The 140,530-nt window shown below is 47.0% G+C and overlaps 7 protein-coding genes across 8 annotated transcripts in view; 3 read left to right on the top strand and 4 right to left on the bottom strand.

Moving 5' to 3' along the window:
• The first annotated feature begins 27,136 nt into the window (after positions 1 to 27,136).
• Positions 27,137 to 42,347, top strand: ELOA (elongin A). Its single transcript, XM_052661254.1, has 11 exons — positions 27,137 to 27,278; positions 31,859 to 31,915; positions 32,897 to 33,003; positions 33,890 to 35,081; positions 35,427 to 35,541; positions 36,466 to 36,621; positions 36,714 to 36,811; positions 37,642 to 37,822; positions 38,125 to 38,236; positions 38,795 to 38,976; positions 39,897 to 42,347. The coding sequence occupies exons 1-11, from the start codon at positions 27,204 to 27,206 to the stop codon at positions 39,956 to 39,958; spliced, it is 2,337 nt and encodes a 778-aa protein (XP_052517214.1). The 5' UTR covers positions 27,137 to 27,203; the 3' UTR covers positions 39,959 to 42,347.
• Positions 42,348 to 50,297: 7,950 nt separating this feature from the next.
• On the top strand, positions 50,298 to 57,972 carry PITHD1 (PITH domain containing 1). The gene is made up of 6 exons (XM_052662031.1): positions 50,298 to 50,548; positions 51,196 to 51,239; positions 51,613 to 51,690; positions 55,418 to 55,522; positions 56,169 to 56,277; positions 57,045 to 57,972. Exons 1-6 carry the CDS (start codon positions 50,351 to 50,353, stop codon positions 57,144 to 57,146), a joined length of 636 nt encoding a protein of 211 aa, XP_052517991.1. The 5' UTR covers positions 50,298 to 50,350; the 3' UTR covers positions 57,147 to 57,972.
• A 3,008-nt stretch (positions 57,973 to 60,980) lies between these two features.
• On the top strand, positions 60,981 to 65,418 carry LYPLA2 (lysophospholipase 2). The gene is made up of 10 exons (XM_052660818.1): positions 60,981 to 61,096; positions 62,560 to 62,663; positions 62,929 to 62,960; positions 63,054 to 63,119; positions 63,600 to 63,647; positions 63,735 to 63,805; positions 63,948 to 64,021; positions 64,102 to 64,203; positions 64,296 to 64,469; positions 64,549 to 65,418. The coding sequence occupies exons 2-10, from the start codon at positions 62,586 to 62,588 to the stop codon at positions 64,597 to 64,599; spliced, it is 696 nt and encodes a 231-aa protein (XP_052516778.1). The 5' UTR covers positions 60,981 to 61,096; positions 62,560 to 62,585; the 3' UTR covers positions 64,600 to 65,418.
• A 134-nt stretch (positions 65,419 to 65,552) lies between these two features.
• GALE (UDP-galactose-4-epimerase) lies at positions 65,553 to 68,301 on the bottom strand. The gene is made up of 10 exons (XM_052635451.1): positions 68,120 to 68,301; positions 67,847 to 67,962; positions 67,645 to 67,758; positions 67,259 to 67,435; positions 66,873 to 66,986; positions 66,729 to 66,795; positions 66,552 to 66,637; positions 66,362 to 66,439; positions 66,032 to 66,146; positions 65,553 to 65,861 (listed from the first exon to the last, which is right to left on the bottom strand). Exons 1-10 carry the CDS (start codon positions 68,238 to 68,240, stop codon positions 65,803 to 65,805), a joined length of 1,047 nt encoding a protein of 348 aa, XP_052491411.1. The 5' UTR covers positions 68,241 to 68,301; the 3' UTR covers positions 65,553 to 65,802.
• Positions 68,302 to 71,382: 3,081 nt separating this feature from the next.
• HMGCL (3-hydroxy-3-methylglutaryl-CoA lyase) lies at positions 71,383 to 90,644 on the bottom strand. 2 transcript variants are annotated; one of them, XM_052660534.1, is made up of 9 exons: positions 90,535 to 90,644; positions 86,710 to 86,793; positions 84,541 to 84,648; positions 83,778 to 83,873; positions 81,647 to 81,795; positions 78,561 to 78,624; positions 74,438 to 74,626; positions 73,023 to 73,148; positions 71,383 to 72,049 (listed from the first exon to the last, which is right to left on the bottom strand). In XM_052660534.1, the coding sequence occupies exons 1-9, from the start codon at positions 90,592 to 90,594 to the stop codon at positions 71,948 to 71,950; spliced, it is 978 nt and encodes a 325-aa protein (XP_052516494.1). In that variant the 5' UTR covers positions 90,595 to 90,644; the 3' UTR covers positions 71,383 to 71,947. The 2 variants fall into 2 exon arrangements, with proteins under 2 accessions (XP_052516494.1, XP_052516502.1); XM_052660542.1 differs by lacking the exon at positions 84,541 to 84,648.
• Positions 90,645 to 104,007: 13,363 nt separating this feature from the next.
• On the bottom strand, positions 104,008 to 122,574 carry FUCA1 (alpha-L-fucosidase 1). The gene is made up of 8 exons (XM_052662788.1): positions 122,145 to 122,574; positions 115,382 to 115,516; positions 113,094 to 113,231; positions 110,517 to 110,622; positions 107,620 to 107,820; positions 106,328 to 106,512; positions 104,505 to 104,604; positions 104,008 to 104,286 (listed from the first exon to the last, which is right to left on the bottom strand). Exons 1-8 carry the CDS (start codon positions 122,543 to 122,545, stop codon positions 104,146 to 104,148), a joined length of 1,407 nt encoding a protein of 468 aa, XP_052518748.1. The 5' UTR covers positions 122,546 to 122,574; the 3' UTR covers positions 104,008 to 104,145.
• An 11,706-nt stretch (positions 122,575 to 134,280) lies between these two features.
• Positions 134,281 to 140,530, bottom strand: part of CNR2 (cannabinoid receptor 2) — a 6,476-nt gene continuing 226 nt past the window's right edge. Inside the window, exon 2 of the mRNA XM_052636325.1 lies at positions 134,281 to 135,411. Within this exon, the coding sequence (XP_052492285.1) occupies positions 134,281 to 135,411 (1,131 nt within the window). The remainder of the gene's footprint in view (positions 135,412 to 140,530) is intronic.

The following is a 140,530-nucleotide window of genomic DNA, read 5'->3' as shown; positions in this document are numbered from 1 at the left end:
AGAGGGGTTGCTTCTAGCGCACAAGTGGAGGGATTCGGTTTGGATAGAATCGTGGTTGGTAAGTCAGGAGGCTGAGTGTGCGGGAGTAGATGTTGGTAGGTGGTAGGATGTGGGATGGAACTCCATGGATGCTCTCTTGTGGTTGAGCTTCTATTTCCTCAGTGAGGTAGGAGAGTAAGGGTTGGTGGGCGGGGGAGAGGTGTTAGGCATTAGAGAAGGAGGGAAAGAATCACCCGCGAGAGTCCCACACCAAACAGGGAAGCACTCCTGAAGGGCAGGGCCCTCTCAACGAAGCACTGGTGAGTGAAGAAACAGGTTGAGAGCTAACGGGTCACATTCAGGGTCACATAGCTGGTGAAAGGCAGAGCCACGCCCAACCCAGATTGCCCGGTCACCTGGCCTGACACTTGCTAGATTGGCGAGGAACTATTTTTTTCACTGTAGGCTCTGCTCTCCGTGGCAGCATCTCAGCCTGCCGGCCTGTCCTGCTACAGAGTGCTCTCTGTCGTGCGAGCAGCTGTCTCTCTTCTCTGCTCTTGGTCTCTGGACTCTGCCTTGGCTGTCTTGCAGCCCTGCCCTGTATCTTTGTCCTACAAATCAGAGGTGATCAGACCTAAGAGTGCCTGTGAGACTGTAAGAACCTCCTATAACACCAGTTTGCTAGGACCCCCACCCTCAAGAGTTCCAGTAGATCTGGGGTGGTGTCTGAAAATTTGCGTTTCTAAGTTCCCAGGTGATAACTGAGGCTACTGACTCAAGAATCATTCTTTGAGAACCACTGGACCAGCCTCTGTATGTCTCTGTAACTCATTCATTCAGCAAATTTATACTGTGGGCTTGCAGTGTGTAGTGGGGTCTTGGGGATACAGCAGTGAAGACAGTCTCTGTCCCCGAGGAGCTCACAGTTTAGTTGGGGAGACGAGTGAGGAAATCATCAATATACTTCCATAGCTTGCTTCCCTCGGCTTTATTGACTTACAATTGACAAATAAAATTTTATCTGTTTCGGGGTGACTGTGTTGGGGCTGAGTGGTGGCTCCGATGGTAAAGAATCTACCTGCAATGCAGGAGACCTGGGTTCCATCCCTGGACTGGGAAGATCCCATGGAGTAGGGAATGGCTACCCATTCCAGTATTCTTACCTGGTATGGATAGAGCAGCCTGGTGGGCCACAGCCCGTGAGGCCCCGGAGAGTCAGACAGGACTGAGTGGCTGAGCAGCAGAGCCGAGGAGCGTCGCGTGGTCACCAAGTCATGCCCGACTCTTTGGACTGTAGCCCAGCAGGCTCCTCTGTCATGGGATTTCCCAGGCAAGAAGACTGGAATGGGTAGCCATTCTGTCCTCTAGGAGATCTTCCCAACCCAGGGATTGAACCTGCATCTTCTGCTTGGCAAGCAGATTCTTTGCCACTGAGCCACCAGGGAAGCCTACATATTTAGAGTATACAGTGTAATTATTTGATTAATGTATAATTGTGACATTGTCACTACAATCAAGTTAACTAGCACAGCTATCACCTCATAGAGTTGTCTTTTTTTGTGTATGTGAGAACACGTGCATATACTTCTTTAACTTTGTTCCAACTCTGCTTTTATCATTTGTTTCGTTTCTTTTCTTTTTTTTTTTTGTGGCTATATCGAGGTAGTTACCTAATGTTTAAGTGGACTCAGTTGTTAAATTTATTTATCTATTATTGTTGTTTAGTTACTAAGTCGTGTTTGACTCTTGTGACCCCATGGACTGTAGCCTACCAGGCTCCTCTGTCCATGGGATTTCCCAGTCAAGAATACTGGAGTGGGTTGCCATTTCCTTCTCCAGGGGATCTTCCCCACCCAGTGGCTGAACCACGTTTCCTACATTTCCTATATCGCAGGCGGATTCTTTATTGCTGAGCCACCGGGGCTTCCCATACCTCTTTTTGTGTGTATGCTTGCATGCTATGTCGCTTCAGTCATGTCCAGCTCTTTGCAACCCCATGAACTGTAGGGAAGAATACTAGAATGGGTTGCCATGCCCTTCTCCAGGGGATCTTCCTGACCCAGGGACTGAACCCATGTCTCTTACGTCTCTTGGACTGGCAGGCAGGTTCTTTACCACTAGCACCACCTGGGAAGCCCATGTCTCTGTATCCTGTTATAAAAGGAACATCAGTATCACTAGCTGCTTAGATTCTGTTGCCTACTAAAGGCCCTGGGCCTGAGGCTTGCACTATTCAAGAGTAAATAGCAGTAGTTCAAAGGAGCGGAAGAGAACTGTTAGGCTTCCACGGTGGCGCTGGCGGTAAAGAAGCTGCCTGCTAGTGCAGGAGACGGCAGAGTCGCAGGCTGGAGCCCTGGGTCGGAAAGGTCCCCTGGAGGAGGGCACGACGACCCACTCCAGTGTTCTTACCTAGAGAGTCCCATGGACGGAGGAGCCTGGCGGGCTACAGTCCACAGGGTCGCAGAGCACCAGGCATGACTGAAGCGACTTAGCACCCAGGCAGGGGGAACTATAATAACTACCTGCTCCGGAGCACCTACCCTGCGCAGGTAATGTGTTAGTGACTCTCTCAACCCTTGGAACGACCCCATTTGTACTCTGTATAGTACAGGTGAAGAAGCACAGAGAAGTCAGTTGGCTGCTAGGTAGCACAGCAGGGATTGAACCCAGGCAGGCTGGCTCCAGAGTCCATGCTCATCGCCACCACCTGATAACTATCTCTGCTTTGAAACTTCCTCCTTGTAGTCAGAAACTGAAAAAGCACTGGAAAGGAAATAACCTTCTCACTTTGTGATTTAATATATTATTTACTATCGTGTCCATATACCCATCCCACACTTGAGGATACAGCAGGTTAGAAGACTGATGGATGGTGCGCCAGAGGTTTGCTCAGGCCGTTCTCTGATTACTTATGTTGGGTCAGGTGTGTGTGGGGGGGGGGGGGATGCAAATGAGGAGGAGGGAGGGGTATTGGTAATGACAAAAAAACTCACTTTTTTTAAGTGTCATTGTGAACCAGACGAAGAAAAGGGCTGAGGAAAATCATTTTGGACGAGGCAGCAGTGATCTCTGAGATATGTTTGCTGCAAGGAGGATGTTGAGCTATTTGCGTCTGGAGCGAAGAGCAGTGTCTGGGGCGTGACAGGAAGGCCTGGGAATCTGCTGGCCGTGATGGGGAGGGCACCGGCTCCGGAGCCACAGAGACCAAGAATGGAACCCCACCCCTGGCTTTGCTAACCCTCTGCCCTTGGGGAATTTATTAATTTCTCTGAATTTAGTTTCCTTGATAAATAAGGATAGGTAAGTCCTGTCTGACTTGGTTATTATCAAAAGTGAAAATAATGCAAGTGAAGTTATTATGACCCAAATGTTCAAGTTAGTGTCCTTTGTGTTTAGAAAGCTCTTCCTAGCAGCCATCAAAACTCCCGAGGCACCAAAACTAGCCAGAGACAGAAGCTCCAGGGGTGGTCAGCCACACTCTGGATGTGAGATGACGTGACCTGAGTTGAGGCAGTTGGAAAGGGGATGGCAAGTAGGGATAGCTGAGTGGTGTCTGGCGTTTATGAATTTTAGTCAGGATTGCAGCTGTTTGCAAGCAAATGTGAAAATCTGGAGCAGATTTTAATTTGTAGTTTTGCTGGGACACCCTTAGGACATCTGTTAGGAAAATCGCTTGCCAGTGGGGGTGATGGAGGTGAAGAGAAAATGATGTGCTCTCAGGAAAATTGATTTCAGTGACACAGGCCCAAGGGGGAGAAGAGTGGAGGTCCGATTCGGCGGTCTTGCACCCACCCTGTGAGGTGCCCTCCATATGGGCAGAATGCTGTGTGCTCTGCAGCAGAGAGGAAAAGCCATCTGTTTCCATCATTTTCATTCATGGTGTAAGTTACTCATCCAAAGAGAAGGAAAAGGTCAGATAAAAGTTGACATACTTAATAGCTCCATAAAGCACTATTGTCCTGGGTTTAGGTGACCAATAGGTATCTAAGGGGCTTTGGGATTTTTCCCCCCAGTTATACCTTATATCATATTTTGGAGGCAATTATATGGAAGTCTGAATTTGGGGAAGTCTTAAAAATCTCATCTTTCCAGAATATCAGGTGTTCTCTGTAGCACTGATCGGCTTTGGCCTATAATTTTCAAGGCTATTCTTTTCTCATGTTTTCAAGGATGGCAGCAACAGATGAGGTCAGTGAGAATCAATCACTAACTGATTGATTCTGAGAAGTGATTCAGGTCACGAAGCTTAGTTTGAGATATGTTAATCCAGTATCTAGGTTCAGTCTTTCAAAATATATGCCACTGACCGCAGCATCTGTGGTAAGTGATAGTGAAAGTCGCTCAGCTGTGTCCGACTCTTTGTGAACCCATGGAATGTATAGTCCTTGGAATTCTCCAGGCCAGAATAGTGGAGTGGGTAGCCTTTCCCTTCTCCAGCATATGTGGAAGGCTGGGGTCAGTTTGAAAGTTTTGACAAAATAAGGTCCAAGGAGGGCCTCCAGGAATAAAATATAAAAGATGTCTAGACTGTCTGAGATCTTTTGTGCAAATACAACGCCTTCATCTAACCTGCTGCTGCTGCTATGTCGCTTCAGTCCATAGACGGCAGCCCACCAGGCTCCCCTGTCCCTGGGATTCTCCTGGCAAAAACACTGGAGTGAGCTGCCATTTCCTTCTCCAATACATGAAAGTGAAAAGTGTAAGTGAAGCTGCTTGGTCGTGTCCAACTCTTAGTGACCCCATGGACTGCAGCCTACCAGGCTCCTCCATCCATGGGATTTTCCAAGCAAGAGTACTAGGGTGGGATGCCATTGCCTTCTTCATCATCTAACTTAGAAGCGTATAATTGTCAAGGCCAGTGGCTTCAGCCTAGATTAACTCCCCTGGAGCCATAACAGCTATTAGAGATGAAATAAAAAAGCTTTAAATTCAGACCTGCCTTGTACTCTTGAACTTGAGTGTGTGCATTAACCTCTGCAAGCTTCAGTTTTTTTATTTGCAAAATAGCAATAATGCTATTACACAGGATTAGTGTTGGAATGGTCCCTAGAAATTACATGCCCCAGGGTTCACATATTTAAATCCCTGTAGGGGCTACGAGTAAAGAGATGGGTGAAGCAGGTATGGTGGTGGACACTTTCTCAGAGGAAGTGGGGATGGGGAATCTCTATTGTGCCAATTCATCAACCTTTTTTAAAAAATCTTTTTTATTTTGGATTGATTTTAGACTTCTAAAAAAATAGATGTCACAGATGCACAAATGAATACAAGTAACATGGAGAAGATGGGTAGATTATATCAATATTAGTATCCTGATTGTTATATTGTACTATCATTTTGCAAGATACTACCATTGGGAGGAACTGGATGATGTGTACAAAAGATCTACATTATTTTTTACAACTGCATGTGAATCTACAATTATCTCAATAAAATTTTCAATTAAATAGTGGAGAGTGCCTATAGATCCTGCATCTAGGTTCTCCTGATGCTAACATCTTATGGGACCAGAGCACAATGATATCAAAACTTAGAAGTTAATACTGATAGAAGAAGACTGCAGACGTTATTGGGATTGCACCAGTTTTTCTATTCCAGTGTCCAGTCCAGACGCCACGTGGCATTTAGTTGTTATCTGTCCTTAGTCTCCTTTCGTCTGTGGGAGTTGTTAATCTTTCCTTGTCTTCCTTGACATTGATATTTTTGAAGAGTACTGATCGGTTACTATGTAGAACCATTGATATTTTTGAAGAGTACTGATCGGTTCCTATGTAGAATGTGTCCCTCACCTTGGGACTGTCTGCTGTTTTCTCATGGTTAGACTGAGGTTCATACATTTGGGGAGGAATAGAGTTGGCACATTCAGAGGTGATGCATCCTCAAAGAGGTAGAGGATGAAAATATCTGACATAAGTAACTTTGGACAGTGGTGTCCGATTGTAAACTGTAAGGCTAAAGACACAAAGAACTGTATGCCAGCGCTGTACTAGTTGGTAAATTTGCTCATCACACTGGGAGGGGGAAGAGAGAGGAACAAGAGGAGTGTGAATTAGCAACTCTGAAACTTCTTGATATTTATTCTAGGGTTGGACAGTAAGTAATATAGTGTACATAATGAGAACCAGGTTTCTCAGTGCTGAAAAAGAAGTGACCAGAAGAATTACCAGTAAGCAAAAGGGAAATCAGTGCCAGAACGAACGCTGTGGTGCTGGGTTGAAGTTTGAAATATTGGTTGAAGCTCGAAACAGAGATTAATATGTGTGGATACATGACTTAGTTTAAACACGTGTATTTTCTAGCTCTTTCTACTGAGAAGGCCTAGAAAAAGGAACACCCCAGTAACACCACCTAAACCAAGCAATTAAGATTAACGTCACCGGGGAACTTCCCTGGTGGTCCAGTTGCTAAGAGTCCACCTTGCAATGCAGAGGACAGGACATGGGTTCGACCCCTGGTCAGGGAACTAAGATTCCACATGCCGTGGAGCAGCTAAGCCCGTGTGCCACAGTGAAAGATCTTGTGTTGTGCAACTAAGACCCGATGCAGCCACATAAATAAATATTAAAAAAAAAAAGATGAACATCATCAGTGTTAGCTGTGAGGAGAGCAAGCTGTAGGGTCGTGGAGCAGTTGTGGAGGCCCTTGCAATGCGAGGGCAGGGACTAGGTTGGCAGTGGTCAAGACATCCATGGTGGGCAGGGTGGGATTCTGGAGGTTTGAAGACTGGATGGGCAGCATCTGTTGATGGATTGGATCCGATACAGGACCTGAGAGAGAACAGCATCAGGAATTCCATCTAGGTTTTTGGCTTGAAGAGCTGGGTCAGTAGCTGTGCCTGTTCCCACTGGGAAAAGACTGCAGATGCAGCAGGTTCAAAGAGAAAAATCAAGAGTTTGGTTTTAGACACATTTTCATTTTCGATGTCTTTTAGTCGTCCAAATGGAGAAGTCACATAAGCAGTTGGATCAATGGGGGAAATTGATATAAACTTGGGAGTTAACCAGGGTATAGATTGTATCAGTTTATTCACTGTGTGTAGCAAAGTGCTTCTCACACTTTAGTGGGTTTACAAATTAAATAATGTATTCCTGGGCCTTCCAGGGATGCTGATTTAGTAGCTGCTTGGTGGAGTCAAGAATTTGCATTTCTAACAATTCAGCCAGTGATGCTGAGGCCACTGGTCTTCCAAGCACACTCTGAGCACAACTTGGTGCTGGCCTTTTCCCCTCTGTATTCAGTTTTTCCTTCCTGTCTGGAAGAAGGCAAAATATCATACTCGGGAGGACAAGTGTCAAGAAGTCATATGCCTCAAGTAATTATTATTTATTTTTTAGAAAAACAAGAAACGTGAGTCTCATTCACTTTGTTGCTGTTGTTTAGTTGCTGAGTCATGTCTGACTCTTTGTGACCCCGTGGACTTTAGCCCACCAGGCTTCTCTGTCCCTCTGATTTCCCAGGCAAGAATACTGGAGTGAGTTGCCATTTCCTTCTCCAGGAGTCTTCCCCAACCCAGGGACTGAACCCACATCTCCTGTTTGGCAAGCGGATTCTTTACCGCTGAGCCACCAGGGAAGCCCCTGATTCACTTTATCTTGTCTAAAATCACAGCATGAGTGAATGGCAGAGTCAGAATATGAACTCAGATCTCCTGAATGCTTTGTGTTATACTCTACTGCCATATGCAGTGGAGAAGGCAATGGCACCCCACTCCAGTACTCTTGCCTGGAAAATCCCATGGACGGAGGAGCCTGGTAGGCTGCAGTCCATGGGGTTGCTAAGAGTCGGGCACAACTTCACTTTCACTTTCACTTTCCACTTTCATGCATTGGAGAAGGAAATGGCAACCCACTCCAGTGTTCTTGCCTGGAGAATCCCAGGGATGGGGGAGCTTGGTGGGGTGCCATCTATGGGGTCGCACAGAGTTGGACACGACTGAAGCGACTCAGCAGCAGCAGCCATATGCAGGCTGTGGAACCTTAGACCCGCCTTTCAGCCTCAGCTCTCCTTCTGTTTGCTGCCTGGCTTGAAAAAGATTATATACATGGCAGTGTCATGCAAACTCCAATATAGTTTGTCTATCTTCGTGAGGCATTCCCGTCATCATCATTTCACGTGTGGTCAGTGTTTGTCAATGTGCCTAAGCATTTCAGAACTGGGAACTGTAAGGAGACTCTCAGCTCTAATTGTGGACTGAGCCTCTGTGGGGAGAATGTGTGGCGTATAATGAATTCCTCTGTGCTCTAGAATATGTTTCGTTTGGTCTTTGTTCTACAAATTGCCCCCATGGTGATCAAAGCCATAAAGGCTTTCCAAAACAGATGATAATGCCTAGCACACGCTGTGTGAGGAGAGAAGGGGGAACAAGCATTTCATTGACAGCACCTCTCTGGTTCCAGGCCCTTTACATACTTGAGATAATCCTCGTAGTTGCCTGATGAATACTGTAATACTCCCATTCCTGTGAATCACATAATGTTCCCATCTTACAGGTGAGGAGAGAGGCTCAAGAGCAAACACCAGGAGGTCGTGGAGCTTGATTTCTAACCCTGTTCCTCTGACTCAAAGCAGCAGTTCCCAGTGTGCTCCGGTTGCCCCGTGAGTGAACCACAGACACTTGGATGTAGTTTTATGTATTTGTACCTAATAACTTCAAGTGTGAAGCCATAGTCAGGGTGAATCCTGTAGGAAGGTGTGAAACTTAAAGAGCCATAGCGCGCTCCTTGGGACTTCTAGGAGCTCAGACCCCGGAGGAACTGCTGTCACTTTTCCTCCGTTTCTGTCTGTTTCCCCCAAGTCAGCTAAACTGCAAGTCATTCGTTCATTTAATAAACATTGATTGAAACACCAGCTTGTGCTGGTCCCAGGAGGAAGACAGACAAAGTTCCTATCTTCATGGTGCTAAAGTCTGTGATAAGGAAGAGGGCAGGGAGAGTGTAAAAGAATGGGGAAAAGCAGTATGTACTACACAGTATTACCATTTGATCTGGGCTTCCCTGGTGGCTCAGATGGTCAAGAATCTGCCTGCAATTCCAGAGACCTCGCTTTGATCCCTGGTTTGGAAAGATTCCCTGGAGAAAGAAATGGCAACCCACTCTAGTATTCTTGCCTAGAGAATTCCATGGACAGAGGAGTCTGGTGGGCTACAGTCCATGGGGTTGCAGAGAGCTGGACACGACTGAGCAGCTAACACTTTTCAGGTTTTCACTATGGGATCCAGAAATTCCATTTCTGGGTATATACACAAAAGTACGGAAAGCAGGGCCACTAATATTTATACACCAGTGTTCACAGAAGCATTATTCACACTAGCCAGAGGTGGAGGCAGCTCAAGTGTCCATCAGTGGGTGAGTGGATAACCAAGATGGGGTACATCCATGTGATGGAATATTACTCAGCCCTGAAAAGGAGGGAGGTTCTGACACATGCAACAGCGTGGAGGAAGCTTGAGGACATCATGCTTAGTGAAACAAGCCAGACACAGAAGGACAAGTACTGTGTGATTCCACTTATGTAAAGCACCTGGAATAGTCCATTCATAGAGACAGAAAGGACAGCAGTTACCAAGGGCTGGGGAGAGGGGAAAATGAGGAGTCATCATTTAATGGGTATTGCATTTTGGTTTTAGATAGTCGGGAGTTCTGGAGATGGACAGAAGTACTGGTTGTATGACAAGTGTCCCAAACGCCACTGAATCATACGCTTAAAAATGGCTACAATGGTGAATTGTATATTAGGTACATTTTACCACAATAAAAAGTAATGCATTTTGGACTTTGTCTTGAAGAAAATGAAATGAAAAACTAGGAAAATAGATTCCTCTTATATTTAACCAAAATAAGGTAATACAGGTAGTCATATGATGGCCGTCACGTTAAGTGCTGCAGAGGGTGCTCCCTAGAGTTGGGAGAGAAGAGAACCTGCTCTGGTTAGCGGGGTTAGTGAACAGGGCAGGGCTTCCCCAAGAGAACGGCACTGAAACCGAGCCCTGAAAGAGTCAGCTTGGTGAAAGTGGGGTGGGTATGTTTGGAGGACAGGATGTTGCAGACGGAAAGAACAGCAGGGGAAGACCAGGAGCAGCAAAGGCCCTTGGTGCAGCCGAGGAAGCCAGAAGGCTTGTGTGTGGAGCAGAGAGGCGGCAGAGTGGCAAGGGAAGGTTGGACTTGCAGGGACTTGCAGAGGATTTCAGGCTCCTCCAAAAGCAAATGGAAGCCACCAAAGGACTGAAGCAGGGGGTTTTTATTTTCAGTTTGCAAGGCCATTGTTTCAGATGAGATTAAACAGAAAGGGAAGGAAATTAAAGCTTATCGAGGGATTGTTCTATGCCAGCCAGCTCCTTATCTACCATTCCACCCTCGCTAAATGTAACGCTTGGCACAGAGGTGTGCAGTAATGATCCGAAGGCTGATGTTCCAGGTGAGGCTCATGGAGGGGAAGCCAGTTGCCTCAGGACAGTACTGCCTGCGGGATTCTGGCCTCTGTGCTTTACAGGCTCCTTCACTGGACCCCCTCTAGGAGCTGTGCGCCTCCCCACACGACCCAGGAACTGTGCCATCCCAGAGCCCATACCTGCTTCCAGGCCAACCACAAGTACAGAAAACCCACACTTCCTTGCTTGAATGGCCCCAGGTCTCTTCTCGAGCCTCTTTCCTGGGTCCCTTCTCCTGAGAACACTGGTGTGTTGCAGATGCCAAGGGGCAGCCACTCAGGACTTGTGACTGGAGTGGCCCCGCAGGTGAACATGAGACTTCATGGCTCACGGCAGAGCCTAGACCGTTTAGTAGTTTCCTGTTGCTGCTGTAAAAAGTTGTCACAAACGTATCCTCTCACATTTCTGGAGGCCAGAATCCAGAAATGGGCCTCAATGAGCTATAATCCAGGTGTCCGCAGGGCTGTACTCCTTTCTGCAGGCTTCAGAGCAGAATCCCCTTACTTGCCTTTTCCAGCTTCCAGAGGCCACCCACGTTTCTTGGCTTGTGGTCGGCTCCATCCGTCTTCAACACCAGCAGTCCTGTCGCTTCCGTCATCACATCTTCCGTGACTCTGATTCTCTCTCTTTCACTTGGAAGGATCCTTCTGATTACATTAGGCCCACCAGGATAATTTCCCTATCTGGAGGTCAGGTGATCAGCAACCTTAATTCCTTTTGCCATGTAAGATACCCTGTTCATAGGCTCCAGGGGTTAGGCTGTGGACATCTTGGGAAATTATTCTGCCCACCACTGGTGGGAAGAGAAGCAGTTTTTCTCGTGCCAGTGTATCCCCAAGAACACTTGAGAATTCAAAATGCAAACCTAGGCTTCCAGGTCATTATGAAGATGTATTTATCAAAATAGGAGAATAGAATAGAAACGGTATTTAAATGGTCTATTAGTTTAATTGATAACTTTTAGATATTTGGGCTTCCCAGGTGGCTCAGTGGTAAAGAATCTGCAATGCGAGAGACGCAAAAGACATGGGTTGTGGAGATCCCCTGGAGAAGGAAATGGCTCCGGTATTCTTGCCTGGAAAAGTCCATGGACAGCGGAGCCTAGCGGGCTACAGTCCATGGGGTCGCAGAATTGGACATGACTTAGTGACTAAACCAAACAGTGTGGGCCTCCATTTGCACTCCTGCTACTGGCCCTGCAAATATTGAGGGTAGACCTAACCCAAAGTCACATAACAAGGAAACGTCCAAATTAGAACACAGATCCTCTCTTAAACCATTGTATCATCCACACAGGCCACTTCTTCAAGGAGAAGTAAAGGAAAAGTCAACTACCTCTCTTTATTTTTTTGCTCAGTTTTGATACTATGTCATGTATCTATCTGACTGGTGGTTGCAAAGCTGTCTATTTTTGAACCTCCTATCCACAGCCTGGCTTCCTCAAATCTGAAGCCTCTGAAGCTGTAAAACTTTCTCTAAGTAGCCTCCTATCTGCTCATACCTTGTTTATACCATACGTTGTCTTAGGTGGGTACCTCTTAATAAAGACCCTCCTCTCATCATTCAAGTTCACTCCTTTATGGATTCACCAAACAATTGATTAGCACCTCCACTGGGGAGACAGAGATAGTGTAGTCCCTAACCCTGCCGTCAAGGAGCTCACAGTCTAGTGAGGGTGCCAGAGAAGGAAGTGGGCCATGACGGCCGTAGATGCAGAGCTGAGTGCGCTGCTAATCTGGGCAGATCTGGGGGTGGGGTTTGGTAGAAGCTTTTCAGAGGAAGTGGTTCTCAAACAGAGTCTCAACGAGGCCAGGAGGCTGGGGCCTAGATTTTGGGGTTGAGAGAGTGCTATGTTCACAGGCCCTGAAGCTGTAGGGCAAGTTTGCTGCTGCTGCTGCGTCGCTTCAGTCATGTCCGACTCTGTGCGACCCCAGAGACGGCAGCCCACCAGGCTCCCCCGTCCCTGGGATTCTCCAGGCAAGAACACTGAAGTGGGTTGCCATTGCCTTCTCCAGTGGGTGAAAGTGAAAAGTGAAAGTGGAGTCACTCAGTCGCGTCCGACTCTTAGGGACCCCATGGACTGCAGCCTACCAGGCTCCTCCATCCATGGGATTTTCCAGGCAAGGGTACTGGAGCGGGGTGCCATTGTGGGCAAGTTTGGGGAATCCCAAATCAGACAAGATGACTAGAACAGAGTGGGAGCGGGGAGGAGGCAGAACGAAGGCTTAAAATATTAAGAGCCCCAGATTGACCCTGATAGGCCATAGGCTTCATGTATTCTTCACTCGGCCTCTGTGCCAGTGGCGAATGCTCAGTATTTACTGGAAGACTGAATGACTCGGAGCTCCTCAACAGCATACAGAGGGGCCTGGAGGCCAGCAGGTTTCAGCCCTGGCTGTACATTGAAATCAACTAGGGAAGCTCCCACCCTCCACAAGCGACTCCCCCTCCAAACACCCCCGCCCTCCCATCCCCCCTCCCATCCCCCCCACGCTCCCATCCCCCCCCACTCCCATCCTCCCTCCCATCCCCCCTCCCATTCCCCCCCCACCCTCCCATCCCCCCTCCCATCCCCCCCCACCCTCCCATCCCCCCTCCCATCCCATTCCCCCCTCCCATCCCGCACCAACCTCCCATTCCCCCTCTCCCATTCTCCCCCCCCCCCCCCCGCCCCCCACACACACATACCAGGGATCAGACTGCTGCCCCTGTAGTGGAAGTTCGGAGTCTTAACCATTGAACTGCCAGGGAAGTCCCTGGGGGAGCTTTAAAAACTAAAAATCCTTAGTTTTTAGGGCCCTACCCTAAACCAATTTAGTCTGAATCTCAGGATATCCGCACTTTGTGCACTGAAATCACCTAAAAAATTCCCTGGGTGATTTAAATGTGTAGCCCAGGCTAAGAATCAGGGCTACAGGCCACACACCATGGAAATGTTCTCCCCAAATCATACTAGCAGGTCGGAAATGCTTTGAATTGACAACTTCACAGAAAATGAGTGAGACTGGGTTTAGAGTTGGTAGTATTGACAGTTTAACGATCCAGGTGAGAGACAGTGAGAGCCCCAGCTAGCGTGATATGAGAAGTAAATTGATTTGGACAGATTAGGAAGATACAGTCAATAAGATCTGGTGGCTGGTGTGGACACATGAGAATCTAGGATGGCCTTCTCACTTCAGGTTTGAAAAACTTATGTGAATACTGGGGCTGTTTCCTGGAATCTGAAATACTGGCGGGCGCAGGTTTAGGAAGGGCTTCCCTTGTGGGCTTTCCTGGTAGCTCAGACAGTAAAGCGTCTGCCTACAGTGCGGGAGACCCGGGTTTGATCCCTGGGTCAGAAAGATCCCCTGGAGAAGGAAATGGCAACCCATTCCAGTACTCTTGCCTAGAAAATCCCATGGACCGAGGAGCCTGGTAGGCTATATAGTCCATGGGGTCACAAAGAATCAGACATGACTAAGCGACTTCACTTTCTTTCACTTTCCCTTGTGGCTCAGCTGGTAAAGAATCCGCCTGCAATGTGGGAGACCTGGGTTTGAGCCTTGGGTTGGGAAGATCCTCTGGAGAAAGGAAAGGCTACCCACTCCAGTATTCTGGCCTGGAGCATTCCATGGACTATATAGTCCATGGGGTTGCACAGAGTCGGACACGGCTGAGCAACTTCACTTTCACTTCCCTGGCCTTGTAAACCTGCTGCTGCTGCTAAGTCGCTTCAATCGTGTCCGACTCTGTGCAACCCCAGAGATGGCAGCCCCCCAGGCTCCCCCGTCCCTGGGATTCTCCAGGCAAGAACACTGGAGTGGGTTGCCATTTCCTTCTCCAGTGCATGAAAGTGAAAGTGAAGGCGCTCAGTCGTGTCTGACCCTCAGTGACCCCATGGACTGCAGCCTTCCAGGCTCCTCCATCCATGGGCTTTTCCAGGCAAGAGGACTGAAGTGGGGTGCCATTGCCTTCTCCGTTGTAAACCCAACGGGCCTCTATAAACAGCTGTCTGCTCCTTTACTGGCCTTCTGACTCCCCTAGTCTCCTCGCATCTTGCCTCAGGCCCTGAGGAATCCTGCCTGCTTCCTTCTCTCCCACCTTCACTGTCCACCTGAGCTTGCGGGGAGGGGTGGACCACACTTCTTCCACAAAATCTGACTGCTGGCATGTCTCTTTAGTTCCTCTCCTCCATGCTGCCCCAGAGACATAATCTAGGCCTTAAAAAAATAAAGAAATTAGAGTTGAGCATGGTAAAAGAATAGGGGAGAAGTTTTCCCTTACTACTATCAAAGTAACCCTCATCTAAGAACATTTGGAAAATACTGGGAAAAATTGAATCATGCCCGCACAGAGCCAGCCACTGCCCTCGTTTGGGTGTGTTTCCTGCCCCCTCCCCCTTTTTTGGCTAGACATAGATTTTTTTCTTCTGTTCTTTTTAGAGTTGTAATCACACTGGTTCATAAGCTGATTCGTAAAAATAATGAAGCAGCTTAGGAAAGACAGCTTGAGAACGGTGCACAGAAAGCAGCAGAAAAAATATACCCAGTGGAGGGAAGGCCGTGGAAAACAGGTGCTAGCATGGTATTGGGGATGTGCATTAGTCGAGCCTCTCTGGAGGGCAGCTTGACGTTATCTATCAAAATCTTATACATGCATGACCTTAACCTGGTAGTTCTACTCAGAATGCACAAACTTAGGTGAACAAGGATGTTTGCTGTATCAATTTTTTTTTTTTTTTTTTGAAGTAAGGAAAAACTGGAGACTGATGCTTATAGGGAGATAAATGAAGGGAACCATGGCATGAGGGTGGGATTTGGAAAGAGCTGCGCGGTGTATTGTTAAGTGGGGGGAAGACTTGACAGGATGGTATGTGGTATTCCATTTTCTTCTTAAAGGCCAGCACTAAATGTTTGTCTCGAAAGGGAGGCCCTGAACTGTGTGTTGGTGAGGCCCAGGATCTGGGAGGTGATTTGTTCTCACGGTGCTCCAGACGGTGCTCCAGAGGCCTGTCAGCCTTGCCCTGAGACTCAGGCTCTTCAGTGAATGACCAGGTTCAAACCCCTGTTCTGCCTCTTACTACCTGTGTGGCCTTTGACAAGCCATTGCCTTTCTTTCTGTGCCTCCATTTTCTCATAAGTAAAATGGAAACAATAACTTCCTATTTCATAGCGTTGCAGTGAGGATTATTAGTTCATGTATGACCCTTAAAATTGCTTATGTGTGCAAGTGTGCTGAATCAATACTAGCTAAATCAGAGATTCCTGAGTTTCCATTCCAGCTTTGCCACACTTTGGGCAAATTTCTTAACTTCTCTGAGTTCTGGTTTCTAATAGGGTTGTAAGGATTTGGGTTGTGTTGTATTTTAGTCGCTCAGTTGTGTCCAACTCTTTTCGACCCCATTGGATGTAGCTCGCCAGGCTCCTCTGTCCATGGAATTCTCCCAACCCAGGCATCAAACCCAGGTCTTCTGCCCTGCAGGAAGATTCTTTACTGTCTAAACCGCCAAGGATTTAGATTAATGGTATGTAAATATCTTGCTGAGGAAATTGTCTCTGGATGTGGATCCTGGCCCCGTTGCAGAGCTGCTAATACCAGTTGCTGGATCGTCTCCTGGGCGTGTATCTCCTTCGATATTCAATTGAGGGGGAGCATGCTTCAGGGCTTGAAGTGATGGAAGCGGGTGCAGTGGCCCCCCTGCTGGAGGGTGGGAGAGTGGGAGTATGCCGTGAGAGGTGGGGTTCAGCTACTGCTGGACTGGCCAAGCACTGTTAGCCGTTAACCAGTTTTGAGAGAAGTTGTGAAATCTCTGATTTTTAACTCTTAGCAATTAGCTCAATTTTGTAAACACTACAAGGGCAAACAAAGCATGGCAGCAGACCAGATGTAGCCCACGAGCTGCCGCTTTGCTATCTCTGCTCCAGCTTTTCTGTTCCTGGATTAGCAAAACATTTACTAGACGCCTGCTCCACCTGTGCTCCTCAGCGCCTGGTCAAGCGGACTGTTCTGCAGCCTCAGGTCTGCTGGCCTTGTATTGCTCTGGAGGAGGGCATGGCAACCCACTCCGGGATCCTTGCCTGGAGAATCCCATGGACAGAGAAGCCTGGTGGACTACAGTCCATGGGGGTATTGCTATCAGGTACTAATTCGATCTGGCGGGTTTGAAATGATATTTCATTGTGGTTTTAATTTGCATTTCCCTGATTACTCCTGAGGCTGAACATCTCTTTATGTATCTATACAAGTTTTTTCTTTCTCAGAATTTTTGTTTCAAGTTTTCAGATCAGGCTGTAGTCACTGATAGTTTTAGGGCTTCCCTAATGGAATCTTTATTTTTGGGGGCTCCAAAATCACTGCAGATGGTGACTGCAGCCATGAAATTAAAACACGCTTACTCCTTGGAAGGAAAGTTATGACCAACCTAGATAGCATATTAAAAAGCAGAGATATTACTCTGCCAACAAAGGTCTGTCTAGTCAAGGCTATGGTTTTTCCAGTGGTCATGTATGGATGTGAGAGTTGGACTGTGAAGAAAGCTGAGCGCCGAAGAATTGATGCTTTTGAACTGTGGTGTTGGAGAAGACTCTTGTGAGTCCCTTGGACTGCAAGGAGATCCAACCAGTCCATCCTAAGGGAGACCACTCCTAGGTGTTCATTGGAAGGATTGATGCTGAGGCTGAAACTCCAATACTTTAGCCACCTCATGCAAAGAGTTGACTCATTGGAAAAGACCCTTGATGCTGGGAAGGATTGGGGGCAGGAGGAGAAGGGGACGCCAGAGGATGAGATGGCTGGATGGCATCACTGACTTGATGGACATGAGTTTGGATGAACTCAGCGCCTGGGAGTTTGTGATGGACAGGGAGGCCTGGTGTACTGTGATTCATGGGGTTGCAAAGAGTCGGACACGACTGAGCAACTGAAGTGAACTGAACTGAATGGAATCTTTCTTTTGAATAATATCACACCCACTAGACTGGACTCCTTATATCTTTGAGGCTGTCTGCGTACCTGAGGGGGCCAGCACCAAGCACACTGCCTGCTACACAGAGTAGGAACTCAGTAAGGGTTTGAATGAATCAAGCCCTGTTTCCAGCGTGTGATGTTTCTTTCTTTATTTTGCAGTTCCAAGCACAAGTAGTATTGATTTAGCTATCAACTTATTCAAGGCACACCTCCCCCAGTCTGGAGAGAAGACAAACCAAGAGCAATTTGTCTGTGTCTTGCCCCTTTGAAACCAGGAAGTAAAAAGAGGAACTTAGAAACAAGTAAAAAGACTTGCCTTGAGGGAACAGTGATTTTTGTAGGTGATTAGGGGAGTGTTTGCTGAAGGAGGTACTGGAGCTTAAAAGAGGGAGAGATTGGAACTCTGATAGCCAACTGCTTAGAAATTACCCTGACCTGAGGCTGAGGACGATAAGCCTGAGGTCTGAGTGCTCATTTGGTAGTCTGTGCACATCATGTTAACATGTGGGACTGAACGAACCCTCTTTTGTCAGAGGGTCCTCCCTCCTTCACTGGTTTCAGTTTTGAAGTGAAGCCTCTTTTGTGTTCAAGTGGGAAAAGCATTGTTTTCATAGTCAGAGACCTGGATTTCAGTCCCAGTGGTTCTCATTACCTCACCAAAACTCAGCTTCTTTTTCTGTCAAGTGGGGACAGTAATAAAAAAGGCTGTCCTTTAAATGAGAAAATATTTAAAACATTCATTTCTCCTAACAATTCTAAGATTCCCATTTGGTTTTTGTTGTGTTTGCCATAACTAGTCTGCCTTCCTGCTAGGTGATGGGATGTCTTATCTGGTGGTAGAGGATGTAATGTCTCTGAATCAATCTGCCTGTCTTGGGCAACTCTGTCCCCAGGGATGGTCTTCCTGTGGATTTGCCCACGAGTCTGGTCTCTGTGGTGGCGGTCTCTCTGATTCTTTGTTACACAGCTGCTTTTCTAGAGAGTAAGTTCCTTGAGGGCTGCAGGGTGGTCACGCTGGTTTGAACAGGGTGGTTCTGCACGACTGGTTCTGCTTCTGTGCTCAGATGATCTTTTTTGTCTTCACGGTAGAGAAATGCGCCAGCCTCACACCCCTTTAAACAACAGCCGCGGGAAGAACTGGTGGATGTTTTTGTCAGTTTGGGGTACTTTGACCAAAATTGGGTGCGGGGGTATATGCACTCTGAGTACCGCGTGGTCCCTCGTCTCCTCCCTTTACCCTCCGCTCGAGCCATCCCTGCATTTCCTCCAGTTGCAGACTCTCTCAGACCTCCAGTCCCTCTACGCCTGCTGCTGCCTCACCTGCAGTGTCTTTGCACTCACTCCTCACCTAGCAAATTCCTTCCTTTTCATCCTTCAAGGAGGTCTAGGTCAAACGATTCCTCTCTGAAGCTTCCTCTGGCCTTCTAGGTAGAATTAGGCCCCCCTTCTTTGTAGATCTCCATTGACTCCCTCACTTGGTTGGCTGCAGATTAATTGAGGGGCTACTGTGTGCCAGGCAGAGGCTACAGAGATTCATTTAAGAAGAGTCCTTGCCCTAAAGGAGTCCATCGGCTAGCTGGAGAGACAGAGCCAAACGTGCAGACACATGCTGACTGCACTGAGGAAGCACTGAGGGGGCGCGCCTCCCGTGCTTCAGGGGGCAGACGGCAAGGAAGGTTCCCGAGGGTGGTGGCACCTGAGCCCTAAGAGCGTGGGGGCATCCCGGTGGAAGGACTGGCTTGGGCAAAGGCACAGAGTTGAGGACTGACGTGCTGTGTGCAGAACAGTGGCAAGCGGTTGGTTGTGCTGGAACATAGGCAGGGGCTAGAAAGCATAACGCTTTCTAGGGTTGTTTTTGTTTGTTTTTAGCTCCACGCTGAGGTTTGTGGGATCTTAATTCCCTGACTAGAGATTGAATGTGTGCCCTTGGCAGTGAAAGCCTGGAGCCCTAACCAAACTGGACTACCAAGAAATTCCCAGGACTTTGTAGGCTGAGCCATATGAAATTGTCATTTTTGTAGGTCAAAACAAAAATAGAGATATCATCAGTTTCATACGGCTCCAGCTCATATGTTCCCTTTAGGGTTTTGGATCTTAGTGTTTTCTATACTTCTGTCATTCTTAAACGACCTTCATGATTTTTACTGCTGGGTGTGTTCAATCACTCAGTCATGTCCAAGTCTTTCTGACCTTATGGACTGTAACCCGCCAGGCTCCTCTGTATTTGGGATTCTCCAGGCAAGAATGCTGGAGTGGGTTGCCATTTCCTCCTCCAAGGAATCTTCCCAACCCAGGGATTGGAACTGTGTCTCCTATATCTCCTGCATTGGCAGGCAGATTCTTTACCACTGAGCCACCTGGGAAGCCCAAGCAGATACTACCGAATACCCAGTTAATTTTTATGTAAAGAGATTCACTCTTCTTCTTCTTTTTTTTTTTTTAACTTAAGTAAATTTATTTAGAAGGAAATGAAACTTCATATCAAAATTTAAAAATTATTGTTACTTGACATAAAAACAAGTTAGCTGTACAAAGAAACTCAATGAAAAGAAAATTCTTGCTAGGTCCTTGCTCTGCGTAAAAATGTCCCCTTCCACAAATAAAAGGAGTCTAGGCAATTGTTAGAGAAGTGTTCAGAGAGTCTGAGAGAACAGATGTCTTTTAAGAGCCCAGAAGGGTGCAGGGCAATAGAATTTTAGAGGAGTAGATGGAATCAACAGATACTGGGGAATAAAAATCACCAGGATTAATTAAATGTGACAGGAGAGAAAAGAGTCAGGAAGGGCTTTCCGGTTTCTCTCCTGGAAACGGGGTGACAGCACCGAATGTGGATGTAGGGAAGGATGAGGAAGAAGGACCATGAGGCCAGGTTTGCATTTGAGATGCCCTTAGAGCCTCCGAGATGGAGATGCCCATAAAACAGCCAGGATGAGGGCTCAGAGCAGAGCCGCTGGGCACAGGCAGTCCTCGAGACTGAGGGCACGAGCCTCTAATAGACCAGCTACGGGGCAGCTGTCTTGCTGTTGGTGCTTCCCCGCATTTTCTCCCAGGCTAACCACCCATCTTTGCCCTCCTCTAGGAAGGAGTAGATGGAAGTCCTGGGGCATCAGTGTTCTCAGTCATCTTGGTCTCAGCAGCTCCTAGCTCGCCAGAGGAAAGGAGGCGAAGACGGCAAGTTCCGTCTTGAGTCTGCTGAGCCATGGGGCCATGGGGGACATCGTTGGGGAATGTCCGTCCAGATGGATCCTGCTCTCATTCAGGCAGTCTAAAGCTTGGGACGCTATCTGGGAATTACCAGTCAATAGCTGGTGATGGAAACCATGAGAATAGATGAGAATGCCCAAAAACAATGTAGTGCTGTGATAGTAGTGGGCCCAGGACTAAACCTGGGAGAAAAGTGGCAGGAAAGGAAGCCGTTAAAGAGACAGAAAAGGAACAGTCAGAAACGCTCAGAGTTAATCAGGAGAGGAAGTGTCAAGGAAGCCAACAAGCAGAGTTGCCCAGAGAGGAGAAATCACCAGTGTCAGAAAAAGCGGAGAGGTCCGCCACGGGGAAGACACCTTCAGGTGTTGCAATTGGGATTTTACTGATGACCTTGGAAAAGTTATTTTCAGTACAGTGGTGAGAACAGAAACTAGCATTCATATTGATTGAGGAGATGAACAGCATGGACAGCGAATGTAGACTGCTCTCTGCAGGGGGCATATGACACACCTTTATTATTTGTTCATGCAGTAAATATCCGCTGACTGCCGGCTGTGTGCCAGGCACTGTGGTAGGTGATGATGAATAAAACAGTGAACAAAAACATGGGGTTTATATTCTAGAGATGGAGAGGCGGACACTATATAAAATAGAGTTGAGCCTTGAACGTCATGGGTGTGACCTGCGTGGGTCCACTTACAGGCAGACTTTTCCCACACTTACACTACCCTGCTTGCCATGCAAGGCTGATTCACAGATGGGGAGCTATGGGTGCAGAGGGCTGACTGTAAAGTTATACACAGGGTTTTGAGGGATGTTGGCACCCCTAACCTTCCAGTGTTGTTTAAGGATCAACTGTCTGTTAGGTCTTGATGAGTGCTTTGAAGAAAAACAAAGGTGTGTGTGTGTGTGCGTGTGTGTGTGCACTGTTGTATATATGGCAATTACAGTCTCTGATCAAATGGCTGTTAAAAGGGATTGTTGAGTTTGTTTTAAAGCACAGTATCAAATAAATTATAGTCCTTAATTCTTGATATATTGTCTACAGTGTTAAAATAATTAATTGGTAGGTTTTACCACCCCCCTACCCGACAATAAAATACGAAGTCCTTACCATGGTCTCTAAAACCCTCCATAATCTGCCCCCTGCCTTCCTCACAAAATTCATCTAGTACTGTCTTCCCCCTTTCTGGGTCCATTCCAGCACCAACGCCGAAGTGAATGAATGAATGAAGTGTGTCGCTTGGATGGTGTCCTGCCAAGTGGCCTCGTTGGCAAGGGAAAGCAGGCAGCTTAAGGTCAAAGGGCTTGAGCTTTGGTGCTGGAGAAACCTGGCTTTGATTGCTAGCTGTGCCGCTTACAGGTTCTCTGACTTTGGGTAGGTCACACATCCTCAGTTTCCTTGTCTGTGAAATGGAGATGATATGATATCCATATTGCAAGCTTGTTTTTAGTAGAGTTGATAGTTAACGCAGATTGCTTAGCATAATATATGGCACATTGTAAGCACCAAGAAATGGGAGTGATGTTACAATGTGATCCCTGTTACAATGTGATCCCTGTTACAATGTGATCCCTGTTTTGTTATCATTGCTTTGATACATTGGGCCTCCTCAGTTAACAGGTGAGGAAGCAGGCCTCACCAGAGGTAAGCGGTGAGTCAGAGAAGGGGGAGAGGTGACCAGCACCCAGGTGTTGAGGCACGGCGTGTAAGTCAGCATGAGCTTCCGAGCTGAGGAGACCTTGGCTCACGTTTTGGGTTTATCATTTACTGTGTTTGCACTAGTTGCTTGGCCTCTCTGAGCCTTGGGTTCTCCATCCTTAAAATGCCTCATGAGACGGTTGGAAAGCGGAGAGCAGAGAGCAGAGCCACTTAGAAGGCCCTCAGCAAGCAGCAGTCCTCCCCGTGTTGGCTGCAGCGCTGCTTGCTTCTCTACTTAACCCGGTGGTTGGTTAGTTTGCTTTCTCACAGAGATAAGGGAGACATGGATCCCTCTGAGAATCTGTGGATACCCAAACTCGGAAGGCTCCTAAACCTTTGCTAATAGTGGGGGTGAAAATTTAATAGATTCAGACTGAATCCAATCAATCTCTCCTTCTCCTCCCTCCCTCTTCTCTTTTCCTTCTCTTTATTGTATAGCCTTATGTGTTCCGGGCAAGCTGCCTTTGTTTATCTCACACTTTTTCTAACAACTTCCTTCCAAGGGCATTCTCAGATCTTACAACTTCCTTCCAAGGGCATTTTCAGCAAAGACCACACCCACACTCTCAGTTTCTGGGGCTAAGGGCATGGTGTCCCTTAAGTTTCCAAAGCATGAATTTCCTTATCTGTAAAATGGATTTGTTATTGTTCAGTTGCTCAGTTGTGTCTGACTCTTTGCAACCCCATACACTGCAGCATGCCAGGCTTCCCTGTCCTGCACTATCTCCTGGAGTTTGTTCAAACTCATGTCCATTGAGTCAGTGATGCCATCCAACCATCTCATCCTTTGTCGTCCCCTTCTCCTCCTGCCTTCAATCTTTCCCAGCGTCGGGACCTTTTCCCATGAGTTGGTTCTTCACATCAGGCAGCCAAAGTATTGGAGCTTCAGCATCACTCTTCCCAATGAATGTTCAAGACTGATTGCCTTTAGGATTGACTGGTTTGATCTCCTTGCAGTCCAAGGGACTCTCAAGAGTCTGCTCCAACAACACAGTTTGAAAGCATTGAACGAAAGTAAAATGGTGAGGGTTAACAAAACATTGTTGGTTGATAGTATGTTCACACGTAGTCTCATTAAGTCCAAGCAATAATTTCATGAAGTAGATCTTTCATTCGACTCAGTCAGTATTGAATGCCTACTATGTTCTAAGTAGCTTTAGCCACAGTGATGCCTCATGGAGCTTACATAGTGGGAAGAGACTGTAAGAACATGAACCACTAAATAAGGCAGTTTCAAATTGTGTTGGATGATGTAACAAATGTGAACTAGAACTAAGGGAAGGTGGTTAGGTTTCTACCTGGATACATCTTGTATAAATTCATAGTATAAGAGTATCAAAGTATATCCTTGTTACTTTTTAATTAAAAAAATTTTTTTTAATTTTTATGGTAGCTTTTTCCTCCCTATTAAATACAGATTCTCAGTGGACTGCTCTTCAAGGGCATTATAGAATGCTTGAGCTTGCCCTCTTAGACAAGAAGGCCTCAGTTAATAGCCTTAGTCAATAGAGAGTTTAATCAAATCAGATTTCAAAGCAAGTCTATGAAAGGTGTGGACTTTGGATGCCAGACACCATTCCCTGGACCTGGCGGTCTTCACTTGCATCACCACATTTGAGGAGGGCAAATCTGAGTTTCTGTGAAACTCAGAAAGATGCCATGCCTAAGTAAAATCGCCAACTGAACATGTCTGAAGGATGTGAAACAGAGTTGAATGTAGTCAGTTCAGAAAAATGAGCCCATTGAGGAAGAGAACAGTGCAGAACAAAACTGCCAAGAGGGAGGGTTTGATGTTCCCTTTACAGCAGAACATAATATTCTCTTTACCAAGGCCATGATTTTTCTCTAATAATTTCTGCTTAAAAAATACCTTCTGTATGTCACTTACTTCATATGACATATTAATGAGAAAATCTGTAAGGAAACAATTTCAGCCAGTTTAAGTAACTTGACTACAGCCAGCACTGGTAGAGGTGGGGATCAGAGCTCAGATTGTCGCTGAGCCCCCAACCCAGTGCCCTTTACACTCACCACCCCACAAACCTAAGATGCTGCCCACTTGGTAAGACGGAGGAGTGGCAGAGCCCAGGCCAGAAGAGGCACAGGGAAAAGCCCGCCATCCACCAGGATTCCTCACCCAGCACGCAAGTCCAGCCCAGAGAATCCCACTGGACCTTTTGCCATGAAAGGCAAGAGCCCCTTTCTGCTATTGAAGACAAACTGGTTGGTTTTTATTTTTTGGTTTTTATTTTTCCATTTTCCTCTTGTCTTTCAGTGCTTTAAATGAGTCTACTGCCAACCAGCCTGAGATTGCTCTTTTCCAAAATTAAAAGACCTTTAAATTGTGTTTGTTGTAAAAGTAGAACATATTTGTTTAAAAAAGTCAAAAATGCGCATAGCAGAAGTTGAGTGTCTCTGTGCCCATTCCCCCCCGCCCCACACCCAATATAGCTTTAAACGTGCCTTCAGAACATGTTATGTTGTTGTTTTAAAAGATGGGTCTTTTACGTTCTCTCTCAAAGGGATCTAACCAGAGTGCTCTAACCCCCTCAGGTTTTCAGATGACACTCTGGACTGGCCTTAAGTTGAATAGTAATTAGCTCAATTTATAGGGACGTCACCTGTATGCTAGGTGTTGCTGATCCAAGATGGACAAAACAATGGCAGGCTTTGAGGAACTCACTCTGTTCCTTAAACCAAGGATGAGCTGGTAATCCCCCAGTGAACATATACAGAGTATCATTTTAAAAACAGGTTAAAAACATTCTTTTTAATCAGAATGACAACGTAATTAACAGATCTGAGAAGACGACCAATATTCAAGTGTAAGAGTTCTTTACTTTGTAGGTGACCCTGCCTCCTGCTGAGATAGATGGGGTGAGATCTCTCCTGGGTAGATCCTGTTCCAGTGCACTAAGTATATGCCAGGTCAGTTAGTCAGCAATTCTGCTTCAGGAATGAGCCCATGTATCCATTATACCAATGTTACATTTTCAAAATGGAATGCATTTAAAATGTAAATATAAATTAAGCATTTCCTGTGCAGGAGAGGGAGATTTTAGGCCTGGGACTAGAATGCAAGGCTTCTCACACCAGTTTGATATGTTTTCTTACACCCTGTGATTGAGTTCTAGAGCACCGAATGGGTATTAATCTTCATGGACTTTTTATCCATTGCTGACTATATGGATTGGATTGTGCTGGGCAATAGAGATTTAAAGTTGGACAGCTCAGGGAGTTCCCTTGCATTGGAGGTCCAGTGGTTAAGGCTGTGCACTTTCACTGCCATGAGCCTGGGTTCAGTCCCAGGTTGGGGATCTAAGATCCCTCCAGCTGCACAGTGCAGCTTAAATAAAGTTGGTCAGGTCAGTCACCTGCACTTTGTGCTGAATAAACAGCCCAGTGACAAAACAGAAGAATAAATTGACAATTTACACCCAAAAAGGGTTAGTTGCAGAGGAAAGGGCCCGGAGCAGAGGCGTGGAGGGCTTCTCAATTTAGTGAATGAAAGCTGATTGGAAGAAACAATTTATGTCATTTCTTTTACTTTTCCTGGAGCAGAGACCTGGAGAGCTGCTAGGCTTTCCCAGGTTGGGTGAGGAGTCAGGCTGGGTACATTGGGGAATTGCTGATGGTGATCAGATTAGTTTGTAATCCAATCTGATCTAATCCAACAGGATGTAATCAATGCTGGTATTTTAAACCAATTTTCAACTGTTTGAAGTGAAAGTTGCTCAGTCGTGTCAGACTCTTTTGCAACCCCATGGACTGTAGCCTGCCAGGTTCTTCTGTCTGTGGAGTTCTCCAGGCCAGAATACTGGAGTGGGTAGCCTATTGCTTCTCCAGGGGATCTTCCTGACTCAGGAATCAAATCAGGGTCTCCTGCATTGCAGGCAGATTCTTTACCAGCTAAACTACCAGGGAAGCCCCTTCAACTGTTTAGTAGCTCTTTCTAGCCATGATAATAGTTTATTAATAGTAAAATTTAGTGCTTCTGGGATGAGGGTAAGAACCCTCAGGGATGGTGTCTTGGACTGGTCTGATTCAGGCCTACTGGTTTAGAGGAAACAGCCATTGGTTCATTCAAGAAGTATTTATTTGGTACTCGGGTACCAGGCACTGTTCTGGGGTGAAAGTGAAACATGGGCTGTTACCTCTTGTATGACTTTTAACGAATCCCTTTCACTCTCTGGGCCTCAAATCCTTCACCTACTCAAGAGATGTGCGTTCACCGTGAACCTAGACTGTTTAGATTCAAATTCCAGCATCACTTCTTTGGTGTTACGTGACCACAGGCAAGTTAACTCCATCCCCCTGAGCTACGCGTTCCTCATCTGTAAAATGGGGATAATATGACTCCTTTCATTGGGTTGTACTGAGAGTGAAATTAAGCTAACGAAATCACTGGGCTTCAGTGCGCCCAATCAAGAGTGGTCACTAGCGTTAATCCCTGCTGATTTCATTAGCCGCAGACCCACTAAGCAACCACACACAGGTGTTAGTTAGGGCGTGGCTAACAGCGCAAGGGACCGGCCCGGATTTATAAAACCAGGGTCCGGCGCTACGGTCCACATTCCGCCTCGGCTGGACATCGGAGCGTGGTCTTTTCGGGCCTGGGCTCCGCGCCCCCGAGGACCAGAAGCGGGGCTGTCCCGCGGCGACCAGCGCGGAGCACCCGGCGCGCCGAGACTAAGCGGCCGCCCGGCTCCCGGCGCGCTCGGGCCCCCGGCGGCGCGCAGTGGGCCCGGGTTCCCGGCCGCGGGGGCGGGGCCTGCGGCCGAGCGGCACCCCCCGCGCACCCCGCCCTCCCCGCCCCCCGACTTCGCCGAGGCCCGGAAGGGACCGGTGGCGCTTCCGTCTCCGCCGGGGACGCACGGAGGGCGGGGCCGCAGCCCGAGGACGCGACGCGAGCCCAGTTCCGGCGAGGAGGCCGCGCCAGTGACAGCGATGGCGGCGGAGTCGGCGCTGCAAGTTGTGGAGAAGCTGCAGGCGCGCCTGGCCACGAACGCAGACCCGAAGAAGGTGAGCGAGCGGGCGGCCAGGCTGGTGCGGCGCGGGGCGGGCGTTGGGCGCGGCGCGGCCCGGTAACGGTCGCGGGCCCGGGCGCGGCCGCGGGGGGCTCGGACCCGCGGCGCGGGCCCCGCCGGGCTGCGGCCTGCGGCGGGCAACTTCGTGGCCGTCCGGCCGCTGCCCACGCGGTGGGGCCCGCAGGGCGGCCGGCCTCGGCGGGCCCGGGCCTCCGGCTTGTGCCGGGGCCGGGGCGCGCTCCGCGCGGACGCCGCGTGCCGGCGGGGCTCGCCGCGTCCTCCCCCGGGCGTCCCGGGCCCGCTGTTTTCCTGTCGGGAGAGCTCCCCGCCCGGAGTTAGCTCCTGCCCGCTCAGCTACTCCCCCTGCGCGATCCGTCCCCTGATTTCTTCCCGTCTTTTTCATGTTTGTTGGAGAGAAGGGGGTAGCAGGGGAGTGGTCCTCTGCCTGCGCCTGACGGAACCTAGGCTCGGTGTGTGGTCCCTGCGTCCTTAAGACGTTTTTTAATTCTTTCCGCCTTGATAATTAGAACGTGGACTCTATTATTTTTGCTTTCTCGGTAAATCTCTTTCAAAGCAAAAATAAACCTCATGTCACCCTAACTAAAAACTTAGGTTGTAATTGTAAGAGGTGGGGAGAAACGGGGTTAGAAGTTGCCGCTAGATTTTCCTTTTCCTTCTGGCATTGCTGGAAAGGTAAGGGCTACCGTTTCTGGCGGCTGCGATTGATGGGCAACCATTTTTAATTGTGCTCGGCTAGTTTTGTTCCCCCCCCTTAACTGTTTCCATAAGTTAAATGCATGTTTTGGGGGGTTTTTTCCCTCCGATTTTTCTTCCATTCAGCTTCTCAGTGTCGAGGGTCCGGTGGATGTTAGTTTTTTTTTTTTTTTTTTAATTGAAAGACAGTGATAAAAACGCTCAAGGTGTTTGACATTTCTGTCAGCATTATAGCCGCTGTTGTACAGTCCTTAAGAGTTGGCTCTGTAAATCCCAGAGTGCCTTTTAAAGAGGAAATAATCCAGGGAGTCATTAGAGAGAAAATGGTGAGGAGATTTGAGTTCTAATTTATTTGCTAGCCATGGACATTGAGGGGGTGGGGGGTGGGGGGAGGGATGTTCCTTGCTAAGCCAGTTTCCTCACCTGCTTCTTCTAGGACAGCACCAAAAGGCGGAAGTGCTCAGTAGATGTTAATCTCCACTCTTTACAGTTTTTCTTGATGGGTCCCTTTCTCTTCACCTTGTTCTCGGTCTGTCATAGGTGAGGTTTTTTTCTTTCTAAAGGCTGTATCTCATTATCAGACGACTTGCTTCTCATGCATACCTAGCTCAAAGATCCACTTCTTCAGGACGACATTAGAGCTTTAAGTCTGTGAAAACTGCAATGCTTCCACTTGTTTTGTGTTATATTTTCTATCCTGGCTTCAATACCTAGTGGACAGACATATTTACAAGTTTCTTTTCACAATAACCCTTTGTGGGCTTCTAATCAGTGGTCATTATTTCTGAGTACTAGCTTGTTTTCCCAGACACTGTGAGTTTGCTAGTGACTTTAAAACCTTAAAACATTATGTAAATCCTCTTATCTCCCCAGTTTCGTCTTCCATTGGGTTTAAAAAAAGAAAGAAAAAAGCACCATTTAGTATCTATAGCCATTTCCCCACTAGAACTTGAATTTTGAAGTAGCTTTTCTAGTTGTTGATGCGCATGAAATTTCAAAGTAAAAAAAGGTTTGTTTGACTTCTCAACCTATTCCAACTAGGAGTGATTTTGAGTATCTGGGCACAGACAGTCACCCTAAACTTCTGACTTTGCATTATGAAGATCATTTTTGCAAAGGGCACAATAGTTGGCATTCACAAATGAGCTAATGCAGAGGGAAAACTGCAAGCTGGCACCCCGGCCTTCTCAACCTTCTGTTAACCCAGCAAGCTCCCACAGGTTGTTCTTGAAATTGCAAGATGATTATATAGCAGTATTGAAATTTGAAACTAAATCTTGATTTCAAACCATTATTAGCCAAAGGGTTGATCCTACACCTCTGTGGATGGATTTTCCAGTGTTGAACATATAGATGTTTAACTATAACGCTGTTTTCACTTTAAGCCCATGTATAATCTAGCTTACTTGGGGGAAAATGTATCAGGCAAACCAGGGCCACTTGGTTCCTACTATTGAGGTGGAAACAGTTTTCATGGCTGGTCAAGTTACTTGTCACGTGTTATCGTTTGAACATGGAAATTACCAGGAACACAGTTTGAAGGCAAGTGGAGAACAAGGGGTCAACACTATGAACATCTTTAGCTCTTTGGGATGAAGTGGCGTGCAAAGGACAACTGAGATTCTTAAGCATGGACTGTGCAAATGTTTTCTGTTTCTCAATGACTTGTTATCACTTCCTGCAAACTACAACTGGTCCCTCAGTTTGCTAACAGCAAGTTTCCACTTACCTGAGGATGTCCAAAGAGCTTTACCTTTTTAATGCTTTGTTCTTCTTTGAACCTCATTGAGAATAGAGAGGCTCTGAAGCCATGTTTCTCTTGGCTTCGGCTAAATTGGTTTAAATATCTCCAGGGTTTTAGTTTTGTCTGCTTTTAAGTCGCCCCTTCTAACCCACAATGAAGCAGACAGGATTTACACTTCGAGTTAGTGCTAGGCTTCAAGATGAACACCTTCAGTGACTTCTAGCCCTATTCTTATAGAGGTCCTGGTAGTGACCTTCTTTCCTCTGCAGACTCTAAACTATCTGACATTGTAACACTAAGGAGGGACTCTTCTGCTTTATGTCACGTGTGCTAAGAGGAACATTTTCTTTGCCTCTCTTCTAAGGACAGTGTTTTTTTTTTTTTTAATGTGGCTTTGTAGTATTAAGTTGGCCAAAGGGGTTTTTCTGTAACATTTTACCAACCCAATGCCTGCGGTGTTAAACACACTTGACTGACTTGCTTGTTAGGCAAGTTACCTTAATCTCACTGAGCTCAATTTCAATATTTGTAAAATGGGGAACCTAAAATCCATTTAATAGAGTTGGTTAACGAGAATGAAATGAGCTAACAGGTGTAAGAACTTAACGTAGTAGCCAATGGACAATAAATAGTATTCAATATATAAATGCCTTCCAGAGAATGGTGTTAGAGGAGACAGTCTGTTTTTGATCTTTTCAGATATTCTAAATTTTCTTTTTTAAGAAAAGGATTTGGCAGGAATCTTGGCACCCATCACTTGGGTGACAAGAAATACACATATGCTTTGTCCTGAGTTGGATGGTGGTGGTGATTGAATTGGAAGCAGAGCATAGTTTTCCACAGATACACTACTTGGCTTCTCAGTTGTTCCCAATCAAACAAGATAATCACATGTGATCCAGTTGCTCTGCCTAGCGATTGTGTTCAGTAATTACTGAAGTAGAATGACCAGAAAAACATACTTGCTACTCCACCTAGTAGCAATATGGCATACTAATTATAGCCTGGGCTACACATGTAAAAAGAACAGATCCTGTTATCAGATATTTAAATATAAAGGCAGTCATAGTTAATCTATTTTGAACAACTTGTACTCTTTTGGCACTCCTTGAATGTAAATTTATATATTCATAAACCTTTCCTAGAGAATGGCATAGCAGTCATGACTTTGGGTAGAAGTGGAGCAAGTAGGAACTGGCTGAGAATATCTGGTAGAAGATTAAGGGTAGCTATTTAACGAATGGTCAGTTGAAGAATGAAATGATTAATAAGCGTTGATTGAGCTTGTATAGCATTCCAGGCCCTAGGGCTATAGACATGGTTTGAATCCTCACAACCTGTGAATAAGTAGAGACAGGATTCAGTTCTGTTTTGCAGATGAAGTAACTGAGGCTCAGAGAGGTTAGTGACTTGCACAAGATCACCCCACAAGAAAGTGGCAGGGGCACATTGAAGCCTGTCTGTGACTGAGACTCTATCTTAACAGCTCTGCTGTCCTCTGATTTTTATCAAGTTCAAGAGACTATACTATAGAAAGGAAATATGGCCAAACCCAGATTGCTTCTCCAGTCTACCCAGACATTTTCATTCACCATTTGCAATGCAAAGCTCCTATTCTAGCAACTTGAAATTGGTCTTGGCTTCCCACTTAACATCAAAAAGCAAACAAACAAAAACCCCAATTCTGTTAGACACACTTTCTCTGGAAATGTGATTCCCTTTTCCTGTAGAGACCTCTTCTCCTTTTTACTTTCCTCCATGAGTAATCTCCTACATTCAGCACCTTTCTCAGAAATTCTAACTGGGGCAGAACGGTAGTTGTTGATGACTTATATTAGAACTGATAGGGCTTCCCTTGGTGTCGCATAGTGGTTGAAAGTACAGAATCTAAAGCCACAGAATCTAAAGACCTGAGTGAATCTTGCCCTACATGCATCCTGGGACAAGTAACTTAACTTTATTGCGTCTGTTTTCGCTCTTGTAAGTAGGATGATAACCATACTTAATACTGTATAACACAGAGTAAGCACTTTGCATTAGATATTATTCTTTGATATTTGTTCAGGGAATGATTATGATTTTATAGAAATTAATGTGTATTTAATTTCTCTCTGCAGCTATTGAAATATTTGAAGAAACTCTCTGCCCTGCCCATTACTGTAGACATTCTTGCGGTAAGAGCTGTGTAATTTTAGATATTATACAACTGTATCTCATCCCCTTTGCAATTGGAGAGATTATACAGTAAGGTTAAGACCATGGGCTAGAAGTGAAGGAAACCAGACACAAGGTCACATATTGTGTGGTGTTGTTTATATGAAATGTCTAGAGTAGGCAAATCCACAGACAGAAAGTAGATTAGTGATTACCAGGGGTGGGAGGAACTGGTTTCTTTTTAGGGTGATGAAACTGTTCTAAAGTATTAATTCAAGGAGTTCCTTGGTGGGTCAGTGGTTAGAACTCTGCTTCTACTGCCATGGGCCTGGGTTCAATCCCTGGTTTGGGGAATTAAGTTTCCACAAGTCACACAGTGTGGCCAAAAAAAAGTATTAACTCAGACACCAGATGCAATACTCTAAGGTCAGGATCTGACACCTGCCATAATCACTCTTGTTATTATTTTTAAAGTTCTAGAAGTGTTTTATGTCTTATAAACCATGGGCTTGATTTTTTTTTTTTTTTTACTGTATTTATTTTTGCTGTGCTGGGTCTTTATTGCTGTGCGCAGGCTTTTTTAGTTGGCACGAGCAGGCTTCTCATCACAGTGGCTTTTCTTGTGGAGTGCAGACTCTAGGGCGAGTGGGCTTCAGGAGTTGTGACACGTGGGCTGAGTCACCCCCAGGCATGTGGAACCTTTTGGACCAGGAATTGAAACTGTGTCCCCTGCACCAGCAGGCAGATTCTTAACCACTGGACTACCAGGGCAGTCCCTCCAGAAGTGTTTTAATCTAGTGTTTTCCTCTTCTGAATTTGGTATGCTTTGCTACTGTGTGTCATTAGAGGCTCGGCACATTGACACAAACTAACTTTGTACTGAGACGTGTATGTTTTTGGAATGAAGTATTGGTTTGTTGGAATGTAGGAGGCTTTGTTTCTTTAGAAAATTATGAGCCTAGTTCCACAACCTTCTAACGATTCCTTTGTCAACTCTGTAGGAGACTGGAGTTGGGAAAACGGTGAACAGCTTGCGAAAACACGAGCACGTCGGAACCTTTGCCAGGGACCTGGTGGCCCAGTGGAAGAAGCTGGTTCCTGTAGAACGGTAGGAAAAGTTCTTTTATTCCTTCTCTGCCTTCTTATTTAAAATGTTTGTTCTGCCTCAATTATAAAAAAATAAGTCACGATCATTAAAGAATATTATAAAATATTTAGAAAGTAGAAGAATAAATTTCTCTTTTTGGTACTGCCTCTGGAGCTTCCCTGGTGGCTCAAGACGGTAAAGGGTCTGCCTGCAGTGTGGGAGAACCAGGTTCGATTCCTAGGTCGGGAAGATCCCCTGGAGAAGGAAATGGCAATCCACTCCAGCACTCTTGCCTGGAGAATCCCATGGATGGAGGAGCCTGATAGGCTACAGCACATGGGGTCGCAGAGTCGGACACGACTGAGTGACTTCACTTTGACTTTCATGGCTTATGGGATCTCAGTTCCCTGACCAGGGATTGAACCTTGGGCCACAGTAGTGAAAGCCCAGAATCCTCACCACTAGGCCACCAGGGAACTCAATAAAAATTTCTAAATTGTACCTTCCAGAGATCAGCATTATTGACATTTTGGAATGTTTCTTTCTAAGCTGGTCTTAAAAGTCATTTTTATACAGTTGTGAATAAACTGATGTAAATTACTGCCCCTTTTTAATGTAACAAATTCAGTATTTCCCTGTGTTGAAAAGCTTTTTAAGCATTTTCACGTACACAAGATACTTGATCTTCTTTGTAGCCTGTAGTTAAACTCATTATGTTCCATTTATGGAATATTTGAGTTTTCCCAGTTTTAAAACCTAGTTGAGTATCTTTGAGCAGGACCTTCTTCCCAAGCCCATGTTTCTAACTATGTAAACTCTTCATCTGTGTTGTGAGTTCAGGTTCTGTGACTTTGTCTTATGAACAAGGATTACCCTGAACTTTTTCTGTTTTTTCCTTTTGTTTTAGAACCACAGAGCCTGAGGAACAGAACTTTGAGAAGAGCAGTTCTCGGAAGCGCCCCAGGGATGCCCTGAGGGAAGAGGCAGAGATTGAGGGGGACTACCCGGAAAGCTGGAAAGCCTCCAGCAGCCAGCCGTATAGTCCTGATCATAGACAGAAAAAGCACAGAAAACTCCCAGAGCTCGAGCGGCCTCACAAAGTATCTCACAGTCACGGGAGGAGAGATGAAAGAAAGAGGTGCCACAGAGCTTCTCCAGTTTACTCTTCAGACCATGAGTCTTCCGATTACGGCCACGTTCAGTCCCCTCCACCATCCACCAGCCCTCATCACATGTCTTTGGACCATTACAGATCCCTGGAGGAGGACCATGAGCCCTTTGTTCCCCACCAGAAGCCTGGCAAAGGCCATGGTAACACCTTTCAGGACAGACTGGGGGTCAGTCAAGCACGACACGTGGGGGAAGCCCAGGGCAGAGAAAGCGCGAGTCAGAGCAAGGAGCACAGATCTTCCCATAAAGAAAGACGTCCGGCGGATGCCAAAGGAGACGAGAAGGCTTCTCTGAGCAAAGAAAAGTCGCACAAGGTCGTCTCCAAAGAGGAAAACCGGAGGCCGACCTCTGGGGACAACACAAAGGAGAAACTGCCCTCTGGTGTCAGGAAAGAGAAAGAGAAGGAGAAGGAGGGCAGCGCCAAGAAGAAGGTCTTACCCGCCTTGGAGGTGGCTTCAGACAACCACCTTAAAAAGCCAAAACCTAGAGACTCCGAGAAAACCAAATCAGACAAAAACAAGCAGAGTCTAGAAAACTCGGACGTGGGCAAGGGGGCAGGAGACCTGTTGCCCAAGGCCAAAGAGAAGGTTTCTAACAACCTGAAGACTCAAGAGGGGAAAGTCAAACCTTCGCATTCAGACAGAAAGTCGGTGGCTTCCTTCCCTAAAGGTGAGGAGGCAGATACGGATGATGAATTTGAGAAGCCCACCATGTCTTTTGAGTCATACCTCAGCTATGACCAGCCCCGGAAGAAAAAGAAAAAGGTTGTAAAAACTTCAACCATGACTCCCGGAGAAAAAGGACTTAAAAAAAATGATTCAAAAAGCACTAGTAAAAACTTGGACTCAGTTCAGAAATTACCTAAGGTGAATGAAAACAAGCCCGAGAAGCTTCCGCCAGTTGGAGCCGACTCAGCCAAGCTGAAAAAGGTAACCCCTGCGGCCCCTTCCACCCAGAGCACCTGGGCCTGCAACCCCACTGCTGATTTGCTTGGCTGGCTTTTCCGTGACTTGCTGAATTTCAGTCTGAAATAATTTCCTCCTGGCCTCTCTGGCCACCAGGGTCGGTAGAACCCGAGAAAAGTTTTCCTGAGGCATTCCATCGTGCTGGGCCCATCTGTGTGTCTCCTGACTTAGGTGGCATCAGGCATGGCTGCTGCCTCTCCTCCTGCTGCCTGTGAAGTTACTGCCGCGTCGGCACCGCTGGGCATCGACTGTGGGAAGGAGCTGTGCTGGTAGAAAGGGGCTCTCCAGTCACTGGTCTCTTCTCTGCAGGTCCCCAGCGATGTGTTGCCAGTATTACCTGACCTCCCATTACCTGTGATCCAGGCCAATTACCGTCCACTTCCTTCCCCTGAATTGATGTCATCCTTCCAACCAAAGCGAAAAGGTAATTTGCTTGTCTCTTTTTTTTTTTTTTAAGGAAAAAGTGATTTTAAAAATTGATGATCTGACATCATGAATGGTGCATTTTCTAAGAGCGCAGGTTCTAGAGTTTGATGGCTTAGGTTTGAATCCCGGCTCTGGCCTCTACTACAAGTTATATGATCTTGGGCAATAACTTAATTTTCTTGGACTTCAGTTTCATACTCTGTAAATGGATGAAATAGTGGTGTCTGCCTATGAGGTGGATTGAAAGTGATAATGCTCGTAAAGCTCTGAGCTCTGGGATTTTACACAGAATAAGCGTTCATTAAATTTTAGCAGCTGCTATTGCTAGCAGCCTTCTGTTCTGTACATTCCACAGGGGCTTAAAAAAAGGTCTAGGTTTTTTCTGGTTTTGTTTTTTTTATTTTTTAAGGTTAGTTTTAATAGCAAAAGAATTAGATGCTACATAGGTGCTCCTTTGCAAGAGACTCACAGATGGATCATGGTTCATCCACACAATGGCATCCTATGCCACTTTTTTTAAGTGGAAAAATCTATGTATTGAGGTGATTTCTAAAATTCAGTAAATGACAAAATGATAGTATGTTATTGATTAAAAGGAATAAAATAAATATTAGCTTGTTTTTGCGTAGACTTTCTAGAAGGACATAAGAAACTGGTGGCATTGGTTGCCTCTGAGAAAGGGAACTGGGAGGCTGAAGAATGGGGTAGAAGGAGAGTTTTCATTGAAGAGCCAGTGCCTTTAAAAAAATTTTTTTTTAAATCTTTTGACAGCGGCACATGGCATGTGAGGTCTTAGTTCCCCCACTAGGGATTGAACCTGCGCCCCCTGCATTGGCAGCTCAGAGTCTTAACCACTGGGCCGCTAGGGAGGTCCAGCTTAGTGCCTTTAATGACTTACCTTCCTGTTTTTCTTGCCTTGCAGCACTCTCCTCACCCCAGGAAGAGGAAGAAGCTGGATTCACTGGAAGGAGAATGAATTCTAAGATGCAGGTCTATTCCGGTTCCAAGTGTGCCTATCTGCCCAAAATGATGACCTTGCACGAGCAGTGCATCCGGGTGCTTAAAAACAACATTGACTGTAAGTCACACGCTTCTCCTCTGCTCCCTGGCGTGTTGGTCACCGGGTGGCCTGACCACTACTCAGTCCCTTTTACCCTCGATATTCTGCAGCGATCTTTGAAGTGGGAGGCGTCCCATATTCTGTCCTTGAACCTGTTCTGGAGAGGTGTACACCTGATCAGTTGTATCGAATAGAAGAGTACAATCACGTGAGTATCCTGCTTGGATGGCAAGCGGGCGGTTTGCTGGCTTGTGTCTGAAAAAATAGATTTGTCTCTGATTTGCCACAGTGATGGGCAGGCAACAGTCAGAGCGCTGTTCCGGGTTTGCCTGTGGGCCTTTAAACAAGCAGAGTGTTAGCCCCTGCCCCTGGCATCTTACGTAGGCCTCTTAGGCCAGAATCAAGGTGGCATTAAAAGGTGGGAGCAGGGAGAGGCGGACCATTTCCCACACGTCCCTTGCGTTTTCCTAGATTCAGAAGTCAAGGAAAAATTCTAAAAGCACAGCCCGTGGGATCCAAGGCAGGGATTGAGCTTTGTTCACCGGACACCTGAGCATCAACACGGAAGATTGACTGAGTGCCTTCTAGAGGCAAACACATCTATCCCCCAGTCCTCCTAAGGCTGGAAACACTCATTTGATTGCATGAGCTGTCCCTCTCTGTTTCAAAAGATCTGTGGCATCTCCCCCTTAGGCGGCCCCTGGCCATGGTGGTTCAGTGTGAATAGATTGGGGGAATGCTTGGACTGGACTTCACCTCAGCTCCTTCCTGCACAAGAAAATACTGATCTGAAGCTAATTTGGTGTTGTCTTCTCTCCTAGCCCCACAGCCCTTAGCAGCAGTTAGCAGTGCCTTGCACTTAATATTTTAATTCAGGGATTCGGTTTTTTCCTAGAACTAGGGTGTTCTACTATACTACTACTGTTAACTGTGCAGGCCAAAATACTGTTAGGAAACTGGCCACCATGGGTGATTAAAGATGGAAAAGAGGTATCTAAGAGTGCTTGCATGTAAATGACGTCCTGGTTCTGATTTTAGGTATTAATTGAAGAAACGGATCAATTATGGAAAGTTCACTGTCACCGAGACTTTAAGGATGAAAGGCCGGAAGAGTATGAGTCATGGCGGGAGATGTACCTGCGGCTTCAGGATGCGCGAGAGCAGCGGCTGCGAGTCCTCACAAAGAACATCCGGTCCGCACACGCCAATAAGCCCAAAGGTAAGACTGCAGGCCGGGTCTGGCAGAAGAGTGGGCCCTGTGCTCTGGTCACGTCAGGGCTGTGGCGGGCTCAGCGAAGGCAGAACCTCTGGCTCCCAGCGCTCTCGCATTTGCAGAAGCGGGCAGAGGGCAGGTGTTTGTTCTGCTACTACCCATGCTACCCTACAGAGAGGTTTCCAGGGTTGGTCGATTATCCACTACCTTTGGAGGCCCTTGAAAAGCCTTTGTCCCGTAAGAGCATAGATTATTAACAGTAGCATCTCAGCTCAAGAAGGCAGGTGTTAACCTCCATTTATCTATAGGCCGACAAGCAAAAATGGCCTTTGTCAACTCTGTGGCCAAGCCACCTCGTGATGTTCGAAGGAGGCAGGAGAAATTTGGAACAGGAGGAGCAGCTGTGCCTGAAAAAATCAGGTAAGATCTCTGTTCCTCTGTGGTTCTGCCTGCTCAGGGAGAGAGCCCGAAGGCAGGTCCCAGGGCAGGAAGCAATTCATTTTGTCTGGTGGGGGTTGCAGCGTGAGGCCAGAGGGGGTTCTGAAGGCTGACTTTGACCCACTGGGCCCTAGCTCCCTGAGCCGCAGCTTCCTTGGCTGCACTGTGGCCTGGATAATGACCCCTGCCCCTCAGAGAGGTCAGGATTACATGGAGAACAGGGACTGCTTCTGGGACACATTCCCTAAGGCTTTCCCTTTCTCTGTTTAAACAGAAAATACATTACTGCAATGACTATGTTATCTAAGTACGTTTGCATTTTCGAAATACAGATTTACACTGAAACAGTGAAAAGTTAGTCAAGATTATCATTCATCCTGAAAGACTGCCATGTCACTTCCAAGCCTTGAGCAAAATCTAGGTAGCAGGTCCACTGGTCAGAGCCATAGAACCGAGTCCGCAGCCCAGCCCGCTCCAGGCTGTTTGTGCCGAGGTTCGGTTTCTCCTGCTTTTGACTGTCAGCTTTGCTCTGTGCTCCAGGATCAAGCCAGCGCCGTACCCCACAGGCAGCAGCCGGGCTTCCTTCAGCAGTGGCAGCAGCAACAGCTTTACCGCCAGCCCCGAGGAGCCGGCCTACGACGGCCCGAGCACCAGTGGCGCCCACCCGGCCCCGGTGGTCAGCAGCACTGTTTCCTATGATCCTAGGAAACCGGCTGTGAAGAGTAAGTAACTCGGGGCTCGCTCAGATGTCTCAGGATTAGTTCACGCTAGTGTTTGCGCCCCTTTGACGTCATTAGCGCGGCGCCATCAGTGCCCCTGTGTGTTAGGTGGAGCGTATGTGGTGCCTTGCCCGTGGCTAGCCTAAGCATCAGCACCTCCTTCCTCTGCCTTGTTCATATGAGTGTTGTGTGTGTCGTGTGAAGTTTTGAGCGTAGTGAATATTCATTGGTGCTCTGCTTGGTGTTTTTTTTTTTTCCAGCCTAAAGGTAAACTTGCTTCTCTAGGCAACAACATGGAGTTAACAGCTGAATGATTTTGTTGAAGTTTTATAACCTCAGCTTCCAAGTATTTGTTTTTTATATCTAGTTGGATCTAGTTCATGTCTTACTAACTTTATTACCATAGACGATCCTAAGTATTCTACAGGGGTGTCCTGACTTAAGCATTATTCTGTGTTGACTTCAGGGCCCGCAGGAGCGTGGGAGCTTTGGCTGGGCTCAGGCTAACCCGTTTAGAAGCAGGCTAGTCCTTCTTAGGTGGTATCTGCATTTAGCTCATCTCAGACCTGTTGCTGCATAGGACAGGTATGAGAGTGGGTGCTTTTTGCTGGTTTGGATGTTGGTGAAGCAGAGTTAAATTGTGGCTCAGAGTGGCCTTTAGAGTCTGGCAGGGATTGAACCCCAGTTCTGCCACTTACCACTCGGGGCCCAGCCGAGTCTCGGTGAGTTGTGAGACTTAGAGGGAGGGATTGTCTGGACCCTGGTGGGGGCTCGGGAAGCGTTCGCTTCGGGCTGCCACTTGCGTCGGTTCATCTGGCTGCGTAGAGCCAAGAGTGGCAGGCCTTGGGTTTGCCTGAACCGCTGCTGTCTGGTGTCCAAACTGCCATGGATCTGAAACAACTGCCTTGTCTCTCTCTTCACAGAAATTGCCCCAATGATGGCCAAGACGATTAAAGCTTTCAAGAACAGGTTCTCCCGACGATAAACCGAGGACTTACCTTGGAAATGAAATCTGGGGGGAGGAATACAGGATGGTGGGGGCTGGGGAATGGAACTTCCAGAGGAGACCAGAGCCTTTCACTCCGTGGAAGCTTTCAGTCCCCGAGTCCTGCGCCGTCAGCGGGCGTGCGCCCGAGCCGGTGTCTGCAGCCGCCGCCTCCTTGCCTGGCGAGTGCTTCAAAGTTCTGAAGATGTGAAGCTTCACTCTCACCGAGGATTTTAAGGTCAATTGTACCTTTGTTATTAATTAGCTTCTTTGTAAACTATAAGACATAGTTTTAATTAATAAATATTGCCCCCAGATTGTATTTATATTACCTCCCCCCTGCCCCCAAGTTTTCTGTTCTGTTTTGGTCCTGTCCCACACACTTAGCCTTTTATTTTTAGGGTTCTTTGTTAGAAGCCTAGTGGAGGTCTTTCTCCTGTCCCGGTTCATCTCTCTTGAGCGGACTCTGGTCCAGAGAGAGGACTGGGTGTCCCCGGAGCCTGTGTGGGGCACACTGCGCTGCGAGCTGCCTGTGCTGGAAGGGGAGCCCTGGCCTGGAGACTGGCGTGTTCCGGGCGGCCCCCCTCCCTCTGGGAACCCGTCTCAGTGTCGCGCTGCGGTCCTGCACAGGTGCATCTCTTCTCTACTCGTCACATAGTATTTATTAAGGGTCGTTCTGGAGTCTCCCCCACCATTCTTTTTGCCAGGTCCCGCTTCTTTTGAGGTTTAACTTGACACAGAACCCCAGTATTTTTACAGTTTCCAGTTTCTAATCCAGAAATTTAGGCTCCCTTTTCCTCCCTTATTTTTCCCTCTCCCCACTGGCATGGGGCAAAACACAAACCCCTGGCAGGGCTTTTGTAGGCCCCCAAATACAACTTAAAAGAGTTTTTTAAAAACCAGCACTTTAATCTCTTACTCCCTGTGAATTGCTGAATGGTTTTAAAAAGTAATGCTATGTTGGAAATCGGTTTTGTTTTTGCCTTTCTTTAAGATCATGTGATTGAAAGAGCACAATTTGCTATGTTTTGTAGAGAACTTTGCAGCTTGAAACTCTCTCTACCTTTTGAGTCTTTAAGCCAGAATTTGGAGGAAAGGACCAGTTTAAGGAAAGGGTCTGAGCCACAGGGGCATCCACAGGTTTGGAAGGGAGAATCTCACTTTGGAGTTGACATAGGAGAAAAGATTAGAACTAGGAGGACAGCGTCAGTGTTCTTGGCTGTTGAAGGGCAGTGGCCTAGTAGTGAACCCCCTTGGTCATGACGCTGGTAGAAGTAGATACTATGAATTGGAGATGCCCGACCTTTAGAAATCTGAGAAGCAGATTGAGGGTGTGGTTAGTGTGGCAGCCCATGGAGCTTGGCAGTTGCTAGTCCCTTTGACAAGGTCACTCAAAGCTCACAGTATGGAACCTACTGTTTTTAACCATCCTGTAGACCTCAGGCTAATTCTGAAGATTGCAGAGCAACACAGCAAGAAGTCTGTGCAGCGAACGCTGCATCGTTCAGTGTGCATTGCTGTGCAAGGTGCCTGAGGGACGCTAGTATTACTGTGTTTTAATTTGCTGTATTTTTGAACTGGGTAAAAGCATTCTTTCTCTTGATTATATGTATTACCATTCCACCAGTCCCCCGGGCCGCTCCCCAGATGTGATACTAGGAAGCCTCTTCTCTAAACCACACAAGCACCTGGGTCAGGTGCCAGACGTCTGTTGCCTGGGACAGCTTCCTCTCGGTGTCCACACCTTGAATTTGTCTCTTTACCTGTGTGTTGAAGTCTCTGCCACTGAAACGCGTTTTCCATATTTGATTCAGTTGTGTGTGATTTAATTTCCTTCATTAGGAGTCTTTGAGCAGGGAGGGAATAAAAGACACACCCCAACATCACTCCCCATCTTTGGATCATCTGTTTACCCAGAGCCAGATCTTCCTGCCGCCCCCTCTAAGAGTGTCTGCATCAGGGATATGACTTGGTGGGAAGAGTGAGGGACGAGGAGAAACCGAGTTTCCAAATGACCGCCTCTCCTGGGTTGTTGAAATGGCTGCAGAGCAGACACAGGTTGATGTGGAACCTTTGGTCTCATTTGTGAAAATTTGTGCAATTCCTTTTTTCTGTGCTACACTACACACAAATCACCAAATTGCAAATTATCCCATTGTGATCCTTGGTGTAATGAACAGTTTCTTTGGGGCTTTTTCTTTCCGGGAAGTGGGAGGGAAAGGAGCAAGGTATTATCTTGCTCTTCATTTGTATTTTGGTCCCAAAATGTAAATACAATTTTCTATGTTACTTTTTTGTGGTAACTACCAAGATGAATATTTTAATTAGATAAGTTATATGAAAAGAAAGGAAAATTCCATGTCTAAATAAAAAAAAAACAACAACACAATATCCATATTCTGTTGTCTTTCTTCCGTTCTCCCTTATTGTGTCAGAATGGTAGTCGGTCACAATGTCTGGTTCCTGGGCTGGAGGCAGAGATCTTAATCCCTGGGCTGGGCCGTAAAGGATGCTGAATTTCTGTCTGTACTGTAGCACAGCTGTTCTGGGGAAGGGGGACTCCCAGCTGGGAGACCCCTACGAGCAATGCAAGGCAACACAGATAAAACTGAGCACTTGGTTTAAAAGCTCTTGGCTTGGGCGGGCAACTTGCATATTCAGTAACCCAGCAAATACTGTGTTGGCCCCAGTCTGTTGCTGCGTAAGACAGACACTGCCCTGCCTTCATGCAGCAGCATCTAGTAGGGGAGACAGTAATGAAATAACAACACAAATAATTTGTTTTTCTTTTTTCTGGCCGCACCACATAGCTTGTAGGATCTCAGTTCCCTAGCCAGGGATTGAACCCAGCCCCTCAGCAGTTAAAAGTACACAGAGTCCTAACCACTGGACTGCCAGGGAATTCCCAAAATCTGTTTAAAATACAGATTTCTGGGCCCCACTACAAAAAACTGAATTGGTCAGAAGTATGATATGGAAAAAGGTACTTTTTCATAGGCCTCCCTCAATGAGTTGCATGAGCAGCCTGGTTTGGGAATGCCTAGTACAGTGGGATGGAGAAGGCAACGGCACCCCATTCCAGTACTCTTGCCTGGAAAATCCCATGGATGGAGGAGCCTGGAAGGCTGCAGTCCATGCGGTCGCTGAGGGTCAGACACGACTGAGCGACTTCTCTTTCACTTTCATGCGTTGGAGAAGGACATGGCAACCCACTCCAGTGTTCTTGCCTGGAGAATCCCAGGGACGGGGGAGCCTGGTGGGCTGCCGTCTATGGGGTTGCACAGAGTCGGACACACCGAAGTGACTTAGCAGCAGCAGCAGTACAGTGGGAGGATAATGCATGAACTTTGGAGTGAGTCAGATTCAGGTTTAAATCCTGGCTCCACCACTCTGGCTTTGTGAAATCTCTCTGAGCCTCGGTTTCCTCATCTATGAAATGGGAATAATGACACCGCGCAGGAATTCTTACAAGGATTAAATGAGAGAAGTAGAGCTCAATAAATTTCAGTGTCCTTCATTCTCTCCAAAGGTAGAATGAAAGGCAGAGTTTTGTTTCCAATTGACAGGAATTAAAGCTTTAGGGTCACAAGCTAAGCACTATTCTGAGGTCAGTCAGTCCTTCCTGATAAGTGAAATCTTAGCCCCTGCTGCCCCAGATAGATGAGTTCAATTTCTGTTTTAGACTCTTGTCTCTTCCAGGTCCCTTAAACCATACCCCCCAACAACCACCAAAAAGGCAGCCACTACCTAATTTCTTACCTCAGGAATCACAAATGCCTGGAATTTGGTGTAAGACAAGTGGGAACAGAAGGAAAATGAGCTATTAACCCAGCTCCACTTGATTGTTTCCAGGTAGAAGGCAGGGTCCAGTGTTGCCACATCTTATGAGTTGTAAATGAAATCTAGATGTCTATGTAAAATTTCCCAGTTTCTAAAACCCTGTGTCACAACTATATGCAGTACTTCAGAAAACCTATATATGAAGTGGATAATTCTCCAGAAATACAGCTTACCAAAACTGACCCCTATAGAATTGGCAAATCTAAACAGGCTAATTACCATAGAAGAAAGAGAGAAAGTGGTTGCAGTGGTTGCCCTATAAAAAAAGCTCCAGACCCAAGATGTCCTAGGGGAATTCTTTCAGCCTTAAAGATCAGATAATACCCAGGCCACTTAAACTACTGCAAAGCAAAGAAAGAGAAGAGCTTGGGGAACCTGGGGCTTGGCTATAGTACAGTAACAACTAAAACCCCAGTGACTCAAAACAGCTAAGCTTTGGGGACTTCACTGGTGATCTGGCGCTTAAGAATCCACCTTGCAATGCAGGGGACGCTGGTTTGATCCCTGGTCCAGGAACTAAGATCCCACATGCCCTGGGGCAACAAAGCTCATGCACTGCAATTACTGAAGCCGACATCCCACAACTAGAGAGTCCATGCACCACAATGAAAGATCTCGCATGACACAATGAAGGTCCTATGTGCTGAAACTAAGATCTGAGGCAGAAAAATAAATATTTAAAAAAACCAAAGTTTGTTACTCAGTGTCCCTTAGGGAGGCCTTTCCAAGTAAGTGAGGAATACTGTACTGGAGCCTAAGCTGTGTCCAGAGGATACATCCATCATTTCCATCATATTTCACTGGCTGTGCCAGAACTCAAGGGTACAGGGAAGTGCAATTCATCCATATACCTTGATGCAGAGGACTGGAAATATTTGCTCACTCCAAAGGCAATCATAGTAGCCTGGACTCGGGTAATCCACAAGCCCACCCAGCTTTGGGTCCCACACTTGCGAGCAGGCCAGGTAAGTTCTCTGTGTCTCAATATTTTCCTCCAAAAATGAGGACAATATACCAACCTTATAGAGCTATCGTATAATGATTTAATGAGATAAAAATATGTCAAGTGTTTAGGGCCTGGCACATAAAAAGAGCTCAAAGCATGTCAGCCAGGACATTGATGATGAATTAGGGGAAGTACCCAACATGGAAGGACTTCCCACGTGGTGCAGTGGTAAAAAGAATCCTCCTGCCAATGCAGGAGACCATCCCCGGTCAGGAAGATCTTCTGGAGGAGGAAATGGCAACCCACTCCAGTATCCTTTCTTGGAAAATTCCATGGACAGAGGAGCCTTATCATTTTATAAAGCCCTCGATAGAACACTATAAAGTAGGCACTCATTATTCCCATTTTATATAAGAGATTTAAAGGAGCTAAGTGACTTGCCCAACAGGCCATACCCAATATTTGTAGGACTGGGCAAGAGTACAAATAAGGAAGCTTTGCAGCAGAACAGCTTCAAAGTCAGTGGGGGCAGAGCGGCCAGTACAATAGTACGTCTGAGGTGCTGGCTGTGGATTTCAGCGCGATCATTTGCCCTCATGTGTTCATTGTCTGGCTTTTGCTTCTACAGATGCTGCTTTGTATCTGATTCAGACAGACTCTGAACATCTCTTTTAAAAATACCTTTCAAATTCTTCATAAGATAATTTTGATACATGACTGCAGATTTTCCTGTAGTTTGTCAAATTAATAAAGGCCATATGACTTTCCCCAAAAAAGTTATAAATGGAACGAATGAACTGTTAAATAACATACAGCCTAGGGAATTCCCTGGCAGTCCATTGGTTAAGGCTGCAGGCTTTTACTGCTGGAGGCATCCCGCAGACTGCATGGCCTGGCCCCAAACAGCCAAACAAACCAAAAATACAGCCTATTCTGCTACCTTGACAAATAAATACTTTCACGATGACCTGGGGGGCCACATTTAGATTTCTGAGCCTTTGGAGCTCTGCGCTGGAAGGTCATGGAATGGGAAAAGGCAAGGCCCTAGCCCCATCCCTCTTCTCATACCCCTAAATATGTTTCCCTGCAAGGGGGCTTGAGCACAGATGTGCAGTGTCCTAATCTGCATGCTCACATTAATTGTAGGGTTTCTAAACTGAAAAGGTCCATCAGGTATCCAGCACAGTGAGTGATGAAAGAGCCACAGCATCACATCTCAGAATGCTAGGGACCAAGAGAAGATCTTAAAAGCTTCCAGGGAGGAAATGAGGGAAATCCACACAAAGAATTAGAATGACACTGTATTTCTTAAAGCCAGGAGAAAACAGAATAATACCTTCAAAATCTTGAGATTCCATCCTCATCCAAACTACCAATTAAATGTAAGGGAAGTTTAAAGACATTTTCAGGGGTCACTTCCAATGTACGGTAGCATGGTAGCCACCTACAAGAGGGCCTCTAATAGGTTCTACCTCTTGGTACTCACAGCCTTATGGCGTTTCCTCTCACACGAAATACGGCTGATGTATGGACCCATGGGATACTGCAGAGTCACCAACATGTGATTGCTAAGGTTAATCCATAAAAGACATGGTATTTTCGATTTTTCCCTCTCTTGGATCACTTGCTGTGGTGAAAGCCAGCCACCATGTCAAGAGGACACTCAAAACAGTCCTATGGAGTGGTCCATGGGAGGAACTGAGGTTTTGTGCCAACAGCCTGCACCAACTTGCCAGCCGTGCAAGTGCACCATCTTGGAAGTGTATCCCCCAGTCCTGGCCAAGCCTTCAGAAGACGAGTTTCATGAGAGAAGAGAGAGACCCCCCCTGCCCACACCAAGCAAAGCCACTCCCGAGTTCCTGACTTGCAGAAATTGTGAGATGAAGGTCAATTGTTGCCTTAAGATTAAATCTGGCAGTGATTTGTTACATAACAAAAGGTGAACAGGGGTACACTGGGGGCAGGGGAGCAGGGAGCCACAGTATTTGGCAGTTCTTCCAATTAAAAGGTGAAGTCTATCTCAACCCTTGAATTTGGATTTGGCCAATAAAACTTGTTTTGGCTGATGGAACACTAACAAAAATGATAGAAGCCGGAGGTTATCGAATGCTTGTGTAATTGGCCCTTCCCTCCTGGAATTCAGTAACTGCAGCAATGTGAGTGAGCTCAGGTAGCCTGCTGGTGACCCCTGGCCATCACTTCCACTAACAGCTCCTATCAACAAGACATGTGAGTGAGGCCATTCCAAACTAATCAGCCCAGCCAACTTCCCCGGAAAACAACTGCCCTGGTGATCTGCAGAACTGTGAGAAACAGTAAATGTTGTTTAAAGCTTTTAGGTTTTGGTGTGATTTGTTACATAGTATAAGCTAATTGATACATGTTTGCATTATGTATACCTTTTTGTTTCAAGGAAACAAAGGAGGCTCAAAGCCTAGTTTCTTCTCAAACTTCTCTGATCTTGGGCCAATTAATTCACCTCGTTCAGCCTCAATTTTCCTCACCTTCAAACTGGAGAAAATACTGGGCAACACTCCCTATCTCTTAAAGATCACATGACAAATAATTAAGATGAGCCACATGAACTACCCTCATTGCTCAGCTGGTAAAGAATCTGCCTGCAATGTGGGAGACCTGGGTTCGATCACTGGGTTGGGAAGATCCCCTGGAGAAGGGAAAGGCTACCTACTCCAGTATTCTGGCCTGGAGAATCCCATGAACTGTACAGTCCGTGGGGTCGCAGAGTCGGACACGACAGACTGACTTTCACTTCACATGAACTACATGGGCTTCCCAGGGGGCGCTTGTGGTAAAGAACCCAATATTTACTGGAAGGACTGATGCTGAAGGACTGATGGCCATACTTTGGCCACCTGATTTGAAGAGCTGATTCCTTGGAAAAGACCCTGATGCTGGGAAAGACTGAAGGCAGGAGGCGAAGTGGACAACAGAGGATGAGATGGTTGGATGGCATCACCGATCAATGGACATGAGTTTGAACAAACTCAGGGAGATGGTGAAGGACAGGGAAGCCTGGCATGCTGCAGTTCATGGGGTCGCAAAGAGTTGGACACGACTGAGCAAGTGAATAGCAGCAGCAGCCAGAGCAGGAGATGGAAGAGACCTGTGTTTGATCCCTAGATTGGGAAGATCCCCTGAAGGAAGGCATGGCAACCCACTCCAGTATTCTTGCCTGGAGAATCCCATGGATGGAGGAGTCTGGCGGGCTATAGTCCATGGGGTCACAAAGTGTCTGACATGAGTGAAGCAACTTGACACACACACATACAAACTACATAATGTGCTTAGCGTGGCACAGGGCGCAGGATAAATCAGTAAAGGATGACAATGATGCAAATGACAGGAAAGAAGACAAAAACGGGCAGGGTAAGCCCTGGGGTAGTGGGACACAGTCTTTCCAAAGACGGACTACCGAGTGTATCATTCAATTAAACAAGTATTTGCTAAGTGTTTAGCACATGCTGGGCCCGATCCCTGAAATTGTAAAAGCAGGAATAGGTCATGACATTGAGCTATTTGAATCAGAACAAAGCTTGCCTGCTTCACAAAGAATTGAACTAGGACATCAAAATATTTCTGAATGGAACTTGAGGAGATAGATGTTTTGTGGCTGCCCTCAGTCTCATCTGGATACTTCGGAGCCAGAAGTGAAGGGCAGGGGATATTCACAGTATCCCTTAACTGTCCCTGCATCCTATCTTTCCCCGTCTCCACCAAGGAATAACGCATTCTACCCCAAAACCAGAATTACTCCAGCTCTAAATAGTGCTTCCCACCCTTGATCTCAACCTGAAACAGCAGGTCTACAGTCCCTGCCCCCCTGCCAAGTCCTCAGCCTGCCTTTTTTCTGTGGAAAAACACTTTAGCCAAAGAATACGTTTAATCAGAGAAGTGAGAAAATGCAGAAACAAAGAACAAAGGAGACCAAATAGTAATAATGTAGTCATGAAGCATATTCAAGGACCTTTTACTTCCTTCTTAAGAGCTATAGATAAGATTCTGAGCCACAGCCTGTGAGCTATCTTATAGACACTGAAGCCTCCACCAGGTGGAAGAAGTTGACTACACGATGCCATGACAGAAGTGGCCATAATTCCAAGAACTGGCCTCAAGAAATGCAAACAAACTGACCTCGGAACTGAAGATTAACTGTACCTAAAACACGTAAGATGACACTGGTTGGACCGCCAATGACCAATCTGAAGATGACTGTCAGAGCTGACTGCTGTTTCTGCATGTAGCCCCCTCCCTCAGTCAAGAAAAACTCTGGCCCCTTAAGTGTCAGGGGAGCTGGGGAGTCACCCTTTGGACAGGCATTTGCTAAAACCCCTCTGCCTTCCATTTCAGGCATCCAAAATAAAGCAAACTTTTCTTTCCACCCACCTATATAATGATTTCTGAGCAGCAATCAGCCGGACCTGGGTTCAGTAACAAACTCACAAGATGAAAAACATTTTAACTTGCACCTGAGTATACAAATCTGAAGCTGAAACAAAAGTTCCATAAACTGAGGCTAAAATGTGTAATACATTCTGAATTTTTAATTCTATTCTATTTAGTTTTTTAAATACTGGTCACAATCCTCCTAAACAGATTTTAAGACATTAATGGGTCATAACTAGCAGTTTGAAAAACCTGCTCTGAAATGTCATATGAGGAGGGGACTTAAAGGTCATCTAGTCCAATCCTTTTACTTCATAGAGGGTAAACTGAGACTCAGAGAGGTTAAATTAATTGCCCCAGGCCCCACAGCTGGTAAGTGGTAGAGCCTGGATTTGAACCAAGATTTGACTCGACTACTGAATTCTTACCATGTGTCAGCAACTGCGCTGAGTTCTTGAAGTGCAGTATTTCATTTAATGCTCACTGTGATCGTATGAAACAGATATTACTATTGCCACTTTACAGACGAGGATCGAAGTCTCAGGATGGGGAACGTGACTTACTCAGGCTGTTACAAGGTCAATAACAGACCCGGTACTTGTTTCAGATTCAGCCGTCCATAAAGCCTGTGGTCTCCAACGCGAAGCCCACTGTGAGGAAAGTGACCATGTAGGGTCGTGAGCTCTAAGCGCCTAAGTCTGCACATGTGAGGCAGTGATAACGTTGTGTTCCCTACTCTTCAGGGCCTTATCACTGCCATCACCAGCTCCTCCAAAAAACGCTGGCGGGTAAAACGAAAAGAGAACAGATTGTAGCCTAAGGAGGAGGAGGATTCAAAACCCGACCTCACCATTTACTCGGAACACCAGCGTAATCTTTCTGCTTTTTTTTTTTTCCGCCCTCAAGTTTCCACATCTGTGAAGCTGGGAGAGCAATAGCATCCATCTTCAGGACTGAAAGGGTCAACGTGAATTTCCCAGGCTTGGGAAGCGCTTTAAGCGAACGTCCATCCTCTCCGAGCCCCGCCCTCTCCAAGCCCCGCCCTCTTCTTCCCACGCGCATGCGCCGCACAGGGGCGCCGTCTACGACGCGGCGGCGGCGGAGCGCTTGGCGGCCAGAGTGAAAAGAGCGAGTCGCGGGGAGCGGCGGCGGCGGCGGCGGCGGCTGCAGGGCCGAGGGGACGCGCGGGCGGTGGCGTCGCCATGTCGCACGGTCACAGCCACGGCGGGGGCGGCTGCCGCTGCGCCGCAGAACGGGAGGAGCCGCCCGAGCAGCGCGGCCTGGCCTACGGCCTGTACCTACGCATCGACCTGGAGCGGCTGCAGTGCCTCAACGAGAGCCGCGAGGGCAGCGGCCGCGGCGTCTTCAAGCCGTGGGAGGAGCGGACGGACCGTTCCAAGGTGGGCTTTCGGGGCCCTGGGCGGGCGGCCGAGGCGAGGCAGGGATCTGCGCGGGGCCTCAGGCCACCCGGCTGCTCTGTCAGCCTAGTTCCTGAAGTTAAAAATAACCGCAGCCCGATTGCCAGGCGCTTTCCCGTGCCCGTCTCCTTCCAGCCCTTTGAGAGGCGAACAGGGTTGAATCTCCCCATCTTGCAGGTCGGGGAACTGAGGCCCAGAGACGGGAGGGGGCGCTTTGCTTTCACACCGCCAGCGTGCAGTTCCAGGGATTAGGAAGGGGTTGGTGAGGGAGCATGTCCACGAGGGCGTGTTCCCTGCCGTTTGACCACTGGCCCCGATGGCTGCCTGATCAACTTAACCACCTGATGAAGACCAAAGACCAGTCTTTGGGAGATGAAGCACGTGATCCTATCTAGAGCATTTACCATTGTGGGGTTGCAGAGCCATTTGAAAGCTGTGGACCGCAGAGGTACAGATCTCTGCACACAATTTCAGGAAACTAGTCGGCCCTGGAATTTAGTATGTGCTGGAGAACAGAGGGAGGTTGACTATTTGCATTGCACACCAGTTGTAAAACAGGGTGGAAAATGCCTGAAATTGTGGGCGCTCAGCAAATATTTGTTGCTTTCTCCTCCCTCTTCCCCATCCAGTTTGTTGAAAGTGATGCAGATGAAGAGCTTCTGTTTAATATTCCGTAAGTATCTCCTTGGTGCTTGCCTCAGGCTAAATAGGCTGAACCCAGTTGCCTTATCAGGATTCATTCAGTGGTTATATCGAGAGCACACATCTGTTTCTAGAAATGGGCTAAGTTACTGAGGTGGGTGTGTGAGTAGGAAAGGATCAAAACTTTTCCTGGTGCAAAAAAAGACACATTTGTTAAAACATAACAGAGGTCAAGGTAAAGGCAGAATGCCAGAGGCAGACAGGATCTTAGAAATTATTTAGTACAAGTCTGACACGTGAGTAAACTGAAGCCCAGAAAGGGGAAGGGTCTTGCCCCCAGGGTCACACAGCTCAGCAGAGACTCTAACCCAGGTTGACAACCCTCTTTTTTTGCATTCTGGCAGATTTACAGGCAATGTCAAGCTAAAAGGCATCATTATAATGGGAGAAGATGATGACTCACACCCCTCTGAGATGAGACTGTAAGTGGCAAGGGTCTTGGCCCCGAGAAGCTTCTGTCCTTTTTTCTCTGGTCACTGATAGCACTTTATTCCAGATTGGCAAAATTTTTTCTTTTTACTGGGTTAAATATCCCCTTCTCCTCTTAAAAAAAAAGTTGTATATTTGTTCTGCATCAGAATACACTAATCTCTTCCTGAATTAACGACATTTTTAGATTAGCTATCTTTTGGACCAGCAGCTTGTCTCTCTTCAAAGTACTTGTTGCGGCACCATTCATTCAGAGAGCATCCTCTAAATCCCAACTGTTGATGACTTTGCAATTTTCTTAATAACCCAGCTGCAGATCTCAAATTATCTTTAAGGACTCTACTCTTGGGGTTAGCTTCAACGTTTTCCCTTCCGTTTTAGACAATTACAATCTTTCTGTGTGTTTTGTTGAGATGGAATAACTCGAGCTGAGTTTGCATGGCCTTTAGTTAGCAAAGTTCAATATATCTCTTGTAGCAGCTTCCCACATGGCATAGTGGTAAAGAATCTGCCTGCCAGTGCAGCAGACGCATTGGTTTAATCCCTGGGTTGGGAGGATCCCCCTAGAGTAGCAAATGGCAACCCACTCCAGTATTCTTGACTGGAAAATTCCATGGATAGAGGAGCCTGGTGGGATACAGTCCATGGTGTCACAAAGAGTCGGACAGGACTGAGCAAATGAGGTATACACACACGTATACCTCGTTATAACACTAAATTGGTTGATACCAGAGCTACTACTCCCTTTCTGACAAGCTGCCTTATTTCACTGCAGCCTTTCTAGAAGAAGGGGGACACCACTTGTGCCGGAGAAACAGAAATCAGAAGAACTTTACTTAAGAAGTTCTTCTGAAAAATCAATCAATTTAAGTGAAAGATTTAAGAAATGGAACTTATTTCTGAATGTTAGAAACATGAATTGGAAAGCAAACCCAAATATTTAATGATTTTAAGGAAATGAAATAGGTTTGAGTTGTTGCTTTTTGAGACTCTCTTACTTGGGAGATGGATTGGCTGGATAAGACTTGACATCCTTGCTGCATTCTGGGTAAGAATGGGCTCTGGAATAAACTGGCGTTCAGATTCTGGCTGCACCGCCTGCTAGCTGCATGACTTTGGGCAGTATACTTTTTTCTATATCTCGATTTTTTCATTGTAAAATGGTAATAATAGTCGGAACCTCTTAAGATTGTGGAGAGAAATGAGCTGTAACATATGAAGAGCTTAGAAGAAATCTGGAAGGTAGTATGTGCCCAGTTTTGTTTCTGGTGTGTGTGGGTATTTTGGGGGCTCCATTGCACAGCTTGTGGGATCTTAGTTCCCAGATCAGGGATTGAACCCAGGCCTTCGGCAGTGAAAGTGCAGAATCCTAACCACTGGACCACCAGGGAATTCCCTAGTATGTCCCCAGTTTTGCACCCCAGGTGCAAATACTTACATAGCCCTCCATTTTTAAGCACTTTGTACTTTATTAAATCTAAGATATCATTGATTATAAAATGCAGCATTATTTTGTGAACCAATGATAAAGAAATACATAGCATCTGTTATTGACATGTCATTGACACATCTAGAAAAGTTAAATTCAGACTTAAATCAGTGAAATTTGAACACAGACTAGTTGTTAGATGATATTAGAGAATTATTGCTAATTGTTAAACTGTTAATTATAAAATAGTAATCACTGCAGATGGTGATGGCAGCCATGAAATTAAAAGACGCTTACTCCTTGGAAGGAAAGTTATGACCAACTTAGATAGCATATTCAAAAGCAGAGACATTACTTTGCCAAGAAAAGGTCCATCTAGTCAAAGCTATGGTTTTTCCAGTGGTCATGTATGGATGTGAGAGTTGGACTGTGAAGAAAGTTGAGCCCCAAAGAATTGTTGCTTTTGAACTGTGGTGTTGGAGAAGATTCTTGTGAGTCCCTTGGACTGCAAGGAGATCCAACCAGTCCATTCTAAAGGAGATCAGTCCTGGGTATTCTTTGGAAGGAATGATACTAAAGCTGAAACTCCAGTACTTTGGCCACCTCATGCAGAGTTGACTCATTGGAAAAGACTCTGATGCTGGGAGGGATTGGGGGTAGGAGGAGGAGGGGACTGCAGAGGATGAGATGGCTGGATGGCATCACTGACTCGATGGACATGAGTTTGAGTGAACTCCAGGACTTGTTGATGGATAGGGAGGCCTGGCATGCTGCAATTCATGGGGTCGCAAAGAGTCGGACACGATTGAGCAACTGAACTGAACTGATCATAGGTTTTTTAAGAAGTCCTTACTCTATAAAGATACATACAAAAATATTTATGAGTGAAATGATATGTTTGGGATTGCTTTAAAATGTCAAGGATAGGGATTTTCTTGGTGGTCCAGTGGTTAAGAATCGGTACTTCCACTGCATGGGCCATAGGTTTGATCCCTGGTCAGGGAACTAAGATTCCCACATGCCACTTAGTGAAGCCAAAATAAATAAGTTGGAAAAAACAACAAGAACAAAAAAGCCCTACCAAAAAACAATCATTTGACAGTTTACCCCTCCCCCCAAAAAAGAATCAAGCACACACAAAATGGGGGTGATAGGCAAAAGTGGCGTAATGTTGGTTATTAAAACTTAGTAATAAGTATATGGAGGTTCATTATATTTCTCTTTATTTTTGTATGTGTTTGAAATTTTAAGTAGTAGAAATTTTTAAAAATTTTTAACAAGTGTGTCTCTTAAAATTGGTTCAGTTTAACATCCATATCAGCTGTATGGGATATGCACTGTCACTAATCCCATTTTACAGATGAGGAACTAAGAGAGAGGTTAAATCACTTGCCCAAAATTACAGAGCTGGTCAGTGACTCAGGCTTTAAACTTAGGAAGTCTGGCTTCAGAGCACTGCCTCCCATAATGCTGCTCATAAATGCTTACTGTTGGTAGTAGTACTATGCTGTGCATCATTCTTAGAAACACTTTGAAGCAAATATTTGCTTTCTTATATTACATGAGTTTTGCTCTAGCTGATATCTAGACCCATCCCATGTGGATGTGTTAATAAAACACTCTAGAGATTGAGGTGTATGGCTCAGTCTTTTAGACTTTGTGAGTTATAGAGGAGACTGGTCTTTCAAAGACCAGTCTTTGAAAAAAAATTTTTTTTCCTCATTAGCAGTTTTACTTGACTTTCCAAAGCCCATTGTGAGTTGATGGCCTTTTATACCCTTTTCAGAATGGAAATCCCCTGGTTGTATTTTTTTAAGACTGAACTGAACTGAACTGAAGGTGACTCGGTATATAGGCTAATTTTGGACAGAGAGAAAAGATTGAATGTTGGGTTACCTGATCTTATCTCTTAACTGTTTTTAGTATGTTTCTGCCAAAGTATTTTTTTCGCCACGAGTAAGCTGTTTTGTTTAACGTCCTCAGCTTGGTCCAGATGTGCTGAGTTGCTTATTTTCTCCGTGCGTTTGCTGCCTGTGACCAGTTTGAGCTGTCTCTTTGTGTTCTGCTTCTCATGTGATCTTAACCCACTCAAAGATGTTATTGGCTTGTGTTGCGGTTCTCAGCTCTTTTCTTGCTGGGTTAAAGATATTTATGTATAAATGCCAGTAAAATGTCATTTCTAAAATTTTATCTCCTTTTGATAGAACTGAGGGGAGTCAGTAGGAAGTTTTGAGAACCTGAAAAATGTGATAATGCACATTTCTCAATTTTTCTCCCCTTTCCTTTCTCAGGTACAAGAACATTCCACAGATGTCCTTTGATGATACAGACAGGGAGCCAGATCAGACCTTTAGTCTGAACCGGGATCTTACAGGGGAATTAGAGTATGCCACAAAGTAAGCACTGGGCCTCTTTTCCACTCTCTGGCTTCTCCTGAGAATAGCAGGCACTCCCTTGTTTGCAGAGAGCATCTGTGCATTAGCGCTTACTGGGCTTGCAGTTTGGTTTGGCTGGTCTTCTGCTATCTTAGCATCAGAAACAAGTTAAAACAGTGGAGAGTCCTGATCCTAGGCTTGGTCAAATTTTGGCAGAGTTTCAGTGCAAGCCACAGACTTGTTAACCTGGAATCAACTGACAGATCTGAATGAGCTCCTAGCGTGGTCTTAGGAAAAATGTTTTCAGAATTGCTCTTTGCATAGTGGGATTACAGCAGCTAAGTTACATGTGACCACATATCTCTTCACTGATTTCTCTCTTTTTTGAGCTTGCTTTCAAATCCCTGTGTAGCTGCACAGTGGGGGCAGTATTGATTATTTTCATCCCTATTGCCTTGGACAAGATCTGGCCAATTTTAGTAAATGTTCACGGTATTAATTGCTTGTCCAGAGGAGAAGAATGAGACGTAAGACCCCAAGATTATTCTCTGACATTTGCCTGGGTTCTACCACAAGATGGAGCTGGAATTGACATTTTTAACATGGTGGTGAGCAGGCTCTCTGACCTCTAATTGTTGTCTTCTCTCTCTACTCCTTCATCCTCTAGAATTTCTCGTTTTTCAAATGTCTATCATCTCTCAATTCATATTTCAAAAAACTTCGGAGCCGATACCACGAAGGTCTTTTATATTGGCCTGAGAGGAGAATGGACTGAGGTAAGATGGGGCTGGAAGTGTTCTTGCCCTTCCATGATGTGCACATGTGTGTTTGTAGCTATAGGCTGTGTTAGTAGGAGCTTAAAGGAAAGGAAAAAGAGCGAGCAAGTGAGACATTGATTACTTTGAGTCTCTGTAATATTTCATGGTTTCATCACTGTAAACTATCTCATTTGACAGGCTATAGGAATTTTAAGGGGGTTGAAATAATACAGTTGATGTCAATTTGGTTTTTCACCTTAAAATTCTTTCCTTGATTTAACATTGTTAATAACTTTTCTTGTTCCAGGCACCAGAGATAGGGTGGTAAACAAGATAGACAAGTTTTTCTTCTCATGGTGCCTCCATTATAGTGAAGAAATGAATCTTCTAAGTTACAGGGTGACTCATTGATTTGATTTATCCAGGCTTCTCATGGGCTTCCCAGGTGGCTCAGTGGTAAAGAATCACCTGCCAATGTAGGAGCTTCAGGAGACGTGAGTTCGATCCTTGAGTCAGGAAGATCCCCTGGAGGAGGAAATGGCAACCCACTCCAGTATTCTGCCTGGGAAATCCCATGGACGGAGGAGCCTGGTGGGATGATGCAGTCCATAGGGTCTCAAAGAGTCAGATGCAACTGAGCACACAGTGCAGGCTTCTCAGGATAAAAAGCATCCGAATGGGGATGAAATTAGAGGATGATGTCTAGAAATGAACCTGAATAAGGACTACTCCAGTGTGTGGTCTGGGAAGTGGCCAGCTGACCCAGCCTCTTAATTTTCTTGCAGCTTCGCCGACATGAGGTGACCATCTGCAATTATGAAGCATCAGCCAACCCAGCTGACCACAAGGTCCATCAGGTTACCCCACAGACACACTTTATTTCCTAAGGGCTGGCCAAGACTCCCACAGAGGTGTTGTGTTGGTGAAGAAGTATGACATCCTGTTGGGAAGGACAAAGAGAGATGGGGCTCCAAAGAGAGTTGGCTGCCACAGCCTCTACCAAGCTTTGTCTTTGGGGCTTGCTGCAGAAACCTGGCCTATGGAAGACACCACACCCCCAGGAAGGGTTGTATGGGTGCCAAGGAACAATCATGGTTCTCTAGGGCCCTAAAGAAATTGGGTCTTGGGCCGGTCAGTACCTGGCAGCCGTGGATAATGCCTGCCTTCCCAGTTTATGTGGCCATGGGATCCCAAGTGTCTTGTTGCTTTGTGGCAGGATTATTGTGTGACTTGTTTTTAAAATGGAAACTATTCCTGGGCTGCAGTAAACTTTCTGAAGCCTCAGCATTGTGTTTGTATTAACCATCAGGAGGGTCTCCAGCTAGAAATACTTGTCCCTGCTTGCTCCTTCTCCCTGTCATCTTTCAACATTCTTGTCAAGTTGCCCAGCTTGGAGTTGTCTGTCATGCACCAGTGTCCCGTGTTATAGCTTGAAGAGCAGAAATCTCCTGATGTTGCTTAATAGCTTGGGAGGGTCTTTTTTTCCTGTTGCCCAGGTAAGCAGTCTGAGGAGAGCATTGTTTCTGTGTGGGTATCCTGGTCAGGGTAAGATTGGGACTTTGATATGCTTCTCTTTGGGACATCCTTAATGTTTATCAGCTTTTAACTAGTGTTGTAAGCCCAATGGCAGAATTTGGAGATCTCAGTTCTTCTGTTCATGGCTTTTTATTCACTGTGACTAATAAGCTTCCTAATAAATCCTTGCCAGACTTAATGTTTATATATTCTTTTGTGTTCTTAGTAGTAATTATGAAACCTTTGTTGAGAACTGTATGAAATTTTCAAATCTCTTGTTATTTTGGACTGGGTAGATCATAAGTGCCACAATTGTATCAACACTAGATTAGTGTCTCCAGGAAAGGTCAGGCCACATTCTGTATAGTAGGGTAAAAACACTCCTACACCCACTAACCCACATTTTGTAAAGAAGCTGAGGTTAAAATCCTTACATTTCATTTCTCATGTAAGGAAGTAACTTGTGGGGTGGTTTACAAAAATAAGGGAGAACAGATTCTCGAGTTCATCAGAAGAAATGATGGTGAGGAAATTAAGTGAGCAGCAGATACAGTCTGAGGTGGACCCAAGACTGGACTTAAGTTTTGAAAGTCAGTTGTACGTCAAGGCTGTGTATTGTCACCCTGCTTATTTAACATATGCAGAGTACATCGTGGGAAACTCTGGGCTGAAAGAAACACAAGCTGGAATCAAGATTGCCGAGAGAAATATCAATAATCTCAGATATGCAGATGACACCACCCTTATGGCAGAAAGTGAAGAGGAACTAAAAAGCCTCTTGATGAAAGTGAAAGAGGAGAGTGAAAACGTTGGCTTAAAGCTCAACATTCAGAAAACAGATCATGGCCTCTGGTCCCATCACTTCATGGGAAATAGATGGGGAAACAGTGGAAACAGTGTCAGACTTTATTTTTTGGGCTCCAAAATCACTGCAGATGGTGACTGCAGCCATGAAATTAAAAGACGCTTACTCCTTGGAAGGAAAGTTATGACCAACCTAGATAGCATATTCAAAAGCAGAGACATTACTTTGCCGACTAAGGTCCGTCTAGTCAAGGCTGTGGTTTTTCCAGTAGTCATGTATGGATGTGAGAGTTGGACTGTGAAGAAAGCTGAGAGCCAAAGAATTGGTGCTTTCGAACTGTGGTGTTGGAGAAGACTCTTGAGAGTCCCTTGGACTGCAAGGAGATCTAACCAGTCCATTCTAAAGGAGATCAGCCCTGGGTGTTCTTTGGAAGGAATGATACTAAAGCTGAAACTCCAGTACTTTGGCCACCTCATGACAAGAGTTGACTCATTGGAAAAGACTCTGATGCTGGGAGGGATTGGGGGCAGGAGGAGAAGGGGACTGCAGAGGATGAAATGGCTGGATGGCATTACTGACTCGATGGACGTGAGTTTGAGTGAACTCTGGGAGTTGGTGATGGACAGGGAGGCCTGGTGTGCTGCAATTCATGGGGTCGCAAAGAGTCGGACACGACTAAGCAACTGAACTGATCTGAACACCAGTTGGGCTTAAGTATCTTAAAAGAGATTTGAAATAGTATTTTCTCCCTTGCAGAAAATAGAAACACTTGATAATGGGAATTAGTGTTGAATTTGATCCTTTTGAGAGAATTCCTCTGAATCGGCCCACACAGTTGTTAGCCTGTTTCTCCAGCCTGTCCTGGGGAAAGTCTGCCACCACCAAGCCTGTCAAGCCTCAGAATTTCTAAATATGCAGTCTGAAATCAACCAGAATGCAAACATCATTCCTGATGCACTAAGGATAGTACTCACTCTACCACAGGCTCTCTCTGTCACTTGGGTCATTTGGAGATAAAAAAGAATGACTATGTTTAATTTGGAGTAGGGGGAAAATAAAGTTAGAAATGTTAGAGCAGACTAGCCCTTCATTAATCCCACTGATTAAAGCGCTAGTCATAGGTAGCCTCTGGGGCAAGGCCTCTGAATTTGAGCTTGCCTTTGAAGAGTTTGCTCTAATTGCCACACTGTCTCAAGTGATTGGAGTGCAGGAGGAATTGTTTATTTTTCCACAAGCAGACCCAACCAGGAGTCTGGGAGAAGGGGCAGGTGTGTTGTCTTCACCCACTCATTCCCCTTCCAGTCCTGGGTCCTTGGTCTGCTGTGGACTTCTGGACCAAAAGTTTTCCTGTTCAGGGCCTCCTCTGACCTGCTAAGCGCTCAAAGCCCCTCTTAACTTGGGGAAAAAGTGCTTTGCTGAGCTTCCAGATACTGTTTTCTTTTAGTTCAAAGAAAAATCAGCATAGGTTACACTGGGCAAGTGAGCCCTGAGCTGCTGAGGGCTGACTCATTTCCTGTGTGCGGATGTCCACAGGCTCTGTCAGGGATGTGGTCCTTCAACTCAGCTTGCCTCCCCTTCCAGCCTTTACTGGGCCCCGAGTCCCGCTCCATTTTACCAGTGCAACAAGGAACAGAGTGACCTCAGTGGTGGCTAACTGAAACCCTTTCTGTTAACAACTGGAGCCTCCGACGGTAGTATTTTGTGCACTGTCTGCATGTCATAGCTTGCCGAGGGTAGAGCTAAGGTAACACTTCGGATTCCTGACCAGTTGCCCGGACACTTGCTGATGCCAGTGTGCTTTCTTTTCCCAGGGTCCTTTTTAGAGTCATTAAGTCCTCACACTGTGATTTTACACTGTATAAACCATTTCCACACGACCTCATTTGAGCCTTAACAGCAAAGCTGTGAAGCAAGCAGGGTGGTTATTACCGCCGTTTTATAGCTCAGGAAGCAGGTGCAGAGGCAGCATTAGAGTAACCCTGAGATTGCTGTTTACCTCCCTCCCCTGAGCCTGTTTCCTTATCTTTAAAAGTAAGCCTGGAAGACCAGACAGTCTCAAAGGGTCTTGTCAGCTGGAGTGTGTGACTCCATGATGCTGGAATAGGACCAGTGGTGGGTACCCCAAGACCATAAGGGATGGGAAGCTGGGAAACGACGCTTGAGAATGGCTCTAGCCTCAGGAAGAATGCCTCTCCTTCAGGAGACCGACGCATGGGTGGTGGTAGCAAGTGGGAATCACGGGTGCGTCGTCTAGACCCTGAGGAAACTCCGTGGCCTAATCACGGGGAGTCGTCCCACCGTACCCAACATGGCAGCCCTCATCCGAAGCAACCCTGACGCCCACTTCCGGGATCCGTAGCGCTGGCCAGGCTACTTCCGGCAGCGCGATGGCTAGGTTCCCGGGACTCGAACGGAAGTTCCGGCGGGGGCGGCCGAGCGGGGAAGAGTGTGTGTGCCTGTGCCGGAGAAAGAGGAGAAAATCGCCCGAGAGGTCTTGAAACCCCCCAGGGAGTGGAGGTACCTGGTCCGGGGCCAGCAGGCGGGGGAAGGGCACTGGGGTGGCCTCGGCTTCGCCACGAGGGTCCTGGCGAGAGAGGAGGGGCAACCGCAGTTGTGAGGGATGGGGGTGGGGAGTGAGGTGCGAAGAGGCGCCGGCCGGGCTTGGGGAGTTTCGGGGTAGAGACGGGGAAGAAGGTGGGGTCCGGGTACGCTGAGAGGGGCTTCACGCTCGGAAGTTGGAGAATCCCACTGTGGGGCGGGGTAGGGGGTGCTCTCCAGGGTCAAAAGTGGAACGCCCCTGTGTGGGCAGAAGCGGGTCCGGGATCAGGATACAAAATGTCACTGTGAGGCGGGCGACCCTCCGTCAGAACAGAAGTCCCCATTGTGGGGAGTGGGAGACCCTGAATCAGGGTGCAGGTTTTTCCTGTGGGGAGGAAGACCCCAGGTCGCGGAGGCTGGGGAGAGGGGGAAGGCACCACTCTGAGAGGAACGACCTAGGGTGAGAGGTGGAAGTTGCTCAGTGGGGGAAGGAAGGGAATCCCAGCTTGGGGCAAAAGATGAATTCCTGTGTGGGAAGAGGGACCCCGGGGTCAGAGTTGAGGAGAGATCCTCCTGTGAAGAGGGGCACTCGGAGGTCCGAGGGGGAAGGTGGCAGCCCTTTGGTAGGGTGGGAGGGGTGGACACAGGCAGGAAGGGTAGGCACTTAGGCTCCGGTAGCAGAAGCTTCCGGGGAGTTTGGAGGATGCTAAGGATGGGGAGGAGCCCGCCAGCTTGACATTCTTTTGTGTGTTTGGGAATCCCGGAGCGTGGTCGAGCTGGGTGGGGGGAACCTGTTTGGGAGTGGTGGGCAGCAGCAGGTAGCCTCTTTCAGGAGGGGCGTGGAGAGCGTCATTTAGCGGGTGGGCGGTGGATCAGAGTTCGTGTGCCTCCTGGGGCACGGGCAGTCCCAGGGGCTCTCAGAATGGTTGAGGAGGACTGGATGGGAGGGGAGTTGGACTAAATAGTGTGTGGGGTTGAGGGTAGAGGCCGGAAGCCTCTTTGCCTGGCATTTTTCTCCCCTTGATCTCCCTGTAGGGCGGGGAGACGGGGATCCGGGGCTCTAGAGAGGGGAGGTGGCTGTACAGTAGGGAGAGCAGGCAGTCACCTGCTGAGGGCGGTGGGGTGGGGAGGAGGCTGCAGGGAGCCCCTGGCTCCCCTCCCACCAGCGCTCCTGAGCCCAGCCTCTGCCCACCTCCAGCCCAAGCTCAGGCTGTGTGGGGGGCCAGACCTAGGGCTGCCAGAGTGGCTGCCTCTGCTGTTCTGCCCTGGAACCAAGGCACACTTCCTCCCTGCTCGGCCCCAGGACTTTTTTGCCCGCCTTTCCTTTGTGTCCAGGAGCTAGAATCTAGGGTGCTTGAGGGGCCCGGGTTTGTTTCTGCTCCTCAGTCAGGATGCTCTCCGCTGCCTGGCCTTGCCCTTGACCACTGCCGGCATTTGCACAGGCCCCAGCCGTGGAGCCCTGCAGTGTATGTGTGGTAACACCATGTCTGTGCCCCTGCTCACCGACGCTGCCACTGTGTCTGGAGCTGAGCGGGAAACAGCTGCGGTAAGGGTCCTCTCCTACCCCACGCAGCCCCTGGGACCACAGGACCACCCCCCTGGGGAACTGGCTGGAGTGGGTGTGGGGAGAATGGAGGTGGCAGTGATGAGAGGGGAGCAGCGCTGCAGCCGGGAGGCAGAGGGCTGCTCCCTCAGCGTCCCCCCTCCCAGCTCCTCAAGGGTGAGGGAGGGGTGACCAGAAGTTGGAGGGCAGAGTGAGAGCAATGGCAGGATGATGACTGCCCTCTTGCCCATCTCCGACTCTCTTCCAGGTGATTTTTTTACATGGACTTGGAGACACAGGGTGAGTGAGCTGGGGAGGGGGTGTTTCTGGGGAGGCCTGCGCCCTCCTCCTTCCCTCCCCACATTGGTGCCTTTTCTCCCTTCCCTCCTACAGGCACAGCTGGGCTGACGCCCTCTCCACCATCCGGCTCCCTCACGTCAAGTACATCTGTCCCCATGCGTGAGTGTCACCGCAGCATGGGAGGGGCTAAGGAAGGGGAGTGGTCCTGTGGTCCCAGGCCTCTTCTCTGCTGCCAGCTGCATGCTGGGGCCAGGGGCTCAGAGCGGTCTGAAAGGCCCTTTTCAGCCTTCATTCCTGTGGAACCCTCCAGGAACAGGGTCCAGCCCCAGCCCCCAACCCAGGGCCTCCTTGACCCGAGACTCCTAAGACCGGGACCCCTCTGTCCCCCTTCCCCAAGTACTTACCCACTGAGCTGGAACCCTGTCACACCGAGTGCTGGGCTTTGCTTCTCCATGGCTACTGCCGATGCCCCAACCACAGCCTCCAGCCCCACGTGGCAGGTTGCCTGGCAACACCTTAAACACAGGCCCTGCCCGCTGGGAGGGTTCCCCAGGGGCTGCCCTGCCCCGTCCTGGGCTGTCTGCTGTGGCTGCCTCATCCCTCCTGTACGTGACGGTCCTCCTTGCTGCCCCTCCGCAGGCCTCGGATCCCTGTGACACTCAACATGAAGATGGTGATGCCCTCCTGGTGAGCTTGGGGAGGGGAACAGGAGCCAAGGGAGCTGCCCTGGGGCCAGTCCAGGTCTCCCAGTGGCTGCCAACTCCTCTACTCCAGGTTTGACCTGATGGGGCTGAGTCCAGATGCACCAGAAGACGAGGCTGGCATCAAGAAAGCAGCAGAGAACAGTAAGGCCCCAGCCCCTCCTCGGCATCTTCCCTCTCCCCCTCGGCCCCCCAGGAAAGTGCTGGGCAGAACCTCTTGTCTGGCTCCCTTCCTGGAGTCCCTCCAGCAGCTTTCCCCCCACCTGGTTATGCCCCCTCCCCCCAGTCAAGGCCTTGATTGAGCATGAGATGAAGAACGGGATCCCTGCCAATCGGATCGTCCTGGGAGGCTTTTCACAGGTGAGCGGAGAGAGGGAGGGGGCGGGTAATGGGTGTTGAGCTGTGCCCTTCGTGACCCCCTCTTTCCCGTCTTTCTCCAGGGTGGAGCTCTGTCCCTCTACACAGCCCTCACCTGCCCCCACCCTCTGGCTGGCATTGTGGCATTGAGCTGTTGGCTGCCTCTGCATCGGGCCTTCCCCCAGGTGAGCGTCTCCACGACCCTCCTCCTGCCCTCTGTCTCCTCAGTGCTGGGGGGGATCGTGCCCAAGTCTCTTAAGTCCTGTCTGGCCCACAGGCAGCCAATGGCAGTGCCAAGGACCTGACCATCCTTCAGTGCCACGGGGAGCTGGACCCCATGGTTCCTGTACGGTTTGGGGCCCTGACAGCCGAGAAGCTGCGGTCCGTTGTCACACCTGCCAGGGTCCAGTTCAAGACGTACCCAGGGGTCATGCACAGCTCGTGTCCCCAGGTCAGTGGGCAGGGGCTCCTTCCTCCCCCCGCCCGTCCCCCTCTAGCCAGGCGCGTCTCACAGTCCCCCTCACCCCCAGGAGATGGCAGCTGTGAAGGAGTTTCTCGAGAAGCTGCTGCCTCCTGTTTAACCAGAGCGGCTGTCCCCCAGCACGGTCCCCCCACTCATGGTGGGGGGACTTGGCACGCGTGGCACCATCTTGGATCTGAGCCGGTCGATCCCCTTTCTCACCCTCCTGGACCCCATCCCCTCTTCTCACAGGCCTCTGGGGCAGACAGGCCAAAGCCTGGCCAGGCCCTCCTTCCTGGCTTCAGCCCCCTGGCTGTCTGCTGCAGCGGGTGGGCTGCTTTCTTATCCCATTTCCCTGGAGGTGGGGGCCACCCCCCTGGCAGCAGTATTGGAGGGGCTGTAGGCAGCGGGAGAAAGGGGCCCAGCCGCTGACCCACTCACTCAGGACCTCACTCACTAGCCCCGCTTTGGGCCCCCTCCGGTGACCTCAGGGTTTGGCCCATGGGGCCCTCCCAGGCCCCACCTCCTCCCGCCTCCCCCCAACTGATTCTGCCCAGATAATCGTGTGTCTCCTGCCTCCACTCCAGCTGCTTCTCAATCATGAATGTGTCCATGGCCCGACCCCTGGCCATTGTGGGCTCCCTGCCCTTGCGCAGGAGTATGGGTGATGGGGCCAAGTCTTTCGAGGGGGCCTCCCCTCAGCCATTCCGATGTGGGGGCTGGGCCCTGCCTCCCCATTACCCTCTGCCCCCCGGGGGCCTGGAGCCTGCCGGGCTGGACTGGGGCTCAAGGTCTGCCCCAGCCACTTCACCCCACGTCGTCCCCATGCTAGGTCTGGGGAGCTGGGAGGAGTCTTGTGTCTCGTCTTCTGTCTCCATGTAGTTTCGGGTGTTTTTCTGGTCGTGTCCTGGATTCCGATAAAATTAAAGAAACTGCTTCAACTCTTAGGCCTGGGCGATTCTATCCAAGGGGTAGAGTGTGACCACGTGCAAGTATGTGCTCCAGTGTAAGAAAACTGTTTATTTTAAATACTTTAGGACTCTCCTTCATAGCAGTATAAATTAGTGCCTGGGAAGAGGGGCTTCTGTGTGTCTTAAGGCCCTGCTGACACCACTCAGCCTTGGTGGTCCACATGGGTCCTGGCCCCTGTGGCACACAGACCCGATACCTGGTCATTGGAGACCTGGGCCTTGTGCCCGGCGGGCTCAGTGGGCCCAGCTGGGGTCCGAGGTAGTGGAGCCTCTGGGGCCCCTGGGTTCCTGCCAGAGGCTGGAGAGCAGGCAGTTGCTTTTCTCCCTTTTCTGGTTCGTGGGAGGCCAGGGTCTCAGGCCTGCGTGCCAAAGCCTGAAGGATTCTGCTTCTGCCAGCGCCATAGATCTTCACCTGGAACGGGACAAGGTCCGTGCTCAGGGGCCACACTGAGTGCAGGGCCCACAGCGTCTTGGGCAGCCCAGGATGGGCCAGCCTGGACCCCAGTAGCCCTTTCCTGGCTCCCGAGTCTCTCCCGGCAGTCAGGTAAGCACCCAGGGTCAGGGGTTAGGGCGAGCACTCACACATCCTGTCCAGCCCTAGGGCTGCTGACCAGCCCAGCTCCTTGAGGGCCAGGCTGGGGTTGGCATAACAGGCAGCCACGTCGCCTTCACGCCGGGCCACCACCTTGTATGGGATCTGCAGGAGAGGGGGCGGTTGTAGCCTAGCTGAACCAGCCCTGGCATCACCCACCAAGTTGCTGACCAGCCCTCCAGAAATGGAGGTGTGAAGCAGGGTCTCGCTCTTAGGCGTCAAGGCCTCAGGCAGGCTCGAGTAGACAGTGGGACTCAGGTGCCCATCAGGTATGTCAGTGTGAGGGGCTGGGGGTGGGGCAGGGTGGGCTGCCAGCCTACCTTCTTCCCGGAGGCCTTCTCCATGGCCTGGACCATCTGTAGCACCGAATAGCCTGTGCCCGTGCCCAGGTTGTAGATCTGCCCAGGAAAGGAGGGCAGAGATTGCGGTGGGGGTGCACTGACTTCCCTCTGGGCCCCATTGGTCCCGGCCTCTGTCTCCGTCTCCCCCACTTCTCCCTTCTCCCCCTACCCGGCAGCCACACTGCTCCTTCAGCTTCCTCAAGGCTGCAATGTGGCCCTTGGCCAGATCCACGACGTGGATGTAATCCCGGACGCCTGCAGAGGAGGAAGTGGTTGCAGGAGGGGTCCGTTACAGTCTCTGTCCCACCTCAGCCTCCCTGGTGGCTCCTCCGGCTCCTGGGCTCACCTGTGCCATCCTCTGTGTCATAGTCATTGCCAAAGACATTCAGTACCTCCCGTCGCCCAATCGCCACCTGGGTTGGAGGTCAGGTTAGCTCTTCCCAGGCCCTCACCCGTGGAGCCCACCCCCTTCCTTTCCCTTCTTCCTTACCTGGGAGACGTAGGGCATGAGGTTATTGGGGATGCCCTGCGGATCCTCGCCGATGCAACCTGAGGCATGGGCGCCTATGGGGTTGAAATACCGCAGCAGCACTGCGTTCCAGGCCTGTGGGATGCATGTCAGACAGAGGGGATTGGGGTGCAAGCTGTATGGCCCACCTGAATCCAGAGCCGCCTCCCCCACCCCACCTTGCTCATTCTCTGTCCTTAGAAAGGAGCAGGGGATCCAGCCCTCCCCGAAAGGTCTGAAGTCACCACCACTTCCTGAGCCCCAGCTTTGGCCTCGGGGAGGGTGGCTCAGGACCCCATCCTGGGGCTCGGGGCAGGCTGTGAGGGGCCCAAGAGTGGGGCCCAGGCTGAGGCAGAAGGGGCCCTTACCTTGTCCGCCTGGCACAGGTCCCGGATCATTTCCTCGATGAAGAACTTGGACTTGCCATAGGGGTTGGTACAGCCACCTGTGGGGTGGGCCTCGTCCAGGGGCAGGTATTGGGGGTTCCCGTACACGGTGGCCGAGCTGCTGAACACCAGGTTCTTCACCCCATGGGCCCTCATCATCTGCCCGCAGAGGAGAGGCATCAGTGGCCCCTGCCAGCCCCCCAGGTGGAGGAGGCCGAGGTGTGAGCTCCCGTTTACAGAAGGGGAGACTGTGGCTGAGAGCTGAAGACGTGTCCAGTGTGTGAGCCAGCTTGGGCTCTGCCACCGTGTTTGGTACTGCCTGCCTGGCCCGGGGCCCTCCCAGGGTCTGTCCCTGGCCCAGGTCTCACCTCCAGAAGCTGGATGGTTCCTGTCAGGTTGACTCTGTAATAATCCAGGGGCTTCTGCACTGACTCACCCACAGCCTTGAGCCCCGCAAAGTGGATGACCGCCATGAAGCTGTGCTGGAGGGTGGCAAAGCTGGGATCAGATGTGGCTTACAGGCCCAGCCCTTGGAAGTGCCCACTGCTTGCCTTCCTGCCAAGCGCCCACCTTCTTAAAGAGACGTTGTAGAGCTGCCTGGTCCAAGATGTCCATCTCCTCAAACTCCACAGAGCGGCCTGTCAGCTCCTGAACCCGCCGTAGGCTCTCAGGCATGGAGCCCCCTCCTGGTTGGGCACACAGAGGCCATCAAAATCAGAGGCGATGGGGAGCTGGGTTCCCAAGGGACTGGCCAGGCATACACCCCTTGGAGGTGGATGTAGAACCCAGGGTTTCCCTTCCATCCCCCCGGAGCCCCAGGCCCCTTCCCTCTGTCTGGCTCACCACGAATGGCGTTATGGAAGTTGTCAATGACCATGGGCGAATAGCCCGCCTCCAGCAGCTCCAGGACGGTGTGGCTGCCAATGTAGCCAGCCCCACCTGTTACCAGCACCTTCTCTGCCATTATGCCTGGCTCAGGACAGAGACTCAGAAGTGGCCGAGGCTGTCTGCTCAGAGCCTCTTTCAACCTGGAAACGTGTCCGAAGCAGTGGTGTGTCCTAGTTAATAGGGTGGGTCTGGAGTCAGCCCTGGTCCAAGGCTGAAGAGCATCACTTTCTGGCCTTAGGCCCTGGAGAACAGTTCTCTCTTGGCCCTAGTTTCCGCCTCTATAACATGGAGTTTATAACGGTATGAGTATGTGGTCATGGAAGGGTCAGATGTGGTGATTCTAAAGGCCCATCACACGGTATAGGTGGAGATGGATGCACAGGCACCATAACTTCTAGCCCTAATTGACTGGGGGTTGGGAAGATGGAACCTGAGTCTCCACACTGCTTCCCTGAGGCATCTGGGGACTGGACATTTCTGGACAGAAGGAAACGCGGCAGCAGCACTGGATTCGCAAGAGGCCAGGAAGAGGTGTCTGCTCAGACCCAGGCCTCCCCAGTCCCTCCACCATCACTGGTACAAACTGGCTCCTCGGTTCAGTGACTAACACCTCCTGGGGTAAGCAGCCCTCCCTGCCCCCTGCACCCTTTTTGCACCCACAGAGGTCAACTGGGAGAGGCAGGAAATACAGCAGATGGCCTCAGGGTGGGTCCTCTGCCCGGCAGGCTGAGCCCAGCCCTGGGGCTGCAGCACTGTAGTCCTGGAGTGGGCCCCACCCCCAGGTCGGTCAGGCTGGTTCAGCCAGTGCGGATGCCACTCCTGGCCTGGCGGTAAGAATCCCGCCTAATTGTAGGCGGCACTCAACACGGTGGTGTAGACGTGGCTTTGGCCCCCGATTTCACTGCCAGGTGTGCACCGCCGCCCTGAACAAACTCCGCGGGCAGAGACGGTGGTGGGGTTGGCGGGGGAGGAAGTCCAGACACAGAGGCCTTTCATTGGGGCAGCCTGGCCCGCAGCCGCCTTCCTCCAAGCAGCCTTAATCCTGTTCTGGGTTCATACAGTTGCTAACCCACTAGACTGAACGCCCGCTGCGTGCCAGGCTCTGTATTGGGCACTTTTGCATTATCTCCCTGAATTCCTCCAACGTCCTAATGAGGCAGGTGTTATTACTGCCAGTTTACAGAAAAGGATACTAAGGTCAGAGAGGTTAAGTAATTTGCGTAAGTCACATAGCCAGTGACGGCGGGTTTAGAATCTGGATCTAGTCCCGCTCCTCCCTGAGCAGTTCGCCCCCCGCCCCCACCGGTTCCCGTCGGACTTTGCCCTAGGCGTTGAAGCCGCCCCCGCCCCCGCCCCACCGAGCACCGAGCAGTGTGCAGGCCCCCCGAAAATGGTGGAGGGGCCCCCAGAGAAGCAGGAAGGCCGATGAGGTTGCCCTCCCTCCGACACGCGGGGTGATCTATGGTCAGCTCTCGCCTCAGTCTTCCCCATCAGTAAAATGGAAGGAGGGGGGCGCAGGGCCTTGAGCGCTCGCGTGCCCTAGAGTCTCAGGCTGGGGATTCCGGCAGTGGCTGGATGGGGGCAGAACTAGGAGGCCCCCAGCCGGGAATGAATGAATCCTAGCCGCTCCAGCCAAGGCAGCGAGAGTTAGGAGCCGCGGGGGCGAGCCCGCCTAGGCGGAACTCTGCCCAGAACGCAGCCCGGACCCCCGAGACTCCCCCTCGCTCCCAGCGGACCACCCGGCCCCTCGCAAACCCGCTCGGCCCCACCCCCCATCAGCCTCCCAAACCTGCTCCGCACCACGCGCCCCGCGCAGTCTCGAACGGCGCCGGCTCCCGTGCTCCGTGACCGGTCCCTTTAAGAGCCGACGCTCCGCCCTGGACCCGCCCCCCGTCACGCCCCCAAGAGACGTGTCGGTTGGGAGCCGGCAGTACGGGGAGCCGAGTGGACCAAGAGCGCCGCGGCTCCAGGACGCTTGCGCGGCACCATCTGCAGAGGACGGTACGGACCGGTGCCGGGGCGGTGGACCGAGGAACACGCGGTCGGCACCCGGGGCCCGCGAGACTTGGCGTGCTCCCCCGTCCCGATCCCTGGAAGCAGGCGCTGCGCCCCGGGAGATGCGGCTTGTCGGCGGCGCCCGGCAGCCATCCTGCAGCAGGAGCCACAGCCGAGCGCGGCGCGGGAGACAGCGGCTCCGCTCTCAACCCCAGGTTTCCCACCTTTTGTCAGTAAGCCTGGCGTGAAGTAGATGGCTTCCTGGAACGGAGAGGCTGGAGGGGCGGCGCCGATGGAAGGGAGTGGGTCGGGGTCTCTCACAGGCTGCCGTTCTGGAAAATCTAGTTTAAAAAACCCGCCAAAGGCCTGGAGGGAGCCCTGAGACTAAAATACGAATTACAGCGCTGACTGCGCTCAGCCTTCACGCACACAGTGGCCCCCAACCTCGTGGAACGGTTTGCACCTTGCCTACCATAGTAGGCTAGAAAATAGTGTTCTGCTTCTCTTTAAAATAAAGGGAGGGCTAAGGAATGATGTGTATAAAGGTGTGACATACTGAATGAGGAGCTTCCCTGGTGGCTCAGATGGTAATCTGCCTGCAATTCAGGAGACCCCAGTTCCATCCCTGGGTCGGGAAGATTCTCCTGGAAAAGGATATGGCAGCCCACTCCAGTATTCTTTCATGGACAGAGGAACCTGGTGGGCTGCAGTCCGTGGGGCTGCAAAGCTGGACACGACTGAGCCACTAACATACACACGTACTGAATGAGGAAACCGGAGCAGAGGAAGAAATGCACATGGGTGTCCCACAGCCTGGAGTGCCCTGGGCCTGCTGGAGTCCAGCAGGGATGCTGACTGGCGCCCTGGGGACTGTGTGGGAATAGGGACAGCTGTGGATGAATCATGGATGGGCACATGGAAATGGGAATGCTGTCCCTATTCCCACACAGGACAGAGCTACGCCTGCCCTGGCCCAGAGGACCTTGTGCCACAAACAGTCCTGGTCACAGAGCCAACAGCCTCAGAAACAACCTCTCCAGGGTTCCCTGGAGTGCTGAGTAAGTCATTACCACCGACTTCCCCAATTCTCAGGAGAAGGAGAGAGAAAATTCAGAGGTTAATAAACTGAAGCCTCCGTTTTCCTCTCAGAGGAAATGTAAAGATGCTTCCCCACCCCGGCCATGTATACACACATTTGCACAAGAGAACACTGGAATGGTTGTCATTAAACCTTTAATTACGTAATATGTTTTCAACAATCCTGTTCAAAGTGGAGATTTTGCAGAGGTGCTGGAGTTGGCAGGTGGCCACCACAGCTGCTCGGCCCTCACCCTTTCACCAAGTGCCCTCTGCCAGCTGAGGGAAAAATTCCTCCAGGCCCCTTTGCCCTACAAAGTCAGAGCGACGGCTCTCAAGAATATGGCAGCAGCAAGTTGTGGAGAGTGGCCAGCTGGCAGGTTTCACCCAGAATGAGACTTGAGGATCAACCCAGGCCAGAGAATTGGGTTCCCAAGAGCCCTCAGGCTTTCAACTCCTGGGCCTTTGGGTCCAGGTGGAAGGAGACCTCCAGCTGCCCAAACCTCTCACTCATACTCAGGTCAGGCAGGGAGGGCCTGAAGCCAGGCAGCTCCTGTCCACCTCCTTCCTTCCAGGAGAGACCCATGTGCAGAGCTGACAGTGAAGTGCCTGCTCCGGTTGACTGCATTCCCATTTCCATGTGCCCATCCATGATTCATCCACAGCTGTCCCTATTCCCACACAGTCCCCAGGGCTCAGGGACCAAGTGGCTCACAGTTTACAGGTAGCCTGAGCCACTTTGGAATTGGTTCTTCTGTTCAGGGCTTGACAGATGAAGGTCCCGGCTTCCAGGAGCTTCTGGAGGTTCACACCCTTTGAGAAACAAGTCAGAGGATGCAGTTAAGAAAAACCTGCCCTCAACACCCAGGGAAACATCCGACTGGACAGAAGACCCTGCTGCTGAGAAAGTGAAGGTGAAGACAATCACGCTCTTGTCCCTCTGATGGCGGGACGCCGGTTGTCTGTGAAGTGGTGTCCTCCTGGCATGTGGGGTTCCCCTCTGACTGCCATCAGCATGTGACATGGTTTGAGGTGCTGCACCCTGGAAGGGAGCTAGTAGTCCTGTTCGGTACTCCAAGGTCTAGCACACGTCGGGCCCACAATGCGTATGAAGTAAGGGTCACGAGGCAGAGAGGCAGGGGTAGAAACACCAACTAAAAAGGCCACACCGAAAGCCTCTATTTACTGCTGTGTACTATTTCCTTAGCTCTGGGCTACATTTTCTTTCTTATCCTATGAGATAAGTGCTATTATTTATTCCCACTTCTTAGGCCCAAAGTGCTGAAGTCATCTGTCAGGTCACACAGCCTGTGAGTGGCAGGACTAGGTTTTAAACCCAGCCTGTGTGATCTCAAAGCACAGATGCTATAGTGCTTCCAGCCCACACTTCGGGCCCTCACTGACTCTGGCAGAGCCCGGGGGGCGGGAGGGGAGGGCGTGCAATTCTATTGCCCTCTTTTTTCCAGAGGAGAAAACAAAGGACCAGAGGGAACTGACTCATTTCAGGCAGGGGCCTTGCCCCTTCCAGGGCTCTTTCCTTGCACCCTGGTGCCGCCTCGGATGGAACTCTCAAACTCACGCCAAGGGCCTGGCCTTCTCATAGCCCCATCGACCACACTCTGTTATCCCAAATCATGTGACAGAAAGGCCCTAGCCCCTTGACACCCTTCCCCTCTTAACTGCACCAACACCACCACAGAAACCCGGAACAAACCCAGCCACTCTGGCTTCAGGCAGAGCTCCGGTCAGTTCGTGGCCGTCACCACCAGGGGGCAGGCGGGCTTACCGTGTGAATGCCCAGGCCAGCCAGCATGTAGACCAGGTCCTCGGTGGCCAGGTTTCCCGACGCCCCCTGCGCATAGGGACAGCCTCCCAGTCCTGCCACGGAAGAGTCCACGACACTCACTCCCATCTGAAAACAAGAATGGTGCAACATGGCTGTCACTGTGGGGGGTCTGAGCCTACCAAGCCGGTCCTCGTAAACCTCCCTCTCAGTGGCTGCCTGAAATTCCACTCAAATTATTCATTCCTTCAGCTTATGAAAATCCCACTGAAAGAAACTGTTCCTCTTTTTGGTTCCTAAAACAGTGTGAGTCTTTTTTGCTACACTGTTTGCGCTGCCAGGAATCTTTCCTCCTTCCTTTCATGGTTGGCTCTTCAACTTCTCTTCAGCCTAAAAGCCTCCACCTCAGAGACGCCCTTCCTGATGGCTCACCTAAAGTAACTCCTCCCAACTGCTGTGGTTTCAGGCCCCTGTTGTTTTCCTGTTTCCCACCCCCTCCTGCACCCCACATCAGGCCTCTGACCCCAAGGTCGCTTCTCTGGATTGATCCCACTTCTCTCGTTGCTCCCACTTTCCTAGATGACTGTTCCATTTTCTCTCTCTTTAAGCCTCAACTCTGAGAAAATAAGACCCAGAAAGTCTCAGAATCATTTGGCTTAAAGACATGAGCCTCAAGGAGGTAACGTGAGAGAGAAAAATGGGTGAAAAAAAAAAAGGCGGCCCAGGGTTGCTCTACTAACCTAAACACTATGCTAGACTTCCTGCAGCAAGGCAGCCTGTGGTCAGACATGCAGAACTTTCTAAGGGACTCTTGGGCCATGGGACTCTTGTTCTGGGCCAACCCACAAGAAGCTAACCTCAAGAGAAACTCAATCTGAGGTCTTGGTCCAGTCTGGGCAAAGAGCATCAAAGGCTCCCCCCACCCCACCCCCTTGCCCTGGCCACTGGTGCACGCATGCGCACTCACAGCCCTGCATGCCGTGGTGGGGCCAGGGCAGCCCAGTCCTCCCGACCCCACCTTAGTCTTGTTTACAATGCAGGGCTGCCTGGTCACCTTTCCGGTTCCCTTTTTCAACTGCTCAGCTTCATGTCCTTCAAGCCTCACTGAGGCATTCTCTGGCGAATCCTCTCTGCCCACCCCCACCCACAGCTGGGATGGGGACTGTCCTCAGTCCCCATGACATTGTCTCAGTGAGTTAGGATTATCACCTAACTGTCTCTCCTCTGACAGACAGATGCAGGCACTTTCAGGGCAGGGTGGCATGTCTGTGTCCACCGTGGCCAGCCCGGGGCCTGGCACACAGGTGTGGGCACACAGTGAAGGCTTGCTGAAAGAATGACTGAAACACAGCCGTCCTGCCGCCCTGCCCTTTGAGAGAATGGACGTGTGCCTTTATCCGAGGACACGCCCTGATTACCTGCAGGGCCGTCAAGATGTTGGCCAGGGCCTGGCCGTAGGTGTCATGGCAGTGGACGGCCAGGGCTGTCACTGGTACCTCATGCAGGACAGTGGACAGCATGTCCTTCATGGCCCCAGGGGTGCCCACGCCGATGGTGTCCCCCAGGGAGATCTCATAGCAGCCCATGGAGTACAGCTTCTTGGAGACCTGGGGAGACAAGCAGGCTCTTAGAGGACCCGGATTCCTCAAGCCAGGGTCCTTGGCCTACGCAGAACACCTCCCTGTCCAAGGCACCAAGCTCCTCTTGGACCAGAGACTCCTTACAACTAACTCTGTGAGTGGGACTGAATCCTCACTCTGCTCATCAGGAGACAGATGTGAGGAGCAGCGCTGGTCATCGGTACAGGCCGCGGGCTCTAACCCTGCAGCTTTCCTCCAAGGGCCTCAGACTGCAGCTTCCTTCCCTTACCACCTCACCCACGGCGTCAGGCCTGGGGCGGGACTCAGGAGAACTGTTCCCTTCACGTGGCTCTATCCTTGGTAAGCAGATGCATGAGGTCAGGGGTCTGAAGCGCTAGTTCTATATTTTTAAGAGAAGGGCCTGGCTATGAAAAGTTCAGAAGCCCGTCCATAAACCACTAAGATCATGGCAGAACCAGAGCAGGATCTGCTCCACGAGGAGATGCTGCCCTCCGCTGCTCTGGGGAGAAGTGGGAGGAAGGATGTGGCAGGGCCGAGAATGGAAACGATACTCGATACTCAACGATGGTCTGCGGGATAAGGGACATGGTGGGCCCCCTCCTCCACTGCCCACGCAGGCAGAGTGACAAGGAGCCCGTGGCAGCCGGTGGGCGGGAGAGGATGCAGCAAAGGCGGCGGGTGGCGGAGTGACGTGATGTTGAAGTAATGCCCCAGTCCTGCTGCTCACTGGCTAGGGAACCTTAGCAGCGGACCTCACTTTCCTGAGCTTCAATCTCTGCTCCTGGAAAACGAGGACGAGCTTTTGGGGAGGACTGGGGGAACAGGAGGCTGAGGTCTGGACTGCAGCGGCCTCTCTCAGGAAGCAGTGGCTCCCCTGGTGTGCAGGAAGGGCAGGAGGGCGCTGGAGGCAGACAGACAGGGGCTGGGACCTGCTTTCTCCGTATGCGACCTGCATGGCAAGTCAGTCAGTGTCAGTTTCCTTAGCCATAAATTGGGAGAACAGTAACTCCAGATGTGCAGGGGGATCCGTTTGTTTGTTTTGGCCGCTCTGTGCCGCATGCAGGATCTTAGTTCCCCAACCAGGGATCGAACCCCGGGCGCGTGGCATTGAGAGCATGGAGTTCTAACCAAGGAATTTCCTGCAGGGTGGCTTTGAGGACAAAATGACACAAGCTCTTGGGCTGCTCGAACTCATTTCCTGCACTGTGTTCTTCTCAGTTGCTCAGTCGTGTCCTGACTCTGTGACCCCCATGGACTGCAAGATGCCAGGCTTCCCTGTCCATCACCAACTCCCAGAGCTTGCTCAAACTCATGTCCATCAAGTTGGTGATGCATCCAACTCATCCTCTGTCATTCCCTTCTCCTCCTGCCTTCAATCTTTCCCAGCAGCAGGGTCTTTTCCATTGAGTCAGTTCTTTGCATCAGATGGCCAAAGTACTGGAGTTTCAGCTTCAACATTAGTCCTTCCAGTGAATATTCAGGACCGATTTCCTTTAGGATGGACTGGCTGGATCTCCTTGCAGTCCAAGGGATTCTCAAGAGTCTTCTCCAACACCACAATTCAAAAGCATCAATTTTTCGGCACTCAGCTTTCTTTATAGTCCAACTGTCATATCCATACGTGACTACTGGAAAAACCACAGCTTTGACTAGATGGACTTTTGTTGGCAAAGTAATGTCTCCGCTTTTTAATATGCCGTCTAGGTTGGTCATAACTTTCCTTCCAAAGAGCAAGCATCTTTTAATTTCATGGCTGCAGTCACCATCTGCAGTGATTTTAGAGCCCTCAAAAATAAAGTCTCTAACTGTTTCCATTGTTTCCCCATCTATTTGCCATGAAGTGATGGGACTGAATGCCATGATCTTCATTTTCTGAATGTTGAGTTTTAAGCCAACTTTTTCACTCTCCTCTTTCACTTTCATCAAGAGGCTCTTTAGTTCATCTTAGCTTTCTGTCATAAGGGTGGCTATCATCTGCATATCTGAGGTTATTAATATTTTTCCCGGCAATCTTGATTCCAGCTTGTGCTTCATCCAGCCCGGCATTTCACATGACGTACTCTGCATATAAGTTAAATAAGCAGGGTGTCAATATACAGCCTTGATGTACTCCTTTCCCAATCTGGAACCATTCTGTTGTTCCATGTCCAGTTATAACTGTTGCTTCTTGACCTGCATACAGATTTCTCAGGAGGAAGGTCAAGTGGTCTTGTATTCCCATCTCTTGAAGAATTTCCCAGTTTGTGGTGATCTACACAAAAGCTTTGGTGTAGTCAATAAAACAGAAGTAGATGTTTTTCTGGAACTCTCTCACTTTTTCAATGTTCCAACAGATGTTGGCAATTTGAACTCTGGTTCCTCTGCCTTTTCTAAAACCAGCTTGAACATCTGGAAGTTCACAGTTCATGTACTGTTGAAGCCTGGCTTGGAGAATTTTGAGCATTACTTTGCTAGTGTGTGAGATGACTGCAATTGTGCAGTTGCCGGGAGCCAGCGTGGAGAATCCCACCCATGGCAAAGATCATGAGGAAGAGGCCTGACGGGCAAAGGCGAGATCAGGACTCAAGGGACCGCCTGAACTTGCTCGAGCATCTACCCCCGAACCAGAATCTGTCTTATTATTTTATGTCTTTCACCAGCTCTTCTGACATTAGCAGGGGTCTGTCCCTGACCAAAAGAGTTAACATTGGGCTTTAGTTTCTCAATCTCCTGGGCATGAAAGGAGTGTTTCAAACCCTCTGTTAGCATTCTGGCTTACTTGGCAGCTTTATCCAGTCTCTTGCAACATTGTTGAGCCTATGCAATGCCTGCTGCCAAGTTCTCACATCCTTTAACCATTGTGTTCCTGGGAGTGCATATAGTCAGGATGTAGAAGAAGCAAGTAATAGCCTTAGCATTAGCAACATTAGACTTTGAGTTAATACGTTCTTTCTTTGCTGTAACCTGCTGAATCTTTGCTCCATAAAAATGTAACTCTGTACTTTAAGGGTGACCCAGGATAAGAATTTAAGAAGAAACACTTTAAGGGAAAATCATTGTTCTGGTGTTCTGGCTGACCAACCTTTACCAAAAGGAGGTCATGGAATATCAACAGGCCTCCGGAATAGAAGATGATGTACAGAAAATAAGACTTTTGCAGGAAGGAACCTGATATCGATAAAAGTTATTACTGATGGAATGTTGAGTTGACTCTGCATTTTTCACCTTGCTGTATGTATAACTCAGGGTATAAAAGCCTCGAGAAAAATAAAGTAATGGGCCTCGCTCGAAGAAGCTGGGTCACCCCATGTTATCTCTTTATCTTTCTTCATTCGCCGACGTCGTCCATCCTGAGGATATCCCTGGACTCGGCTGAGGCTGGATCTCGGCATGCAGTAGTTTGAACATTCTTTGGCATTGCCTTTCTTTGGGATTGGAATGAAAACTGACCTCTTCCTGTCCTGCGGCCACTACTGAGTTTTCCAAATTTGCTGACATATTGAGTGCAGCACTTCCATGGCATCATCTTTTAGGATTTGAAATAGCTCAACTGGAATGCCATCACCTCCACTAGCTTTGTTCGTAATGATGCTTCCTAAGGCCCACCCACTTGACTTCGCATTCCAGGATGTCTCCCCAAGCACAAGAAGGAAGCCCTCTGCAGAGGATCCTCACCTTGGTCATCACCTTTCACTGACCAGACTGGGAACTGAGTCAGAGGATTCCGCTCTGGGGTAGAGGGCAGGGGCTTCAGATACTCCCTGCCAGGCTAGGAGTGGCCCCCCACTGGGATGAGTGCAGGGCTGTGCTCTCAGAGGGTCTTAAGGAAGGAGCTGAGTGAACAAATGAAATCAGTGACCCACCAGGAAAGGGTGGCGAGAGGAACCTGCACACTCAGGGGCCGGCATAGAAGCCCCTCGTGAACCCGCCCCTCCCCTGCCGAACACACACACAAACAGACCTCAGCGACTTTAGCCGGCGAGATCTTCCCTTCGTAGGGACATCCAAGCACACAGGAGACGTACCTATGGGAAAACAGGGAGGAATGGTGTCAGTGCGCCTGGGCTCTCTGGCCAACAGGGCTGGGGCAGGCTGGCTGTTGGACACATCGCCCTGGTTAGCCCCACCCAAACCTGAGGCTGGGCAGGAGGCCCAGGGCCCAGGGCAAAGGCTAATTCCATGATGGTGAGCCAGACGATGGCAGTGCCGCTCAGCGCCAGGAGTGGGCAGTGCAGCGCCACGCAGGGAAGGGAAGAAGCCAACAGGCCTGTGGGTGAGGAGGCCGACGATGCCTGGGTCTCAGGAGAGGCAGCCAGAGGCCAGCCATGGAGGAGGAGCTAGAGAGGCTCCACGAGCAGTCAGCTGACCCCATGGGGTAAGGAGAGCAGAACGTGGGCCCGGGTGGGGCTCCCCTCAGCAGAGGACCAAGGGCGTATGAAACCGAAGCGGGCACAGGAAAGCTGGGCCGGCCTGAGGAACGAGGGGTCAGCGGCTGTGGCCGGGGGCGCGTACACTCATTTATCCGACTGAGGTTTACTGAGCTCCCACGGTGCGCCAGGCACTGGAGAAGTGCAGTGAGCAAGGCCGAGCAGGTCCCCACCGCCACGGAGCTTAAGGTTTCAAGTTAGGGAGACAGATGATAAATCAGATCTAGTAGGAGAAGGAGGTAATCTCAGAAAGTGATGTGCCATGAAGGAGACAAGGGAAGTGTGGCAGGAGCACCCAGAGGAGGCCGACCGCAGCTAGGATGGCCCAGGAAAGCCTTGTGAGGATGCGACACTGGAGCTGAGATGGGGAAGAGCCACGTTCCAGGCAAAGGACCAGTGCAGAGGCCCCAAGGTGCAAGAGCTGTCTAGTCGATCAGTTGTGTCTGACTCTTTGCGACCCCGTGGACTGTAGCCCATCAGGTTCCTCTGTCCTTGGGATTCTCCAGGCAAGAATACTGGAGTGGGTGATCATTTCCTTCTCCAGGGGATCTTCCTGACCCAGAGACTGAACCTGCAGCTCCTGTACTGGCAGGCGGATTCTTTACCACTGAGCCACCAGGGAAGTCCAATTTAAGAGTTCAGTTCAGTTCAGTTCAGTCCAGTCGCTCAGTCGTGTCCAACTCTTTGCGACCCCATGAATTGCAGCATGCCAGGCCTCCCTGTTCCTCACCATCTCCCGGAGTTCACTGAGACTCATGTCCATCGAGTCGGTGATGCCATCCAGCTATCTCGTCGTCAGTCGTCCGCTTCTCCTTCTGCCCCCAATCTCTCCCAGCATCAGAGTCTTTTCCAATGAGTCAACTCTTCGCATGAGGTGGCCAAAGTACTGGAGCTTCAGCTTTAGCATCATTCCTTTCAAAGAAATCCCAGGGTTGATCTCCTTCAGAATGGACTGGTTGGATCTCCTTGCAGTCCAAGGGACTCTCAAGAGTCTTCTCCAACACCACAGTTCAAAAGCATCAATTCTTCGAAACAGCAACCCACTCCAGTATTCTTGCCTGGAGAAGTCCATGGACAGAGGAGCCTGGTGGACCACAGTCCATGGGGTCACAAAGAGTCAGACACGACTGAGGACTAACGTGTGTAACGTGTGTTCAAAACATACAACAAAGGACAGAAAAACAGGTGTGGGGAGCAAGGGGCAAAGAGGTACAACAGGGGGTTGGAGAGGAGGCCACCATCCTGATCATGGGGTCTTGTTGAGCTATGGTGAGGAGTCTGGATCTTGAGTGTAGATGGCTTCTGAGCCCACTCATCGCACTGAGGCAGAGGCTCCATTAAAACCTTTAGAGTCTAACAAATGATGCTGCACATTAAGAGGCAGAATAAACGTTTGCTGGATAAATAATTTCAGACTCAAACAACTCAGTGTATTTTGCCATCTTCATTCTCCTTACTCTCCAATCACTGCTGAGCATGGAAAAGCTAAAAGAAATGCTGAGGAAAGAGCACAGACTTGGGAGTCAGGCAGACCTGACACGTCCTTGCTTTCCCATCCATCCATCCACCCATTGGTTTCTGAGCACCTACTATGTGCTAGGCCCAGAGCTGGGAGACAGTACACGCCAGGGACCGACGGAGATGTGGGCTCTGCCTTCACAGAGCACAGAGTCTAGTGGGAGGCGGGAGGCAGCGGAGAGTGTAACAAGCGGTAAGTGCTATGTCAGAGGATGTCCAGGGGACTCTGGGAGCCCAGAGGAGGGGCACCAACTCCACCTGAGGGAAGAGAAGCAAGCTTCTTGGAGAAACTGGCACCAGGAGAGGACCTAAAGGGGAGCAGGAGTGAGCCCTGGCAAGTAGGATGTAGAAGGAAGGGTGGTCTGAGTCTACGGAAAGCACGTGCAAAGGCCCAGGGGCAGGAGAGAACTGGCCTGTGTGACAAACGGAAAGAAGATCCCACTGGCTGAATGCAGTGTGCAGAGGAAACGGGGCCAGAGGGGAGACGTGAGCTGCAGAGAGTTGGCAGGGGCTGAACTGGGTAGGGGCTTGTAAACCCGCTGAAGTCTGGAGCTGACGAGCACTGACAGACTTTCAACCAGGCAGTGATGTGATCAGACGCGCATTCTGGCTGCAGTTGGTTGTGACCTTACAGCAGACTCTTCATCCTTCTGGAGCCTCAGTTTCGTCATCTGGAAGTGGGGAGAGTGCCCTCCATGCTGGGCAACTGAGAGGCTACCATCAGATAATACGTGGACAACGCCTGGCACTACTGCCATTAAAGATGTGATGCTGGAGACACCTCAGAGGCCGAGGGGATTCCTCAGGGATGTGTGACGAGCTAGTGGTGGAGCCAGGGTTCCACTGACCTCCACCAGCCCTGTTTAGGACCCTGTCCTGCTAGATTCGCGGGGTGAAAAGATCCAAAAATCAGGTTTGGAGAAAGCACTTGCCAGGATTTCTTCTGACCCCATTTACTTGGGAAAAGACCTCTGGGTGTGGAGCTCTGGCTCCCTGCACCCAGGATAAGGAGCCTGTGAGGGAGGCTGCGGAAGTCAGAGGCTGGCCCTGTTCCAGAATGCTCTGAGGAATGGAGAGGCAGCACGAGCGTGGCCAGACTCACCCCCGCACAGAGATACCGGCTGCCTGAGCTGCCTTCAAGACTTCGTCAAACCGCTGCAAACTCTCATCTATGGAGCAGTTGATGTTCTTCTTGGTGAAGAGCTCAGAGGCGGCTCCAAAGATGGCCACTTCCTTGGCTCCGGCAGCAACCTGCCAACAGCCAGGTGAATTCCTTTCAGCAGTTTTCTTTTGATGGAATACCCGCCCAGAGTGAATTTTGTGACGCATGAGTACTACTATAAGTTGAATTGTGTCCCTCTAACCCCCAGTACTATCCTGGAAAAGGTCAATCCTCAACCCAATTCCCACAAAGGGTAGTACTAAAAGAACGTGTTAACCACTGGACAATTGCACTCATCTCCCATGTGAGGAAGGTCATGCTCAAAGTCTTAAGACAGGTGGGAGAAACATCAGTAACCTCAGATCTGCGGATGATACCACTCTAATGGGAGAAAGCAAAAGAAACTAAAGAGCCTCTTGATGAGCATGAAGGAGAGTGAAAGAGCCGGCCTAAAACTAAATTAAAAAAAAATTAAGATCATGGCATCCAGCCCCATTACTGCATGGCAAATAGAAGGGGAAAAGGTGGAAGTAGACGGATTTCCTCTTCTTGGGCTCTAAAGTCACTGCGGATGATGACTGCAGCTATGAAGTCAGAAGACAATTGCTTCTTGGCAGGAAAGCTATGACAGACCTAGACAGTATGTTCAAAAGCAGAGACATTATTCTGCCAACAGAGGTCCATAGAGTCAAGGCTGTGGTCTTCCCATGGTCATGTACAGTTGGGAGAGCTGGACTGTAAAGAAGGCAGAGCGCCAAAGAATTGATGCCTTCACACCGTGGTGCTGGAGAAGACTCCTGAGAGTCCCTTGGACAGCAAGGAGATCAAACCAATCAATCTTAAGGGAGATCAACCCTGAATATTCACTGGAAGGACTGATGCAGAAGCTGAAGCTCCAGGATTTTAGTCATTTGATGTGAACAGCGGACTCACTGGAAAAGTCCCTGACGCTGGGAAAGACTGAGGGCAGAAGGAAAAGAGGGCGTCAGAGGATGAGACAGCTGGACGGCATCACTGATGCAATGGACATGAACTTGGACAAACTTCAGGAGATGGTGAGGGACAGGGAGGCCTGGTGCGCTGTAGTCCATGGGGTCACAAAGAGTTGGACATGGACTGGGTGACTGAACAACAACAACCCCCAGAACCTCAGAATGTGACCTGTTTGATAGTAGGATCACTGTAGACCGATGTAGAGTTAAGATGAGGTCATATTGGTCTCTACTCCGTAATAAGAAGGCGCTCGTGTGAAGATAGAGGAAAGGCCGGCAAAGGTAGAGGCGGACACGGAAGGGATGCGCCCACAGGCTGAGGACACTGAGGACTGCTAATCATCGCCGGAAACTGGCCGAGAGGCAGGGAGAGACACCCTCTCAGGGCCCTCCGAAGGCCTGCTGCCACCCTGTGCGAACTTCCAGCCTGCCGACTGGGAGAGAGAGCGTTTCTGTTCTCTTTCACCTCTTTCACCGAGTGTTTGGTATTGTGTAATGGCAGCCGTAGGCAATTAATACAGTGAATCATATCCCAAAAACAAAGAAGTCCTGGCCTTCCCCCAAGGACCCACACTGCTGCTGCCGGCACCAGCCCGAAGTCCCTTTTGGCCTAAATTCAGAATCAACATCTCCAAAGAAATTCTCATCTGAAATGATGAAAAAGCTAGAGACGAGCAACTACCTCTAAATTTGTGGACAGCTTGCTTACCTCTGAAGAGGAGATGGACGACGGGAACAAGAGTGAACATTTATTAAGCACTCACCTTCTACCAGGCTCTTCCTAAGTAATTCATGTGCATCCTGTCCTCTGAAAACCTCACAATGGTAGGTACTACCATTAACCTTATTTCATGGGCAGAACCTGAGGCTCAAAGAGGTTTACGCCACTTGTCAAATCAGAGAGCTGAGAGTGGTGGGGCCAGGACCCCCCCGGGTCAGTCTGATGATGCCCACCTCCACTGGAGACAAGTCGCTCGGACAGAATCCTGGGACAGAGACTGAGGCCCAGGGACAAGACAGGGGCCCATGCCATCCATCTCATTTCAGGGGCACTCCCCAACCAAAAATGAGTCTCTTACCGCTGCCTGGAAGCCTTTCAAGTTTGGGGTCAGGACTGGGTAGTTGACGCCAGGAAATTTCTGGATGCCTTTCAAGACTTCAGCATGGTCAGCCATCTGGGAGCCAAAGGAGACATTGCCAACTCACCACCAAGGCAGCAGAGAGCTCGGGCAGAGAAAGCCTTTTCAGCACAAAATCTCTGTTCTCCAGGACCCTTGGAGAAAAGAGGCCTTTTGCAGAGCTGAGTCTCCCCAAGGCTTTCACTACTTGTTTGACGGCTGATGAGCCAGAAGGCTCCCTGGCATGGGTGAGAACCCCAGTTTCTCCACGTGGCTAACACTGTCGACTCTACATGAGCAGCACCAGCACCAGTGATACTTCTAGCCATTGGTTGAGAACGTGCTCTGAGCCCGACCATGGGCTCAGCTCTCTGTCACCTAACACTCAGCTGGACCAGGATCTCTCTTCCCATTTGACTGTCTCTGTGATGCAGGAGTTGTCCAGCTTCCCCTTTCGACAAACACAGAAGCCACATCTCTAGACAGGTCTAGAGATTCTAGACTTCTAGAGCCAGAGACGTCACCTTGAACCTGGGGAGGGGAAGGCCTCACCAGGCAAGGCGGGGCACAGCCAAGACCGAGTCTTCCTCCCAAGTCCCCCTCCTTTGCTGCACATGTTACTATGAAGCACCGAGAGCTTACAAAAGCGGAGACTGGAAACCTACATTCCTGACCTCCACTTACTTCCAGTGCATCTGAGATATGCCTGCAGGCTGGGGCTCACCTGGGGAACCCATTTGGGAGACACGAAGCTGGTGGCTTCTACCACAGGGAGTCCTGCTTCGGAAAGCATGTCTATTAGCTTGATTTTCACTGGAGTAGGTACAATATTCTGTAATGCAGACAGAAAACACCAGAAAAAGATAGGCTGGCCAAGTCAGTCATGAAATGGTCTCAGAATGCAGTTAGTTCAAAGCTTTTTCTACAGCACCTGCTTCACTGTCTCAACTGTCAGACACCAACCTGAATTCACACGTAATCCTGCCAACAGGTGCAGTACAGGCTTGTCTTCCAGTTCTACAGACTGCATTTTGCAGTGGAAGCAGTTTCTCACTTGAAAAGGAGTTAATATTTACATTGGAAACAATATTTGCCCGTCATACGGGCTTTTAAACTAAAGCTTTGTTACTTTATGACCCCATCAAAAACTGATTGAGACCAGTGAGCCATGGCCTGAAAGGGCAGAGATGACTAACTCTCTGGATCCTATGAGACACGGCCTCCAACGGGCCACACCTTCCTCCTTCCGTCTCAGGTGGCACAGGGTCTCACCCTCACATGCTCCACTCACTACTTCTTTCTTTGCCTCCCACGCCCTGTCTAGCTGCTCACCAGACTCTGTGGATTCCTATTTCCAAATCTACTATCATCCCACGTATATTACGCCATGGTCTTCCTCTACCAATTCATCCCACACAGGAATCCTTCTGAAACAGTCTCTATTATCTCACTCTCCTGCTTAAAAGCTTCCCCTGGCTGCCTAGTCCTTACAAGATTGGGTCCAAAATCCTGAAACTCCCAAGTCCTTCTCACCAGCCCCTTCCACCCCCAATTTCTCTCCTGCTGTTTGAATTTAATTCATTCCACAAGTAACTTTTGAGAGCTCACCCTGCTCCAAGGAATGTGCTAGGAGCTACAGATATAGTGGTGAGCAGAACAGACAAAATCATGCCCTGAGAGAGCTTACAACTGACTTTTACAACCAACATTCATTATTAAAGGTAGGCTAAGCATGCTCCAGTACTCTTGCCTGGAAAATCCCATGGACAGAGGAGCCTGGTAGGCTGTAGTCGATGGGGTCACTAAGAGTTGGACACGACTGAGCGACTTCGTTTTCACTTTTCACTTTCATGCACTGGAGAAGGAAATGGCAATCCACTCCACTGTTCTTGCCTGGAGAATCCCAGGGACGGGGGTGCTTAGAGGGCTGCCGTCTATGGGGTCGCACAGAGTCAGACACGACTGAAGACTTAGCAGCAGCAGCAAGCATGCTTTAAAATTTTAAGTTTTTTTTTTTTAATTTAAAAAATAATTGACCATGATTATTTCAGAAAAATATGCCCCAAACAAAAGAAAGCCACCCTAACACCTGCCAGAGATAACACTGTTCATACCCTGGTAGGTAACTTTTTAGATCTATGACATGAGCCATATGTGGTTATTTAAATTTGAACTAACTGAAACTACATTTTAAAAATTCAATTCCCCAGCCATACAAGCCACAATTCAAGTGCTTAACAGCCACATGTATCAAGTGGCTACTGTATGGGACAGCTCAAATCTGTATTTCCATCTTCACAGAAAGTTCTATCACACAGCATTGTTCTAAAAACCTTTTCTCGGAAGATGCTTCCACACATATACAAACTTTTTTGTTTATATATGAATGTATATTAATCTATACATATGTATGTAATTATATATATATATACAGTATTATATAATCTGCTTACATCACTTAATATACTCCTATATCATTAACAGCTTCACAGTATTCCATTTTATGAAGTCATTAATGTATTTGACCTAATTTTCCTCATACTGAACATGTTGGTTCTTTGCAACTGTCCTGCTGTTACACCAGGGTTGTAAGGGGCACCCCCAAGCTAAATGTTGGCATGTGACCTTCATAACTTCCTTTGGCCAAATCCCCTGATGTGTCGTTGCTGGATCAGGCACGCCCTCACCTTTCCTCTGCACTCCTGCAGCTCTTACCATCCACCCCCGCTCCCCAGGGCCTTGAGATGGACCCAGGGTCACAACACTTGGGGCTGAACTGTCACAGGCGCCTGCCTGGCCTCCCAGACGGGCCCAAAGTCAGGCACAGCTCTGCACCCACGACATGGAGTGCTCAGTACCTGTAAAAACTCTTTTGGTCGATTTCCACGTTTACCTTTTCATTTTGTAGTCCGTCTCGTGGACCAACTTCCACAATTTTCACTCGCTTGGGGAAGGTACCCACAGATGAGGTGCTGACCTTTGGTTTAAAAGAGGAAACAAAAAGTAACACGATGAGAGTGTCACAATTCTCCAGGGGGGCAAATCGGAAAGAACGTATCTATCCTCTCACTAATACTGAGACTAGAAGCAATATTTCTCACCCTTTAATCCATATTTGCTCTGTTTTAGAATCAAGAACAAAAGGAATATTTCACTTAGGGACAGAGTAAGAGATTCATGCTCGCAGTATGGACCATTTCCACCTCCCCTGCAGTCCAGACTCATTTCCAACCACCTGACAACTGGCCATTTAGACTTTAAACAAACCTATTTGTACCTCTCAAACTTAGAAGTCCCCAAACAGAACTGTCTGATTTCTCCTAAAGCCCAGTTTAACTTGAACCTTCCCAGGTGGTGCTGAACCCTCCCAGTGGTAAAGAACCCTGCCAATGCAGGAGACCTAAAAGACGTGGGTTCGATCCCTAGGTCAGGAAAATCTGCTCGAGAAGGAAATGGCAACCCACTCCGGTATTCTTGCCTGGAGAATCCCGTGGAGAGAGGAGCCTGGTGAGCTACAGTCCACAGGGTCGCACAGAGTCAGCCATGACTGAAGTGACTTAGCTTACACACCTGGGGCATAGCTGCCCCAGAGGAGGACAATTACTAAGTGTGGAGAGGAGTAGTCTTGGACTTTGTGGGGTGGCAGGGATGGAAGAGGCTCTGCTCTGTTATGACCACAGGGTGGGTGGTGACAAGGGGAGTGAATCTGAGAGATGAAACCTTCAGCATTTGAAGATATTAAACGACCTGGAGTCTCCTCTGTATAAAGTCTGCCCTATATATAGTCTTCTATAGAAAATCTTCCCCTCCTCACCACCAAGTAATACGAGGTTATTTTCTCCCTTTCCTCTATTGTTCTTAGTACTACTTATTACTATTTAAATTAATTTCATTTCACCAGATTTAATCTGGATACACACACTGCAGTAGGGCAAGGGGCAGGGGTACTGGCAATCTACTTGGTGGCGGTGGCTTAGTTGCTAAGTTGTGTCCGAATTCTTGCGAGCCCACGGACTGCAGCTCGCCTGGCTTCTCAGTCCATGGGATTCTTCAGGCAAGAGTACTGGAGTGGGTTGCCATTTCTTTCTCTAGAGGATCTTCCTGACCCAGGAACTGAACCCAGGTCTCCTGCCTGACAGGCAGATTCTTTACTGACTGAGCTATGAGGGAAGACCCTATCAATCTGCTAAGGATCCCCATTCCCGAAACCCTTAAGGAAGGAAATATTCCTGGCTATCAATCAGCCTGAACTTAACTTGCCCAAACTGGCCTTGGTTTTAGCCAACAAAGCTTCCTAGAGGCTAAGGTGAGGAGCCACTGAATTTCATGAAGTCAACAGGCTAGGCTGGAAGGTCCCTGCAAGCTGAATCTCCCTCCAGTAGGGATGTTCAGCCTCTGCTGGTACATTACCCTAAAAGGATCCCACTGGAACATAAGCTCCAAGAGGCAGGAACTCTGTTTTATTAATTGTTATATTTCCCTGAGGCCCTGAGACCTAACAGGGACTCAATAAATAACTGGTAAATGTTGTTGAAAGAACGTTAAGTTTGCTTCAAGTTCCTTTTATGAAAACAGAATCAACTTGATTCTATAACACACTTCTTCCTAACAACTCTTCATATACTAACAACAAAACAATTCACATTTATGAAGCATCTACTATTTTCTAGGCACGTGAAAGAGCCTTTTACATATTAACCCATATGATCCTCTCAACACCTTATTAGGTAGGAACTATTAAAGTCCCCATTTTACTATGAGAGATATGAAGTTCAAGAAAATTAAGTAATTTTCCCAAGGTCACATGGTTAGCTAGTTACTGAGCCCATATCTGAACCCAGCAGTGTGGATCCAGACTGTGTATTCTAGAGCCATGCTCTTAACCCCTAGGCCACATTATCTCTGCCACCCTCTGGTCCCCCCAGTTTTCTCTTGCCTGGGTTAAGTGCTAGTTGCTCAGTTTTGTCTGACTCTTTGCGACCCCATGGACTGTAGCCCACCAGGCTCCTCTGTCCATGGAGTTCTCCAGGCAAGAACAGCGGAGTGGGTTGCTCTTCAGGGGATCTTCCCAACCCAGGGACCAAACCCAGGTCTCCCACATTGCAGGCACATCCTTTACAGTTTGAGCTACCCTGGGTTGTCTGGGTTAAACACCTAGTTAATTCCCTTTGTACAGTTCTGCATAGAAATAATCCCCTCTAACCACACAAATCCTGAGCCACAGCCTCCTGAACTATGGTACCTATATCGACAGCTAATACTGACTAAAGTCCAGTGCCATAGCCATCAGCACCTTATAGCCACCAGCACTTCATTTAGTCCCTATATGATGCTGCTGCTGCTGCTAAATCGCTTCAATATGATGAGGGACTACCATATATCACTCTCCCAACTCCTCCCATAGGGGAAGAAATGACCTCAGAAAGACCCCAAATCACACAGCTAGGAAGTGAGGAAGTTTGCACTGGTTCTGATATTAAATCTATGCTCGTAACCCCATGGAATGCCTACCACTACCATCTCATTACAATAGGATTTTTTCAAACACTGACATTCACCATCTCATTTAATTTTCTTAACTTTTCAAGTTGGACTCCATGGATTTATTCGCAATGATCTGGTGGGGGAGGGTGGTCTAGTAGACACTGAAGTGGCTTTCTGAGAGCCCCCTACCCACTTCCCCACTGCCAAGACAATGTAATTTTTACCACTACACAGTTTTAACTCCTTCTAAACTCTAAGGCAACAACTGACCTAGCACTTACTAAGAGCTAGAAAAATGTCAAATGCTTTAGTTCCATTTTCCTGAACCTCCAAACCAACCCTGAGGATTTTTTTTTTTCCATGTTAAAGGTCAATATGACTGGAATTTAGAGATCTGTCACTCAACCTAAAAAGTAGCTTCAGAACCGCTGGGGCATCACAGCTTGAGCTCTAACCAACACAATGTAATCAACTCTTTACCCAGTTAGGTCTCCTACACTTTCCCTCCACTCACTGAGCACGAGAGAGAAGGCGGAACATCAGGATCGAACTGGCCCAAAGTACAACTCCAGGGGAATCACATCCAGCAACACGCGATCCAAGTCCTGCTCAGCTAGCTGGGACCAAGTGTCCCCAAACGCAACAAGACCTAGAAATGGAGACGGACAGAGAGGGGTGGCCTGGCTTTTTCTACTCGAATAGGCAGAGTATTCTTGAGTATTCATGACCTTCATTAAGGAGGAACTTGAAGTCTGAAGCTCTGTGATAGAAAGATGCCAGGGTCAGCCAGAAGAGCCCTAGCCAGGGAAGCAGGATGCCTAGGATGGCGTTCCAAGTCTCCACGACCCGGGAGAGTCGCTCCCCATCTCTGACGGTCAGTTTCCCATGCCTCTCAAGGGATCTGGGCAAGTCAGAGAGTGGTGTCCAAGACTTCAAAGACCTCCCAACTCTGGCCTAAAGAGCTCTCCGGCTTCGCCTCTCAGAGAAATGGTATTCTTTTTTTTTTTTTTTAATCATTTGGTTGCGCAGAACTGCCCGTGGGATCTCAGTTGCCCCACCAGGGATCGAACCCCTGCACCCTGCACTTGGCAGCGCAGAGTCTTAACCCGCTGAACCACTAGGGAAGTCCTAGGCTCTGCCTCTCCGGGAGCAGCCGCTAGGGTAGGGGCCAAGTCCTAGACCCTGACCCTCACTGTGCCTTCAAGACCGGCCCTGGGCGTGACGGGGCACTTACAGCCCGGAGGGTCGCCAAGCCCACCAGCCTCCGCGGGAGCGCCTTCCTCACTGTCGCCATCTCGGCCCAACTTCCACCGCGGCCGCTTCAGCGGAGTCCCACGTGACCACTGACGGCTAGGTGGGAGCATGACCCCGCCCATGGGGCGGGGCCTCTGGAGCGCCGTGGTGACGCCGTGCGCTGGCCCCGCCCCCAGCGTGTCGACGTTTCTGTTCCTTCTCGGCAGTTTCCTTAGCCCTCATTTCTGAGCGCCTTTTGTGTGCGACGGGCAAGTGAGGACTCTATAAAGATGAACAAAAATTCACCACAGTCCCTGAGTTACTGGGTTTTTGTAATCTGGGAGGTGTGGAAAGACAGATGTGAACAATCACACGTACAGCTAGCTGTAGAATTACCTTCTGCAGTAATGAGACCAAGCACTGCTATTTTGCCATGCGCTGTTCTGAGTTATTTGCATGTATTAACTCATTCATCACGGTCTTAAGGACTTAAATGCAGGCGGTAGACTCCGGAGAGAGAAGCATCCTTTGATTACATACCTTGAAGAATAAGTTAACTTTACCCAGGTAAAGAGGATACAGGAAAAGCTTTTCAGATAGAGTACAGTGTATGCAAAGACCCCGAGGCAAAGAAATTGAATGCGTAAGAGCGGTGTTTTTCAAAATAATATCAACAGTGGGTACTTTTTAAAAGAAACAAAATATCAGAGTCCCTTGTATAAGCAGGAAAGCTAAGTAATGCTTTACAAAGCTTCTGTTTGTTATTACAAAACAAACTGGGTTGCACTGTAAAATACATTTCTTACTGTACGCTGCAATTAGAAATGTTTGAAAACATTGTTTTAGAAAGATGAAAAGAAGGCCAGAATGCCTAGAGAGCAGGCAGAGAGAAGAGGTCTTCCTGCTCAGATGGGAGATATTGGCAGGGACTTTACCACAGGGCTTTGGCTAACTCGTTAATAACAGCTATCTTAATAGCAACGCATTTGAAGGATTTTAAGCAGGAAGATACACACTGTGCAAACAGGCACTGAGTCTACTGGGTGGGTGAGTACGTTCACTGACTGGCATTCTTGGGAGAGGCAGAGAAGTCACTGTGCTTGTTTTCAAGGGACTCAGATTTTAGCTAAAGAGAAAACAAGACATGATAAGTGTTTTGTTGTGCTTCCACAGCCCCCCAAATTTCCTCCATCATAGCAACTAGAGAGCTGACAGAATCCTCAAGCCTGCAGCTAGAGGGCTGAAAGTCAAAAGTGTTAGTCACTCAGGCCTGTCTGACTCTTTTCAACCCCAAGGACTGTAGCCTGCCAGGCTCCTCTATCCATGGGATTCTCCAGTCAAGAATACTGGAGTGGGTAGTCATTCCCTTCTCCAGGGGATCTTCCCCACCCAGGGATCAAACCTAGGTCTCCTGCATTGCAGGCAGATTCTTGACTGTCTGAGACTCCAAAGTACTAGATGGCATTTAAAATAAATATGACTTTCAAGACCTGTACACTGAAAACTACAAATCATTGCTGAAATTGAAGACGACATAAATAAATGGAAAAGATATCTGTGTTCATGAACTGGAAGATTTAATATTGTCATAGTGTTAACACTACCCAAAGGTGATACGCAGATTCACTGCAATCCGTATTTAAATCCCAGTGATGATTTTGGCAGAGATAGGAAAAAAAAAATCCTACAGTTCATAATCTCCTTGGACAGCAAGGAGATCAAACCAGTCAATATTAAAGGAAATTAACACTGAATATTCATTGGAAGGACTAATACTGAAGCTGAAGCTCCAATACTTTGGCTATCTGATGGGAAGAGCTGACTCATTGGAAAAGATTGTTATGCTGGGAAAGATTGAGGGCAGAAGAAGGGGATGACAGGATGAGATGGTTGTATGGCATTATTAATTTATTAGAATAAGTGTGAGCAAACTCTGGGAGACAGTGAAGGACAGGGAAGCCTGGCGTGTTGTAGTCCATGGGGTTGCAGAGTCAGACACGACTGAGAGGGTGAACAACAATAACAACAATTCATAAGGAATCTCAAGGACCCAGAACAGCCAACACGTTCTTTAAAAGAAGAACTAAGTTGAAAGACTCACAATTCCTGATTTCAAAGCTTACTGTATTAATTAAAACAATGTGGTACTGGCATAAATGACATACAGACCAATGGAAGGGGTTAGAAAGCTCAGAAAGTAGCCCTTGCATATATGATCGAAAATTTTCAACAAGAATGCCAAAACCATTCAATGGGAAAAGAAGAGTCTTTTCAACAAATTTTGCTGAGAAGGTTGGATAACCACATGCAAAAAAATGAAGTTGAATTCTTTCCTGATGCCATATACAGAAATTAACTCAAAATGAATCAAAGACTTTTAACTGGCTATTCACTGTGGGGTGCATAATACCAGGTCCATGGTTAGCATTAAGTAGTTACCCTAAGAGTAATACTAGCAAATGTATGAGAATCTGTCTAGGGTCACTAGATTCCTGCAGTTGGAATCATTTTATTTTTTAAGTTTTTATAAATTTTGTTGGAGTATAGTTGATTTACAATGTTGCGTTAGTTTCATGTATACAGCAAAGTGCCAGGAGCCAGCGTGAGGAATTCCACCCGTGACAAAGTCATGCGGCAAGAGCTCTGATGGCAAGGCTAATCAGACCTCAGGTTTTCCCCCTGGAATTTCCTGAGCATCCACCCCCTCAAAAATAAGAATCTGCCGGCTTTTGTGCTCTGCTTTTCCACTTTTCTAATATTCTGGAAAAAGTCAACTCAGGGCTTTAGTCTTCTGCATTTGAAAGGGATGTTTCAGTTAACCGCCTCTGATTGCTCTCTAGCTTGCCTAACAGGTTCCCCAGACCTCTTACAGCTTGTGAATTGCTTACAGCCCCCCAACCGCGAGAGGCACAAAGCTTGAAAGCATCTCAAAGATACAGAGCCTTTTCTAAAGAGTTAAAAATTATATTGGTAGAGGGTTTTCACTGTTGACTCCATGACTGCTGCCAGGCCTCCATATTCTTTATCTTTTAGGCACCTGGGAAGATGTTAATCAATGTAAACGGGATATGGAAAAAAATATATAGTAGTTTTGATGTTAGCCACACTAGACTTTTGAGTTAATTACTTTTCTCTTTGTTATATATCACTGCACTCCCCTTGTATCCTTGCTATGTAAGAATGTAACTTCATTCAGTGCTTTCTGAGAGTGGCACCAGACTTTGGGAAGATCAACGCAAATAAGTCTTCTGGTTGGCAAACTCTTATCAGAAAAAAGGCTGTAAAATGTTAATTGGCCCTTTTGGCTGGAAGATGATGTAAATTACCTAAGACTTGTGTATACAATTAGGTATGCAGAGAGAAAAGCCTGGTTTTGATAAGAGTCTGGACTGCTAACGCTGCATAACTTTGTGTTACCCATTGATCTCCGTGTTTTATCAAAAGTATAAAAGGCCTTCTGAACAATAAAGGATTGGACCAGTTTCTCAGACTAGTCTCTCGGCCTGGTTTCTTGGGAATCTGGCTCCCGCCCGTGTCTCTCTCTCTCTCCTTTTCCCTTCCTCTGCTCTTTAATTTCAGGCTGAATCTCCACCTGGGGCGCGGAGGCTCGCCAAGTCTACTTACTTGCCCTGGCTGTTAAGACCCGCGCGAAAGGGAGCCTAAGGCGAGGCACCCTTAGATATTCAAGCGAGCGCCCGGTGGCCCAACGTAGATGGTGCAAATTCCTTGTCTGGAATTTTATTGGTCTTCCGCGTAATCCAAGCTATTCAGCCCTCATCCTCCACTTAATTCTCCTTCTACACTATTTCTTCCTAATCTAATCTTATATTTCTTATATCAATCAATAAATAAGTTTTTCTCACGCCAATGCCGTCCATCCTTCGAATTCCCTGGATCCATCGGGGCTGGACCCCGGCAGCAAAGTGAATCAGTAATATAGATACATCTACCAACTTTTTTTAGATTCGTTTCCCATATAGGTCATTACAGAGTATTGAGTTCCCTGTGCTAAACAGTAGGTACTTTTTATCTATTTTATATATAGTAGTTTCCATAGATTCCTTATTTATGGTACATAAGCCACAGGGCAATACCATGCTGTACTGTCAAATCTCTTATGGATTTTGTACTATTAAGCAATATTTCAAAAAGCCTCATTTCAACCAGAGTTCTAGAAGGAGTGTTTGTGGGAAATGAGTGAGGAAGAATCTTAATTCAAGATGTACAAAAAAGAACAACTGGAAAACTCTATAAGTAGAATGAAGGACAAAATAGAAGGTAGAAGTTTGAATGACGTTGGAAAAATATTACAATTGAGAGAGGATCATCCAATTAAAAAAACAAGAAAAGAAAACTGGCTCTTTGAGACCAATAAAACTGACAACATTATGTGACCACATTGGTCACACGACAAAAAAGCATGAATAAAACAAGAGGACAGAATGAAAGACATTGCATTCTGTAATATACAAGTTTATGGACAATAAATCTGAAAACTTGGTTGAAATGGGTTCCCTAGACTATTACAGCTTTTAAAAGTAGCTTGAAAATAAAAGAATCTTTACATCCACTAGGATGGCTATCATAAAATGGACATATAATAAATATTGGCAGGGATGTGGAGAAATTGGAACCCTCATTACATGACTAGTGGCAATGTATTATAAAAGGTGCAGCTTGTATGGAAGACAGTTTGGCAGTTCCTCAAAAGTAAAACATAAAATTAACATATGATCCAGTAATTCCAATCTTAGGTATATACCCAAGCGAATTGAAAAGTAGGAATTCAAAGAGAAAACCTGTTCATCAATGTTCTTAGCAGTTATTTACAATATTCTGAAGGTGTAAACAATTCAAATGTCCATCAACTGATGGATGGATAGGACCTCCCTGGTGGTCCAGTGGTTAAGAGTCCACCTGCCAGTGCAGGTTCTATCCCTGGTCTGGGAGGATTCCAAATGCTGCGGGGTGAGTAAGCCAGTGCGCCACTGTGGGGGGCCAGCGTGAGGAACTCTGCCCATGGCAAAGGTCATGAGGAAGGAGGCTTGGCATACGCAAAGGCATGATCAGGCCTCAGGAAACCCCCTGTTCCCGAGCATCTACCCCTAAACCAGAGCCTGTTTTATGCTCTCACCTACACCTCTGACTTTACTGGGGGCTCTCCCCCATAACCTCTCTCGGAGAAGGAGTAAACGTGCAGCTCCAAGGCAATAAAAATTCCTGGGCGTGACAAGAGTGTTTCAGCTTACGGACTCCTCTGAAGGTTATCTAGCCTGCCTGTATAGGTTCGTCTGGCCACATGTGATTGTTTACAGCCTCCCAACCTGAGAGGCACGAGATGTTTTAGACTTACTAAAGGCAAATTCTTTTGGGGAGTTGGAAATTATTAGTATAGTGGGTTGGTTAGGAATTATATTGGTGAAGGGTTTTTGATTTGTTGTGCCAATAATTGCTGCTAATTCCCTGCCCTGGGTGTGACAAGGGTGTCTTAGGTCAAACCTCTCTGCTGACAGACTAGCTTGTGTGACAGGATTATCCATACTCCTGCCACTAGGGCACATGATTGTTTACTACCTCTCAACCATAAACAGCACAGAGAGTTTCGGAGTATTTTGAGAGTCTTAATTAGCATAGGGCTTTTCTCATCACTGAGTCAATGATTGCCGCCAGGCCTCCATATCCTTAGGCACCTGGGAATATATTAATCAATGTATTTGGAATATAGAAAAGGAAATATAGTAGTTTTTGATGTTAGCAATACTAGACTTTTTGAGTTAATGAATTTTCTCTTTTGTAATAGATCACTGTACTTTGTTATAAATCACTGTGTCCTTGCTATGTAAAAATGTAACTTTATCACTATCTTAAGACTAAATAGATCTTAAGGGGAACAATGGTGAGAGGATTTTCATTTGTTGGGTTGATGTTTGCTGCTAAATCTCCATGTTCCCTGCCCTTATAATGAATATAACTAGCATATAGGAGAAATAAGCATTAACCTTTAAGCATATAGGAGAAATAAGTATTAACCTTTAAGATTAATCATGTTAACCTTGGGTTAAATAAATTCCTTTCTTGATTGTAACTCACTACACCCTCATCCTATAGGAATGCAACTTTATTTGGAGGGTGGTGCCTGGTTTAAGAAAAAACACCCTTGGAAAAATAAGTTTTTTGGTTATCAGAAAGAAAGGATCATAAAATGTCAGCAGGTCTCATGGCCAGAAGATGATGTAATATCCCTAAGACCTTTTTATGTGAAGCACCTGATTTTGATAAAGGTCAGGACTGCTGACCCCCGCGTGACTCTGTATTCATCCCTATATGTAACAAAAGGTATATAAGCAAACCCCAAAATAAAGAAATCGGATCAGTTTCCAGAAAGACTGATTCCCCCATGTTGTTTCTTTCTTGCTCCCCATTTTTCTGGTTGAATTCCCATCTGGGGCATGGATGCTATTCCACGTAAACCAAGTGATTCAGCCTCTTTTTCTCCACTAATTTTCCTGCTACACCATCCGTTTCTAATCTCTCTATATCTCTGTAATTAAATATGTATTTTTCCAAGGACACCGACGCCGTCCCCACCTTCAAATTCGCTGGATCCGCCGGGGCTGGACGCCGGCACACCACGACCACTGAAGGCCATGGGCACTGGGGTCTGTGCTCCTCAACAAGAGAAGCCAGCACGGTGAGACGTCCACAGACTGCAGCTAGAGAGCAGCCCCCACTTGCTGCCACTAGAGAAAGCCTGCACACAGCAACGAAGACCCAGTGCAGCCAAAAACAAACAGATAAAAACTGATGGATGGATAAACAAAATGTGGTGTATACGTAAAACAGAATGTTGCGTGTGCTGAATGAGTGCTAAGTGGCTTCAGTCTTGTCTAACTCTTTGCGACCCCATGGACTGTAGCCTGCCAGGCTCCTCTCTCCATGGAGATTTTCCAGGCAAGAGTATTGGATTGAGTTGCATTGCCCTCCTCTGGAGGATCTTCCTAATCCAGGGATTGAACCCAGGGCTCCCATATTGCAGGCGGATTCTTTATAGTCTAGGTTATTCAAACTTAAAAAGGAATAAAATTTTGATACATGCTACAACATGGGTAAATCTTGTAATATTATGCTAAGTGAAACAAATAAGATACCAAAGGACAAATATTGTATGCTTCCAATTATATAAAATATTATTTCATTATTTTTGGTTGTGCAGCACGTGGGACCTTAGTTCCTTGACCAGCTGTACCGCATGTCCCTTGGCGGCCACCATGGCAGGGTTACCTACTATCAGAATATTCCCAGCCCATTAACAGGCTGTGGGGGTCACTTTTATCAGCTTTCTAAGATAAACACAGTGAAAAAATAATTTGTCATTTTAGGACTAGATGGCAGATGGGAGGAACTGGCCTCCCAAAGGAACTGGCCTCCAGACATGTCTTGGGCCACAATCTTGTAAGGGGTTCAATTCATTCTTTGCTGCAAACTGTCCTGGCCTGGACTGGCCTGGTAATCTCAGCACTGAATTATTTGAGATGTTTGAATTGAAGACAGACCCACGGAGTTCAACTGACTCCTCTCCACTGAGAAGGATCCTCCATAGTGGACTTATTAAGGACATCTGACACAGTCTGGAAAGTTTAAGAGTTGGGAGCACACCTTGAGCCTCCATTTTGTAAGGAGGTCCATCCATGTGGTTGCATAGCAAACCATCCTGGCCTGTGACTCTCCCCTGAGCTCTTCCACTGAAAGAAAACAGCACACCTCAGGTCTCTATTTTGTAAGAAGTTGGATCTACTCATCTCTGTTGTAACCATTTCTGAAATCTGGAATCCTGTCCTACAGCGTGGATTTACTCCAGACTTTAAGATTGATCTAGGGATTTCCCTGGTGGTCCAGTGGCTAAGACTCCAAGTTCCCAATGCAGGGAGCCTGGTTTGATTCTTGGTCAGGGAACTAGATCCCACATTCTGTAAAGATCACATATGCTGCAAAAAAAAAAGATCCTGCATGTTGCAATTAAGATCCAGAACGTATTTTTTTAAAAAATGGCAGGGTGAGGGGGAGATGCGATCTAGAGTTGGAGACACAGTCTGGAGCTCAAGTTGGTGTGGAGTTGGATCTTCTGGTCTCCATTGGAACTATCCTGGAATCAAGTCCAACATCTCAGATTTACCCATCACATTGCATGCAATACTGAAGACAGAGTTGGAACCCTTCTTTGGGATGAAATTTTTAAGAATTTGGGTCTATTCATCGTCATTAGAATCATCCTGGAATCATGCTCCCCCAAGCATTCCAGAGGTCCAGTATCTACTGAAAAATTTACAAGTCGAGGACACACCTGTGGCCGTGACTTTGCTAGGAATTGGATCTGTTCTCAGATTCTCTCATCATGGTTTACTGGGGACCTTCCATACCATCAGGGAGACCATGGTGCCAAAGAGTCCAAAAGGTCCCAGGGGCCACCTGGAGCCATCTTGTTGCCCCTCCATCATCTACCTAGGAAAATGGTGGTTGGAAACTTAAGAGGCCAAAGTTGGAGCTCCGGCTGTTGAGTCTCTTACACAACTTTTGTAAATTTTGTTTTAGGTAATACTTTGTATCTGTTAAGGTAAACAGATATTTTTCATTGTTTTCTAGTTTTTGTACTGTAGATGTGCAATTGTTTTTTACTGATGGAACCAATGATCTACTGAAGTATCTTATTCATTCTAATCACTTTTTTTTGGCCACATCCCATAGCTTGGTTCCCAATCAGGAAAGGGCTACATCAAAGCTGTATATTGTCACCCTGCTTATTTAACTTATATGCAGAGTACATCATGAGAAACGCTGGGCTGGATGAAGCACAAGATGGAATCAAGATTGCCGGGAGAAATAGCAATATCTCAGATATGCAGATGACACCACCCTTATGGCAGAAAGTAAAAAGAACTAAAGAGCCTCTTGATGAAAGTGAAAGAGGAAAGTGATAAAGTTGACTTAAAACTCAACATTCAGGAAACTAAGATCATGGCATCTGGTCCCATCACTTCATGGAAAATAGATGGGAAACAGTGAGAGACTATTTTTTGGGGGGGCTCCAAAATCACTGCAGATGGAATTAAAAGACGCTTGCTCCTTGGAAGCAAAGTTATGACCAACCTAGACAGCATATTAAAAAGCAGAGACGTTACTTTGCCAACAGAGGTCCGTCTAGTCAAAGCTATGGAAAACCCCAAACTGGAAAAATCCAGTAGTCATGTATGGATGTGGGAGTTGGACTGTAAAGAAAGCTGAGTGCCGAAGAATTGATGCTTTTGAACTGTGGTGTTGGAGAAGACTCTTGAGAGTCCCTTGGACTGCAAGGAGATCCAACCTGTCCATCCTAAAGGAAATCAGTCCTGAATATTCATTGGAAAGACTGATGCTGAAGCTGAAACTCCAATAATTTGGCCACCTGATGCAAAGAACTGACTCATTTGAAAAGACCCTGATGCTGGGAAAGATTGAAGGCAGGAGGAGAAGGGGACGACAGAGGATGAGATGGTTGGATGCCATCACCAACTCAATGGACATGAGTTTGAGTAAACTCTGGGAGTTGGTGATGGACAGGGAGGCCTGGTGTGCTGTGGTCCATGAGGTCGCAAAGAGTTGGACACAGCTGAGTGACTGAACTGAACTGAACACAGCTTGTGGGATCTTAGTTCCCCTATCAGGGGTAGAACCTGGGTCCCCAGAGTGAAAGCGACAAGTCCTAAACACTGGATCACCAGAGAATTTACCTAATTCTAAAGATTTATTTGTATATATTCTTTGAAGTTTGCTATGTGAACAATCACATCGTCCAAAAACAATGACTGTGTGGTTTCATTTTTTCTGATTCTTAGATCTCTGTTTGTTTTTTTCTTAAGTTGTTTTACTGCATCTATTAGGACCTTCCAAACCAAACAACACTGAATATTAACAGTGGTACTTGGCACCCCATCTCACTCCTGGTTTACAACTTAAAGGTTCATATTTTTCTATTTCTTCATTATTTAGTCTTGGTAGATTTTGTGTTTCTAGGAATTTGTCCAGATTCATCCAGGTTATCCTATTTGCTGGCATTCAGTTATTCATAGTTCTTATAATTTTTCCGTAGAATTGGTAGTAATGTCCCCACTTTCATTTCTAATTTTAGTAATTTGGGTCTTCACCAAGTCTTAGTACACATGGCTACAAGGTTAATATTCGATTTCTTTAAAAAGAACTAATTTCTGGTTTTGTTGATTTTCTCTATTGTTTTTATATTTTTTACTTTGTTTATCTCTGCTCTAATCTTTGTTTCCTTCTTTCTGCTAACTGGTTTTTGTTTGTTGTTTTTCTGTTTCCTTCCGTTCTACAGTTAGGCTCTTGATTTGAAATCTTTCTTCTTTTTTTGGAATGTGTTTATACCAATAAATTTCCTACTCAGCACTGCTTTTTCTGGGTCCCGTAAGTTTTGGTATGTTGTTTTTGTTTTCATTCATGTCTAAGTATCTGCTAATTTTCTTTGTGATCTCTTTGATAGAGTTACATTATTTAATTTCCACAATTATGTGAATTTTTCAGTTTTTCCTGTTATTAATACTGAACTTCATTTGCGTGCATGCTTAGTCACTCAGTCGTGTCCGACTCTTTGTGACCCTATGGACTGTGGCCCACCAGGCTCCTCTGTCCATGGAATTTTCCAGGCAAGAATACTGGGGTTGGTTGCCATTTCCTCCTTCAGGGGATCTTCCCCTCACAGGGATCGAACCCAAGTTTCCTGTGGCTCCAGCATTGGCCAACAGATTCTGTAACACTGAGCCACCTGGGAAGCCCCACAATTTCTTTCAGTCGTGGTCATAGAAGATACTCTGAAAAATGTATATTTAAAAAATCTATTGAGACTAATTCATGGCCAAATAGATGGTATTTTTTTTTCTATCTTTTTTTGTTTCTGTTCCTCAGACTCAATAATTTCCCCTGTCCTACTGCTGTTCTTTCTTCTGCCTGATCAAATCTGCCCTTGAATTCCTTTAGTGAAATTTTCATTTCAGTATTTTACTTTTCAGCTCCAGAATTTTTGTTACATGTTCCTTTTACTGATGTATTCATTTCACACATACATCATTTTCTTTACTTTCTCTGCATTTTCCTTTAGTGATTTGAGCATTTTAAAAACAGTTCTTTTTAAGTCTTTGTCAGGTGTATCTGCCAGCAGGTTTTTTCCAGCAAGTCTCTGTTGATTTACTTTTTTCTTTTGAATGGGTCATACCTTCATGTTTCTTTGTATGTCTCCTGATTTTTGTTGTTACTGAAAACTGGACATTTGAATCTAACAATGTGGCAACTCTGGAAATCCAGATTCTCCTCCTTCCCCAGGTTTGCTGTTTTGTTGTTTTCGTTACTGTTTTTGTTCATTGCCTTTTCCCCCTTTTTGATTTTTGTAGGTTGTCTCTGTGCCAAGGATAAGCCAAAGGTGTAAACTTAAGGTCTTCTCAGGCCTTTCCCGGCTCTTTCCACGGGCAGACATGGTCACTTTCTAATATCTCCCATATAAGCAGTTGTTGGATTTCCTAACCTTTAATGTCTAGCTCCCAGAAGGGGGAAGAAATGAACTGGGGGTGGGGAATGAGCACCAGCCCTGTAAGTCCACTGTAAGTTACTTTAGCTATTGGAGGAGGGGTTTGCAACAACAGGGAAGGTACAGCAATGGTTTGTCCACCTCTCGCCTGTACCTCTGTGGTCAAAAGCAGTAGTCAAGAGCACAAATCGCACCCCCCTCCACCAAAAAAGCACAAATCCCTGACATTTGGACGACACAGTGCTTTTGCCCACCTTGAACTCATAGACTATATGCAACTTGTTCCAGGAACACATGCACAGCTGTGTACTCACTGATTAGGGATGAGGGATGGGCAGCTGAAACTGACCGGAATTAACCATAATTTACCATCCATGTATTCCTCTGGAAGTTGCAAGCCTTCAGTAGCCTCCAGAGTTTCGAAATAGTTACATCAGACAGATTCTGCCAGTGCAATTGTTTTCTAGGTGGGGAAAGAGATTCTTGGCGCTTCCTCTTCTCCATCTTCCTGGAACCCTCCCTAAAGCAATTTTTCTTAAAAGCTACATTTCACAAGTTTCAATGTATAGCATTTCCATTATTATTCTAAGTGCTGTCTAATTTTCTTGTGCTTTCTTTATCAATAAGTATTTAAAAGTGTTTTAAAATTTCTTAACATATTAGTTTTTCCTTCAGGTTTTTATGGTCCTTTAATTATGTTGCAGACATATGATATAATCCTTATGATATTGCTTCTTTGGTAGTCACATCTGTAAATGTTTCATATATGCTTGAGAAAAACAGATTTTCTGTAAATATAGGCTAAGGATTTCCAAACACATCTTATAAATAAAAGAGAGAAAACTATTAGATCTACAACAATTAAAGAGACTGAGTGGATGCACGCACGTGTTAAGTGCTGTGCTGCGTTTAGTTGCTCAGCCGTGTCCGACTCTTTGCGACCCAATGGACTGTAGCCCACCAGGCTCCTCTGTCCATGGGATTCTTCAGACAAGTATACTGGAGTGGGTTGCCATGTCCTCCTCCAGAGGATCTTTCCAACTCCGGGATCAAGCCCAGGTCTCCCGCATTCCAGGCGGATTCTTTACCATCTGAGTCACTAGGGAAGTCCAAAAATACTGGAGTGGGTAGCCAATCCCTTCTCCAGGGCATCTTCCCAACCCAGGGGTCACACCTGCGTCTCTTACCTCTCCTGCATTGGCAGGTGGGTTCTTTACCACTGATGCCACCTGGTCAACTCACAAGAATGGGACTAGAAGTGAGGAACAGAAGAACCAAAGGGATTACGTTCTTGCTCTGCATTAAGGAGACTTGGCAGGTGCCCCACTTCTACTTTTCTTTTTTCTTTTTAAACAGAAACATAAGGCTATAAGCAGTCCATATAGAAACTGGAAGAAGAAAGCTATAACGTGCTTTTTAGTAGAAAATGATTTGACATACAAATTTATTTATTTGACTGTATTAAAGAAAGGCAGAATCACATTCATTTTCTTCATAGAATCCCTGTAAACAGACTGAATGTCAGAGCTCTTAGCTTGCTTTGGAAATTTCTAAAAAAAGCATACTATTAGCAGCCTTGGAAGCATTTTCCTTCTCCTCGAGGCTCTCCTGCTTTTGGGGGCAGATGGGGGTAGCTGGTGACAGCTGATGCTAAATAAATAGCATATAGTGGGGTCTGCCAAATCCTTTTCAGCACCTCCCATAGGCAATGGGACGACTTGGCTTATTTTTGAAGTCATCTGAATAAGCAATCAAGTTATGAAAGAGAGGATGGAGGGAAGTTTCCATTGCAGATAATTCCCAGTGTTAGGAATGGCTGAGCTTAACTGTTCAGTCTCTTCTACTGATCAGAGAGAGAGATGCTAGCACTGGAGCTCAGATCTTTGATCCTGTGAGACATCAGTGTAACATCATCTGTTCCATTTATTAAAATGTGTTGGAAAAGGGATTTCGGAGTAGAGAAGAGTCGTTTATTATAAAGATGGCGATAAAAGAGGAAAATCAAAGTGCAGGCGGTGTCCCTTTCTTCTTGAACTCCAATGATCACTTCACTCCTGTCAGCTTTATGGTCCAAGCAAACTCAGTTGGAAGAGCAGAGGGTGGTAACTCGGGCAGGAACACGAGGAGACCTTTATCTGGATTTAGGGACCACTTCAGATCGTTTTGGATTCCCAGCATTGTTACCTGCAGAAAGCAAAAGGGAATGGAAAAAACACGAATGCATTGATGAGCAGAGAATATGACCTGAATATGGTGGCAAACAACTACGCTGGGCCAGGAAGGGGAAGACAGCCCAGAAGGGAAACAGGAGAGATCTGGGGAAGGAAGGAAGGATCAGAGAAGGCCCCCCAATTCCTTTACAAAGGGCTACATCTCCGACAGGACTGACGGAGGCTCTTTACCTCTGTGGTTGAAGTAGCTATAGGGGATATAAGCCTTAAGATTCCATATTCTGGCCAGTGCAGTACAATGGCATAAACAGCTAATCCTTTAGAGGTATACCTGGGAAAAAAGAAACATCGTTGTCAAAGATACCTGGCTTATTATCCTGCCACGTGACTTTATACATTCCCCTTTCAATTATCTACCAATTGCAAGACCTTCAGTCTGTCACTGCTACTAGCAAGCAAATAACTTGATAGCAATTTAGGTTTGGGCTTCCCTGGTGGCTGAGACAGTAAAGAATCCGTCTGCAATGCAGGAGACCTGGGTTCGATCCCTGGGTTGGGAAGATCCCCTGGAGGAGAGCATGGCAACCCACTCCAGAATTCTTGTCTGGAGAATCCCATGGACAGAGGAGCCTGGCGGGCTACAGACCATGGGGTCGCAGAGTCGGACACGACTGAGCGGCTAAACACAGCACACACGGTTAAGCTCTGTGGAAATTATGTAGCCCTGGAAGACTCTTTCTGGGTGGTATCTTCCCTTTCTTCTCTGTATGGGGTTCTAAGTTTTCTTAAAACATTTTTTTAACTCTTATATTAGTGACACATACTGAAGCCATCTTCCTCATTATTCATATCTTTCTTTATCTTTAAATCCATATGAAAACATCTGAGGGTATAACAAGGGCAAGACGTGCAATGAAGACAAATTTGAATTCCTTTTTAAACTTTTAAATTTTTGGTCATCCCACGTGGTTTTTGGGATCTTTAGTTCCCCGATCAGGGATCAAACCAAGGCCCATGGCAGTGAAAGCATCTAGTTCTATCCTTTGGACCGCCAGGGAAATTCCCAAGACAAATCTGTTGTTCTGAGGTTTCACTATGCTTAGAGAAAGTGAAAGCGTTAGTCACTCGGTGTGTCCAACTCTTTGCGACCCCATACACTGTAGCCCGCCAGGCTCCTCTGTCTACGGAATTCTTCAGGCAAGAATACTTGAGTGGGTAGCCACTCCCTTCTCCTGGGGATCTTCCCACCCCAGGGATCGAACCTGGGTCTCCCTCAATGTGGGCAGATTCTTTACCATCTGAGCCACCAGGGAAGCCCATGCTTATAGAAGAGGGTGAAAAAAATCACTAAACAGAAACTCACCCAAAACAGAACCCTGCATGTGTTTCTCCTGATGCAAAGCCCTCAGCTCTGTGATATCACATTTGCAGAGGTCTTTCATCGAGCAGTTAGTACGTACCTGGCACTCTGCTGGGTGCTTTACATACGTTAGCTTATTTAATCCTCACGCTCTAGGAAGTTAGGTATCATCACCCCATTTTGCAGTTGAAAATTAAAAAAAAACCTGAAGCCTGAGATCAAATAACTAGATCCACAATCCCAAGTATGAATCATGCCTTCTTCACTTAGTAGCTTCATGGTTCTGGGCCAATGATTACTGCCCTGGACCTGCTTTCTCCTTGTAACCTGGGGATAGTGACATTATCCACTCAGTGAGATTGTTGAGGGCACTAAATGAGGAGAGAGAATTTAGGATGGAGTCTACCACATGTGGGTGCTGTACAAATATTAGCTATGACTCTGTTTAGGGGTTGAGCAAATTGATACTTTGCAGCTCCTTCTTTCTTCACTAAGCCTACCCACCTCCCTCACTAGTCAAAGATACCCTGGGGCCTAAAACATAAACCTGGGCACACATTTAATAACACAGAACAGCTTTTGTGTTTCCTCCAGATGAGTCTGAAGCCTGGCTTGTAACCACTGTGGACCCAAGGGGTTGCCAGCTCAGGAGGGGCCACCCCTGTTCCCACCTGTAACAGAAGACCAGACTCACCACACAGAGGAGTTCTCAGACTGTACTCTCCATGGTTTGGAGGCATAGATAGCCTCTCCATTGATGCTCAGCCACTTCCCAACAGCAAGTAGCCTTTCTTGGAAGATGGGAACAATCAGTCCGTCTTTGGTTGGTCCAATGTTGAGAAGATAGTTGCCTCCCAAACTTACTGTCTGAACCAGTTGCTGGTGGGAGCAGAAAACAAGGAAATCCCAGTTCTGAATGCCAAGCCTGGCTGAATGCTTAAAACACACAGATGGAGGCAAGAAGAAGAATCTAGGCTGTTCTCCCTGTGTTTTGTGAATATCCTCTCTCTTTTGGAAAGGACAATATATTTTTGTCATTTTCATAGCAGGATAGGCTTACATGAGAAAATTGAAAAATTCTGCTACAGGGTTGAGAGATATATTAACTCAGATTCCAGGGTGTGATCATGGGCTCTTACCCGTGAGCTGGCACCTGCCACAGCGCTACATGCAGGGCAAAGTGTCATGTATCAAGCACAGACCGTCAGCCAGGGAGCTGAAAACAAAGCACTTGGCCTTGAAAGGATTCTGTGGAGCCAGCCAGAGAGAATACAGAGATGAGAGATTCAGAGCAGGTGCTACGGAGACTCGGGGTGGGGTGGGGTGGGGCGGGGGGGCGGGGAGGTGTGGAAGAGATCTGATGAATTTCAGAATACCCTGGGCTATATAAATGTGTATGTTGCCCCTTCAGGAAAACACACTGTAAAGAGATATAGTCTTTAAGATTTCTGGGGTGGGATGCGTATGTGTGTGTGTGTTTACTGTGACCCCATACAGTAGCACTTCAAGGCAGTCCAGAAAAATTAAGGCTACATACAGAAAATTTTAAAAAGGAGGTTCTGTTAGAGTACCCCAAAGATACCACCCCATTAACTTTGATGTTTCCTTCTGGTCTTTTTCTTGTGCAGTTAATTCTATATAGTTGTGATACTGCATAACTTGTCTTTTCATCAACCCTGTAAGCATTAATCCATATTACGTTCAGAAACATTTTCATGGTTAAGGAAAATCCCCAAATCTACCGAATTATTCCTTTATGGTTGCCAGGAACTGAAACAGCCCAATGTCAATCTGAAAATAATCCTGGGGAGAACACTTCTGTACAGAACTCTTCAGTAATTAGACCTGTCTCCTTAGGACAAGTGTTATGAGTATGTTCAATAACCCAGATGGGTTCTCACGGCCCATATGTCTATCCAGAGTGCTTCCACCACTCTTAGTCAGAAGGCAGCCTGGGACTGCAGTTAACAAATAACTACCTCTTACCGAAATGATGGTGGATGCGCTTGCAATGTCAGCCATCTCCATGTCTCGACGGTAGCCCCAGGACCGCTGGTCTATGGAGGTGCACATCTCCCACTTGTGATGTGGCAAGGTCTCTGGCTGGAATTTATCTTTACAGTTGTAGTATCCTCCATGGTGACAGGAACAGTTCTGACCCCATCGGTCATTTACTACGACCTCATCCTAAAGGAGGAAGGAGTACTGAGGTCATCGGGGGTAAAACTATCTAACTCAGTTTGATAAGTTAGGTGCCTGTTTGGAAGCAAGGAGCAGACTCAGTCAAGCACAGTGGTTCTCACCTGGGGGAGACTTAAAGGGCAAAACCTAGAGACGTTCTTTGGTGGTCACAACTCGGGGTGGTGCTACTGCCTTCTAGTGGGCGGAGACCAAGGATTCTTCTAAACACATTACAAAGGAATCCCCTGGCCGTCCAGCAGTTAAGAATCCCCGCTTACACTGCTAGGGGGTGGGGGTTTGATCCCTGGTCTGGGAACTAAGATCCCGCAGGGTCGCATGGTGTGGGCAAAATAAAAAAAAAAATCATAAACATCTTACAACACAGAGAACTGTCCCCTCACAACAAAGAAATATCCAACTCCAAACGTTATTTGCAGTTAACCCCAGTCTAGCAACATGTAATGTCAGAACTGGAAGGGCCTGTTTAGATTATCTAGTAAACCACTTATTCTATCAGAAGAGAAATGTAGAAGAGGAGGCCTGCCTGAGATCACATTCCCAGGCAGAGTTTCTGAAAGCTGGGACTATGAATCTGGTACTCGAACCCAGCCCAGGATGCTTTTCACTCTATCACCCTGACTTTCTTTACCTAAGTAAGGCAAAGTCAGTAATCAAACATTCTTTTCCTTCCCTCAAGGTTTTGCTGAACTTCGAGAAATCTTTACATGGAGTAACTTAATGTCAACAATTAATACTACTATGAGGCTCATACTGGGGTATCCAGAGTAAACAAGCCACAGTTCTTGCCCTCAGAGATCCAGCAGCGATTAGCTGGAAACATATACCTGGACAATTATGACGTGACCTCACATCAGCGTTAGGGACTTCACCGAAACACCAGTTCAGGAGTGTTTCTTGCTTCTTTCAGGAAAGAATATAAATTGCCAGGAGCCAGATTTAGTTTACATTTCACCAGTACTTACTCTGTGTCTAACTGGGCCAAGGACTGTTCCTGGAGTTGGGGACATAGGAGTGAACAGACCCAAATTCTTACCCTCACAAAGGTGATACTACAGTGAGGGAGACAGATAGCAACGAGGTAAATGGTATCTGAAATATGTTAGGCCAGGTAAGTGTTTAAGAGAAAGGTAAGGCAAGGAAAGACAGACAGCGCTGATGGAGGCATGCTGCGATGTTAGACAGGGTGGTGGGGAAGGTGTGACCTCCCAGAGAAGACCTCTCTGCAGGAGAGGGAATTACAGACAGCAGAGGGGTAAGGATCAGGGTCTGTCTACTTCTCCTAAAAGTCATTTCCTAATATGAGTATATGACAGCCCTCTTTCCTAACGCGTGAGAAAGCACGCAGGACAAGAGTGGGCAGAACATGGTCTGCGGTGTCCCACCCGAGGATCCACACCTAAGCCGCCCCAGCCGGGGAACCACCGGGGAAGAACCACCAGACCTCGCCACTAGAGGTCCCCATGCGGCCCGAAAGTTCCAAAACACCAATCTGAATTTGCTTCCATTTGGCACACAGGATCTTTCTTCCCCTTTTCTGAATTTAGCAATAGTTAGCCAGTGACCTCCTAAGAGGTTTAGGAACCTACCCAGATGGCTGAGTTCAAACTGGTCTTAGATTTTTCTTTAAAATTCGCAACAAAGCTAGAATCTGTAAGATTTTTGAAATTTTCTACTGTGAAGATTAAGACTTTTGCTACTTTGTGTCTTGAAATGTGAACTATGAATGGGCAGCTATTGTGCAGCGTAGTAGGTTGGTTATGCTGCTGCTGCTAAGTCGCTTTAGTCGTGTCCGACTCTGTGCGACCCCATAGATGGCAGCCCACCAGGCTCCCCTGTCCCTGGGATTCTCCAGCCAAGAACACTGGAGTGGGTTGCCAGTTCCTTCTCCAAGGTTGGTTATGAGGGAGAGCATAAGGCAGGCGAAGTTTCCTTCCAACTTCCTTAGAAATTGGATCTCAGGGAAAAGAAATTTCCCCATATGAGTTAAACTACACAGTCAACATAGAGTAGCAAAAAAACCCAAAACATTGAGTAGCTGAGGTCATAGATTCTCACATTTTATTCCTATCTTTAATTAGTTTTATATATTAATTTTTTGGGTGGTTTTCTTATTTACAATGTCTGTTTGCTTCACAGTTTATTTTCTTTACAGTGGTCTGGGGCTTCTTTATACTATTTCTATCCTACTACTTAAATTTAAGAAGCTTGAAAACTAGCCTGTAAAAATCAAGAATTAAAGGAGAAAAAGAAATCTTTAAGAAAGAAAAGCTTAAAGAAAGAAAAAGGAAGAGGCAAAAAAAGAAGTAAAGGAGAAACCTTTAAGATCCATTAAGTTCCCTCGTCCCTACCATACCCATATCAATACTGCTATTTATTTATTGACTTACACTTAAAGTCCTTATTGAATTTGTTACAATATTGTTTCTGGTTTTATGTGTTGGCTTTTTAGCCTCAAGACATGTGGGATCTTAGCTCTCTGACCAGGGATCAAACCTGACCACTTGTATTGGAAGGTGAAGGCAGTCTTAACCACTGGATCCCCGGGGAAGTCCTGAGATTAGTATTTATTATTGTCACTGTTGTGACATTGTTGACATTACGGTTATTACTCCAGATCTTGGCTCCTCACATTGTGTTTTACCCTAACAGATAAATAAGAGAGAAGTCATATAATCACATACCTTAACTGGGCTATCATTGTAGAGCCAAGCAAGAAAACCTGTAGAGTTCCAGTAAGTATCAGGACATTCCCACTCTCCATCAGACCAAATCAAGTCAGGTTTATACCTGAGACACACAATTACAACAAAGTTTATTATCTGAATCCAGTCACAGTCAAGTCTGACAGATCTATCTTTGCCACATATATTTAAACATTAATTTCCTCCTATTTTGAAAGTACCATGGTACAGAGAAAATGGAAAACTAAAGAGATGAAAATGACCACACACACACCCACCCCTGAGCTAACACAACCACAATTTAATACACAGCATTTTGGTATATTTCTTCCCAATCTTTTTTTAAAATGTCTTAGATTAAAAAGCAAAGCTTTAATCAGTGTGTATACAGTTTGGTTTCCTTCCAGAAACTGATTCCAATGAAAAGAGTGGTGCTCCAGAACTACAGGATTACGGCTTCTGCTTTTAAGATGTGTTAACAGCTCGTACTATTCCATCAAATGCATTTTGGGGGACAACTACCCAGAGCTTTGATCATAAAAATCTACTGAATTCCCTTGAGCCACAGTTGCATCTTTCTCATATTACTACTCTGAGCCCTGTGAGTGTGTGTATTTATACCTCTAAGGTAAGCAGTGTTAGTCCCACTTAAGAAAGCAAGAATGTATTGCTCAGAAACTTTGTTTTAGGTGCAAAACTGGTAAGTAATAGGAGCAGGAACCCATATGTAAATCTGCCTGTTAGCTAATCCAAGTTGAGTCCAAGAAAAAGGCTGCCTTAAGAGGCGAGAGAAACACAGATGGTGTGTGTTTTACTGTGTACGAAAAATTGTAGCAGGCACTTTATACTCGTTAACCTCATTCATTCCCACAACACCCTGTGATGTATAAACAGGTAAAGAAACTGAGCTATCGAAAGATTAAGTAGTTTGTTCGAGGTTATACAGTCAGTAAAAAAAAAAGAACTGGATTTCTGACTTGAAGCTGGTGCTGGTCGGTTTCTTACAACTGTCCTGTCTCCTTACAGCAGTCATCTGGGTGCAAGGAGTTTGTCCGTCTTTTGGTCTACAGTTGAGTGTCCAAGCACAGACGGCTGCCTCTTAATCTTTAAAGGTCCACCATCCTCCTAAGAGTCCCCAGGAGCAAGGGCAAATGCAGAATAAAACATGGTGAAGACCAGGGACAAACCCCAAAGTAAAAGTCATCATTTTTAAGGATAATTAAGAATAATAATGCCACTATGATTCTGTACCAGGCATAGCGATAGAAACTTCATATATTATGCTGAGCCCTACTTAGAAGGCATTATTGTCACTTTACAGAGTGAGAATCTGAGGCTCAGATGAGTAACCTGTTTAAGGCTTGTAAGGGAGTTCCCTGGCTGCCCAGTGGTTAGGACTCTGTGCTCTCACTACTGAAGGCCTGGCTTTGATCCCTCGATCCCTGGTCAGGGAACTAAGATCCCACCAGCTGCACTGCTGTTGGGGTCATTGTTGTTGTTCAGTGGCTAAGTCATGTCTGATTCTTTACGCCTCCATGGACTGCAGCACACCAGGCTTCCCTGTCCTTCACTGTCTCTTGGAGTTTGCTCAAACTCATGTCTATTGAGCTGGTGATGCCATCCAACCATCTCACCCTCTGTCGCCCCATTTTCCTTTTGCCCTCAATCTTTCCCAGCATCAGGGTCTTCCAATGAGTCATCTCTTGGCAGCAGGTGGCCAAAGTATTGGAGCTTCAGCATCTCCTTCCAGTGAATATTCAGGGTTGATTTCCTTTAGGATTGACTGGTTTGATCTCCTTGCTGTCCAAAGCACTCTCAAGAGTCTTCTCCAGCACAATTCGAAGGCATCAATTCTTCGGCATGCCTTCTTTACAGTCCAACGCTCACATCCACACATGACCACTGGAAAAACCATAGCTTTGACTAGATGGACTTCTGTTGGCAAAGTAATGGCTCTGCTTTTTAATATGCTGTCTAGGTGTGTCATAATTTTTCTTCCGAGGAGCAAGTGTCTTTTAATTTCATGGCTGCAGTCACCACCTGCAGTGATTTTGGAGCCCAAGAAAATAAAGTCTGTCACTGTTTCCATTTTTTCCCCATCTATTTGCCATGAAGTGATGGGACCCGATGCCATGATCTTAGTTCTGTGAATGTTGAGTTTTAAGCCAGGCTTTTCACAAGCTGCACGGCACAGCCAAAAAAATGCTTGAGGGGAAAAGAGCCAGGATTCAACTACGAATCTGCCAGACGCCAAACCCTCTGTAGGGTCCATTAGACCATGTTGCCCTTCCCCAGGCTCCTGACAGAAAGTGGTATGGAAGGAGTTACCTGAGGTTTTGACTTACTACCATCCTCAGTTCTGTTTCAGTTTTTAAAAGCAGCATGACCATACTATGGAAGTTTTGAAGAGTGAAAAGAAAAACTATACTTTGTCTTAACACAATGATTACTCATTACTGTTTTGATGTCTTCTAGAGTTTTTTCATATCCCACCCCTACCCCTTTCCCCTCAACAGTATAAGCAGCTCAGATGTCACTGATCAAAGTCATAAAGCTAAAACAGTTTCTGTTTTGTACCTGTTAACAAGGTCATAGAGCTCTGGCATTGTTTTTGCATGGACGAAGGACTGTGTTTTGAAGCCATTTTCCTTATCACGTAGGTAGAGAGGATGGAACCATTCTAAAAGTGAATGATATAGTCCATAGCGTATGTCCCTGAAACAGAAAAACAGGACAGCAACTGTCATTAAGCAAAGCAAAAATATTTTAAGAAAAATCAGTTGCCAGAATTTTTACATCTCAGTGAAATTTACCCATAGGGCATACAGGGGTCAGGACCCACAGCCAGTTCCTTAAATTATCTCTTATCATTCACTTAAGCAAAATGATTGGCTTACTTTGTTTTTGATGATACAAATAACAAATTAGGCTTCCCAGGTGGCGCTAGTGGTAAAAAACTCATCTACCAATGCAGGAGACACAAGAGAGACAGGTTCTATCGCTGGGTCAGGAAGATCCCCTGGAGGAGGGCATGGCAATCCACTCCAGTACTCTTGCCTGGAGAATTCCATGGACAGAGGAACCCGGTGGGCTATAGTCCATGGGGTCACAAAGAGTTGGACATGACTGAATCGACTTAGCAGATAACAAATTATCTTTATACATAAATTATCTTAACACCAAAATGTTATTTAAGCCATTTTCTGTCTTTTAAGTCAATTATCTCAATAACTTATAGTACTATTAAAAATGTTTTCTGTTAATCATAATACATATTGAAGAGATACTGGAAAATAGAGACAAATACCAAGAATATCCAAAATCTCATCACTCAGAAAGAATCACTAGTACCATTTTCTGTGCAGTTGAAATTAATGAATATAGGTTTATTGTTTCATATAAGATTTACTAATAGTTTTTAATATACCTGAAACAATTTATGGTTAAATTTACCTATTTTCATACACAATAAAACTTGTGAATTAAGAAGAGTGAGTGTTTTGGAAATGCTATAATACAAGAAGTAACCATAACATTTGCAATGGCATAGATAAAGCAGAAAGAATTGAAGTTAAGAATTTCATCATGTGATTCAGTGACTAACTAGATATAGAGAAGGTGAAAATCAAGGCTCTTAGAATTCAGATCTAATCAATGTCTCAGACTTTTACAGCAGGACTATTATTAGCAGAGCACAGCACTGGGAACCTGAATGTTTCACAGGTGACATAAGTCAGCAAATGCTTTCTTAAATGACCAGATAACTTTGAGGCTTTGTAGGCCTTGCTATCGGAGAAGGTGATGGCACCCCACTCCAGTACTCTTGCCTGGAAAATCCCATGGACGGAGGAGCCTGGTAGGCTGCAGTCCATGGGGTCGTGAAGAGTCGGACACAACTGAGCGACTTCACTTTCACTTTTCACTTTTATGCACTGGAGAAGGAAATGGCAACCCACTCCAGTGTTCTTGCCTGGAGAATCCCAGGGACGGGGTAGCCTAGTGGGCTGCTGTCTATGGGGTCGCACAGAGTTGGACACGACTGAAGCAACTTAGCAGCAGCAGCAGGCCTTGCTATGTCTACCCCAACTCTGCAATTAGAGCTTGAAAGTAGCCAGAATCAATCCCTAAGTGAATGAACACAACTGTATTCCAATCAAACTTTATTTATACAAATAATTAGCTGGTCTACCCCTTAAACAGGACTTCAAGTTTGCCAAATCACAATAGAGCTGAGTGGGCATGACACAAATACCACTTTTCCTCCTTACAGGCAAATATACTCAGAACAATAGGGTCCAAAATCAGAACACCTGGGTTCAAATCCCACTTCTGCCCCTTCCCAGCTCTTTGACCTTGGGAAGTTACATCTTAAGTGGCAGATATTAGAAAATATTACCTAGAATCACGAGTGATGCCTTACCTCCCTTTTTGTTGCTTTAACTGCCCTCTTCAGCTCTCTCCTGATTTACCACCCATCTAAACCTTCCATGAAAGCCTACAAAGCTCTGGGTTGACAGCTAAGGAGGACACAAAGATGAGACACAACCCTGGCCTCTACCAGACACTGGAAAAGGCCCTAGGTTGGAAGGCTTCCCAGAAAGAATCCTTTGAAGAGCACAAGTGCAGCGCTGTGGTCTATGCTGGGTATCCTTCACCTAACCAGAGACGGCCGTGCACTTCTCTGATGCTGTCACTTCTGGTCACATGGAAACGGCCAAGGTTCAAACACTGCCAATTCAGGGCCAGAAGCCCTCCCATGTACCGGTTAAGTGCAAACTTAGAAAACACAGAAGAGTAGGGAAGGCACGGGGTACTGGGTGGTTAGATCAAAAGCGATGATGGGGTGACTGTCCATGGACACGCACCTCTTCCGGATGGCTGTTCCCAACTCACCAACCAAATCACGATGGGGCCCCACATCCTTAGAGTTCCAGTTCCAAGACACAGGGCTTGGCCAGTTTGTGTAGCCTTCGTGATGCTTTGTCGTCAGGACTACATACCTGTGGACATTGAAACCGTATGAGCAAAGGAAGTGGGCAGAGGGCCACGAGCACCAACTTACCTGGCACGCCTGAGGCTTTTAAAATGGTTGAGGGAACTCAACTACAGGAAATGTACAGTTGACCCTTGAACAACATGGTGGCTAGGGGGTGGTTAGCAGGTGTCTGCTGACCCCTGTGCAGAAGGAAATCCATGTATAACTCTTGACTTCGCCCTAAACTACTAATAGCCTACTCTTGACTGGAAGGCTTACCGAAAACATAAATGGTCGATTAACACCCATTTTGTATGTTATATGTATAATATGCTGTATTTGTACAATGATGTAAGCTAGAGAAAAGAAAATGTTAAGAAAATCATAAGGAAGAGAAAATGCATTATAGTACTGCACCGCATTTATTTTTTTATTTTATTGGAGTATAGTTAGTTGCTTTACAATGTTGTGTTAGTTGGAGATTGGGCATAGTACTGTATTTATTGATACCATAAGTTTACATTGTCTGTTTACAAGATGAACCACCTGTCAGTATCTACAGCAATATTGTCTTACATGATACAAAACACTGCAGACGTTATAGTTGTTACTAACGCTAAAAATCAAAGCTGGGAAGCTAATGTGAAAAAGCAATTCATGTTTATTTGTAGTTATAATGATTCATTCATTGATACTGAAGAAACAGCAACATGATTGCTTTCTAGTAGCGTAGTGCAATCAATATGATGGCTTCATGATAGCATAGCTTATACACTGATGAATGAATCATTATAAATTTTTTATGGCATATGGTATTATACTCATATTCAAAATATGGGATTGGAAACATTGTTACATTTTTTAAAAAGTCACTTGAATGTGATGATAGGTTGAGTTTTGTTTTTTTTTTTAATTGGAGGCTAATTACTTTACAATATTGTAGTGGTGTTTGCCACACATTGACATGAATCAGCCATGGGTGAACATGCGTTCCTCATCCTGAAGCCCCCTCCCATCTCCCTCCCCATCCCATCCCTCAGGATCAACCCAGTGCACCAGCCCTGAGCACCCTGTTTCATACATCGGTTGAGTTTTGCTGAAAGTTTTAATTTTGTTTTAGGTTTGAAGGATTTGTTAACAAAAGAAACTGCTGGTTACATACACGATAACCAATTTCAATATTTAATAGATAATTTAACTTAATTACAACATACAGTCGGTAAAAAAACCCGAAATAACAGAAGTAACAGTGTGCATATCACCAAAATGCGCCACCAACCTATATCCAGACTTGAACAGAGCTGCAAAGTCCCGAGTAATAGCAATCTGGAGGCCCAGTTGGGAGAAGGGTCCCAGGCAGTGGGTCCACCCCACCATGAGACTTCAACTTGCTGGTAACAACCGGTGTGCTTACAGGCAGACAAGTCATCCAGGCAGGGTCCAGGCAAGGTTAGAAGTCGGTCAGAGGCCTGCTGTCTTGCTTCTGAAGGCTGAACAAGACTACCTCCATTTTAATTTCCCTAAGAGTCTGATACATAGTTATTTAATTATGAGAGGGGACTGGAAGGTGGTGCATACTGTATGGTTATATAATTCTTTGAAAGCAAAGTTTCTAAAAAGTAAGAAGATATTGTTAATTTTATATGAAGTATTGCTTACTTTCTGCTTACGTAAGGACTGGCTACTTACTTCCATGCCAATCTTGCGTGTGATGTTCTACAGATGGACACTTAGGTGGTGATGGCAATGATGATGACACAAAACGTTTCATACAGTTCTGCCATTCAGTTCTCAGATCTCATGAAGACACTTATACACTTACACAACAGATAGGTTTATTAACTGTATGGCATAAGGATTATTTACTGTTCATTAAGTGGAAGTGGGTCATCATAAAGGTATTCACGATGAGTATCCTGAGGAGGAAGGGGAGGGGTTGGTCTTGCCATCTCAGGGGTGGCAGAGGAAAAGGAGGTGGACAGGAGGCAGGAGAGGTGGGTATTCAGGGTAACGTTACGGAAATATCTCATATATTTCTGTCTGACTGTTAGAACTCGCTTGCCAGTGCAGGAGATGCAAGTTCAATCCCTGGGTCAGGAAGATCCCCTGGAGAAGGAAATGGCAACCCACTCCAGTACTCTTGCCTGGAGAAGTCCATGGACAGAGAAGCCTGGGCTACAGTCCATGGGGTTGCAAAAGAGTTGGACACGACTTAATGACAAAACAATGACAAATATGATACCAATCCTTCCATGGTTTGCTTTAGTTTCATATCATATCACAGAAGGGTCAATATGGTAAAAGAAGTCAAAAGCTGTCCGGAATAATCAGAATCCTTCTGCCAGGCTGTCTAATGTCAATCTGTTTTCTGGCACTGCTTCTTCTTTGTCTTCTCCCTCATTGTCTGGGACTTGTTCAGAAGCACTTATCTCCATCAAACTGTCTTATGTTGGTTCCTCAAGTGTGAGGTCACCAGCTCCTGAATTTTTCCAAGATCCCTATCTTGAAACCCTGCACCTCCCCCCTCCTTCCCCCCCTCCCCCGCCCCGACCATATCCACATCTCTTTCACGATCTCCTTAGTTGGCTCTGCTGTAAATCCTGTGAAGTCATGCACAACATCTGGACACAGTTTTCTCTGGCAGGAATTTTATTGTTTTGGGCTTGATGGTTTTTTCTATAACAACAATGGCATCTTCAATGGTGTAATCCTTCCAGACTTTCATGATGCTGTCTATATCGGGGTTCTCTTCCATTGTGCTGGCAACCCTTTCCATCAAGCGCCATGTGTAATGAGCCTTAAAGATCCTTAAAGTCCACTATGGGGATTTCCCTGGTGGTCCCGTGGTTAAGAATCTGCTGTGCAATGCAGGGGATGCAGGTTTGATCCCTGGTCAGAGAACTAAGATCCCACATGCCCTGGAGCAACAAAGCCTGCATGCCACAGCTGGAGAGTCCACCCGCTACAACTAAGACCCAATGCAACCAAATCAATCAATCAATTAATAAAAAAAGAAAAGATCCTTATGACCCCTAGATATACAGGTTGAATTAGAGATGTTGTGTTTGGGGTAGACCACTTCAATGTCTTTGCTGTTGAACTCTTGGGGTTCTGGGTGGCCAGGGCATTGTCCAATATTAAAAGAACTTTAAAAGGCAGTTTCTTACTGGCAAGGTACTTCCTGACTTCAGGGACAAAGCAGTGATGGAACCAATCCAGAAAAAGGGTCTTTGTTGTCCAGGCCTACTTGTTTTACAACCAAAAGACTGGCAGTTTGTATCATCTTTTCCCTTCAAGGCTCATTGATTAGTAGGTTTATAGAAAAGGATTGACTTCCCTGGTGGCTCAGATGGTAAAAGTGTACCTGCCTACAGTGTGGGAGACCCGGGTTCGATTCCTGGGTCAGGAAGATCCCCTGGAGAAGGAAATGGCAACCCACTCCAGTATAAACCTGATTGCATTTGCACCAAACAGTAGAGTTAGCCAGTCCCCTCCTGACTTAAATCCTGGTGATAACTTCTCTTCCTCACTAATAAATGTTCTTGGAGGCATTTCTCCTCCACTGGATGGCCCACTTTAATCTGTATTAGAAACCTGCTCAGGGGTTTCCCTGGTGGGAAAGTGGTTAAGACTCTGCACTTCTACTGCAGAGGGCACAGGTTCGATCCCTGGTTGGCCAACTAAGATCTCGCATGCCACCTGGGGCCACCAAAACACAAAAGGAAAAAAAAGCAAACACTGCATGAGCAGAAATCCTTTCTCCTCAATGATCTTCTCAATGGCCTCTGGGAACTCATCTCCTGGTTGGTAGTAACCGCTTCTCCCGTTATCTTGACATTTAAAAAGCCAAACCTCTTTAGAAAATTATCAAACCATCCTTTGTTGGCATTAAATTCTCCAGCTTTAGATCCTTCACCTTCCTTTTAAGTTGTCATGTGACGACTTCACTTTTTCTTGAATCATTTTAGTGTCTTTATGTATACCGTTCTTGTAGCAATCCTGCACCCACATCAAAGCTGCATTTTCAATAAGAGATAAAAAGATATTTTGCAGTAAGTGCAAGGGTTTTCATGCCTTATGGCATAGTTGCAATGACAGCTTTTTTTGTTTTTTGGGTTTTTTTTTTATGCTGGATTCATTTATGTTGGACGGGCAGTGAGCAACCGCAGCTGCAGACCTGAATCTACAGGACATATCAAGCAATTCAACTTTTTCTTGTAATGTTAAGTTTCTCCGCTTCTTGGGAGCACTTCTGGCATCACTAGCGGAGCTTTGGATGGGTGTCATGGTGCTATTCAAGGCTTATGATATTGCACTAAACAAGATGAAAGATACTTGAGAACATGAGAGATGACTTTTTACTGCGATAGTTAATTTACCAGGGGGATGAGTGCTCATGTGAAGATTAGCATCACTTGGTGTTTTAAGTGGACATGACAATTGAGCTCACCAACAGGACACCAATAGGAGGTGGCTACAAAATTATGACAGAGGTACAGTATGTACTGTGATTAATTTAATGCATTTTATGATTTAATATGGGCTTCCCAGGTGGCGCTACTGGTAAAGAACCCACCTGCCAATGCAGGAGGCCTAAGAGACAGAAGGCCTGGTGGGCTACAGTCCATGGGGTCCCAAAGAGTCAGACACGACTGAGTGACTGAGCAGACACACAGAAATGGTAAAATAAACTAGTATCTATACATTTTATGCATTCGTGACATACTCTTTTCTTAATTTTTGATATTTCTGTTGAGTTTTTTCAAATTATAACAAATCTCCCAAAATTTTGGAAAAAACTTGCACATAAATGGACCCATGAAGTTCAAACCTGTGTGTTCAAGGGTCAACTGAACTTGTATGAGTGACTATATTAGTGATACCCAGGGAATTGCTTCAGTCACAACACCCCTTGGGTATTGTTCCAGGAATGAAAGCAAATTTGAGGAAGCCACAGTCCTTAGTTCCCAGACAAGCAGGAGACTAGGAAGGAAAGAAGGAAGAAAGGAATAGGTAAGGGAAAATATGTATGCACTGGCTCTCCAGTTCTTGAGCCCTTCTGTGTATTAATGTTAATAATTTAAAAAAAAAAAAAACACACACAAGGCTTTGCCCTAAAGGAGAAAGAAATCTCTACTAAAAGCGGATGACAGAAAAGTAAGATGTTTATCAAGCCCATATCAATTTACAGAGATGACTAAAGGCCAAAATAAAAAGGGGAGAAAAGGCAAGTGTTGAAATAACAACCAAATCACTCAACATTTCATTTACTTTTATGGCAAAAAAAACAGTTGGTGCCCAACGTGATAATTTAATCCCCGGCTGATGTGGGGAACTCAGGATTTTAAGGGCTAGACAGTATTTCAGGCTCTGTGGACCACAGTCCTCTCTGTGGTATATCCTTCTTCTACTCTTTAAAAACAGGTTTTTGAAAATGTAAAAATCCTTCTCAAGAAACTTACAAAAAACAGGCAGAGGACCAATCCCTCTGGTCATGGTTACAGACCCCTGGTGTGGTGGAAAGAACCTTCATCTCAGGGTCATGGGATCTGGAGTCTAGGCCATTAGTTCCCTTCCTCTATCTGGGCCAGTCATCTTGGCCATAGTAAGGGCACTTGTCCTAGACAAAGGAAAGTCTCCCAGATTTTAACTTCTTCATTTGAAAATTATGGATTTCTAAGGCTTCTGAAAGACAGTGAACTCCTCCTGTTTTGTCAGGCCTTTTTTCCCATGCCTTTAATTGCAAACACTAAATATCAGTTGTAATTTCTCTTTAGTACATGAGGACTTAAAGTCCAAGAGAAACTAAAAGCTGGAAGTCGTCTGAGACAAGACAACAGTGGAAGACTGCCCTAAGCCAGAGGCTGGAAAACCTACCTGCCTTCATTCTTACCCTCCTCCAAACCACTGCTTGCTCAGCTGCCAAGGTCATCCTTGAAGCTGAGGGTCACCATTCCTTGACTTAATACCTGCAACATCCTGCCTTCAAGGATCACTCCTTCAGGGCCAGCCCCAGCCTTCAACAGCCTTGGGAGTCCTTGCCTCCCCCATCCAAGCTCTACACTGTCAGTTCTCTGAACCATTCACATACAAGCTGCAACAGTTCTCAAAACAATTTCATGAGCACTCTCTACATGCAAGGCACTGAGAAGAGCAGACGGCAGAGTCTATATTATTGTCCAAATACACTGGGCATCAGAACTTCCTTCCCTCTGGGACATATTAAAGCTCAAAGAAGAACACAATTCCTGGGTACAGCCACGGAAGGAGGCGGTAGGGAGGTAAAAGGCCCTGTTCAAGTTCACAGCTGAACTAGGACCAGACTCCCGACGTCTGGTTAAAATCCTGGAACCTTGATTGTCTTGCTGACCCGCAGGGGACTGACTAGGTATCACTTAGCTCAATCCTCCCCCATATTCAGGTCTTTCCAAGTCCACCACCAACCTGAAACCTTTATTTCCTTCTAATCCTCAAGCTTAAGATCTGGCGTGACACATACAATTCTGCGTCTTTCGGGAGGCAAAACAGAGTACCCCCGACATCTGAGGTCACAGGGACATCTGTGTGAACCGGCAAATCTCGCCTCCTCCCCGCCCCCACCCCGCTCGATTCCCACCAGCCTAAGGCCCTCCCGGTGCGGCGGCCTCACTCACTTGGCCCCGGCGGCCTTGAAGAGGTCAGCCCAGCTGTCGGGATGGAAGAAGTGCGCCGTGAACCTTGGCCCGAAGTCGGCGTAGCTGAAATCGGGCGGGTAGTTCTCTTTCATGAAGTTCTCGTACTGTGGCAGCTTCGCGCCCTGCCAGTGCCACCAGAACCACTCGCTGCCCCAGGCGGGCACCGAGAACACGCCCCAGTGTACGAACACCCCGAATTTGGCTTCATCGAACCAGGCCGGCAGCGGCCGGGAGTCCAGACTCGGCCAGTCCGGGGTGTAGCGGCGCGGAGGGTCGGTGCAGCGCCGAGGGTCGGTGCAGCCCGGGGGCCGCACCGCTCCGAGCACCAGCACCAGCTGCAGCAGAAGCAACAGCCCGGCGCCCACCACCCGCGACCTCATCACGGGATGCGGCACGGCTGCCTCGATGCCTCTCCGCCCTCCTCTTAACGCGCAGGTGCGGGGCGAGCGGTCACGCCCCCCTAGCTCCTAATTGGCTCGGAAGGGAAAAGGGGGTGGGGCAACCCGGGCTGCTTGGCTACCGGGAGTCTTTCCTCTCGGTGGGCGGGCGGTCCCTGCCACCGCTCTGGCGCTCAAAGGGAGAAAGAGGCAGGGAGGCTTTGATGCCGCTCAGGTGACCAGTGACTAAACACTTCAGGAGAGAATTCACTGCCGGGTGAAATCGTGGGCGGGGTGTGTGTGTGAAAGTTACGGTGTGTGCAGAGAACTGAGCGGGGTCCACGTTGACCTTACTGTAGGGAGCTGTTTGTTGTTGCTGTTCAGGCGCTCAGTCGTGTCCGACTCTTTGCGACCCCATGGACTGCAGCACGCCAGGCCTCTCTGTCCATCGCCAACTCCCGGAGTTTACTCAAACTCATGTCCGGTGAGTCGGTGATGCCATCCAACCATCTCTTCTGTCGTCCCCTTCTCCTGCCTTCAATCTTTCCCAGCATCAGCGTCTTTTCCAGTGAGTCAGTTCTTCGCATCAGGTGGCCAAAGTACTGTAGTTTCAGCTTCAACATCAGTCCTTCCGATTAACACCCAGGACTGATCTCCTTTAGGATGGATGGGTTGGATCTCCTTGCAGTCCAAGGGACTCTCGAGAGTCTTTTCCAGCACCACAATTGGAAAGCATCAATTCTTTGGCGCTCAGCTTTCTTTACAGTCCAACTCTCACATCTATACATGACTACTGGAAAAGTAATGTCCGCCGGGGTCCAGCCCCCGCAGGATCCAGGGAAACCCGAAGAAAGGGCATTGGCGATTGATTTAGAGAGAGATAAGGAAAGAATGTTGAAGATAAGAAAATAGAGGCGAGAAAGAGGCTGATGTTTCTTGGTTTACATAGAAAGCCAATAAAACTCCGAGACAAGAAGTGTGCCCTCTTCACGCAGGCCACAGGTGCCCTCCCGGTCTCCCGAGGGAGTGAAGACGCAGAACGTCTTCCCATTCAGGTCTTAGAAACCCCGGGCAGATAAGTGAATGCAGGGAGCCCCTATGCGCCAAGGGATCAGCCTGAAAAAGAGAGGGAGAGGGAGATAGAGAAAGAAAGATAGAAGAAAAAACACGGGGTGACCAAGCTGTTTCGATGAGCGAGGCCCAGAAGCTTTATTTTTCAAAAGGTACTTTTATACCTTGCCTTATACATAGAGGGAAATGAACGATGCAAGGTCATACAGAGTCAGCCCAAACATTCCAGCAGTTTTGCCCTTATCGAAATCAGGATTTTTTTCTGCATACCTTTCCCACAAATGATGTTGTGTACAGTATCTTCTGGCCTTGGAGGCCTGTGAACATTTTATGACCGTGTTTTGATAAAGGCTGCTCAACCAGAAAACTTATTTTCCCTCAAAGTGTTTTTTCTTTATATTTTTAATCTATGTCAGCCTCAGAAAATGCCACAGTTACATTTTTCACAGAGTAAAGGTGCAGTAAGTTACAAGAAAGAACCAATTAGCTCAAAGATCTAATGTGGTTAAATTCAAGGCTACACTTGTTTTTCTTACATTCTCACTATGTTAACTAATGCATTCCCAGGTGCACAGTGGATAAGAGATATGGGAACTTAGCAACAAGCATTGGCCCAATAATGAAATGCTACACCAGCACTACCCTAATAACTTTTAACTCTTTCAAAGTCTCTATGTTTTAGGCTTTCTGTGCCTTTCACAGTTGGGAGGTTGTAAATAATCATATGCGTAGCTGTAAGAGTCTGTATATACCTGCCAAGCAAGCTAGAACGCTAACAGAGGGGATTTGATTCGAAATATTCCTCTCATGTCCAGGAAACTTATTAGCTATAGCCCTAAGTTGATTTTCTCCAGAGAAAGGTGTTCAGGGTTAGCCCCCTGTTAATGTCAGAGGAGTTGGTGAAAGTCATGAAATAGTAAAACACAGATTCTGGTTTTGGAGTAGATGCTCGAGAAAGCCTAGGGAGCCCCTTGAGTTCTGAAGCCTTGCTTAACAGTTCTCTTCCATAGGACCTTGTCATGGGTGGGATCTCCCGTGGTGGCTCCCAGCAAATGTCTCTGGTTTTTAATATGCTGTCTAGGTTTCTCATAGCTTTTCTTCCAAGGAGCAAGCGTATTAATTTTATGGCTGTAGTCAGGGTCCGCAGTGATTTTGGAGCCCAGGAAAATAAAGCCTATTGCTGTTTCTATTGTTTCCCCATCTATTTGCCATGAAGTGATGGGACCCGAAGCCATGATCTTAGTTTTTTGAATGTTGAGTTTTAAGCTGGTTTTTTCACTCTCCTCTTTCACCTTCATCAAGAGGCTCTTTAGTTCCTCTTTCCTGTTTGCTTTCTGACATAAGGGTGGTGTCATCTGCATATCTGAGGTTATTGATATTTCTCCTGGCAATCTTGATTCCAGCTTGTGCTTCATCTGGCCTGGCATTTTGCATAATGTACTCTGTGTGTAGGCTAAGTAAACAGGGATAAGGGACTTTTTGAGTTGTACTACAGAAGAGAAAGGGCTTTCCAGCTGATGCAGTAGTGTGAAAATAATTCGCAGGCCAATGCAGGAGATGCAAGAGATGAGGGTTTGATCCCTGGGTGGGGAAGATCCCCCGAAGGAGGAAATGGCTGGAGTCCCTGGGATGGCAAACAGTCAGACATGACTGAGTGACTGAACACACACATAGAAGAGAAAGTCAGGCGGTAGGAAGAGCATGGTCACAGCCCTGGCAGAAATGAAGGGGCAGAAGGACGATGGGAGAAAGCATCCCATCGGGTTAGAGGCGGGAGGAAAGTCGGCACCGAAAGAAGAACAGGTCCTCCCATCTCTGCCCTTATAATGCTTCCTCCCATCATCATTCTGCCCCTCGTTTCTGCCAGGGCTGTGACAGTGTTCTTCCATTTGATATTCCTGCCTCCTGACTTTCTCTTCTATGTGTGTGTTCAGTCGCTCAGTCGTGTCTGACTCTGCAATCCCACAGGTGTGACTATTTTGCCTAATATTTGTCTAGTATGTATTGAAGGGCCTTCCCTGGTGGCTCAGATGGTAAAGAGTCTGCCTGCAATGCGGGAGACTGGGGTTCGATTCCGGGGTGGGGGAGATCTCCTGGAGCAGGAAATGGCAATCCGCTCTAGTATTCTTGCCTGGAAAATCCCACGTATGGAGGAGACTGGTGGGGTACAGTCCTTGGGGTCGCAAAGAGCCGAACACGACTGAGTGACTAACACACCCGCACATGTCTTGAACTTGCTTTGGGACTTTTGAGGCAATTCAAAGTGCTTGACATCTACTTAGAAAAACAAGACCTATGCACAGGCAGACTCAAAGGAGTATTTTCAGAGTGACGGAGCGAGGAAATTGAGAGCCTCAGGCCTAAGCAGTGCCTCTGTGAACCTTGTCTGACCGGAAGGTCACTAGATTCTACAACTGGTAGATGCTGTGCATGTTCACGTAGGCAGTGAGGTCATCAGGTGTGGGAAGTCTAGTGACCACCCCGACTGCACGCTTGGTACCCCTGTATCAGTGAGAGAACGGCGGCAGGTTGGAGTTGGAAGGAACTCTGGGGATCTTTGACACCATCCTGTTCTTTACTCTTCTTCCCATTTTATGGAAGAGGAAACTGAGACCCAGAGAGGGGACTGGAGTTGTCCAAGATCATGTAACTAGTTTGGATCAGCAGTGGGACCAGAACCCAGGTCTGCAGATGCCGAACCTGTGCCGCTCAAATGCTGCTTCTCTCTTGTACCCCAGGAGGTGCAAGAGAGCCTGTCAAAGCCTGTGTTGACAGAAGCAAGCACTTCCTCATTCTAGGAGCCATAAACAGAATGGCTGTTGCTCAGTGAACAGCCATTTTATCTTCTGTTACTTCCTTTGCAAGGTTATGTTGTAATGTTGTCCACAACAGCAAGCCCAGACACTTAAACAAAACAACAACAAAACATTCGTACATGACTTCTAGTGATCAGGGTGAGTAATGGTCTTTGATGCTACAGAGCTCATCTTGGGGAATATAAAATAGGACACCATGACCTTTATTCCTCCTTAGCCTCATAGCCAAAACGTACATCTGCAGGCACAGGTGAGAGGCATTGTAACAGTCTGGAAAACCTGGGAGCTGGGAAACCTAGGTTCTTTGCATTAGACACCACCTTGTTGGAACTCCTTGGGCAGGTCTTGTCCACTGCCTGGGCCCATTTCCTCATCTAAACAATGGGTTCTCAGTGATATCTGGGGTCCCCTTTCTCCCTTGCTCTACCCCTTCATAAACTCTACTTCTTTACTTAAAGCAGAAATAGGGTGTGATTGTGAAAGGAGAGAGGAAGACAATGTGGAAGTCGTTTAATTCAATTATTTTTAAACTCTAGCTTTATTCGTTAAACAAGTATTTATTGAGTATCAATTTATGCCAGGCACTTGGGCATTTTTTTGGCTAAAATGAGATAAGACCCCAACAATGAATAAAGAACAGCGTGTCCCAAGTTTAAGGAATCACATCAGTTCAGTTCAGTTCAGTCGCTCAGACGTGTCCGACTCTTTGTGACACCATGAATCGCACCATACCAGACCTCTCTGTCCATCACCAACTCCCGGAGTTCACTCAAACTCAAGTCCATCGAGTCAGTGATGCCATCCAGCCATCTCATCCTCTGTCGTCCCCTTCTCATCCTGCCCCAATCCCTCCCAACATCAGGGTCTTTTCCAATGACTCAGCTCTTCTCATGAGGTGGCCAAAGGATTGGAGTTTCAGCTTCAGCATCAGTCCTTCCAAAGAATACCCAGGACTGATCTCCTTTACAATGGACTGGTTGGATCTCCTTGCAGTCCAAGGGACTGTCAAGAGTCTTCTCCAACACCACAGTTCAAAAGCATCAATTCTTCGGCACTCAGCTTTCTTCACAGTCCAACTCTCACATCCATACCTGACCACAGGAAAAACCATAGCCTTGACTAGATGGACCTTTGTTGGCAAAGTAATGTCTCTGCTTTTGAATATGCTATCTAGGTTGGTCATAACTTTCCTTCCAAGGAGTAAGTGTCTTTTAATTTCATGGCTGCAGTGATTCTGAAGCCCCAAAAAATAAAGTCTGACACTGTTTCCACTATTTCCCCATCTATTTCCCATGGAGGGATGGGACTAGATGCCATGATCTTAGTTTTCTGAATGTTGAGCTTTAAGCCAACTTTTTCATTCTCCTTTTTCACTTTCATCAAGAGGCTCTTTAGTTCCTCTTCACTTTCTGCCATAAAGCTGGTGTCATCTGCGTATCTGAGGTTATTGATATTTCTCCTGGCAATCTTGATTCCGGCTTGTGCTTCTTCCAGCCCAGCGTTTCTCATGATGTACTCTGCATATAAGTTAAATAAGCAGGGTGACAATATACAGCCTTGATGTACTCCTTTTCCTATTTGGAACCAGTCTGTTGTTCCATGTCCAGTTCTAACTGTTGCTTCCTGAGTTGACTGTGGCTCAAATCATGAACTCCTTATTGCCAAATTCAGACTTAAATTGAAGAAAGTGGGGAAAACCACTAGACCATTCAGGTATGACTTAAATCAAATCCCTTATTATTATACAGTGGAAGTGAGAAATAGATTTAAGGGGCTAGATCTGATAGACAGAGTGCCTGATGAACTATGGACAGAGGTTCATGACATTGTACAGGAGACAGGGATCAAGACCATCCCCATGGAAAAGAAATGCAAAAGGGCAAAATGGCTGTCTGAGGAGGGCTTACAAATAGCTATGAAAAGAAGAGAAGTGAAAAGCAAAGGAGAAAAGGAAAGATATAAGCATCTGAATACAGAGTCCCAAAGAATAGCAAGGAGAGATAAGAAAGCCTTCCTCAGCGATCAATGCAAAGAAATAGAGGAAAACAACAGAATGGGAAAGACCAGAGATCTCTTCAAGAAAATTAGAGATACCAAGGGAATGCAAAGATGGGCACAATAAAGGACAGAAATGGTATGGACCTAACAGAAACAGAAGATATTAAGAAAAGGTGGCAAGAATACACAGAAGAACTGTACAAAAAAGAGCTTCATGACCAAGATAATCACGATGGTGTGATCACTCACCCAGAGCCAGACATCCTGGAATGTGAAGTCAAGTGGGCCTTAGAAAGCATCACTACGCACAAAGCTAGTGGAGGTGATGGAATTCCAGTTGAGCTGTTTCAAATCCTGAAAGTTGATGCTGTGAAAGTGCTGCACTCAATATGCCAGGAACTTTGGAAAACTCAGCAGTAGCCACAGGACTGGAAAAGGTCAGTTTTCATTCCAATCCCAAAGAAAGGCAATGCCAAAGAATGCTCAAACTACTGCACAATTGCACTCACCTCACACGCTAATAAAGTAATGCTCAAAATTCTCCAAGCCAAGCTTCAGCAGTACATCAACCATGAACTTCCAGATGTTCAAGCTGGTTCTAGAAAAGGCAGAGGAATCAGAGATCAAATTGCCAACATCTGCTGAATCATGGAAAAAGCAAGAGGGTTCCAGAAAAACGTCTATTTCTGCTTTATTGACTATGCCAAAGCCTTTGACTGTGTGGATCACAATAAACCATGGAAAATTCTGAAAGAGATGGGCATACCAGACCACCCGACCTGCCTCTTGAGAAGGTGTCACATATTCACCTTTAAAAAACCATCCCATTTATTTATATTACAAAAAGATAGGTGTTTGAGTTAAAATAAAATCCTATTTTCCTAAGTGCAATTAAAGCTTTTCAGAAGCAGTTCAGTGCCACAGATATTGACCAGCTCCCTGAAGACTCTGTAATGGTTCTTTAAGGGACCCTGGGAACCAAGAGGTGAACATGGAGCTCATCTTGTGGGGGAAGACAAGCCCATGACTCCCACTTAACACAGTCCACGAGGTGGGGTGTATTAGGGGGTTGGGCTTTTTCCTTGGGGCTGTACTGGGTGAAGAGTGTCCCCCAAAACTTCACGTCCACTCAAATCCTGTGAATGTCCCCTTCTTTGGAGATGTGATTTGTTAAATTAAGATGAACTCATGCCTTAACCCAATGAATGGTGTCCTTAAAAAAAGACACCAAGATAAAAGACGTAATTGTAAGTGGAAATAAATAAAATAAATAGAAAAAAACATAGGCAGAACTCTCTCTGACATAAATCATAGCCCTATTTTTTACAATCTGTCTCCTAAGGTAAAGGAAACAAAATAAAAAATAAAATTGAACTTAAAAGCTTTTGCACAGCACAGGAAACCATCAGCAAATTGAAAAGACAACCTACTGAATGGGAGGAAATATTTGCAAGTGATATGACTAATAAGGGAATCAAGATTGCCGGGAGAAATATCAATAACCTCAGATATGCAGATGACACCACCCTTATGGCAGAAAGTGAAGAGGAGCTAAAAAGCCTCTTAATGAAAGTGAAAGAGGAGAGCGAAAAAGTTGGCCTAAAGCTCAACATTCAGAAAACGAAGATCATGGCATCTGGTCCCATCACTTCATGGGAAATAGATGGGGAAATAGTGGAAACAGTGTCAGACTTTATTTTTTGGGGCTCCAAAATCACTGCAGATGGTGACTGCAGCCATGAAATTAAAAGACGCTTACTCCTTGGAAGAAAAGTTATGACCAACCTAGATAGCATATTCAAAAGCAGAGACATTGCTTTGCCGACTAAGGTCTGTCTAGTCAAGGCTATGGTTTTTTCAGTGGTCGTGTATGGATGTGAGAGTTGGACTGTGAAGAAGGCTGAGCGCCGAAGAATTGATGCTTTTGAACTGTGGTGTTGGAGAAGACTCTTGAGAGTCCCTTGGACTGCAAGGAGATCCAACCAGTCCATTCTGAAGGAGATCAGCCCTGGGCTTTCTTTGGAGGGGATGATGCTAAAGCTGAAACTCCAGTACTTTGGCCACCTCATGAGAAGAGTTGACACATTGGAAAAAACTCTGATGCTGGGAGGGATTGTGGGCAGGAGGAGAAGGGGACGACTGAGCATGAGATGGCTGGATGGCATCACAGACTCGATGGACGTGAGTCTGGGTGAACTCCGGGAATGGTGATGGACAGGGAGGCCTGGCGTGCTGCGATTCATGGTGTCACAAAGAGTCGAACACGAATGAGCAACTGCACTGAACTGAACTGACTGATCCCAAGTGTATGAATAGTTCATACAATGCAATATAACAAAACACCCTGATTGAAAAATGATCAGAAGACCTGAATAGACATTTTCCCAAAGAAGACATACAGCCAACAGACAAAGAAGCTCAACATCTAATTTCTAATTATTAGAAAAATGCTAATCAAAACTGCAATGAGATATCACCTCAATCTGGTCAGAATGGCTATCATCAAAAAGAACACAAGTAACAAACATTGATGAGGATGTGGAGAAAAGGGAATCTCTGTATACTGATGGTAGTAACATAAATTTGTGCATCCACTGTGGAAAATAGAATAGAGATTCCTCAAAAAACTGAAATAGAGCTCTCCCATGATTCAGCAATTCCTCTCCGCATCCAAAAAGATACATGGGCCCCAATGTTCATAGCAGCATTATTTACAGTAACTGGAAGCAACCTAAATGCCCATCAACAGATGAATGGATAAAGAGGCTGTGGAATGGAATACCACCCAGTCATGAAAAAGAATAAATTCCTGCCAGGTGCAACAACGTGGATAGACCTGGAGGCTATTATGCTAAGTGAATAAGCCAGACAGAGAAACATGAATAGTGCATATGTTATCACTTATGTGTGGAATCTAAAAACAAACAAACAAACAAAAATGAACATAACAAAACAAAAACAGACTCATAGTTATAGAGAACAAATTAGTAATTACTGGTGGGGAGAGAGAAGCAGGGAGGGACAAGAGGAGTTGGGGTTAGAAGGTATGAACTGCTATGTAAAAAATAAATAAGCTACAAGGATTTATTGTACAACACAGGGAAAATGGCGAATATTTATAATAAATTAATGGAATCTTTTGTCTAGAAAAATGTTGACTCATTGTTTTATACCTGAAACTAATGTATTAATAACATTGGAAATCAGCTATACCGCAACTGAAAAAAAAAAGACACCCAGAAATAGAGCAGGGAAAGGCCATGTGAAGATAGAGGCAGAGGCAGGAGTTATGTTGCCACAAGCCGAGGGACACCAGGAGCTGCCAGAAGTTGGAAAAAGCGAGGAAGTGTCCACCCGCTGCTGGCGTCCCAGGTGGCTCATTGCTAAAGAACCCACCTGCCAATACAAGAGAGGCAGGTTTGAACCCTGGGTCAGGAAGATCCCCCGGAAAAGGAAATGGCAACCCACTCCAGTATTCTTGTCTGGGAAATCCCATGGACAGAGGAGCCTGGCTGGCTACAGTCCATAGGGATGGCAAAAGAGTTGGACACAACTTAGCGACTAAACAACATCGTTCCAGTGAAACTTTGGAGACAGCATGGCCCTGTTGATGCTTAATTAGTTTCTAGAGTCCAGAACTGTGAAAGAATGAATTTCTGTTGTTATAAGCCACTCGGTTTGTGGAAAGTTGCTGCAGGAAGTTAATATAGGGCACAAAATGAAGTATGTTGAAACATAATGATAAGGTTGCAGCAATTTGCTGTTATGAAAATTTAATAATATTACTAGATTTATTAAGTCATATTGCCACTTATACTTTATATATATTTGTCACTATTAGGCTTATTATTATTGAAGTCTGATTATTATTTGTAGGCTTGTTTATTATTACTATCTGAATCAAGCAGAATTTGACTGAACTGGACCAAGAAGTTAGTGGGAAAGAGGGTAGGCTTAGCAGTCAAACAGAACTGGGTTGAAAACCCCAGCTTTGGGTACTTATCAGTAGTGTGATCTCAGTCAAGTGACTTTTGCCTCTTAGAGACTGTCCACATTGGTCAATTGCAGCTACCAAACCCTCTTCATCAGATTATTGTGAGACTGAGATTCCTCATTTAAAAACACTTAGCCCAGGAATTTCCCTAGTGGTCCAGTGACTAAGATTCCACACGCCCAACACAGGGGTCCGGGATTCAATCCCTGGTCAGGGAATTAGATTCCACATGCCGCAACTAAGAGATCCCCAGTGCCACAATGGAGATGGAAGATCCTGTGTGTCTCAACTAAGACACACCACAGCCAAATAATTTAAAATACATAAAAGCACTTAGCCCAGTGCCTGGCACATAGTAACATCTCAATAAATGCCAGTCAACTCATGAGCAAAGCACATAGTAGGTCTACCCTACCTAAAGTTGCCTCAAATAATCTCTCTTCCACGACCTTGATGATTTCTTTCTTTGTACCACCATCAGCTTTCTTTCTTCATTGGCTCTATTCCCAGCAGAATGTAAAATGTGAGCCCCATTAGACAGGGGCAGAGTCTCATTGATGGCTGGACATCCAGCATCTAACACAGAATCTAGTGTGTATTGGTGAGATGGTTGGATGAATGAATGAACGGCGAACACCTTGTCTTGTAAATATTAAATGAAGACACGTTTGATCAATACATTTCCTTTTATTCCATCTGTAGTCCCAAACAATGGCATCAGAATTCTTAAGCATCCTCCTCACCATCAACAATTTCTCCTGCCTACTGCTTTAAGCCCCTTTGGTAGGAATCCAGCCTCCCTGATAACGTAAAACATGGGTATCCTGGGATCTTCAAAGCATGGGGCTGAATCCTTGCTGGAGCTGATGGACTGTGGGACATCAGCCCTATGCTTGGCACATAGTAAGGGAATTTCCCCCTCCTCCCACTTGCTCTGTTTGTTATTTATTATAGGGTTCAGGTGGTAGAGGGGACAAAGGGGCTGAATCAAGGGATGGCTGGGAACAATTTGGGGATTTATAAAACCTTGTGTATATCTTCCTTTTTCTTGGAGTTGGATTAGACTGGCATACTGCCTGCTTCCAGTGGTACCACCAAAAAGGACTTAGCAAGACCAACAGAATTCTCTGAAGATTCTGCATGTCAAGCGATCCCAGCCTCCTCTGTATTCCCCAGGTCCCTAGGAGTCACTGTGACTATGAGTGGGGATTATCAGGGTGTCAGAGAGGGCCACTGCCCTAATAATAAGATGCTCTGAACTGGAGTCTTGTCAGTTACCTCTGCAAGAGGTGGATCGACATCCTTGATCCTCCTCGCATTTTAGTTCTTGGCCTTCTCTGGGAAGGGTGACCTTCAGGTAGGGCCTTTCATAGCTCTAGAACCAAGGAGGCCCCTAACAATTAAGCAGGAAGAAGGGCTGGCCAGCCATCCCATCTGATATCCTGAGATCCCAGGAGAATGATCCACTCTTCCCAGATCTCCTCCAGGTCCCTCATTGCTGAGCGTGAAAGCTCCACCTGGCTCCTGGAGTCTCTGGAGAATTGAGGCACTAAGCTGTTTTACTGGGAAGGTTGTTCTGACCTGCACTGAGCCTGTCCCAAGCCGCCTGCCTCCTGCCCAGCTTGCCGCCCCTCACAGGGCCTGGCTACCCAACAGACTGTGACCAGGTCATGCAGACAGGCATGACCCCGCTACCTTCCAGGGGTCAGTAGCAACACTCAGTAAAAAGGGCTGAGTGTCCCGGCCTCTGGGGCTGGTTCAAGTCAGATGAAAGGATCAAGGCCACTCTTCCTCCTCCGGGGAGTGAAACGACTTCTGACTCGGCTGATTTCACACTGTGAAAGTGATCACATCAGTGATCAGAGCTCATCAGGCCAGGATAGCTCTCTGGAATCTAGCCCGGGGGTGGTTTTCACATCAGCCTCTGTTTCAGTGACTGAGGACCTGGGGATTTCTCCTTTTCCTTCCGGCCCGAGGCCCCTCACACACTTCTTCCAGTGGGCCAGGCGGTGGTGGGCAGAGGACCGGATCTCCCCACTCCGCAGGCCATAGATAATGGGGTTGGCCATGGAGTTGACAAGGCAGAGCAAGGAGCAGAAGGCGAAGGCCTTCTTGACCTGGTCGCTTAGCCTGGCAGCCAGGCTGTAGACCATGAGGGCCAGTACCGGGAACCAGAATATGAAGAGCACAGCCAGGAGCATCCCCAGGGTCTTGGCCAACCGCACATCCAGCCGCATCCGGACCATTCCAGACAGGTGTCTGTCCCGGTGCTCAGCCAAGCTGGCTACGTGCTGATGGGCCTTCCAGAGGACATGCGCGTAGGTGTAGATGATGCCCGCGAAGAGGGTGGCGATGAACAGGAGCCAGCCCAGCAGATAGTCATTGGGGATCAGGGGGAAAAGCTCAGAGCAGGGCCTGGGGCAGCAGGTCCATCCCATGAGGGGCAGGTAGGACACCAATGCAGCGAGCACCCACATGATGCCCAGGGTCACCAGTGCCCTCCTGCGGGTGAGCAGAGCTTTGTAGGTAGGCGGGTAGCGCAGACAGAGGTAGCGGTCGAAGGCAGTCAGCAGCAGGCTGCCTAGGGAGGCCGTGAAGGTCAGAGTCACACTGCCGATCTTCAGCAGGAAGACAGCTTTGGAATCCACGCCATCGAAGACGTGGAAATGTACAAAGCTGGAGGCAAAGACCACACTGGCCAGAAAGTCGGCCCCAGCCAAGCTGCCAATGAACAGGTAGGACGGCTTCTTGCGGAGCCGGTGTGAGGACACGATGAGGTAGAGAACAGCCAGGTTCTCCAGGGCGCTCAGCAGGCCCAGGAGGGTGCACAGCACTGCGATCGCGATCTTTTGGGGACCGCTCAGGATCATGTACTCCTTCATGGGGTTGAAATTCAAGCCATCGCTGGAACCATTGGCTGCCTCTATCTTCAGGCATATCTCCATGGGGTGGGTCCCTGGGCTTCTGCCGGGCTTGCCAAGAAGTCTTTGCTGTGGCACAAGAAGAAGAAGAAGAGATGAGCCTTTTTCAGTCAGTGCAATGACCTCACACGATCACTGACTCTAGCCAAACTCTTCACCTGTGCGGATGGATCATATTTGTTGCTCTCTGCAGCGTCCCTAGTGTCTCAGACCGTAAAGAAACCGCCCGCGATGCAGGAGACCTAGGTTCCATCCCTGGGTGGGGAAGATCCCCTGGAGAAGAGCAAGGCAACTCACTCCAGTATTCTTGCCTGGAGAATCCCATGGTCAGAGGCGCCTGGCGGGCTAGAGTCCACGGGGCCGCAGAGAGTCGGACGCGACTTTGTGGCCCGCACTTTCACTTTGTCACTTTCTCTCTCTTTCACCCTTTCTCCATTCTGGTGAGGTGTACTAGATCTGTACTGGTTGCCTGAGGAGAGGCATGTGGGAATTCAAGAAGCTGAACAAGTGAAAAAAGTAAAGTCGCTCAGTCGTGTCTGACTTTTTGCGACCCCATGCGGCTGTCCATGGGATTTTCCAGGCAAGAGTATTCCAGGCAAGGTTACCATTGCCTTCTCCCGGGGATCTTCCCCACCCAGGGATCAAACCCAGGTCTGCCACATTGCAGGCAGACGCTTTACCATCTGAGCCACCAGGAAAGTACATCAAGAAGCCAAAGTGACCTGCAAACGATATGATCTCACCTATATGTGGAACTAAAAAAACCCCAAACTAATTCAAAGATACAGACACTAGCTTGGTGGTTGCCAGAAGGAGGGATTGGTGGGAGGGTGGTGTGGGTGAAATGCCTGGAGGGAGTCAAAGGTACAAGCTTTCAATTATAAAAAAGTCTTGGGGATAGTTATTAATACTATATTTGAAAGTTGCTAAGAGAATAGATCTTGAAATTCCTCATCATAAGAAAAAAATTGCAACTGTGTAATAATAAGGAAGTGGTAACCCACTCCAGTCCTCTTGTCTAGAAAATTCCATGGATGGAGGAGCCTGGTGGGCTACATACAGTCCATGGGGTCGCAAGGAGTCGGACACGACTGAGCGACTTCACTTTCACTTTTCAATGACTTATTCCGGTGATCATTTCCCAATACGTACAAATATCAAATCATTATGTTGTACACCTGGAAATAGTATTATGTCACATGTGAATTATACCTCAATGAAGTAAAATAAGAAATAAAAGTGACTTGCAAGCTTTTGGGGTTCACGCGAAAAACTACGCTAAAGACTTCATTTTGAAAGTATGGACGTGGGGTCGCAAAGAATCAGACACGACTGAGCGACTGAACTGGACGGAACTGAAGGGTCGGAAACTGAAAGGAGGGCTTCCCAGGTGGCTCAGTGGTGAAGAACCCGCCTGCCAATGCCGGAGACGCGGACTCAATCCCTGGTCTGGGAAGATCCCACGTGCTGGGGAGCAGCTAAGCCCATGGGCCACAGCTGGAGCCTGGGCTCTAGAGCCTGCGAGCTACAGCTGCTGAAGCCTGCACACCCTGGAGCCCATGCTCTGCAACGAGAGAAGCCGCCACAATGGAAAGCCCATGCGCTGGAACTGGAGCGTGGCCCCATGCTCCACAACTAGAGGAAAGCCTGCAGAGCAGTGAGGACCCAGAGAGCCAAAAAGAAACAAAGAAAGCTACAGTAAAACACTGAAAGGCAAGCAAAACCAAGAAAAAATGGACTCCAGAGTGATAGGGTGGAGGGCTTTTTGCATTTGTGTTTTGTTTGCCAGTTTTGGTAAGATGCTGAAGGTTTAACAACTTTTTAGGGATGGTTAGACAAGACTTGGGTTTCACACAAGTAGAAATGCCAGATAAAATATAGGAGTCCAGATAAATTTGAATGTCAGATAATGAATCATCTTTAGTATAAGTATGTCCTAAGTATTGAGAAAAACAGGGCACCCGAATATTGTAAGGGACATTATTAGAAAGCAAACTGAATTTTTCTAGAGGGATATACTCTCTTATCCAGGTCACATAAGATTTCCACATATAAAGGCCCAGGGAATTTGAGGTCATGATGCAGAATTACAAAGTGCACAAGTAAATAGGAAGAAGAGTTAGCAGAAATGTCATACGGTAGAATTAGACTTCCAAGAACTTCACATAATTCTTGGGTTTATGTTATAGAATATGTATATAAGCTGCTTCTTTTTCGTGCAGCACGAGATCTTAGTTCTTGGACCAGGGGTTGAACCTATGCCTCCTGCACTGGAAGCATGGAATCTTAACCACTGGACTGCCAGGGAAATCGGAATGTGTTTAATATGGTTAAACAATAAGGAATCAAAGCCATGATTACTTAGTTAGAGGCTAGGCAGATTTGAAGAAGAATCAAGTAGAATTTCTGGATGTGAAAAATGAAGTCATTGAAAATGGAAAGCCTTAAGAGGAGGTGAAAGAGCAGAAGAGACTCAATTCAGTTCAGTTCAGTCGCTCAGTTGTGTCCGACTCTTTGCAACCCCATGAATTGCAGCGCACCAGGCCTCCCTGTCCATCACCAACTCCCAGAGTTCACTCAAATTCATGTCCATCGAGTCAGTGATGTTATTCAGCCATCTCATCCTCTGTTGTCCCCTTTTCCTCCTGCCCCCAATCCCTCCCAGCATCAGTCTTTTCCAATGAGTCAACTCTTCTCATGAGGTGGCCAAAGTACTGGAGTTTCAGCTTTAGCATCAATGCTTCCAAAGAAATCCCAGGGCTGATCTCCTTTAGAATGGACTGGTTGGATCTCCTTGCAGTCAAGGGACTCTCAAGAGTCTTCTCCAACACCACAGTTCAAAAGCATCAATTCTGCAGTGCTCAGCTTTCTTCACAGTCCAACTCTCACATCCATACATGACCACAGGAAAAACCATAGCCTTGACTAGACGGACCTTTGTTGGCAAAAAAAATGTCTCTGCTTTTGAATATGCTATCTAGGTTGGTCATAACTTTCCTCCCAAGGAGTAAGTGTCTTTTAATTTCATGGCTGCAATCACCATCTGCAGTGATTTTGGAGCCCAAAAAAATAAAGTCTGATACTCTTTCCACTGTTTCCCCACCTATTTCCCATGAAGTGATGGGACCGAATGCCATGATCTTCATTTTCTGAATGTTGAGCTTGAAGCCGACTGTTTCACTCTCATCTTTCACTTTCATCAAGAGGCTTTTTAGTTCCTCTTCACTTTCTGCCATAAGGGTGGTGTCACCTGCATATCTGAGGTTATTGATATTTCTCCTGGCAATCTTGATTCCAGAAGAGACTAGCCAGCTAAAAAGCTCTGATCTAGAAAGTGGATCTGGGGAAACTTCTCAAAAGGCTGCACAAGGAGATAGAGAGATGGGAAAGACGGAAAAATGGTTAAGAGACAGGAAGCATCAAAAGAAAAGGTTTAATATATATCCAACTGGAGTTTCAGAAGAGACAAGTAGAAATTGGTGATGGGCATTGGGGAGGTCATATTCAAAGAGATGCTAGTGGAGAATTGCCCAGAATTCTCCTGGATGTGATTCCTCAGATTCAGAAATCACAGTGAACTTCGAGCAGGTTTGTTTTTTTTTTTAACTGTAGTTGATTTAAAATGTTGTGTTAGTTCCAGGTGTACAACAACGTGATTCAGTATATATATATATATATTTTTTTCCAGATTCTTTCCCATTATAGGTTATCATAGGATATTGAATATAGCTACCTATGCTATACAATGAAAAAAGAAAAAAAAGTGCTAGTTGCTCAGTCCTGTCCTGATTCTTTGTGACCCCATGGAAGGTAGCCTGCCAGGTTCCTCTGTCCATGGAATTCTCCTGGTAAGAATTCTGGACTGGGTTGCCATGCCCTTCTCCAGGTAATAAATAAATAAAAGTCAACAGTCTTTTATAAACATAACATTATATTTATATATATATACCTTTTCAGTTTCTTTTCCATTATAGGGTGTTACAGGAGATCGAATATAGTTCCCTGTGCTATACAGTAGGACCTTGTTTATCCATTTTATATATAGTCATGTGTTGAGCAGAATTTTTAAAACAAATGAATTCTATATTCACATATATTGTAATAAAACTTCAGAATGCCAAAGACAAAGAGGAAAAAATAAAAACAATCAGAGATTAAAAGAAGCACAATACCTGCAAAGGAATCACAATGAAATTTAAAAGCAGATTGGCCAAGAGCAATAATAATAGCCAGAAGATAGATGGCAGAAAGCTAGCTGTCACTCAGTTCAGTTCAGTTCAGTTCAGTCGCTCAGTCGTGTCCGACTCTTTGCGACCCCATGAATCGCAGCACGCCAGGCCTCCCTGTCCATCACCAACTCCCGGAGTTCACTCAGGCTCACGTCCATCGAGTCAGTGATGCCATCCAGCCATCTCATCCTCTGTCTCAAAATAATACAAATAGAATTATTCACTAACCGACCTTCACTGAAGGAAGTCTAAAGGAGATGCCATCAGAAGAAGAAAATTCTCCATAGAGGGAAGGACAGAAAGGCAAGAAGGAACTGTGAACAAATAAGTGAATAAATGTACGAGTAAATAAAAACAAATGTCTGTATTAAGCAATAATAATACAATAATAATAGTGACTGAGACTGATTTGGAGGGGATGAAAACAGAATGCAGGTAAAATTGTGAATGACAGTAACACAAGCCGATAGAGAGGAATAGAGCTGAAGCTTTATTTAGGAAGTGAGTAACGGTATTGAACTGCGGGGCTGGAGAAGACTCTTGAGAGTCCGTTGGACTGCAAGGAGATCCAACCAGTCCATCCTAAAGGAAATCAATTCTGAATATTCATCATAAGGACTGGAAATGAAGCTGAAACTGAAGCTCCAATATTTGGCCACCTGATGCAAAGAGCCGACTCATTGGAAAAGACCCTCATGGTGGGAAAGATTGAAGGCGGGAGGAGAAGTGGACAACAGAGGACGAGATGGTTGAATGGCATCACTGACTCAATGGACATGAATTTGAGGAAGCTTCAGAGGATGGCAAATGACAGAGAAGCCTAGAGTGCTGCAGTCCATGAGGTCGCAAAGAGGTGGGCAACTGAGTGACTGAACAGTAACAAACAGAAATGATCTAATTTAGACTTTTAAAAATCAGGCATCAGGACTTCACTGGTGCTTCAGTGGTTAAGACTTCAC

This window comes from Budorcas taxicolor, chromosome 2 (assembly GCF_023091745.1).
Source record: "Budorcas taxicolor isolate Tak-1 chromosome 2, Takin1.1, whole genome shotgun sequence".
Taxonomy (NCBI): domain Eukaryota; kingdom Metazoa; phylum Chordata; class Mammalia; order Artiodactyla; family Bovidae; genus Budorcas; species Budorcas taxicolor.
This window is presented reverse-complemented; position numbering and strand designations above follow the sequence as displayed.

Bases quoted from the DNA above. Each gene is read 5' to 3' on its own strand.
- LYPLA2 (XM_052660818.1), top strand. From the start codon at position 62,586: ATGTGTGGTAACACCATGTCTGTGCCCCTGCTCACCGACGCTGCCACT. The intron at 63,120-63,599 runs GTGAGTGTCACC...GCCCCTCCGCAG, and splicing joins AAGTACATCTGTCCCCATGC to GCCTCGGATCCCTGTGACAC. The intron at 64,204-64,295 runs GTGAGCGTCTCC...TCTGGCCCACAG, and splicing joins TGCATCGGGCCTTCCCCCAG to GCAGCCAATGGCAGTGCCAA.
- HMGCL (XM_052660534.1), bottom strand. From the start codon at position 90,594: ATGGCGACAGTGAGGAAGGCGCTCCCGCGGAGGCTGGTGGGCTTGGCG. The intron at 74,627-78,560 runs GTCTGTTTGTGT...TTGTCTCCCCAG, and splicing joins CGCCGGCTAAAGTCGCTGAG to GTCTCCAAGAAGCTGTACTC. The intron at 73,149-74,437 runs GTAATCAGGGCG...TCTTGTTTTCAG, and splicing joins ACATCTTGACGGCCCTGCAG to ATGGGAGTGAGTGTCGTGGA.
- PITHD1 (XM_052662031.1), top strand. From the start codon at position 50,351: ATGTCGCACGGTCACAGCCACGGCGGGGGCGGCTGCCGCTGCGCCGCA. The intron at 51,240-51,612 runs GTAAGTATCTCC...GCATTCTGGCAG, and splicing joins GAGCTTCTGTTTAATATTCC to ATTTACAGGCAATGTCAAGC. The intron at 51,691-55,417 runs GTAAGTGGCAAG...TTCCTTTCTCAG, and splicing joins CACCCCTCTGAGATGAGACT to GTACAAGAACATTCCACAGA.
- ELOA (XM_052661254.1), top strand. From the start codon at position 27,204: ATGGCGGCGGAGTCGGCGCTGCAAGTTGTGGAGAAGCTGCAGGCGCGC. The intron at 35,082-35,426 runs GTAACCCCTGCG...TCTTCTCTGCAG, and splicing joins ACTCAGCCAAGCTGAAAAAG to GTCCCCAGCGATGTGTTGCC. The intron at 38,237-38,794 runs GTAAGATCTCTG...TCTGTGCTCCAG, and splicing joins GCTGTGCCTGAAAAAATCAG to GATCAAGCCAGCGCCGTACC.
- GALE (XM_052635451.1), bottom strand. From the start codon at position 68,240: ATGGCAGAGAAGGTGCTGGTAACAGGTGGGGCTGGCTACATTGGCAGC. The intron at 67,963-68,119 runs GTGAGCCAGACA...GTGCCCAACCAG, and splicing joins CTTCCATAACGCCATTCGTG to GAGGGGGCTCCATGCCTGAG. The intron at 65,862-66,031 runs GTGAGTGCTCGC...GTCCCGTTCCAG, and splicing joins CCTAGGGCTGGACAGGATGT to GTGAAGATCTATGGCGCTGG.
- FUCA1 (XM_052662788.1), bottom strand. From the start codon at position 122,545: ATGAGGTCGCGGGTGGTGGGCGCCGGGCTGTTGCTTCTGCTGCAGCTG. The intron at 110,623-113,093 runs GTACAAAACAGA...TGTGTGTCTCAG, and splicing joins CTCTATGACCTTGTTAACAG to GTATAAACCTGACTTGATTT. The intron at 107,821-110,516 runs GTATGTGATTAT...TTCCTCCTTTAG, and splicing joins ACAATGATAGCCCAGTTAAG to GATGAGGTCGTAGTAAATGA.